The 120,639-nt window shown below is 36.8% G+C and overlaps 11 protein-coding genes, 1 long non-coding RNA gene and 3 pseudogenes across 12 annotated transcripts; 13 read left to right on the forward strand and 2 right to left on the reverse strand.

The window, feature by feature from the left end:
• Positions 1 to 7,964: 7,964 nt before the first annotated feature.
• On the forward strand, positions 7,965 to 10,537 carry rbp1.1 (retinol binding protein 1, cellular, tandem duplicate 1). The gene is made up of 4 exons (XM_065267316.2): positions 7,965 to 8,087; positions 8,368 to 8,546; positions 9,106 to 9,207; positions 10,040 to 10,537. The coding sequence occupies exons 1-4, from the start codon at positions 8,015 to 8,017 to the stop codon at positions 10,088 to 10,090; spliced, it is 405 nt and encodes a 134-aa protein (XP_065123388.1). The 5' UTR covers positions 7,965 to 8,014; the 3' UTR covers positions 10,091 to 10,537.
• Positions 10,538 to 12,835: 2,298 nt separating this feature from the next.
• Positions 12,836 to 14,513, reverse strand: rbp1.2 (retinol binding protein 1, cellular, tandem duplicate 2). Its single transcript, XM_065267279.2, has 4 exons — positions 14,081 to 14,513; positions 13,723 to 13,901; positions 13,242 to 13,343; positions 12,836 to 13,146 (listed from the first exon to the last, which is right to left on the reverse strand). The coding sequence occupies exons 1-4, from the start codon at positions 14,181 to 14,183 to the stop codon at positions 13,087 to 13,089; spliced, it is 444 nt and encodes a 147-aa protein (XP_065123351.1). The 5' UTR covers positions 14,184 to 14,513; the 3' UTR covers positions 12,836 to 13,086.
• A 4,628-nt stretch (positions 14,514 to 19,141) lies between these two features.
• On the forward strand, positions 19,142 to 20,574 carry LOC135747808 (retinol-binding protein 2-like). Its single transcript, XM_065265990.1, has 4 exons — positions 19,142 to 19,235; positions 19,334 to 19,512; positions 20,229 to 20,330; positions 20,521 to 20,574. The coding sequence occupies exons 1-4, from the start codon at positions 19,163 to 19,165 to the stop codon at positions 20,572 to 20,574; spliced, it is 408 nt and encodes a 135-aa protein (XP_065122062.1). The 5' UTR covers positions 19,142 to 19,162.
• Positions 20,575 to 22,404: 1,830 nt separating this feature from the next.
• Positions 22,405 to 25,011, forward strand: LOC135748960 (retinol-binding protein 2-like). The gene is made up of 4 exons (XM_065267290.2): positions 22,405 to 22,562; positions 22,725 to 22,903; positions 24,346 to 24,447; positions 24,777 to 25,011. Exons 1-4 carry the CDS (start codon positions 22,490 to 22,492, stop codon positions 24,828 to 24,830), a joined length of 408 nt encoding a protein of 135 aa, XP_065123362.1. The 5' UTR covers positions 22,405 to 22,489; the 3' UTR covers positions 24,831 to 25,011.
• A 2,682-nt stretch (positions 25,012 to 27,693) lies between these two features.
• On the forward strand, positions 27,694 to 39,509 carry copb2 (COPI coat complex subunit beta 2). Its single transcript, XM_065267328.1, has 22 exons — positions 27,694 to 27,852; positions 29,147 to 29,284; positions 29,413 to 29,499; positions 29,599 to 29,725; positions 29,882 to 30,030; positions 30,110 to 30,256; positions 30,345 to 30,444; positions 31,749 to 31,891; positions 31,997 to 32,196; positions 32,287 to 32,397; positions 32,494 to 32,582; positions 33,048 to 33,154; positions 33,274 to 33,417; positions 33,525 to 33,655; positions 35,273 to 35,480; positions 35,766 to 35,876; positions 36,109 to 36,323; positions 36,567 to 36,659; positions 38,418 to 38,601; positions 38,706 to 38,780; positions 38,885 to 39,022; positions 39,106 to 39,509. Exons 1-22 carry the CDS (start codon positions 27,850 to 27,852, stop codon positions 39,199 to 39,201), a joined length of 2,796 nt encoding a protein of 931 aa, XP_065123400.1. The 5' UTR covers positions 27,694 to 27,849; the 3' UTR covers positions 39,202 to 39,509.
• A 1,419-nt stretch (positions 39,510 to 40,928) lies between these two features.
• LOC141282329 (uncharacterized) lies at positions 40,929 to 42,685 on the forward strand (annotated as a pseudogene).
• A 3,272-nt stretch (positions 42,686 to 45,957) lies between these two features.
• LOC135747207 (uncharacterized) lies at positions 45,958 to 49,475 on the forward strand. Its single transcript, XM_065265860.2, has 3 exons — positions 45,958 to 46,228; positions 46,767 to 46,789; positions 46,967 to 49,475. The coding sequence occupies exons 1-3, from the start codon at positions 45,968 to 45,970 to the stop codon at positions 48,390 to 48,392; spliced, it is 1,710 nt and encodes a 569-aa protein (XP_065121932.1). The 5' UTR covers positions 45,958 to 45,967; the 3' UTR covers positions 48,393 to 49,475.
• A 1,369-nt stretch (positions 49,476 to 50,844) lies between these two features.
• Positions 50,845 to 57,106, forward strand: LOC135747222 (uncharacterized). The gene is made up of 3 exons (XM_065265863.1): positions 50,845 to 51,184; positions 55,495 to 55,517; positions 55,663 to 57,106. The coding sequence occupies exons 1-3, from the start codon at positions 50,924 to 50,926 to the stop codon at positions 56,918 to 56,920; spliced, it is 1,542 nt and encodes a 513-aa protein (XP_065121935.1). The 5' UTR covers positions 50,845 to 50,923; the 3' UTR covers positions 56,921 to 57,106.
• Positions 57,107 to 59,828: 2,722 nt separating this feature from the next.
• LOC135747231 (uncharacterized) lies at positions 59,829 to 63,903 on the forward strand. The gene is made up of 3 exons (XM_065265872.1): positions 59,829 to 60,137; positions 61,709 to 61,731; positions 61,878 to 63,903. Exons 1-3 carry the CDS (start codon positions 59,856 to 59,858, stop codon positions 63,334 to 63,336), a joined length of 1,764 nt encoding a protein of 587 aa, XP_065121944.1. The 5' UTR covers positions 59,829 to 59,855; the 3' UTR covers positions 63,337 to 63,903.
• Positions 63,904 to 64,593: 690 nt separating this feature from the next.
• LOC135748993 (uncharacterized) lies at positions 64,594 to 76,450 on the forward strand (annotated as a pseudogene).
• A 2,616-nt stretch (positions 76,451 to 79,066) lies between these two features.
• Positions 79,067 to 92,515, forward strand: LOC135747240 (uncharacterized). Its single transcript, XM_065265881.2, has 2 exons — positions 79,067 to 79,350; positions 89,898 to 92,515. The coding sequence occupies exons 1-2, from the start codon at positions 79,348 to 79,350 to the stop codon at positions 91,350 to 91,352; spliced, it is 1,458 nt and encodes a 485-aa protein (XP_065121953.2). The 5' UTR covers positions 79,067 to 79,347; the 3' UTR covers positions 91,353 to 92,515.
• Positions 87,048 to 89,444, reverse strand: LOC135749000 (uncharacterized). The gene is made up of 4 exons (XR_010532273.1): positions 89,215 to 89,444; positions 89,015 to 89,083; positions 88,807 to 88,918; positions 87,048 to 87,952 (listed from the first exon to the last, which is right to left on the reverse strand). It is a non-coding gene; the product is annotated as an uncharacterized lncRNA (long non-coding RNA).
• A 386-nt stretch (positions 92,516 to 92,901) lies between the features above and the next one.
• LOC135747824 (uncharacterized) lies at positions 92,902 to 99,439 on the forward strand (annotated as a pseudogene).
• Positions 99,440 to 102,340: 2,901 nt separating this feature from the next.
• Positions 102,341 to 113,420, forward strand: LOC135747247 (uncharacterized). The gene is made up of 3 exons (XM_065265889.2): positions 102,341 to 102,634; positions 104,072 to 104,094; positions 111,872 to 113,420. The coding sequence occupies exons 1-3, from the start codon at positions 102,356 to 102,358 to the stop codon at positions 113,328 to 113,330; spliced, it is 1,761 nt and encodes a 586-aa protein (XP_065121961.1). The 5' UTR covers positions 102,341 to 102,355; the 3' UTR covers positions 113,331 to 113,420.
• Positions 113,421 to 115,991: 2,571 nt separating this feature from the next.
• LOC135747259 (uncharacterized) lies at positions 115,992 to 120,184 on the forward strand. Its single transcript, XM_065265892.2, has 3 exons — positions 115,992 to 116,236; positions 116,956 to 116,978; positions 118,100 to 120,184. Exons 1-3 carry the CDS (start codon positions 116,234 to 116,236, stop codon positions 119,220 to 119,222), a joined length of 1,149 nt encoding a protein of 382 aa, XP_065121964.2. The 5' UTR covers positions 115,992 to 116,233; the 3' UTR covers positions 119,223 to 120,184.
• Positions 120,185 to 120,639: the final 455 nt, after the last annotated feature.

A 120,639-nucleotide genomic window follows, 5' to 3' on the forward strand; every position in this document is an offset into this window, starting at 1 on the left:
TGTTGATTTTGGTATAAACTCAATGTTATAGGGGCGGTTTCCCAGACAGGGTTTAGATTAATCCAGGTCTAGGCCTTAGTTTATTTTAGAACATTTAAGTAGTTTTTTACAAACAATCCTTACAAAAACTATACTTGTGTGCATCTTGAGACAAAAAAATGGTAATGATGTATGTTAAAACAAGCAAGGTGTTTTTAAATTAAAGCAGCTGAAACATGCATTTTAGTCTGGGACTAGGATAAGCCCTGTCTGGGAAACCGCCTCCAAGCGATAATTTATCATATTTCTCAGTCTCTTTATTAGAATATAACAGGAAATTGTTATGTAGTAATAGTTGCATGTATTTAGGGTAAACTCCCCTTCCACTTGAGCAATAGCAGGGCAACTGTAGGATCTCTTAAATCTACATTAAATTAAATTAAATCCTAATTTCTAATTCTAATCGAATGATTTCAGGACTTCAGTCTCCTCAAAAAAAGCTCAAGATGTGTTTTGTGCCAAGAAAGGTCACACTAAATACTGACTGATGCCTGAAGAAGACATTTAGTTCTGAAAATGTTAAATTTTTTGTACAAAGTTCCTGTACTTTTTGTTTTTAATCTTAAAAAAAAGAGCGAAAAATAAAATATGGATGGACATAATTTAAAACTTTGCTAAAACAACAAAGCTGGTGGCGGTCGCCTAACTGTGGGTTTACACCAGATGCATTTGAGGGGTCAAATTCATACCGCACATTGTTGGACGCTTGAACATTTTGAGTGTACTCGCTTCATGCGCGTGTGAAATTGTAGTCAGAGAGACATTCACGCGGAAATTCAAGTCATGGGAGGAGCTTCTGCGAATGAGGCGGAATCGCCGCACTAAACGCCTCATTCGCGCCGTGAGACCTCCAGAGGCACGTCAACGCGTCTTTACATTGATTTAACATTAAAATCACTCGCGCTTGACGCGTCTACCGTGGCTGGTGTGAACGCAGCGTAAGACTTTTGCACAGTACTGTATATAGCCTAAGTGGGCTTTAGTGCCCATTATCATATTCTTATATTTAAGCTAACTAGATTATTATCATTACATCATTAAATTTGGTCCATGTAATTATGAGATTTCTGTAAATATAAAAATATCCCGTTGAAGGGAAACAAGCAGCATTGGTTTTACAATGGACTTTATACTGTTATAGAGAGAGTTATAGAGAAACCACACACTTAATTACAAATGGATATTGGATCTGAAACAGAAACTCTAATGAACACCTGAAAGCTCTCGGAGTCAATTATGGATTTAAAAAGCAGAAACTCTTCAATAGGCTTAATTAATATTATCTCAGTACAGCAGAACGCCTTTAAAAATTTTATTACTGAGTAGAGTCGTATAATGCCACCAGTGATTCACTACAAAGCTAATTCAATTAATAAGTAACAGATACATGTATTATATTTACTGTGTCTGTTTATTTAGTTATTTATTATTCCTTTACCAGCATCTATGGCTATATTCATCATGTCGAAAACTGGTTACACATGTTGGGGAAAGGACAATTTAACATTTTTAGTTTACCTAACCTGGACTGTGAGAGGAAACCGGAGTAAACCTAAAGACGTCACAAGTACAGTATGCATGTTAATGTGTCTATAAAATATAAATACAAAAATACATGTTGATAAACTCAGCATATTCGTGTGTAAATAAAACGATTTGTTTCAAACAGTAACACAACCTTGAAGAGATGAACACATGCTCCAAGTAATCTCATTTTAATTTTGGCAAATGATACAGGCAGGAATTAGGGATGCACCAAAAGGAAAATTCTTGGCCAAAACCAAATAAAATGAAAACTAAGCCGAAGGCCGAATACTTTTTTCATTTTCCTAGTTATTTTGCCAATGTTCTCACAATTACACAAGTTACATTATCAGAATGTCCTTTTTACTACTTTTATTTCACATTATTTAACAATGAATTTTTGGAAACATTCCAGCAGTCAGGGCTTTTCTCACCTGGGGTCTCATTTATTAAGTGTGTGTACGCACAAAGGTTGTGATCTATAAAAAAACAAATTTAATGGGAGAATGAGCTTGCAGGGTGGGATCTGAGGATGATTCATTTATGCACACTTGCAGGTGATCTGTGATTTATAAAGGAAACATTGCTTTGTTTTATAAATCTTAATTTTTTCGGCGTATGCCATTTTTGGCTTTTCTGTGTACGCAGACTTTTAGTAAGGATCCTATGCACAGTTTTATAAATGAGACCCCTGGTCACTTGTCTGATCAGATAGCTATAGATAGACTTGTTAAAACTGTTCCATTTACATTCAACCACATAAATGAGTCTTGAAAAACGGATATTAATCCAATCTTCTGTTCTCGCGCAAAATGCAAATAGCGTATTCATTACTCTGCCTTAAGAAACTTGCAACAACTCTTAAATAGTACTGTATGTTGAACAGCGAATGCACGCCTGCACGCACAAGAAATGACAGAGGAAAAAGGACTCAAAACGGTCTAACAAAAAGCTTATTGTTAATAAACGTTTATTTCTCGTTTAATATACAAGCATGTTTGTCGTTGTAGGACTTTACTGGTTCTAGGAAGTTTTTATTACATACTTGTGATGCTGTAGTAGAGAGCTAAAGTCTCTCTCGTATGCTGCATGGTGTTCACGATGTCTTGATTTTAAAGGTGCAGTGTGTAAATTTTAGCGGCATCTAGTGGTGAGGTTGCGAATTGCAACCAACAACTCAGTCCACTGTCCAATCCTCGTTTTTGAAATGCATAAAGAAGCTACGATAGCCACCATAGGACAAACATTTCATCGTCGGAGACAACTTAGTTAAAAAGTTTGTCCGTTAAGGGCTTCTGTAGAAACATGGTGGCACAAAATGGAATCTTCCATTTAAGGGGACCATCGGTGTATGTAGATAAAAACGTCTCATTCTAAGGTTATAAAAACATAACGGTAAATTTTAAAAGGTCTTTATACACCACTGATAATATAGTTTTGTATATTATTTTGCATTTCTTTCAAGAGATCCTTTTAAAAATTACACACTGCACCTTTAAATGATAAATTAAACTTGTAGTACTGTATGTTTTCGCATCTTTCTTGGACACTTTAGCTTTCACGAACGTTTGCTCTCACTCTGTGGTTGCAATTTGATGCCGCTATTTAAAAGACCTCATTTTCGTAAAAATAATGATTGGGCCTTTTGACTTGTGCGGCCGAACACCGAAAAATTTGTTTTTTGCCATTTTCTGCCAAATAATTTGGTTGCTGAACATTCTTTGCATCCCTAGCAAAAATCAGTGTTGATATGTTGAGTCTTGTTGAAGCCAGCAACATCATTACACAGAATCAGGATCACTTCATCAACAAAACAATAAATTATCACATTCAAAACTATGACTTTGAGTTTGTGATTGGCTCAGAGAATCTGTCAGAAGTTGATAACAGGATGTGTATTTAATTACAGATTCACATGCTCCTTATACCTCCACATGAAGCATCCCATACATCCTCGCATATTAGCATGTGTCGCCAAGTACTTTGCTTTGGTGACCTTATATAATATGATTTGAATTTGGTTTGCGTGTTGTTTTCAATTTTGCCTTTACTAAAATTTGCATAATATTTGCTATTTACAAAATATATACGCATCCATTACATAGCTGAATGTAGCTGGCACCGTGACACAGCTGGTAGCGAGTTCATCAAAAAAAAAAAAAAAAACTGGCTTTCAACCCAATCTGGGTTATGTTCCTATTCCTTTCCCTATGTACTGTATATTCTCCACTATTCTATCTGATATAGTTTATACCTGAAACCCTATAAGAGAGATGAAATCATAAACTATTAAGAATTAGCACTTAGTTGAGTTATACAAGCAACTTTTTTGATACTGACTAGGCCTGGGCGAAAAATCGATTTAATGAATTAATTCGATTTTTTTGTTGTGGGCGATTTCAAAAATAAGTAATTCGATTTTTTTGTAATGGCGCATTTTTGGCTGCCCGGGGCTTCCGTAGCGTTATTATAGCAACATCAACAACATCATAGCACACGTGAAACAGCATCAGCAAGCGACAACATCATCATCATAGCACAAACACACGAAACGGCAACAGCAAGCGACAACATGGCTACCGGCGAGAGTGGGAAGTTTGTTCCAAAGAAAGGAATAAAATCATCTGTTGTTTGGAACTGGTATGGGTTTGCTGCGACAGACGTGGAGCAAGAGACCCCGCGCTGCAACATTTGCCTAAAGCCCATCGCAGTCAAAGGCAGCAGCACCACAAACCTATTCCAACACCTGAAACAGAGACATCCAGCCGAATATGAAAAATGCCAGTCTCTCCGTGACGAACAAAACCCCAACGTCTTTAGACTACAAAGTGTGACTTAAAACACAGCTGGGACTTTGATTCCAAGAGGGTGTTTATTTATGTATTATTCATCTCAAAAATGGGGGTTACATTTGTCTTGCTTTTGATTAAATAAAAGCAAAATTTGCTTTAAGTTGTCTGCCGTTTGTACTTATTGCTTTTCTTAAAAAGTGGGGGGGAAATCGGAAAAAATCGGAAGTCGAATTAAAAAAAAATTAAAGCAACACTATGTAGTTTTTTTACCTTTAAATAATGTCTCTAAAATTATTTCAGTGATAGAACAACTTTTGACTGGACAAATTTTACTGTTGCTGCAACCTGAACAGCCTCCTAGCTGCTACAAGCACACTCTGAAAGTGGCGGTGGAGGGTAGAGCACACAGCCCCGCCCCTCCCCCTGCCTGCAGAAGAGTGTCTGATACCAGGCACTGTTGCACTTTTCAACCACATGGGGGAGCCGTAAGTCATTTTTACATGGAAACTACATAGTGTTGCTTTAAATCGGAGATTTTATTTTTAGGCCAAATCGCCCAGCACTAATACTGACATAAAAAAAGCATGTGTCATACACATTTTCCCCTTAATTTTAGGCCACAGGAACCTTCATTGTCATTGTTTGAGAAGATTAACAAGATGTGTTAAAAAGATAACAGCAGATGGAGGCTGTTGTCTGCAGCCGTCTTATCTCTTATCTAAGAGACTTTCTGGCATGGTGATGATGCATGTCCTTAAGAAACCTGTTCTGTGAACTGCCACCCACTACTGAAAGCTTTTTTTAATGTATTTACCATCGTAACCGAACAACATAAGTGTCTGTACATCTCTTTTCTGGTAAAAAATTGCATTAGCATTGCAAAAGGTTATGGGTTCAACCCCAGGGAACACGCATGCTGAATATGTGTATACCTTGTAAAGCACTGTAAGTCGCTTGAGATAAATGCATAAATGTAAATAAAAAATGTATACATATCTTTACATGTTGTCCTATCAAAGAGTAATAGGATTGTTTTGCATTAGTGCTTACTTATGAAATGTAACTAATAAATTCATTTTACCTGCCAATTTACTTTCACAAAAGGGCTTTAAGAAATGTTGATGAATATCACAGGCAGCTACAATCGACCGTTTCAAAATATAGAGTAATGTGACATATTCAGCGATTTGATGGAGCAAAAAAGTGATGTAGCTTACCCCGCTAAACCCTTTGCCTCATCTGGAGTCCTACCAACTGCTAGAAGGTAATTTACAAAGCAGACAGAGCAAGGTGTATCTGACTCTTCATATGAGAGGCAAGGACATGATTGACAGGAAGAAAGATGATGTCATGAATGAAGTCTGGCTCCAGCAGTGCTCATAAATAAACTTGATGGACTCTCAGGATGCTGGACCTTGTTTTCTCCCTCGTGTACAAATAGTGTGCCTACAAAACAAGAGTCAAATAAAGTAATGAAATAATGGTGAATAATGGTGGTGGTGATCTTTTTATGCATGATAGTCAGTAACAGACATTTTGCCAAGAATATTTGGACTTTTTAAAGGAATTGTTCACCCAAAAATAAAAAAGCCCCCAAGCCATTCTATGTGTCCATGACACTGTCAGATTTTGTAAGGAAACATTTATATTTCAAGCATATTTAACAGCGAGGACCACAATGGAAATAAGCCTTAGGCTTTTTTGTGTCTATATCCTCAGCAGTTATTTTTAAGTGTATGGGATAATTGTTATTTTATACATTTTTATCAAATTCTGTCAAATAAATTTCAATTCAATTCAAAGCTTTACAAAATATGGCCGCACAAGTTCATGAGAAAGTTGAGGTCAGGCTGGAAGCTGCAATATAAAAAAATCCCAAGTATCCCAATTAGGCTGGATTTACACTGTAAATCTTAATGCCCAATACCGATTTGTTAACTATATACAATTTTTTGACAACCCACTTACATCATCTTTTAAAAGCGTTTACCCTAAACCGGCCATTCCCAAACTGTGGTCCGCGGACCACTAGTGGTCCGTGAGGGTACTGCAGGTGGTCCGTGTAAAGGCAAAATAAAATATAAAAGAATATATTTTATTAAGAAAAAATATTTTTTCAAGAATATGTTTTAAGAATCTGTTGTACTGATGTGATGACTAGTTATAGTTTTAGTGCTAGTAAGCCTATTTAGAAGTGCAGATAAATTCAGGACTTTGTGTAGACATATTTTATTATGAGTATTATGAGGTGGTCCGCGAAAATTCTTGAATACAAATAGTGGTCCACACACACAAAAAGTTTGAAAACCCCTGCCCTAAACATGTCAAGGTACTGTAGACATACTAACCCGGAACAGCTTAAAACACTGACAAAGTAAAACGTTGTGATTAGGGGTGTCACAATTTTCCAAATCCTCGATAAGATTACATTTTCGATTCTACGTCACAATTTGATTCAATTCTCGATTTAAAATTTTTTTTAAGCACAAAAAAATGCTATGCCATTTTTAGACTAGACTTTTATGAAATATAATATCTGACCTTGAACCTGGAGATGCCCTGCCATGTGCTGCCAGTGGAAAATATGGTACACGCACATACTTGATAAAACAAAACTTCCCGTCAGATGAACATTCCTGTCATTACTTTACTTTGCACCTTAAAAACGCGTTTTTATTACCGTCTGGCAAGATTGTGAGACTATGCCCCAGTAAGTCATGTTTAAATGCTGTTTTCATAACTCAGGCAGGGTCCATAATCCCTGAAAGGCAATGTTGACATTTGAAATCACCTAAACAAACACGCCCCTACTCCAATAGAATCCGGACCTTCTGTTGATAGCCCTCCCCACACATATGCAACTCAAACAACGATGTCGGTTAGCAGACACGCCCCTTTGTTAAATTTATAGCTATTTTAATTAATTCCCAATTAATGGTTTTGTACAAATCTAATTTCCACAATTCAATTTATTTTATTTGGTATTTACATAACAACCTCAACTTTTTATGGCACTGCCACTTCAATTTTCTCTCTTTTATTTTTAGTTTTAATGCTTTTTATCTTTCACCACTTATTATTATTAAGGGAATGGGTCAATGGCAAGACTACATGCCCCAAATCAGTTTTACGCAAGTGTTAGACTTAAAATGAATGAAGAAAGCCTAGAAACAAGTTAATTGAAATTAATTGGATTGCAATAGACCGGATGTGTGCCAAAGTAAAGGTCATGTAAGCAAAAAAGCAATTTTTTACTTCAAAAACATTATAATGTGGATGAAGAAAGCTTTCTGTTATCCCTAAATCACAAATTAATGTCACACTTTACGCATTAAGATTTTTAATGAGACGTCCCATTCAAGAAATTACTTCTCAGTGAATTTAATCCAATGTGCATAATATTGTAAAGTGTCTCCTACCATTCATTAATCCATAGAGTTCTTGTACTTTGTGTCCTGAGTAAAACGCACGAACTGTGCCAATACTGAGATTAAGTATTGATTTGTATTAAACGTATAGTTTAACTAAACACGTGTTGTAATCAATCAGATATGGCGCAGAATAAAACGCGGATCTGATATGTGACATTCACAGCACGAGCACGTGCTCGCGACCTTCAGCGCTTGGTTTTTGGTAATGAAGTGCCAATAATACTCACAATGCCTGCAGATTATAACGGCTACTGGAAAATGATCTCCAATGAGAACTTTGAAGAGTATTTGAAAGCTCTTGGTAAATTTCTTATTATTGACGCACAATCGCATTGGTGATTAGTTTGTTCGACGTCATACGGCGCTGCGCAGACAGATCGTTGAAGTAACGCGAGAACAATTCGAAAGCTTTTGGAGCACTCCGCTCTGGAATGACTCTCGCGGTAGTTTGATTTCAGACGTCGATGGCCTGCGCAGAATCGCATAAAGTTTCTAACTCTTAACAGAAATATCGAAATTAAACCTTATAATGTTTTGTTAATGTTTTTTTTATTTCATTCTCCCTTCCACAATTCTTGAAGATGTCAACGTTGCTATCAGGAAAATTGCCATCTTGTTAAAACCTGATAAAGACGTCACTCAGAATGACGATTACTTTAAAATCAAGACTATCAGCATCTTCAGAAACTATGATATGGAATTTGTGGTTGGTCAGGAGTTTGAAGAAGACCTGGGCCCAGTTGATGGCAGGAAATGTATGGTAAGTGAGACAGGGTTTAAATTGTACTTTTATGCAATAATGTATGAATCCAGCAATATGAGTCACAGACAAGAAAACTGACATTAATTATATTGTTTGTGTAATGCTTTACTTCAATTTTTTGGCTAAGACAATGGGTTCTTTGATCTATTTTTGCATGAATTACTTCTTGTTATCCTTATAAAGGAAAGAACAGTAAGACATTTAAAACTCCAAGTATTTAAATATAAAGTCAAATCTACCGCAAGAAAATCTTCATTAGTATAACGTTTCTTTAACTTTTTAGGCCATTGATGGCTTATCATTTATCAAAAGGCATTTATTTGTTTCACATGAAGTTATATATATTTTTTAAAGAGTAAATCGAGCTGGATAAAATTTCACACAATATTAATATTTTATATATTTTAAGGGATTCACTAAAGATCTTTTAATTCACTTGCAAAGCAGCACTGGGGCAAACAATACATTGTTATCTCTGTATCTCCTGTTTGTTATATAGTGGTTCTCGTGAATACATATCCAATGCGTTTATAACTTGGTTCACTTACTTCCACAGACAACCATCAGCTGGGATGGAGATAAGTTGGTGTGTGTACAGAAAGGAGAGGTTGAAGGCAGGGGCTGGACCCATTGGATTAATGGAGATGAACTTCACTTGGTACCTGCTAAATCTACACCTAAAACATTTTTTCTTTATACATATACATTAGCCCCCTGTTTACCAAGTGCTTTTATTCTTGGAAAACTGCTTGTAGAGTGAATTCTTATAAAATTAGTGGTAAATTAAGGATAGGCTATCTAATTGAATCACTTACCAGTTAATTAGCGGCTCATTGTTTAGTGGATTTAAAGCTATTGTGCAATTGAACTCATTTGAAATGATAACGGCAGATGTTAGACCACATCTGTGTGTTTTTGTGGATTAGTAATATCCCTTAACTTGAAAGGGCTGGAAAGTGTGTAAGTGCAGTGCTGCCACCTGTTGGTAGTAAAACAAAATTTGCCTGAAGGATTTTGACTGCTAGTGCACGGGTGTATTGTGGCCAAAATCCTGTTCACTGTTATGACTATTGACTATCCCTGTGTCTTTCCATATAAATTAATTGCAAGCTGTTTCAAAAATGTGGTTCCTTAAACAGGTATTTAGGCACAAATGTTTTATGCATATTTACATATTTCATAAGAATTCTTATATGCAATACGATATAACATAAGGTAATGTTTTATTTTCAATTTAAAAGCACTTTTTAATCACTCATTCGCTGTTCTGATTTTATATATGTGTGTGTGGATGGATTGATGGATAGATAGATGTACACAGGTTTTTTCTTATTGTCTACAGTACAAATATCACCATGTTATATTTTCTGCAGGTAGTAAACCTTTGATATTATAATTATGTTGTTATCAGAGATTGTTTGATGATGAATACATTAAATGGGGTCAACAATATCCATGATGTTCGTTTTTAAAATCTATTACTTTTGCAGGAGCTCAGAGCGGCTGGAGTTGTCGGCAAGCAGGTCTTCAAGAAGTCTTAAAGCTACTCTTTGTAGTAGTGCCTCCTGCTGGAGAAGACCGAAACAACCACCCTATACAGATCCGTCACCATTGATCCATCCTCTTGTTCATCAAAAAATTCCATAAAGGATTTTACGTGTGCCTTTCTGGACATCATAAGTCGTGGTTTGCTTGAAGCAATTATTATTACTGTTGTCATGCAGGCCTGTAAATGCATATGTGTGTGGGTTTGATATGTTGTAGTAGTGCTATAGATTTAGCTCCTAACTGTAAGCTTTACTGCACACTTAAAACAACCCATGAGGAGAGAAGTCTGGTCTTGATCCCACAATAAATCACAGTCTTTCTTCTACTAAAAAGCCTGAGGATGATGAATGAGAGGATAATGTACAGTAAGAGTAAAGCTACTGCTGAATCTCTTCTAGAGGATTCTGACAGACTCGCACACAGACCAAACTCTATGCATGTGTGCTAGGAGTGTGTTGTGAAACAAATAAAAAAATAACAAATTAACTGTTGGTGCATTTTTTTTTATTTTAAGAAAATTCAAGTAAACCTTTAACACATGTGGGTGTTGTTGACACATGATTTTATATTTGACACAGATAAATTAATCAGGTCACCTATTATGCAAAATACACTTATACAAGGTGTTTAAGTGTGTGTGTTGGCAGTGCGAGAACACAACCACCCTACAATGAAAAAAATCCACCCGCTCCTTGTTTTTAAATCCCCATTAAACCATTAGAAATCCTGTTTTGATTCTCTTGTCAATGTGAGGTCACATCAATAAAACCCCGCACACTAACTGTCCTGCATTACCATAGTTTCTACTCTCAGCGAGTTGTACTCTGTCTACATACTATTGTCTCAGACTGTATTAATAAGATATATTTAACGATTAATCTAAAGCAGAATAAAAGTTTTTGCTTACATTATATATGTGTGTGTGAACTGTGTATAATAATTATGTATAGGAAAATGCACACACATGCATCATGTAAACATTTAAGAAATGTACACATTTGTATATTTATGTAAAATTTATATTATAAATTAATTATATTATAAAAACTTAATTCTGCTATAGATTAATCGCGATTAATCGTTATGCAGTCCTTCTAGAAAAACAGGGAGTTTTTTGTGATTGTTGTGGGTAAAAATCCTTGATCTTGTGGCACGTTTTCTTAAAAAATGCGATGGAATATGTGGGATATTTATCCCATATGCTATGAAATTCTGTGAACTTGCCGAAATTGCGTGAACTTGCAAAGAGTGCGTGAACTTGCAAAAACTGTTTGCAGCTTTTGCAGCTTTTGATGTTTCACTTCCTAACAAATCAGGGGACATGGCAGCGCATGTGTGAAGTAAATTCAACATTTTTCTACTTTCTGCTAAGATATATATGACTTTTTGCTACAAAAATGCAGGGATTATGAAATCATGCAAGCCCCGCATATTTTGCGAGCAGAAATTTGCAATTTATGCGGCGAAAGTGCGGCATATTTTTAAAAATGTGCCCCCCGCATAAATATGCGGACTTTGGCTTATTATGCACTGAATCATGCGATCGCATAATCGCGCTTTTCTGGAGGGACTGGTTATGCATTTCTAATTTTAACTGAAAGCGCTTACTGTCTGTTTGTAAGGAAGTGAGGAGCTGCAGCTCATTTGCATTTAAAGGTACAGGCATTAAAGGAATAGTCTACTCATTTTCAATATTAAAATATGTTATTACCTTAACTAAGAAGAGTTGATACATCCCTCTATCATCTAACGCCGCATTCACACGGTCCGTCAGCGTTAACGCTTAACGGAAGGCTGTCTGAAGCGTGGCCAACAGCCAATCACTGTGGCTGCAACACAAGCTCCGGTCTTCCATAAACGTAATTGGCTGGCTCTGCCTAGGTTATTTGCATAAGGCGATATGATTGGCTGACGCACGCGTTGCCGCTTGAAAAGTTGAGAAATGTTCAACTTCTGCCGCGAGCAACGGCACTGACGCGGCGCCGACGGATCCACAATTCAGTTCGCCAACGCTTGACGTCACCCATTAAAAGTGAATGGGAAGCGTCAACGCTTACGCCCCGTGTGAATGCGGCGTTAGTGCGTGCACGTAAGCGCTGGGGCGCGTTGCTACACTTCGATAGCATTTAGCTTAGCCCCATTCATTCAATGGTACCACTCAGAGATAAAGTTAGAAGTGACCAAACACATCAACGTTTTTCCTATTTAAGACGAGTAGTTATACGAGCAAGGTTGGTGGTACAAAATAAAACGTAGCGCATTTCTAAGCGGATTTAAAAGAGGAACTATATTGTATGGCGGAACAGCACTTTTAAGAATACTTCAACTCGCCTGAAAAATCTGCTCCCCTTCTCCCTCTCATAATGGGAGAGGGAGGGTGTTACTGCGCCGAGTCGAAGTACTCCCAAAAGTGCTGTTCCGCCATACAATATAGTTCCTCTTTTAAATCCGCTTAGAAAAGCGCCACGTTTTATTTTGTACCACCAAACTTGCTCGTATAACTACTCGTCTTAAATAGGAAAAACGTTTATGTGTTTGGTCACTTCTAACTTTATCTCTGAGTGGTACCATTGAATGAATGGGGCTAAGCTAAATGCTATCGAAGTGTTGCAGCGTGCCCCAGCGCCTACGTGCACGCACTAAGATGATAGAGGGATGATTCAACTCTTCTTAGTTAAGGTAATAACATATTTTAATATTGAAAATGAGTAGACTATTCCTTTAAAACAGAGCGTTTTTGCTCACATCCAAATAGGGGCATTTTGGACATGCTATAATAAATGATCTGTGGGCTATTTTAAGCTGAAACTTCACAGACACATTCTGGGCACACCTGAGATTTGTATTACATCTTGTAAAAATGGGCATAATAGGTGTCCTTTAAATAATGAAACATTTGCACTTTAAATGAAAACAATAAAAACAATAATGACTAATATAAATAAATACAACAAAGTACTTCACTAAAGATTCAAATTCAAAGGCACATTCAGTCGACCACTTGTTTCTTGTAAACCTGTTTACACACCACTCCACAGGCTTGCATCTCCTGAATTGGAAAATGATCAAAAAGGCTTTTTAATACATGAAGACATCAATTTTAAATAATATCCTCATTTGAACACTGCCATCTTACAAACTTACCACATGCAACTCGTCCCCTTTTACCCACTGGGTCCAGCCCCTTCCTTCCTTCTCTCCCTTCTGCACGCATACCAGTTTATCTCCCTCCCAGGTTACCATTGTCTATAAGAAATTTAAAAAAACAAACAAAGGAAAGTTATGACCTGGAGTTGACAGGCAATTTGTAGACAGATCAGAAAGTTAGTTTTACACTCTGAACATATTAAACTTCTCTATGCAAAACACTGCAGTAACATTCCTAATTCTAGTTGACTTAATGTCCCCAGAGCACCAGGTGTTTGAGGTATTAGTCAAAAACCCACATGGATTATAGTTTCATTAGGTCATTGTATGTAAATCTTAATCTGATCCTGTTTACTGACATAGTTACAGTCATTTATCACAGAAACCTGAGACACGCAATTCTAGTCATATAAGAATAAATGACGTATTTAATCCAATACATTTATGGTGAGTAACATGATATAAGAAGGTAACTTACCATACATTTCCTGTCATCAATGCCAGTCAAATCCTCCTCAAACTCTTTTCCAACATCAAACTCCATGTTGTAATTCCTAAATGTGGTGAGAGTCTTGATATTAAAATGGTCACCGTTCTGAACAATCTCCTTATCAAAGATAAGATAGCTGGCAATTTTCCTGATGACAATATTCACATCTGAAAGTTAAATATGAATCTGGTCAACCGTAAAGCTTAACTTATCTTTTGAGTACAAAATATAAGCATGTATTTCATTTACAACTAAAAGAAACTAAAAGACCATCTTAAAAACGAATTAAACTTAATTAACAAGAGTGTAATAAATAAATTAATGGATAATTAAATCCGTTCCCTACCTAATGCTTCCATGTATTCATCAAAGTTTCCATTGCTTGTCATTTTCCAGTATCCATTCATGTCTGCGCCAGACGTATTTGTTGCCTTCTGTGTTTCTCCCATGTCAGAGCTTGAAGAGAGTCTCAAAGCACGGGGCAAGTTGTAATCCTAAAGCCAATTAGGGCCTTTGGATTACCTCGGAGAACATTCAGTCATGTGGTGGGACTTCTGTTGTATGCATTTTGCTTTAATCACTGGACTGAATTCTAATTCTCGATGCATCTCGTGAATCTCAGTCAACCGTTGCATGGGAACAGATGTGTCGGCTTACAGTTGTTTGGGATTTTTGGTACGACAGCAGCATAATCACAATGCTGTCAAACAGGGTGTCTTTATTCTGAGATAGAGAGAGAGAGCAAGAATTGTTTACTGCACAAAAATGAGGTATACATCTGTCAGTAATGATGCAAGTCTTGTTTCAGGTTCAGTATGACATGTAGTGAAATGCTCGGTACAACTCTCTGCAGTCTGCACAGTATACAATAAAATGGTAACACTGTACAATAAGGCTGTTTTTGTTAACATTAGTCAATGCATTGGATAACAATATGCGGTGGCACATTGGCTGGAGTCTTTCTGCGTGGAGTTTGCATGTTCTCCTGTGGGTTTACTCCGGGTACTCTGGTTTCTTCTCACAAGCCAAAAATGTGCAGGTTTGAAGAATTGGAGATGCCAAATTTCCCCCTTCCTAACATGTGTATGGATTACCTTGTGTATGGATTAACCATTTCTCGCTATAGATGCTGGAATGGTGTGAAAAATAAACAAACAAGCAAATGATGAGCAATATAGCAATTTTTTTTCGCTATTTATTCATCTTTGTTAGTTAATGCCAGTACAGTTGTTCATGTTAATTAATTGTGCATTAAATACTGCTAGCAGTTACAACTCTATAGTGCTATAATGGGGTCCTCAGTGCTTCTATCAACCTAGAAAATGTGAAAAAGAACAACCCAGTAACTCATTCTCTGCAAGCATGTGAAAAATAGGTCATTCACATTTGGCTCCCCTTGTGATGTCAGAAGGGGATAATACTGCCCCTTAATCTGCACTATCCAACCACTGCACTGTCATTAAGTACAGATATCAGCTCATTAGCATTTAAAAGGACACATCCAAAAGTGGCACATTTTTGCTCACACCTACAAAGTGGTCATTTTAAAGGGACAATAAGTAGGATTTTCCCCCAACTAGTGGTGAAATTGTATTTTGCATTCAAACGAATAGTGCTCTCTAGCGCCTCGCTTTTCCAAATGCGTGTTGCAACTACAGTAGCCGTTATGTACTCACTGATCTCCTTGTCCGATTTAGCTGGTTCACGTGTTCTGAACGAAAACGCGTTGTGGAAATGCGTTGCGGTAGGCTTTGCTTTTTGTCCCTCTCTGCTATTATAGTTTTTCAATATGGCAAAACGACATGGGCCCTGTCCCAAATGGCACACTTTGGACTTATGGGGCCCTATTTTAACGATCTAAGCGCATTGTTTAAAGCGCACAGCGCAATGTCTAAATGGGCGTGTCTGAATCCACTTTTGCTAATTTAATGACGGGAAAAATGGTTTGTGCCTCGAGCGCATGGTCGAAAAGGGTTGGTCCCTTTTTTTTAATGAGTAATGGGAGTATTTTGGGCTTAACGTGCAATAAACCAATTAGAGTCCCAGCTCTCATCCCCTTTAAAAGCCAGTTGCGCTGGCGCTATGTCTAATCCCTATTTAGATGACACAGACTTTGTAAACTGAAAAATTAAGCGGAGGAAGAAGATCCCCAGTTTAAGAATAATGTTAAATAATTGTGTTGTTTTTATATTAAAACCTTTAAAACCGTTTTCTTTTAGTCATTGAAGTAAATAAAGCAGGCTTTTAATTGCTGTAAATGTATGGTTATCCAATATCATCAAAAAATTATTTACATGTATGTAAGAAAAGGTTTGTACTCTAAAAATACTTTATTTGTAACAAACATGAGATAAAGAATTTACAAACGGCTCTCCGCACATTTCAGCACTTGGACAGCGTCAGTTTTTTTAAGCATTACTTAAAAATGTTTCTCATCTCACCATATCCTCAGGTACAGAGTCATCATATACAATAAATCTGTGAGGTAGCATTTAAAAAAACATTTAAAAACAGATGCATTTGTTTAAAGCAAAGCATTTATTTACTTACCAGGCTGCAGGTGAAGCACTCTTTGTGCCTTAACATCTCATAATTAGTCCTCATTTATGTCCAAGAGACTCAATAATAATCTTTTACATTCAATCCTTTAATCTTTTATATTTAAAAGCGTTTTTGTGCTGCTGCGCATTCAGGTAGCTATGTGATAAGCGAACCCGCGTCGTCGTCCCGTTTAGGCGCTTATTACTAATGCGCTCTTTAAATAACAAAAAACATATTGTGCTATTTTAGTTGCATTAAAATGTTGCATTTAGTTGCATTTAGTTGCAGGAATTCTAACACACCTCGTTTTCAGACCAGAACGCCCATGGGCGCAAAAGGGGGCGCAAATGCATTTGCTATTTAAACAACGCGGCGCTAGACGTGAAAATGATAATTGCGCAGGGTGAAAACTAGCAAAAGACACTTGCGTCGCACATTGCCCTGCATTGCGCCGGGTGTAAGATAGAGCCCATGGACTTCCTCAGAGTCCACACTTTGATGACATCATGTAGTGCAGACCCTAGGGACCCTTGATGCGAGTTCAAGAGGGTGCAAGTTGTATTTTGGGACAGACTCAAGCGTCGCACCGGAAATAGGAATAGAAGTTGCCCATCAGTGTGAACTCCTCCCTTCCGTCGTCTGATTGGTCTGATTTCTCTTTCGCAAGGACTTCTGGGTTGGTAAAGTGCACGAAGCCTGATGCAGTGCGGGCTTCGCCGCACAATTTAAGGCCACGAGACCGAAAATCCACATGAAGTGCGCCATTTGGGACATAGAAGCCTTCTAGGACTTACTCGTTCAATGTAAATATAAAGAAGAAATTCGCTTACAAAGCAAAGTCAGATAATTGGTAAAGGTAATTTGACACCAATGAAGACATTTTTATGAATAAAGTAGGGCTGTCAAAAGATTAATCGCGATTAATCGCATCCAAAATAAAAGTTTGTGTTTACATAACATATGTGTGTGTACTGTGTGTAAATATTATGAATATATAAATAGACACACAATCATGTGTATATTTAAGAAAAAAAAATTATATTTCTATATAAAATATTTATATTTCTATATAATATAAATTATATAAATGTATATACAGTATATAAATGCAAATATTTGTTAAATATATACATGAATTTGTGTATATTTATATATACAAAATATTTACACACAGTACACACACATATTTTATGTAAACATAAACTTTTATTTTGGATGCGATTAATCGCGATTAATCTTTTGACAGCCCTAGAATAAAGACATTGATTTTGACTAATAAAATAAAAATAAAACTACATATTGTCCCTTCAACATGCTATAATAAATTATCTGTGGGGTATTTTGAGCTAGAACTTTACAAACGTACCTCTGGGAAACCAAAGATTTATTTGACATCTTAAAAAAGTCTTGTAAAATGTCCCCTTTAAATTACGTACAGTAAGATTAATAAACGCTATAAAAGTGTTGCTCATTATAAGTTCATGTTAGTAAATGCATTAACTAATGTTAACAAATACAACTATACTGTAGTGCTATCCAAAATTAAATAGATTATATAAACATTTAAGAAATTCAGGATTCAATTTGCACAATAACAGAATTACATAATCAAAGACAAAAGAAGAAATAAATACATATCAATATAAATAAATGCACATAATGATGGATGTAGAGCCAGACAAAGCCAGCGAACTGAAGTCTCATTCTGTCACTGGGGCTACCCCTCAAAACGGTCCTAAAATGTTCAGATACAGATTTGATGCCAGATTTTGATAATTTTTTCTGGCAGTGAATAATATAGAGTAAACTGTAATACTTCTATGTGTGGTGTTGAACACTAAAGTCTGGTATTTGTATTGATATTGTCCTGGTACTGGACATTCGCTCTGTTTTAGACATCAGCGAGTGGAAACTTTTCCCTGACCACAAAACAAACTGCCAACAAAGTGTCTTATGTTGCCTTCCTGACTGTAAATTATTATTGAAGTGTTTATGGTGAAATTTATACTAGATGACTGCACGACAGGAAACACAGCAGTCTATTTTTGTGGTGTTATTTTCTGATCAAACCAAAACTGACTTTGCAGGTGTTGAGTGCTTTTTGTGGTATTAAAATCTGCCCAGGTTTTAAATTCATTACTAGTTTATTACTCACATAATGTAAACAAATAACAAATAAATATCTGAGTCACAGCAAGGCTGACATTGATGACCATACCTTTGACACATACAAAAGGATAATACCGAAATATTATTCCTTGCCTGTACTAAAAACTGCATGGGAATTTTAAGATAAAGCTGACTCGTACACTTTGTGGTGAGAGAATAAAGTGTAGCCGCTGGGCATGCTCCTCCGAACATCAAAACACAGCCCTTGTTCTTCTTGACTTATCTTTTGGTACTTATCATGTCTTCAATGACTAACAAAATAGACTTTTTCTGATCATGTGAACTTAAAATGAAATACAAATATGCTTTTCGTTTCCGTAATCAAGATGTCAAAACAGACAGAAAGCCATTACACAGTATGGTAATATCAGGGTATTTTTTGAAACACCCAATACTCCGGATCTTTCCTAAACAAGAGATTACAAATTGTGGTGCTTATGCAGTAAAATGTGGTGCTTTGTTTCCTGGGAATATGTGCATGTACAGTATGACTGCATATGTAAATGTGTTTTTGCATGCCTCTCATAGTTTATCTATTCTACCTTAGTATTTTGCATATTGTATGGGCAAAACTCTGCAGATTCATATATCTTGTCTACTAAATGTTATCATTTTTCTGTCCTCTCCCTTTTTTGCAAATGCTCGGTGTGTATAAAAGATTCAGTGGACTTTCCTTCCTTGATCTGGAAACACAAATTCCGGACCTAAATGTACAATCATGCCTACAGATTTAAGTGGCAATTGGGAGCTGGAGTCAAATGAATATATTGAGAATTATCTCAAAGCTCTGGGTAAGCTTGGATTTAATATTTAGATTTTAATTCAAATAAATGACAAAGATTTCCTTCCTATTTTAGATCTCTCAAATTAAAAATGTTTTCTGCCACAGATATTGACTTTCCCATTCGTAAGGTTGCTTCACACCTTAGTCCACACAAGATCATTATACAGGATGGGGACAACTTTGTGATAAAGACACAGAGCACCTTTATGGCCTATGAGTTCAGCTTTACTGTTGGAGTTGAAACGGATGAATTTACGAAGGGACTTGACAACCGGATGCTAAAGGTAAATTAGTTTTATTAAATAGTTTTAATTTTTATGTCATTCAACCCCCAGCTATGGCTTGTTGGACAGCTTTATCACACACTCAAAGATTTCTTTAAGTAATCTCAACAAACAATAATTTAGATCATTTTACAAAAGAAGTTTAAGTAAACTCAACAAACCTTAGTAGAGTCAACAAATAAAAATTGAGTTAATTGTACATTAATAAGTCCATAACTTTATTGACTTATACTTGGCAACTTATGAGGCTACTCACGTACCTATCTAATGGTGCTACACTTCTGCAAGAGGGTGACACAACAACATTTACCCATAATACACTGCAAAATCATCAGCCAATGAGATGCAAGTCTGTATTGGTTTTATTAATCTGTTACTTTTATGCAACAACGTTATGTTGGCTGAACAAATAAGTGTTAAGTAAAGCTGACAAGACACACTTTTTTATTGAATGAACTAGTTAAAATTAAGTTCACTTTGTTAAATTGATTTTTTTCAGTTATCACAACATGAAAGAATTAAGTAAAATTGGCAAAAGTGAAAGTTCATTTTTTTCACCCAAAGGGGCAAGTTACATTAAAGGCATTTTTTATCAAGTTTTCATCTGACAACTTAAACAGTTGTTTTTAGGAATAACATGCATTTGCAGAGCTTCAAACAAAAAACAATGCCTTTTCCAGGTGTTTACACTTTTTTTTTTTTTTACATGTTTACAGACTGTGGTTACCTGGGAAGGGGAAAAACTGGTGGCCAGACAGAAAGGGGAGAAGGCAAATCGTGGATGGAAACACTGGATATTAGGAGACAAGCTTTATCTGGTGAGCATTTATGTCATTCCACCAACAATAAAATTGCCGCAATACACGAAATAGTTTTGTTTTATTTTTTCAGCTAAAATCTAACAATGTAATGATAAACGTATGCCACCTGACAGGTGTTGTTGTGCCTAATAAGTATGCGTTGCATTTACAAGTGATAAGCTTGACATCATGATCATTTCACTTGTAGGAGCTAACATGTGAAGATGCGCTGTGCTATCAAGTGTACAGAAGAAAAAGCTAGCGGGCACCCTAAACTGTTCTGTGTTTCATTGTCACTTTTATTTTTATGCGAGCAGACAAGCTATGTGATAATTTTTTTGAAAATATTCACTGACAATGCGCAACTTACACTTCTATATGTTTGTGTCATGCTGTCTCAATAAAGCCACAACAATATGGGTCTCACTTTTTTGTTTGTGTAGCTGAAACTGCAAATGTGATAGCTTCTCTAATTCTCCCAACAAAGATGCTCACAAAACAATAGATGCGATACAGTGTGCAACATGACCTTTGTACCTCTGGTTTACATGTGACTGTGACCCCACCGCATTATAGAGGTTTCAGTATTATATTATAATTAAAGTTTGAAACTAAAGATTTATTTGGGCCCATGCAAAGAGCATTTACACATGTTATATGGCTTTTGGTTGTGCATTTGTTGTTTTTACAGGAGCAAATTGTAATGCACAATGCATCTCATAAACCTCAGTCAACCATTACATGTGAATAGACAGATGTGTCAGCTTGTAATTGTTGGGATCTTCAGTCTGCCAGCAGCACACTCACAATAGAGGTGTTGACTTTACTAAAATAAGGTATACAGCTGTTTATATTAGAGTCAGTCAGTCATGTGTTGCCGTGCAGACTAAATTGTTATTGAAGTGTTTATGGAGAAATTTAGATGACATACCGCAAACGCAGAAGTCTATTTCTTTATACATGTCTTTATACCGATTCGTCAATGTCCTTAAGAAACACCAAACTGAATTGATTTTAGTAATAGTTTTCTATATTTGCTTTATTACTTTGTTTATTATTTTCCAAAATTCATTTAATGTATAATGTAGAATTAAATTGTTAAATGACATACACAGTTCACAAGAAATAGAAGGCAAGAATAAGACCAAAATATTATTTATCTGTGTTCATTCTGATTTCATATTCCTTCATCTATAGCTTGTTTTGAAGACAGCATGGTTTATTTAAAATAAAGCTGAGTCACTATGTGGTGACAGAATAAAGTGTAGCCTTTGGGCATGCAGATCCTCTGAACATCAAACGCTGGAAACAACCCTTGTTCTTCCTGACATATTTTTTGGTACTTATCGTGTCTTCCGAGCATAACAATAGGACCTAAATATAATTTCTCTGATCACACGAATGAAGAGAAAATACAATGACACATGTGCTCCCCATCCCAACTACCCACTTTTCCTTTTCTCTGGCACCAGCATTGCAGTGCGTGGTTTATGAAGAAGTCAAAAATAAGCACATGTGGTAGTTTTTTAGTAGGGCTGTCAAAAGATTAATCATGATTAACTGCATACAAAATAAAAGTTTGTTTTTGCATAATATTTGTGTGTGAACTATAATTATTTTGTATAAATACACACACATACATGTATGTATTTAAGATTTATATATATTTATTTATTTGTTTGTTAATTTATTTATTTATTTATAAATATGTATTTATTTAGATTTTTGATGTATTTTATAAAATATATACATACATAAAATTTCTTTTAGATTTATGTTACATAATAATTGCACACAACACACACAAATGTTACTTTTATGTTTGTATGCAATTAATCGTGATTCATCTTTTTGACAGCCCTATTTTAGACATGATAGCATGGTAATAAAATGGTTTTCTTTAAATCATCTGACCATTCGTCTCAAGCAAGAAAAATTAAAATTATGGTGCTTTGTTGAGAGGGCCAACATGTGTTTTTCTATGCCTCTTAGTAGGCTAGCTTCCTTTGTTTACATATTATATATTGTTTGCTGATTCTCATCCCATTCGGTCAGAGAGCTCTCTTATCTTTGTTTGCCCTCTCCCCTCATTGTGAATGGCCGGTGGAGTATAAAAGCTTCCTCTCTGGACCTAGCAACAATACTCAAAACAAAAGTCCAGAGCTTACTGCACAGTCATGCCTGCAGACTTCAATGGAAGGTGGGAGATGGAGTCAAACGATAATCTTGAAAATTACCTTAAAGCACTGGGTAAGCCAGTTTATATCAACTGGGTAGAAATAAAAATATTTGATGTTTTATTAATATATTAATTTAATAAATCTTCTATTAAAAAACAATTCACATGGTAACATTACATGTGATACAGTAATCTTGGTTACAACTGGATCATCAAAATATTCTTTGCCACAGATGTTGAATTTCCCATCCGCAAAATTGCTATTCATCTCAGGCCAGCAAAAATCATTAGCCAGGATGGAGACAACTTTGTGATAAAGACACAGAGCACCTTTAAAACCTTTGAGTTGACCTTTACTATCGGAGTTGAAAAGGAAGAATTTACTAAGGGATTTGACAACCGGTCGATAAAGGTTGGTTGATAAGAGTATTTAATATGAATATCTTCAAATGTTATTTTACCAGTTCCTTCAGTTTTAAACTGTTGGACATGTGCTCAGTCAGTTCTGTTCAATGATAAACTACAGTAAAACAAACAGTATCGACTTTCACCCAAAAGGACAAAATACACTGACAGACTTTTTTCTGTGTCATCTGAAAACCTTAAAGGGGACATTTCACAAGACTTTTTTAAGATGTAAGATAAACATTTGGTCTTGAGTCTCCAGAGTGCATATATGAAGTTTTAGCTCAACCATAGATAATTTCTTATAGCATGTTAAAATTGCCACTTTGTAGGTGAGAGCAAAAATGTGCTGTTTTGGGTCCTTTTAAATGCAAATGAGCTGATCTCTGCACTAAATGGCAGTGTCAAGATTGGATAGTACAGGTATTATCCCCTTGTGACCTCACAGGGGGAGCCAAATTTCAATGATCTATTTTTTTACATGCTTGCAGAGAATGGTTTACCAAAACTAAGTCTTTGGCCCATGACAGAATCTGCCAAAATTGTTTGGTTTTCACGTTTTCTATTCTGGTTTAAAGGGTTAACTTGCATAATAGGTGTAAACATAAGCATGTGTCTTACAGAGTTGAGTACAATGTTATATATTAGGCTAATCAAATTTGCCAAACTAAATAAAATTCACAAATTCAGAGTATAGCACAGTTAATGTCATTTTCTTTTATTGGGTTTTTTTAATGGATTTGGATTAAATTGATGCCACTACTACAGTACCTTTAAATTACTTTTAATTACCTTTAATTTGTACATGCACAACATGCACAAGGTATGATGTACAATATTTTAAATATTTTAAAGTATATTAAATATTGTAGTATATTCATGTTTAATATAAATGGATACAAAACCAATATTTCTTTGTTACACATTTTAAACAATTATCATTAACCAGATTTAGGAATGGTGTAAGAGTGTGCTTTTAATGTTATTTTTGTAGCAACTACTTAAATTTTTTTTGTAAAGTTTTATTATATTTTATTAAGAAATAGTATAATTTCCTTCATGTTCATGTTCTTATAAATACTTAAACACAGTGTAGCCTAGTGTATGGGCTTTAAAATGCCAAATAGTTTATTTATACTTCAAAATAACAACCTATTAAACCATAGATCAAATACGAATAAGACGTTTTAATAAAAATAAAATAGTAACACTTTACAATAATGTTGTATTTGTTAATGCATTATTTAACATGAACTATTAATGAACAATACAGAATTTTTTCATCTTAGTTAATTTATTTACTAATACATTTATAAACGTTAACCATAAACCATAAACTAACACTAACAATTGTATTGTACATAAACGGGGCGGGATTTGTAAAATATGCGAATGTGAATAAACAGAACAGAACTATTCCTGGTATTTACCAGTTTAAAATGTTCACAGACTGTGGTCAACTGGGAAGGGGACAAACTGGTGGCTACACAAAACGGTGAAAAGGCAAATCGCGGATGGAAACACTGGATAGAAGGAGACAAACTTCACCTGGTGAGCATTCATGTCATTCTACAAATAATAATAAACATGTTCAAATCAAACAGAATCACAGAATTATGTAATACACAAAACACCACAGTTTTTATTTCTCAGTTATGCAATCTATAGCTGGATTGTGCATTAAGGTCATTGGTTCAAACTCCAGGGAACACATAACATGATGACAAATTAATATATTATATTCAGTTGAATGCACATTGAAAAAAGCGTCTACCAAATGTATAATGATAAACGTACGCCACCAAGTGGATGCTATTGCTCCCTTAATAAGCATGCATTGCACTAAGCTTGTTTTGACATCATTATCATTCTGTTCATAGGAGATGACATGTGAAGACGTGGTGTGCCATCAAGTGTTTAAAAGAAAAGAGTAGCAGATTTAAGTAATCATCATTATTGTAATTTAGATTTTGCTGTATACTTGACAAGTGTGTCAGTCCAAGGCAAGAAAGATATGTACAGTAATAGCTTCAGCAAGATATGAACTGACAGTGTGCAACTTTTAACCCTTCTGTGTAATGTTTTCTCTTCTGTCTAAATAAAGATATGACAATATACGTCTCACATTATATACAATACATTATGTGTAAATGAAGAAAAAAATAGTCTGTCTCTTTGTTTCTCTCATATACACGGAGAGGCTTACAAACCAATACACAATACAGCATGCTACAATCTATTTGTTGCTCTGATACCGGTTGCATAAACTTCTAGTTTTTAAAGTTAGTCATGCATTTTCTTTTTCAAAACTGATCATAACGGGTTTAAAGGGATAGTTCACTTTAAAATTAAAATTCTGTCCTCATTTTCTCATCCTCATGTTGTTCTAAACCTGTATGAATTTCTTTTTTCTGATGAACACAAAAGAAGATATTTTGAGAAATTATGGTAAACACACAGCAGATGGCCGTTGACCTCCATAGTAGAAATAAAAAAATATGAAGGAATTTAATGAGTACCGTGAAGTGGGTACCGTGAACCCAAAAATGAAAATTCTTTCATCATTTTCTCATCCTCATGTTGTTTTAAACATGTATGAATTTCTTTTTTTTTTATGAACACATAATAAGATATTTTGATAAATGATGGTAAGCAGCTGATGGTAACCATTGACTGCCATAGGAAAAACAAATAAGATGGAATTTAATGGGTACCGTCAACTGTGCTTACCATCATTGATCAAAACGTTTTCTTCATCATTTATCACAATACTTCCAAAATATTTTTTCATAATATGGAAGTGGTTACTTTCTGCTGTGTGTTTACCATCATTTCTCAAAATACCTTCTTTTGTGTTCATCAGAAAAAATAAATTCATACAGGTTTAGAACAACATGAGGATGAGTAAATTATGACAGAATTTTAATTTTAAAGTGAACTATCCATATGTTACATTAAAAATGGTCTAATTTAAATTCATATAGTAAGACTGATTAGCCCTAACTAGTTGGTCTTAACTTCACAGCTATGTTCATGCAACCTGTCATTGGTTTACAGCATCACTACAATAAAAAGGTTTAAATATTTAAATGTAACATTGCACACACACACACACACACACACACACACACACACACACACACACACACACACACACACACACACAGGTTTCCATTTTTTGTGGGGACATTCCATAGACGTAATGCATTTTATACCATACAACTGTATATTCTATTCCCCTTACCTGCCCCATTCCCTAACCCCAACCATCACAAAAACCTTTCTTGTACCTTAGATTTTCAATAAACATCATCTTGTTTGATTTATAAGCTTGTTTCCTCATGGGGACATCAAAATGTCCCCACAAGGTCACAAAAAAACTGGTATTCCTATCTTTGTGGGGACAATTGGTCCCCACAACGTGATAATTACCAGGTACACACACACACACACACACACACACACACACACACACACACAGGTTTCCATTTTTTGTGGGGACATTCCATTGACCTAATGCATTTTATACTGTACAAACTATTTATTATATTCCCTTCCCCAAACCCTAACCCCATCCATCACAGAAAACTTTCTGATACTTCACATTTTCAATAAACATCATTTTGTTTGATTTATAAGCTTGTTTCCTCATGGGGACCTCAAAATGTCCCCACAAGGTCACAAAAATACTGGTATTCCTATTTTGTGGTGATAATTACTAGGTACACACACACACACACACACACACACACACACACACACACACACACACACACACACACACACACACACACACACACACAACACACACAAATTATTTTTTTTCTAAATTATAGGATAAAAGGAGAGTAAATCATAAAATTAACCAGAAATTTTATTCTTTTATTACACGATAATAGTTATAAGTTATTTACTTTAAAGAAGATTGTTCAATGTGGATTTAATATTCACTGAGGTGCAGGACTGTTATAATTTATTTTTTACTTACTACATTTACATGAGTATGATACTACGCTTTAGAATGTATAGTAAAGTAAAAGTGATACTCTGAAAAATCTACTTAAATGGGGTAAAAATACTTAAAGGGATAGTTCACCCAAAAATTGAAGTTTTGTCATAATTTTCTCATCCTCATATTGTTCTAAACCTGTATGATTTTTTTTATAAAAACAAAAAAAGATATTTTGATAAATGATGATGCACACAGCTGATGGTAACCATTTACTTCTATAGTAGAAAAACTAATATTATGGAAGTATTGTGATTAATGGTGAAGAAGATATTTTGATAAATGATGGTAAGCACACAGTTGAATTAAACACTTTAAATTACCATTAAATTCCATCTTATTTGTTTTTCCTATGGCAGTCAATGGTTACCATCAGCTGTGTGCTTACCATCATTGATCATAATATCTTATTATGTGTTCATAAAAAAAAAAAGAAATTCATACAGGTTTAAAACAACATGAGGATGATAAAATGATGACAGAATATTCATTTTTGGGTGAACTATCACTTTATTACGTAAACTGCATAAGAGAAGTGTTTTTAATGATGTTGTTAATTGTTAGGTTAATGGGTGTAACGTTTTACTCATTAGTCATCACGAGTAACAGTGTATACACAAACACTGCTTATAATAAAATGTTTGTCTTGTGAAGGAAAGTGGGGTAAAAGTTGAGACCGAGAATCAAACCGAAATCACCCGAAATCTTCCGAAATCGTGCGAATGTTACGTCGTATGCCGAATCCAACCGAAATTACCCGAACTCCTCCGAACTCGTGCGAGTGTCACGTCAACGTTGTCGACGTCAAGCACACTGGCTTTCAGGAAGTTCCACGTCACATTTGTCTACCGTGCACAAAACTCCAGCCGAAAAAACACCTCAGACTCACGGTGGATGATATAACATATTGCAGCTGAAGGAGCCGGTAACCAGTAATCGTAAACATGGTAAGTATCGTATATATGTCTATTCTATAGATAATAGTATCGGCTTCTTTGAACATATAGATGGAAATGTGCCTTTAGTAACGTTAGCTAGCGCTGTTAGCCTTCAAAGGCCCTTATAGTTGCCACATAGACAACTCTCTAATTCAATAATTTTGTGAATTATTTATTTATTTTACTTCTTTACAAGACCTTGTGATACTACTTGCAATTTAACATCGCTTCTAAATAGATCGTTTATTAAATGTTTTTGCATTGAAGTGATAGCCTGTGCGCTGGCTAACAGCTGATATATGGATGGATGCGACTCAACATTAGGAGCAATACGTTATCTCAATGAAGCTTTTTAAATTGTGCTATAAACATTAGTTATTATTATATATAATTACTAGACAGATATAGCAGGGTACTAAACACAAGTATTGAAAGGTAAATAAAAGAATGGAAAAGACTGCCAGGTAAGGTTAAAAGATAATGGCTTGCAACATTGTACGTACTTTGGTGATTCTCACGAAATCCAGATTAAGGTGTCCATCATCATAATAAAAAAAACTTGAAGCAATTTTTTGCACATATAAAAGTAAGGTCTGAACTTACTATAACCATTATTTTTAGAGGATTTAAAAAATATGTCCTATAGAATTATTTATATTTTTTAGATTATCATTACCGCAACATGATATTACATTAAATATTTGCTTTTTCAAACTCATGTTTCGGTAATGAGAACTAAAAAGTTGTCTAGGTACTATGACAAACAAAATTTCAACTTTTATCTGGAGAGAAAAAATAAGAACTGCTTACCTGGTAGACATCTTGAGTGTCACGGTCAATTATGTCCCTTCCAACATTTTTTTTTTTTTTGAAATGTTAGTTCCTTGAGAGCTTAAACAATTATTAAATATTTGTTTTGCGGAGGATGAGAAAATTGGTCTTGGACTGAAGCTTTTTATTTTTTAGATTTTTTAATTATAAATATATCCATGTCAAAGAACCCAAATCCAGTCATGGACACGTTGCGGTAATGAAAATGTTCCCCTTAAATGTGGAAAAAACTAAATTGGTTTGTATGATGTCATTTGAAATCATGTGCAAATAGTACATGAAGAGATGTTTATAACTGTATGCTTCTTATTTTGATAGCATTTCCTTTTTAATCAAAATGTTTCATGAAACCTCATAAGTCTAATTTTGCGAGAATCACCCACTTACATACCCTTGATGGTACTCTTGGGTTTATTGGTCCTGGGTAAAATTGTATACATAAATAATCATAATTATTTATTTACCTTTGTAGCCTCTTAGGCTGGACATCAAGCGCAAACTCACAGCTCGGTCTGACCGTGTGAAAAGCGTAGACCTTCACCCAACTGAGCCATGGATGCTGGCCAGTTTATACAACGGCAGCGTCTGTGTCTGGAACCATGAAACACAAGTTAGTATCAAGACTTTCAAAAGTTTTCATTGTTAATTTGACTAATAAAATGAATGAAACTACATAGTGTAAATGATCACTGCAAGTGTTGTATGTTTGTCCTTTAACGTCGATTCACCCTTTGACAGACTCTGGTTAAGACGTTTGAAGTCTGCGACCTACCAGTGAGGGCCGCCAAGTTTGTTGCCAGAAAAAATTGGGTCATAACTGGTGCAGTAAGTATATAAACAGTTTTTACACCCATATTCATGTGCATTTACGACATATGATAAAAACACAAATACATATTTCATATATTTTTTCCTGTTTTCTAGGATGACATGCAGATTCGCGTTTTTAACTACAACACACTAGAGCGAGTGCACATGTTTGAAGCCCACTCGGACTACATTCGCTGCATCGCTGTGCACCCTACACAGCCCTACATCCTCACAAGCAGTGGTACGGACAGTTTTAAATAAACATCTTGTATTCTTGTTACATATAAATATATTCATCAATACTTCTCTGTTACATATTTTTCCCAACTGTATAATTTGTGTCTGAGGGCCACTGCTTTTAGTGTGTGTTACACTCCTTTGATATGCGCTTATTCAGATGACATGTTGATAAAGCTTTGGGACTGGGAGAAGAAGTGGACGTGCAGTCAGGTGTTCGAAGGCCACACACACTATGTCATGCAGATTGTCATCAACCCCAAAGACAACAATCAGTTTGCGAGTGCATCGCTGGACAGAACCATCAAGGTATGTTAAGGGTTAATACAGTTAGAAAACACTTATTGTAAGTCATCTTACATAATATATTCTCCATGCTCTGTTTCAGGTTTGGCAACTCGGCTCTTCCTCTCCTAACTTCACTTTGGAGGGTCATGATAAGGGAGTAAACTGCATTGACTATTACAGTGGAGGAGATAAACCGTACCTCATATCTGGAGCCGATGACAGACTGGTCAAGATTTGGGACTATCAGGTATGTGCTTTGTGAGAGGCAGTATGTTTATTGAAGTGGTGTACACCGTCTGTTTATTTTATCATGCCTTCTGTACCTTCTCTTTTAGAATAAGACATGTGTGCAGACTCTTGAGGGTCACGCTCAAAACGTTTCCTGTGTAAACTTCCACCCAGAGCTGCCAATCATAATTACTGGATCAGAGGACGGTGAGTGTATAGATACACATGAACTTAATTATAACATAAAAAGATCTTTGTTCTCTCTTTGATCTTTCCTAAACTATTTAAAAGTACAGTAATGTAGTTGCGGACTCAGGGTTCCCACGGGTCACAGAATTTCGGAAAATCATGTAATTTTAAAAAGTCTATTGCAGAAAAGTCAGTGAATTTAATATATCAGGAATTTTTTGTTGCTTTAAATTTTTGTTTCCATTTATCAATATGGGTGATTCTCACAAATTCCAGATTTAGAAGTAGTTTATTTTTTTTTTAAAGCCCTTGAAGCCATTTTTTTTTTCACATATAAGATTAAGGTCTTGAGGATTTAAAAATTAGATAGATTATCATCATCAAAAATTATCATTACCACAACATGATTTTACATTAAATATATGCATTTACAAACTCATGTTTCGGTAATGAGAACTAAAAAAATTAATTTTAACTTTTATCTGGAGAGAAAAAATAAGAACTGCTCACCAGGTAGCCATCTTGAGTGTCACAGTCAATTATGTCCCTTCCAGTAACTCTTTTATTTAAATGTGAGTTCCTTGAGGGCTTAAACAATGATTGAAAATTGTTGCGGAGGATGAGAAAATTGGTCTTAAACACATTTATATTCCTTATTATTGTCTCTACATTTACCAATGATCACCAAATACCACATGTTTCTTTACTGTAAATGTTTATAGTATAACATGCACTGAAGCTTTTTATTTTTTAGATTTTTTAATTATAAATATTTCCATGTCAAAAAACCCAAATCCAGTCATGGACGCGTTGTGTTAATGAAAATTTTCCCCTTAAATGTGGAAAAACCAAAAAAATTGGTTTGTGTGATGTCATTTGAAATCATGTGCAAAATAGTACATGAAGAGATGTTTGTAACTGTATGCTTCTTATTTTGATACTCTTAATTTTTTATCAAAATGTTTCATGACACCTCATAAGTCTAATTTCACGAGAATCACCCATATGTAATCCGCTTGTTAAGTAGTTGTGATGTAAGGAATGTTGTTTCCAGGTCTAGGGTTCCAATGATTTCAAGTGAGACTATAATCTAAACAGCCGTTTATTGGCACTGTTAACTCATTTAAGCTATTTTTTTATAAATTCACGGTGTACACTACATTATCCATGCTTACAGCATCCCGGACATAGGTCATGAAATTTCAGCTTTCCAGTCAGTGAAAGTCAGGGAATTTGACATTCGGCTTAGACTGGGAACCCTTGAGACTGATGCAGACCTAATTTTAAGCTTCCTGCTCATTTTTTTTTTTTTTGTGATTCAGGTACCGTTCGTATCTGGCACTCCAGCACTTACCGATTAGAGAGCACTCTTAACTATGGTATGGAACGGGTGTGGTGTGTATCTGGCCTGCGTGGCTCCAACAGTGTGGCTTTGGGTTATGACGAAGGCAGCATCATCATCAAGGTACCTAAACCATTGAAAAGGCACCACACTATTGGCAATTGATGTTGTGGCAAACTGGTAAATCTCTGCAGATGATGTTCAGCTGTGATGGTCACTGTGTTGTAGCTTGGTCGTGAGGAACCCGCCATGTCAATGGACACCAGTGGAAAGATCATTTGGGCCAAGCATTCAGAGATTCAGCAGGCTAATCTCAAAGCCATGGGTGATGCTGAGATCAAGGATGGAGAGAGATTGCCACTGGCTGTGAAGGACATGGGCAGCTGTGAGATCTACCCTCAGACTATCCAGCACAATCCGAATGGCAGGTAGGACCATCACTAACACCAATCATTTTTAAATGGTGTGTGATAAACCTTTTGACTAAATGTCTAAATACTCCTAAATGTTGTGTTTAGGTTTGTGGTGGTGTGTGGAGATGGAGAGTACATTATCTACACAGCCATGGCTCTGAGGAACAAGAGCTTTGGATCTGCACAGGAATTCGTTTGGGCACATGATTCATCCGAGTAAGTGTTGCGTATACACAAGCATCTGTTAAGAGTTTCCGATTACTGTCATGTCTACTTGAAAGCTTATGTTGCTGTGATTTATTTATATAATAGGTATGCGATTCGGGAAAGCAGCAGTGTGGTGAAAATCTTCAAAAACTTCAAAGAGAAGAAATCGTTTAAACCAGACTTTGGAGCAGAAGGTAAAGGGCAGGGTTGCCAAATCTGCATTTTTTTTTTCTTTTCACAGAATTGGGCTACTTTAATAATGTTGGCGAGGGCTGTATTTTATGTCTGTAGGTTAAAGTGAATCTAATATTGTGATATTTTTCCCTTGGAATGTCAATTTTAGCAGATTTTTTCCTGGAAAGTGATTTCTCCTCGAAACGCAATTGTGTTTGTTTTGAGTAGCAATTAGGCAGATTTTGTACTCATACACAGTTTTGCTTTGCATAATGTGCTCATATCTCATGTTTCAGGCTGCAATTCTTTGTGCAAATATAATAGATGAATCAGATTTCATAGGCATTTTGAAAGTTTGCATGCCTACATAATGGATGCTCAAATAATTAATATTTATATAATGTCATTAGTATGGTTGTGTGCAACTTTAAACAGTTTCATGACATGTTTGTGTATTGATGGTAAGAATGCTTCTGCATTTTCAGGTATCTATGGTGGTTTCTTGCTGGGTGTTCGGTCAGTAAATGGTTTGGCTTTCTATGACTGGGATAACACGGAGCTGATTCGACGCATTGAGATCCAGCCCAAACACGTAAGTTGTACAGCTCGCTGCTTTGCTATTGTACTGTACTTCATATCTTTGCATTACCTAAGCGCTGCAATGCTTGTGTCCTTGGAGTGTTTGTTTGACTAAGTGTGCCTCTTATTCAGATTTTCTGGTCAGACTCTGGAGAGCTGGTGTGCATTGCCACTGAGGAATCCTTCTTCATTCTGCGCTACCTGTCGGAGAAAGTGGCCGCATCTCAGGAGTCAAACGAGGGGGTCACTGAAGATGGTATCGAAGACGCTTTTGAGGTCAGCGTACAGTGGTGTTAAAACAAACAGTATGCTAGAATCAGAGTTTTAAAACATATCATTGAGAAAAGGCTTTAGCTTCTACCATACTGTGTTTGAATGTGCAGGTCCAAGGAGAGATTCAGGAGGTGGTGAAGACTGGCCTGTGGGTGGGAGACTGCTTCATTTACACCAGCTCAGTCAACCGACTTAACTACTTTGTTGGAGGGGAGATTGTCACCATTGCTCATCTGGACAGGTGCGTTACAAATATTCACATAAGTACATAAAAATTTTTGTTAGATGTTATGTATACAGATGATATCACGCATGTATGTGTAAATGCACCTAATTTTGTTAACAGACGTAGCTTGTTAAGTATGACGTCATGCACCACTTCTGGGTCAAACCGATGTCAAATGCCATAAGGAAATAACAAAAAATCAGGCTAATACGCACTCATATTATAATGCAAACCTACCAAACTCATGAATTATTAATATATTGCTGTTGGTAATTCCATGAGCCTGGAGACTGCAGTGTTCAGTGTAAGTTTATAAAATATTCCCTTAAATATGTAAAATGAATAAATAGTGCTCATAGACGGATGTTAAATTTGATCTTCTATTGAAATAAGTGTAGGCTTGGACCCGGAAACCATATTCCTTACGTCATGACTTAACAAGCGGATGGTACATGATGCCCTAAAGTTTTGTTGGCATTTAATTCTGACTTTTTATTTTTTAAACTAGGAAATTTCAACTAAGTTGAACTGTTTTTCAGAAATTGATTTAATATAAGTTTGAAATACTAATTTTAGAAGAACATGTACTTGTTAATCAGCTTAACAAATAATAAAATAATCACTAGATTTATTGGGGAGAAAAATGATCTATAAATAATTGATTGACTAATTAGAAAATAATTGCTAAATTAATGGGGGTATACAAATAATTCGTTGACTAAGTCGATAAATAATTAGTTTACTTATCAGAAAATAATCGATAAATTAATATTTTAAAAGTCGATAAATACTTAGTTGGCTAAACAGAAAATAATCGCAAAATAAAAATCGATAATAAGTTGACTAATCGGAAAATAACAGCTTAATATTAAAATCAATAAATAATTTGTTGTAAAAAACACTAAATTAATATTAAAAAGTGATAAATAATTAGTTGACTATTTAGAAAATAATCGCTTAATATTAAAATAAATAAATAATTTGATGACTAACAACAACAAAAAAACTGCTTAATTAATATTAAAAAGTTGATAAATAATTGGTTGACTAATCAGAAAATAATCGCTTAATTAATATTAAAATCAATAAATAATTTGTTGAAAAAAAAGCTAAATTAATATTAAAAAGCGATAAATAATTTGTTGACTAATCAGAAAATAATTGCTTAATTAATATTGAAGTCGATAAATAATTAGTTGACTAATCAGAAAATAATCGCTTAATTAATATTAAAGTCACTAAATAATTTGTTGACAACCAAAAATAAATCGCTAACTTAATATTAATAAGCTTATAAATAATTAGTTGGCCAAATTAAAAAATAAAGTTTTTACTGTTAGCAAATTTATGTTTGTATTATAGCAATGTTAGGTGATAAAACCGTGTATTATATATGTAATATTTGACTGTTTTCTATGAAAATCGAGAGATTAAGTCATTTGACGTCCTCAAGGAGGCAGGACTGGGTGTCATCTCTTCATAGATGTTATGTTAGCCCTAAATCGTTAGCTGCAGCCCTAGTTGGTATTTGTGGGAAAATCATGATCTTTATTTTAAACAAAAAGCTTGAGATTCTTTTAGTATCCAGAATCTTTTTATCCAGCAGCTCTAAGTCTAACCTGTTTCCATTAGAACCATGTACCTGCTGGGATACATTCCTAAAGATGACCGTCTGTACCTGGGTGATAAGGAGCTGAACATTGTCAGTTACTCTCTGCTGGTGTCTGTGCTGGAGTACCAGACAGCTGTCATGCGCAGAGACTTTGGCATGGCAGACAAGGTCCTTCCAACCATCCCTAAAGAACAGAGGACGAGGGTTGCTCACTTCCTGGAAAAACAGGTTAGACACAAATAGAAACAAAATAAATATAAGAACAAACACATCTTAGCTAGTGCTGCCAATATCCTGCCAATATCCTCAACTAAAGAAATTCTTGATCTGCATTGAAGAATCATAATTTAGTGGAGACCAGCCATGATTTATTGTCATATATTTTAAGTATTAAAGTACTACACAAGTAGTGATTAAATTATATATCTAATCGATGAATTAACCTTAGGTATCTAATATTTATCTGTCTCGGGTATCTTTGAGCCAGAATGTGTATGTTCTTTTTTTTTGCAGGGTTTCAAGCAGCAGGCTCTGGCTGTGTCCACTGATCCAGAACACAGATTCGAGCTGGCGCTACAGTTGGGAGAATTGAAGATTGCCTATCAGCTAGCAGTCGAAGCTGAGGTTTGTTATTCTTAACACTGATGGTCATATTAGCTCCATCTAGTGGTGGTGAGATATAACTACATCATTCTCAATGTAAATACCTAAAGGGACAAAATGAAATGCATTAAAAAAATCTGTCATTTTAGCAACTCTAGCAGTAAAGTACACTTGTTTTATTATATAAAAGGTATAAGATTATACAAGTAGGCTATAAGTTGTAAGTACAGTTTTTAATGTAACTTTTCTGTAGTCGGAACAGAAGTGGAAACAGTTGGCAGAGCTGGCCATCAGTAAGTGCCAGTTCGGTTTGGCACAGGAGTGCCTTCATCATGCCCAGGACTATGGAGGACTGCTGCTGCTGGCCACTGCATCTGGCAACGCTTCTATGGTTGCCAAGCTTGCAGAGGGCGCCGAGCGTGACGGCAAAAACAACGTCGCCTTCATGACCTACTTCTTGCAGGGAAAGTAAGTATCAGAAATCAAAAGAGCTTTGTCAATGTTTTATACTTAGAGGCCTGCTATATGTTTCTGCATGATTGAAGTAGTAGTTCACGCAGATATCAATGATTTGAACAAATTTCTGAGTCACTCTTCAGATTTAATTATTATTTATGAGTGAAATATTCCTATAGTCATGTTATCGGTTAGAGAATGTTATTTTGGGTGTTGTTTTTGCATGTTTTTCTTATTTTGTGTTTCTCTTTTTAGACTGGACAACTGTTTGGAGCTTCTGATCAAGACCAATCGTTTACCAGAAGCAGCTTTTCTGGCCCGCACATATCTGCCGAGCCAAGTGTCCAGGTATGCATTCATATTCATTGTCAAGTTTTTTTCCTCAAGAAATTTGTCTATATGGTTGATAATCTCCACATATCATTGATCAAGGCCGCATATTAAGATTTGGGAATATTAGATGGTAAACAAGTAATCAGTTCTCAGCCTGTTTCCAGGCTTTTCCATTGCATAGTACCCCACGGTTTCGGGTCAGGTTACTTTTGGGGGCTTTCCACTGGGTGCAGTACGTAGTACCCGATTCTTTTTTTTTTTAGTACCACCTCGGTTGGTGTTCCAAGCGACCCGAGCTGATACCAAAGCGTGACGCGAAATCACTGTTGATCACTTATTGGTCTGAGAGAATCGTTACTGCCAGCGTTATCGCTACAATGTAAAAGATTAGCTTTACCTTCATGCTAGCTTGCTATGGAAGGTTTTTTTTACTTTTTTAAATTAATTAATTGATAAAATAAAATCGCAAAATATGTCCCAAATTTGAAAATTAAATGCTAAAATAAAAATAATAAATAGATAAAATTAAATAAATAAAAGAGAACATAAAATTAAAACTGAACTTTACATTTTAGTTTTGTCACTATTATTGCTTTTTTACTTTTTTAAATTAATTAATTAAATTATAAAATAAAAAATAAAATTGCAAAATATGTTCCAAATTTGAAAATAAAATGCTAAAATAAAAATAATAAATAAATAAGAGAACATAAAATTAAAACTGAACTTTACATTTTAATTTTGTCCCTATTATTGCTTTTTTACTTTTTTAATTAATTCATTAAATTATAAAATAAAAAATAAAATCGCAAAATATGTCCCAAATTTGAAAATTAAATGCTAAAATAAAAATAATAAATAAATAAAAGAGAACATAAAATGAAAACTGAACTTTACATTTTAATTTTGTCCTTATTATTGCTTTTTTAAATTAATTAATTAAATGATAAAATAAAAATAAAATAAAATCGCAAAATATGTCCCAAATTTGTAAATTAAATGCTAAAATAAACATAATAAATAAATAAAAATAAATAAATAAGAGAACATAAATTTAAAACTGAACTTTACATTTTAATTTTGTCCCTATTATTGCTTTTTTACTTTTTTTAATTAATTAATAAAATAATAAAATAAAATCGCAAAATATGTCCCAAACTTGAAAATTAAATTCTAAAATAAAAATAATAAATAAATAAAAATAAATAAATAAATAAAAGAGAACATTAAAATTAAAACTGAACTTTACATTTTAGTTTTGTCCCTATTATTGCTTGGGCATGAATAAAAAGCCTTTAAAAAATGTATTTACAGATTCCTTTTAAAGCTTGCCTTTTTATTTTAATATTGTCAGTCTTGCCTTTAAGATTATATGGAAAATGAAATGTCAAATCATCAATTTAATTTTAATTTTCAATTTGGCTGGAATGATGCTTGTTTTAATTTTTATTTTATCATTTAATTATTTAATTTAGAAAAGTCCAAAAATACCTTCCATAGCTTGCGCTGTCTCGAGCAAACATGCTGTCATCTGTGCTCTGCTATAACTCCCTTTTAGTGATGAAAAACATCCACAGGTTGAGAATCAGGAACACCATACCAGTTTTTTCCAGACTTGCAGTTTGTGGCGGCACATTTGCGACGCACACGTCTGCATATTTGCTTAAATGCAACTTAAATGAGGCTCAGCTGAGTGCATCGACTGACGCCACGGGTGTTTGAATGAATGAAATTCTGTGCGTTTACAGTTCTGCCCTATTTGTTTTATAATAGGGTGGTGAAGCTGTGGAGAGAGAGCTTGTCTAAGGTCAATCAGAAAGCAGCAGAGTCTCTGGCAGACCCCACTGAGTATGAGAACCTGTTCCCAGGCCTGAAAGAGGCCTTTGTTGCAGAGCATTACCTGAGAGAGACCTGCCTGGGGAAAACCAGACCGGCCTCTGACTACCCACTGATCACGGTAAGTTTTATTTGATATCTATTACATGAATCTTATTTAAAATGTGCATTGGTGAAGTAAACATCAATTTTGAAAACGGACCTTCTATTGTTCTCCTCGTGTAGCCTAATGAAGAGAGGAACGTGCTGGAGGAAGCCAGCGGTTATGAACCCAAAGGTGTTTTCCCCGCTCCCACACAGGTTGGCCTGTCTTACACACACAAACATACTCTCGCAGTGTTACCATTCATGTTTATAACTCTTGACTTTGTAAACTTATGAAAGTGCCTGTGGTTATATATCAGGTGGAGGAGGCAGATGAAGCCTCAGAAGATGTGATTGCAGCCGTTTCAGCTCCTGTAGCTGTGATTCCTGCAGAACCCAAGCCTGTACAGAACGTTGAGAAGAAAGAAGAGGAAAAACCTTCAGCGGCAGATCAGAAGGTATTTAGACTGCAGTCTACTACAGTTAAGATACTCTTAGCTCTATTTTTTATACTTGATACTATGTTTTGCTTTTTATCTAGGTCATTGATGAACTGGAGGATGATTTAGATAACATGGAGCTTGACGACATCGATACCACAGACGTAAATCTGGATGATGATTTCTCAGATGACTAAAACACACAGCACGGAAGCATTGAGTTTATTTAAGCGACCAAACCGTTTATTTTTTTGTATGTATGTTAGTCGTATTGAGTTGAAGGCTGGGTCTAAAACAGCATGGACTGGGGAAAACATGAATACGTCTTTTACGACGTAACACAAACGGCAAGAGACAAATGTGTTGTTAATGTTGAACTTTTCTACTACATTCTGGACCTACAATTTACATTTTACCTGTACATCAAGGTATGCGTTGATTCTCGTGTGTTGTACCATGGTAAATCATGGTGTCATTATTCATAATAAAGATTACTATACTTTAAGTGGGTGGTCTTGTTATAAAACTTGTTAGCTGTTTCTCACTACTACTGTGTAAAAAAAACGATGCACATCACATTGCAAAATGGGACAAGCCGGGTGCACAGTAAAAAAAAATTTGGTTCAACTTAGAAAGTTTTATTATTTCAACTAATATTTCTGTGTTGATGATATTTTTCACAACTTCTTGAAGTCAATTAATATTTTTAAAGGGCACCAATTGTCCGATTCATGATGTTACATTTTCTTTGGTGTGTAAGTGTGTATTAGTACGTTAACGATATGCAAAAGGTACATACCCCATACCCTGATGCGAGTTATCGTCTCCAACGTAAATCTGTTTTCTTGGACTACAACAAACACACCGATTGTAGGCAACAGTTTACTTCCTGGGCCTGTTGACGTGGAAAAGACCGACATTATCATAATTCCTCCCGCTTTTGGACTCGTGGACATTGTAACTGAATCTTTCAAACATGGTAAGGAGCGTCACATTTCCAGCTGACGTCTGAGGTATTCAGACCAATCACAATGTACAGATTAGCTGGCCAATAAGGGACACAGAGCTTTTCAAATCGGTAGAAATTTGAGCAAGTTATGGTCATTTAAAAGTACACGCAACATTAAAACACAATGCTACGAGTGAGCGAGCTGTCTGAGGTAAGAAAGCCGCCAGGTGCAGACGTTGACCTCCAATGGCCAGCAGCGCAGGCAAGACATAGCCTTTATTATACACATCTATGTCAATGGGTACCATCAACTGTGCCTATTTATCAAAATATCTTATTTGTGTTCACTAGATGGTGTGGTTACGGTATGACATCTACATGAGTTTGACCCCCCTATATAATAAACTAATATTCATGTTACAGACACGTCAGTACTTTTGTGTCATCATCTGCTTTACAAAAACAATACTTTCATTTTTGTAAATTATTAACATACCTTAAGAAATGTATTTTTTAATAGCAGTGCATTAATCATGGCTAAATTATAATTTTAATGTGTAATTCAGCTATGTAGTAATCATGTTTCGTATAAGTAATTTATTTACACAGTACAAAATATATATATATATATATAAAACATGTGTATGCTTCTATTTTGTACAACGTAATTAGCTTGCTAGACCGCTAACGCAGAGGAGAAATCGCAATGACAAATTTTTGACATGGCATAGTGCTACGTACCAATCGGTGTCCTAGGGGAGACCGAATTGCCAGGGGGGGGGGCGAATTGCTCATGACACTGGCACAAAATGTTTATTTCTGTGCATTACTACAATGGAACTTGCAATGGTCGGGTAGCAGTTTTGTTTAAATAAAGCCAGACCATACTAACATAAATAGATGCAGAAGTCAGTGGGAGAAGAACCTATGAGATCATCAAGATGTAAAAAAACTTTAGTACTGTACTCCCTTCATAGAAAGCACCTTTTCTAAACATGTTTTTTTTTTTAGAGGGAGCAGTCAGGTGAAAACAGGTAAATGCTTTTTCTCCTTGCATAAATACTGAAATCACACATCCAGCCTTTACAGTTTTTTTTAGACTGAGTCATGCATCTTTTTAAAACCTTTGATTTGTGCCTTTAGAGACAAGGGGGTAGATACAGATGTGATGCTACATGAAGTAGTTTCTTCAACTAGTGCTGTGCTGCTAATGGGGCCCAATGTATCTGAACCTTCTCCACCACCTACATCTACTGCCAAGTCATTGAGGTCACCTGTGCCCAAAATGTGGCAAGTGCTTCAAAAGAAAATCTGATCTCAGAGCCCATGAGAAGGTGCACGTCTTAAAAAAGCCGCACCAGTGCTCCACCTGTGGAAAACGTTATACTGGTAAATATGAGCTCACATTACACATACGGCTCCACACAGGTGAGAAGCTACTCGACTGCCCGCACTGTGAGAAAAAATTCACCATAAAGAGAAATCTTGACTTCCACTTAAGGACCCACACAAAGGAAAAGCCATTTTCTTGTTCTGAGTGTGGGAAATGGTTTTCTTGCAGATCTGGTCTACAGAGTCACCAGAAGTTGCATTCAGGAAGTCTGCCCTATCAGTGTGATCATTGCGGCAAGCTTTTCCGCACTGCACCAGCTTTAAGGAAACACAAGGTGACCCACACCGGAGAGAGGCCCTTTCATTGCCCACAATGCGACAAAACGTTTATTGTGAAGGATAAGCTGGAGACTCACCTTAAAAGCCATGCTGGGATCAGACCGTTCAGCTGTTCTGTGTGTGGGAAGAGTTTCATGGAGAATCAGGTACTTGGTACCCATCTGCTCATTCACAAGGACGACCGCCCCTTTCATTGCACACAGTGCAAGAGCAATTTCAAAAGGATGAGCCATCTGACATCACACATGAGGACCCACAGCTCTGACACCCCTTACAAGTGCACCTACTGCAGCAAATCCTTCAAGATTCCCGCCTACCTGAAACGGCACCAGCGTGTTGTTCACACTAAAGAGAAGCCTTACAGCTGTGAGCAGTGTGGCAAAAGTTTTTATTTGGCAGGAGATCGCACCAGACACCAAGTGGTACACTCTGAGGAAAGACCATACAAGTGCTCGATCTGCGATATGACCTTTCGCTTCGAGAGGAGCCTGCTGGGCCACCAAGTCATTTACTCCGACGACAAACCCTTCCAATGCGAGAAGTGTGGCAGGAGCTTTAAAAGGCTAGCTACCTTAAAAGACCACAAGACGATCCACACCAATGAAAAACGTTATACGTGTTCTCAATGCGATATGACCTTTCCATACTTCAGTAATTTTAAGAGACACCAAAAAACTCACTTCAAGTCCCTGTTTCACTGTAGCACCTGTGGCAAAATTTTCACTCGTGAAGACACCTTCAAAAATCATCAGGACGTTCATGCAGGGATCAAAGTCTACAAATGCTCAGACTGTGGCAAATGCCTGAGCACGTCAAGTGGCTTAAAGCTGCATATGCAGCTTCACCTCGGAACGAAAGTGTACCACTGCGCCGAGTGCAAGAAGAGTTTCAGCTCCTTGGTCTACCTGCATACGAACCAGAAAAAAGTGCACACTGATTATTAGAAGCCGTACGTGTGCTGCAAGTGTGGTGACAGCTTTAATACTAAAACAACAGCAAGGTTCAGGAAAGACAGAACACAAATTTTTAAACTGCTCTATAATGATTTGTATTTAGCATTTTGTTTATGATGACAAAAACTTTCTCTGTATAGTCTTTAAGGTTCATACTTGTTTCAATAAAGTCAAAGTCACTTATTCTAACCTAAATGGGCAGTAAAAACTTTTTGTTCACTTGTTTCAGGTGGGTAAACTTGAACTTAAAGGGATACTCCAGCCAAATACCAAAATTAAGTAATCGGTGCAATTTTGTAAGAAAAATATCCAGATTTTAAACTTTATAAACTGTAATAACTACCTTCCAGTAACGGCACCATCTTGGACTCGCGAGAATTTTAGCGTAGTAAGCGTTTATTGCCATGAGTACGTTGCAGAGTGACTCTCTTGTATACGCTATTCATGAATATCAGTCATGTGACCTTTTACGTTATTCCAGTTGCCTGCTGCCATCTTGAGTACCTACCGAGAACCGGTAGGCTACTGACAAGCATTGGCTACCTTGCTACGATTTACGGACTTCTTATCTTTTACTGTCTATGATTCGTACGGATACGGGAAATGGCTACGAAAGACAACATTTCGCACCTCGACTGTCATAAAAAAGAAACGCTACTTTAAAAAAAATATCTTGGTTAGGGTGTGATGCCTACTCGATCACTGAACATTGAGAACATTGTTTGTGTACACAGAGTTTACTAAAAAGAAAGGTTTTGAACCACTGACTTTGGCTGTTATGTTGTCCGCTAGCCATCTTTGCCAGACATAAAGAATCGATCTCTGAATGCGAATGAATGAATCTCATATCTAATCTCAATATTGTTTTTCACTTGCGACAAATCAACAAATTATCCATGCATTTATATGGAACTTTGCTTTAGGAGCTATCCATCTTTACTCTCCTCGCTCCTTAAGGTGCATTCGGAGAATGATACATCTTGACTGGCAAGGTGGCGGCGAGCGGACACCAAAACAATCAAAGTCAGTTGTTCAAAACCTTCTTTTTAGTAAACTCTGTGTACATAAACAATGTTTTCAATGCTTGAGTTTGAGACACAGGTGATACTACGAGCAAAGTATTATGTTGTGTCGAGCCTTCTTAGTGTTGTAAAAATAGCGAATTTAATGCTCACAACATATTGAAGGCTTCTAGTTCTTTTGCGACCACTTCAGAAACTCAAAATGGCGGAAGACAAGTTTGAGATGTGAGTGACGTCAGCTGATATTCATGATTATGTCGAACGTCACGTGACCAAACCGCAAAACTGGGTCGACCGCTTCTGGTTGCCGGTATGTGCTATCATAGCTTGTTATTGTTATTCTTTAGTATTATTATTTGTTTTATGTTTATTTTTATTCTAATATCTGCTCTGATCGGTTGAAAGGTAGTTACTATTGAAGCTGTTTATTCATTCACACAGCTTTGCTTTAGTAAACATTTTAGCATTTTTCCTCTACTGTTAAGTTTCCCAACGGAGAGTGAACAGTGGGATGTAAATAGGTATGGTTCTGAATTTGTTAAGAAATGCATTAAAAACTCAGCCTTGTTTATATATATAAAGTAAATAAATTGTACTGTCAGTTATTATTTTAAAATAAAAGTTTTATGACTAATCAAATATACTGAAATAAATATATTTGCATATTTTTAGCATTTTGTTTAAAATCAAAACTTTATACAGAAGATTTTACTGTATAGTCTTGAAGGTTCATACTTTCTACTTTAGTGGCGGGTAAACTGAAATGGTTGAAAAAAATTTATAGAAATATAGGACTCAGAAAATTTGCATGTCTGCTTAAGATGGTCTGTTCATGAATCTTTTTCCTCATTTGTATTAAAGATTAATCTGATTAATGGATTATGGTGAAACATTTGATGATTGAGTTTTGTAAAGCACTTAGTTTGTTTGACATTTAAAAGTATTTGCAGGTATTTAGGTTGTGTTTAAACAAAAAAGTACCCTAATCCTCACACAATTTTTGGTTTTCTGTCATTGAAAGAAAATTTGACTTATTTGTTGATGAACTACAGCATGTTAAATAGGTCGGACTCTGAAGCAACATTTGCCAAGCTTCTGAAGCAGTGAGGCTCTTACAACCATAGATATGTATATAAAGGCTAGATGGCTCAAGGCGGAGTCAGCTGTGTCGTCACTTGGCGGCCATCTTAGGTCAGTGCTGCCATAGTGCTGCTCCCTGCTGCTGTGGACGGAAGGTGAGTGACATACGCCAACTAAAATGCTCGTAACTTGCTGAATTCTTGACGGATTTACAAACGGTTTGGTTTTTTACAAACGTTATCAACGTGGCTATAATTCAGGATGCTTTAACATGTTTTATGAATTTTTTATTTATTTTTAGTATACGTATTCAGTGTCATAGGTACATCTTTGACGTTTATAACAAACCAATCCGTTTGAAAATCGGTAAAAAAATAAGCAAGTTATGGTCATTTAAAAGTACCTGCATCATTAAAACTCAATGCTACGAGTGAGCGAGCGCCCTGTCCTAAGATGGCCGCCAAAATGCGGACGTTCCACTCAATTGGCCATCAGCGCGGACGAGCCATCTAGCCTTTATATACATATCTATGCTTACAACTGCGATGGTGCTTCGAAGCTTTTGACACAGCGCTCTACTTCGCCATCTGGTGGTCAATAAAAATTCCTACACCAACTAAAATGATATTTTTGGGATGTTATTGTAAGGTTTATTTGTCTGTTTAATACACGCCATCAGGAAAATGGCGGCTCATGAGTGAGTTTTTAAATTTTATTGTATTTTGCAAAACAGTACAGTTAAGACTTACTGATTTTCATTTTAATGGCATCAAACATTTGTTTGTTCACCTTCTAAATCGTATGTTTCACCAAAAATATAACTGTATATTTTTATTGAACAATTTGTGTGTGTTCCTTACAAACATGCACATTTTAAAAAACACAAATACAAATGCAATTACATGAAGAATATTTTTGTTTTGCTGTGGTGCCTGGTACTTAAATCAGCTCCGTTTATATCCCATGTAGCTACTATTAAAAAAAATCGAAGTGAGGGGGTTTACATGTCACGTGACAGCTTAATTTGAAACAATGCTTCGGAACACTGTTTTAAACTGCACGTGTGTGTGGGGGGGGGGGTGCAAATGTGGTTTACGGGTCATGGATAGTGTATAATGACGTTAACTATGCTATTACCATGGTTTATGGGGACACAGGAAGTGTCAGCAACAGGTTTTTGTGACATTGGGGTAGGTTGGACCGTGTGTGTGCGCGCGCGTGTGTGCGTGCGCGCTGTTATCTTTATCTTCAAGGATTTTTTTATTTTTCCCCCTGCCTGTGTCGTGACATGGCTATCTCCTCACTATCACCTTTGAAAGACTGTTATCTTTGCTCTTCTTCTTTAAAAGACTCGGTTGTTTTAAGATGCTCTCACAGTTTGTGTAAAAGCTGCTTACAGAGCTACTGGGAGTTCAACAAGACTCTGGATTGTCCTGTTTGTTTGATGGAGACTCGCTGTTCTGTGCTTCTGCCGGATTTGAGTCTTTCTCACTTTTCAGATGGCAGCAACATCAAACCACATCATGAGAGGAATGCAGAAAGTAAGATGGTAAGTGTGCTGCATATTATGTCACTCAAGAAAAAAAATCATATTTTCTAAATGAATGATCTTTTAAAGAAGAAGGACTCTGTCTTATCAAAAGGCACACACATTTATTTAACAGACTTTTATTATTACTTTAAAAGCCGAAGTGCATTGGAACGTGCAGCATTATTTTATGTCGTAAGTCGTGACATCATTTTAACTGAAACAGGAAACCAGTACTGAACTATCGACCCTTTCCGTTTTTCTAAATAAAAGCGTTTCATTTATAGCCAGCAAAGCAGCATTTGACAGATTGTGAGCAACACTTGTATTAAAAAAGTCTAGTGGGATGTAGATATATGCCAAGTGCTATTACAGAATAAAAACAACGTTGATGTGCAATGGATGTTTGTATGCAGCGGTGTTTGTCTTTTTTTTAACTCGTTAGTGTTGTTTATAATGTTTGATTTCTGCGCCGAGGAAATTTACAGATAGCAGCTTTAGCATCAAACTCACTTCCTTGCAGAGAGCACCTATACTAAACATGTTTATTTGTTTTCAGAGGGAGCAGTCAAGTGAAACCAGGTGAGCATTTATCTTTTTATGAAAATATCTGACTTCAAATATTTCTCCTTTGTATATAAACACTTTGAAATAAAAAATGTTAAATCCAACAGTCTTAACTGTCTTATGTTGGCGTAGTTTAGCTTTCACAGATTCAGCTTTTACATTCTCTTCAAAACCTTTGATTTATGCTTTTAGGGATGAGGAGGTCGATACAGTTGTGATGATGGGGGAAAATAAATGTGAAGAGGAACCTCCTGCTACTTCACTGAGGTCCAACCTGTGCCCAAAATGTGGCAAGAGCTTCAAAAGAAAATCTGACCTGAGAGCCCACGAGAAGGTGCACATCTTAGCAAAGCCGCACCAGTGCTCCACCTGTGGAAAGAGTTATGCTGGCAAATATAGGCTCGCTTTACACATACGGCTCCACACAGGTGAGAATCTGTTTAACTGCTCTTTCTGCAACAAAAAGTTCACTCAAGAGATGTCTTTGAGGTCCCACTTAAGGAGCCACGGAGGGGAAAAGCCGTTCACTTGTTCTCAATGTGGTAAAAGTTTTTCTCTAAAAAGTACCCTAAAAACTCACCTGCGGTTGCATGCTGGTAATCTCCCTCATCAGTGTGATCATTGCGGGAAGCTTTTCAACACTTCAGCAGCATTGAGACTGCACAAGCCGACCCACACCGGCGAAAAGCCTTTTCCATGTCCACAATGTGACAAAGGGTTTATAACAAAGGATGAGCTGAAGATTCACCTGAATAGCCATTCGGGGATCAAACCATTCAGCTGTTCAGTGTGTGGGAAGAGTTTCCTAACGAAGCAGGTACTTAACACTCATCAGGTCGTTCACAAGGACGACCGCCCCTTTCACTGCACACAGTGCGAGAAAAGCTTCAAAAGGATGAGCCACCTGACATCACACATAAAGACCCACAGCTCTGACACCCCTTACAAGTGCACCTACTGCAACAAATCCTTCAAACTTCCCTTCTACCTAAAACTGCATGAGAGTATTCACAGTAAAGAGAAGCCTTACAGATGTGAGAAGTGTGGAAAAAGCTTTCGTTTATCAGGTGATTGCACCAAACACCAGGCTGTACATTCAGAGGAAAAACGGTACAAGTGCTCAATCTGTGATATGAGGTTTCGCTTCAACAGTTCGCTGAGGAGCCATAAAGTCGTTCACTCTGAGGACAAACCTTACCACTGTGAGAAGTGTGGAAAGAGCTTTAACAGACTTGATACCCTGAAAAAACATAAAGCGATCCACACTGATGAAAGACCTTATAAGTGTTCTCAATGTGGTTTGGCCTTCAAGACTTCAAATTCGCTTAGGTTTCACAAAATGATTCACTCCAAGACCCTGCTGCACTGCAGCATCTGTGACAAAACCTTCACTCGCCAAAATTCCTTCAAATATCATCAAGACGTTCATGCAGGAATTCAAATCTACAAATGCTCTGAGTGTGGAAAATGTCTGAGCGCGGCAAGTTGCTTGAAGAAGCACATGGAGGAACACTTTGAAAAGAAAATGTACCACTGTGCTGAGTGTGAGAAGAGTTTCAGATCAGTGTCATACCTGAGGAAGCACCAAAAGAAGGTGCACATTGATGAGAAGCTCTAAATAATACCCAAGTGACACTGGTTACTTACCAGCTGCAACATTCAGGAGAGAAGGAGCACACTTGATCCCATTGCGGGAAGATGTAGACGAATAGAGACGATCAGTCATATGAGACAATTCACTCTTTGATTCACTTACGATTCAAAGAGAGACCTCAATGATACCAAGAATTTGGTAAAGAATTTATCAGGAGCCACAATCTAAAACATAATCAAAAACTAAATAGTAAGAGACAAAAATCAGGATTGTGTTTGTTTTATTGTTTTTCTACAAAAAATATCAGATTTCTCCTTCTTTGTTAGCCGTGCAGGCTTTGGTTACACTTTAGTAAAATGTAGTTACTATATAATACTGTATAAAACACAGAAAAATCACCATTGCTAAATGTACACTGCTGGTGTTTATATGAGTACCACCAAAGCAGTGTACATTTAACACTGGTGATTTTGCTATGTAGGTAGTTTTATATGAAAGTGTAAATTGAAAGTGACAAGCTTGTCAAGTATATGCAACACGTACCCGAAATGTGACCTCTGCATTTAACTCATCCCAGTGAGTAGTGAACACACGCACTGCAAGTTGTGAACACATACACCTGGAGCATGCAGCCATCCCAGCGCCCGAGGAGCAATCAAGTTAGGCAACTCTCAGGTTACAAACCTGACTCTCTAACATAGGCTACAACTGCCCCTATATATGCATTATTATTATTATCATATATGAATGTAATTAGATTTGTATTAAATTCTTTTAAAATATATTTTTCATTCAAAAAATACCTCTACAAAGCTTATGGAGTCAAGACCCAGGAGAATGGCTAAAATATTACTGCAAGAGAATCAGCCTTAATAACAGATGAAACTTTAGTCAATGTATGCTTGATTTCTTTTTAAGCTTTTCATTTTTTCTATGCATTTTTGTATATTCAAATAAAACCCACATTCCATAATGTTCTAGTTTGTGTATTTGCCAAGTAATTTTTTCCAACAAATACCTTAAGAGTTTAGTGTTTCATCCATTACAATCAAATATATTAAGCGGAAGTTAAAAGCAAATATTGTACAAATATACCTCCCCATACATCACTTTTGGCCAGTACTTTATCTTTGAACAGCACTTTGGCACAGTATGCTTTAAGTTTTTATGTATTCCTACATAGTGTTTAGAGTTTATCCTGTTGAATTACAGTTAAAACAGTGATATATTTGTATTTATACCACAGGTCTTGGTTTAGAAAATTCAATGGGTATGCATTGTTTTTCGATAACCTCACACCTAACTTGTCAAATGTCTAAAAAATAGGCACCAGAGCAATGTTTGTGGTAACCGTGGTATAAGAGGAATAATTGACTCTGGTCCTTTGAAATATTTGACAATAATGCACACCCGTGGTGCCTATTTTACCACCTTGTGTGTGCATTATTTTCTTATAATTCAATGGCCCGTCGTCAATTATTCCTTACTTAAAGAGTAACTAAACCCCTCATTTGATCCTGACTCCACCACTGGCAATATTTGAAAAATGCAAGAAAATTATTGCATATATTGTAGCATTGAAACACTTTATACATAAATGTCAAAAAAGTTTCTCAAATCAACCAACAGCACTACTAAAGCCCCATTCTTATAGATTATTAAAGGTGGACAATTTTAAAAGCCAGTGTTGATATTTGAAATCACCTAAACAATCACGCCCCTACCCCAGGTAACAATGTCCGTTAGAAGACACGCCCCTTACTGCTGATTGGCTACAAGTGTGTTTTGGTAGTGGCCTGACTCCCTTTTCCAAACTGTTTTTCAGAAATTGTGCACTCCGCCTTTAACTAAAAAAAGTTGGTTTAGGGTTTACTTACTCTTTAACTTTGCGGGGTTGAACTGTAAAACGGTTAATTTTTGCATCGCAATTTAGCTTGTTAAATAAAATGAAAATAAATAAAATGGAAATATTATACTGTCAGGTATTACCTTTAATATATAAGTGTTATGAGTCTGACTATACAAATAAGAATAAAGAATTAATATATATTTGCATATTTCATAAATTTTTTGTGTGCAGCTCAAGAGTTTTCAAATTTGATTGTATTTTGCAAAACAGTACAATTAAGACTTTCTGTTTTTCATTTTACTTGCAGCAAACATTTGTCACCTTCTCAACCGTAGGCTATATGTTTCACCAATAAATGATAACTGTATTTTGCTGCACCATTTTTGTGTGTTCCTTACAAACATGCACATTTAAAAAAAAAAACATAAATACAAACGAAATTACATATGAAGAATATTTTTGTTCTGCTGTGCAGCCTGGGACTTAAATCAGCTCCATTTATATCCCATGTATTTAAAAAAAAATCGAAGTGAGCGGCTTTCTACAGGTCACGTGACAGCCTCATTTGAAACAATGCTCCGGAACACGGTTTTAAACTGCACTAGTGTGTCGAAGACGCGTGTCGATCTGCCCATCCGTACATAACTAATCTGTTATCTTTATCTTCAAGGATTTTTTTTCTTTTTTTGTCCTTCCTGTGCGTGACATGGCTATCTCCTCACTATCACCTGTGAAAGACTGTTATCTTTGCTCTTCTTCTTTAAAAGACTCGGTTGTATTAAGATGCTCTCACAGTTTGTGTAAAAGCTGCGTACATAGCTACTGGGAGTTCAACAAGACTCTGGGTTGTCCTGTTTGTTTGATGGAGACTCACTGTTCTGTGATTCTGCAGGATTTGAGTCTTTATCACTTTTCAGATGGCAACAACATCAAACCAAATCATGTGAAGAATGCAGAAAGTAAGATGGTAAGTGTGCTGCATATTGCACGTCACTCAAGAAAAAAATTCATATACTCTGCATGAATGATCTTGAAAAGAAGTACGACTCTGTCTTATCAAAAGGCACACACATTTATTTATTTTCATTATTACTTTAAAAGCCGAAGTGCATTGGAACGTGAAGCATTATTTTATGTCGTGAGTCGTGACATCATTTTAACTGAAACAGGAAGCCAGTACTGAACTATCAAGAAGACCCTTTCCGTTTTTCTAAATAAACAAAAGCGTTTCATTTACAGCCAGCAAAGCAGCATTTGACAGATTGTGAGCAACACAGTTGTTTAAAAATAAAGTCTAAGAGAGTGGGATTTAGATATGGAAGTGCTATTACAGAGCAACGTTGATGTGCAATTTATGTTTGTGTGTATGCGGTGTTTGTCTTTTCTTCTAACTCGTTAGTGTTGATTATAATGTTGAGGGTGTCACCAAACAACCGTTTGTGATGTTTGATTTCCTCGGCGCAGGTTTGCGCGCGCATATGATCCGCTCTGTGCAGTCGCGCTGGACAGTTCTGGCAAGAGGTTATAAAGCTACGGACAAATCTCGCGAGATGTTGGGTTTACGGTTAGGTTTGGGGTAGGAATAGGATGATAAACAGCTGTTTCAGCTAAATATGATACATCTACGGATAAATTCCGTGAAATTTTGGGGTTAGGGTTAGGTTTGGGGAAGGATTAGGATGAAAACCGCGCTCATCCGGCGAGATTTCACGATATTTTGTCTGTAGCTGTATCCCTTCTAGCCCAACAAACGCGCTAGTAGACACCGTGTGTGCGTTGCAGCGGTTTGCGTACACTGACGCGATATCGGACTTCATTCACTTTGGAAAGCATTAGACAATCTGAATCTTATACCCTACTCATAATGCACCATTTCCCTTAAGAAATTGTAAATGTATTAAGTCTCATCTGGCTTGTGATTTCAGGTGGAGATTATGTGCAACATTATAACGGTAAAGTTGTATAGCTTTTATGAGTATGGAAATGTTCACACAGCATATTTCAGTGTGATCTCTGATATTTTCATTTTACAGTGATAATTTATGCTTTGTCAAAAATGTTAAATCCTAGATCCAAAGTTTAGATTTAGCTCTTTAGATCTCTCATGTCAGGAGAAATTACTCTGTCAGTTACTCAATTTACTTATGACTCAATAGTCAACTCTGTTATGAGATAACACCACAATACAGTTATGAATATAATTAATAAACTAAAACGAAAAGAAAAGCTTACACTACAGAGTTTTTTTTACGTAAAATAACGGTTCCAAAAAAGTTTCAGTCGTTCATTCACTCGAAACAGGGTGAACTTTCATATTCGCTTTGCAGCCCTCTATCGGCCAAAACCGCCAGCGCCTCACTGCAGAACGCGACATCCAGGGGGCGGGGTTGGATTTAGATCCAGGGGCGGAGCTGGATCCCGATCCAGATATCCCATTGGTCGGCAGTTTTACCACAAGACACGTCATACACGTGTTGCTGCGTACCAGTTCCGCATTAAGTCGTAACTAAATTAAGTTATTATTTTGACATAAAAACTAACTTTACTTATGACTACAATAAAAGTAGTGCCTTTAGTAGGTATGTGACAAAAAAATATAAATACTAGAAAATTCATATATAATTATAACCATATGATAGATAATAAAAATAACTTTAACATGGTTTTTAAATTATTAAAATCGGATAATTATTAAATAAGTTATGGAATTTTTTAACTCGAAAATTTGGGGGCATTTTTGTACCCAATTAAAACGATAAAACTATGAAAAACTGTGACCTCTTGTCCTCTTCCGCTTGACCAAACACTTTAAAATATAATAACTTCCTCATTTCTTGGTCTATTTGCATAATTCAAACACCACATTGTAGGTAATTAAAAGCCCAACAAGATTACGATGACATCTTTTTAAAAGATATTATATAAAAATGTTATTATTTTTGATTAACCACTAATTAATGAAACCGAGAGCATCAATCCACGCATATCTTTCCATATGAAATCAAAGCCCTCTCAAATAAAATTGCTGTATTTTTATATATTAAAGAAACATTTCATTGTTTCTTTAATATTTCTTAATTGACTAATAATGCTGGCGAGCAATTTAAATGGTCAGATATTATTAATACATTAATTGATGATTGTTATTTATCATTAATAAATCAATAAATGCATGCATGTTGCATGCATGTATTTATTTATTTATATGTTTGACAAAATCATGCCAATAATGTAATCTAGAGATTCTAATCCTTCGTTCTGTATGATTACTTTGAAAAATACTGCACGGATTGATGAAAACGGAGAAGTTTTGGAAGCCAATATGATTGAATGGGCAATTCTGCTTTTGAACAACGTCACTTGCGGATCTTAAAAAAGCAAATGCGAATGTTACAATCAATCCCAAACTTCACCTAATTCAAGTTAAATGTATATTCTATCAAAAGTTTTTGATTTGAAACAAAAAAATACTCGCCTTCATAGAGGATTTCAATGCCAAACACGAGAAAATTTTGCTTCGCTTATAACTTTCTTCTTACGACAGCGATATTGGAAATTCGAACGAGAGAATCAACGTGAGGAAGTAATTTATGTCACTAGTATATGGGCTTTAGAGGTATTCACAAAGCAAAGATATGACAGATTTCCTAAGTCACCAACGCGTCTGGCGCTGAATACCTGCTGGGAACACAGCCGTGGGAACACAGCGCTCGTGCGTATTTCGTCATTTTGTCACATACATTTAGGGTGAAATGTAAGTTTTTTGCTATAATGTTTTGGAGTAAAACATTTCGGGTAAGCCTACTATGAGTAATCTTCCCACATGCAGTTTAAGACCTATTAATGGATACAGTATAAATATGCATAGGCTAATTATTAAAATATATAGGCTATGGCATGTTATTTAGAAATTAATAAATTGAATGTTTATCTTGTATGGACTTTGAACTTGTTTTAACGCGTCTTTGCTTACAGCCATTAGGAAACAGGTTTCCCTCGTAGATGGTTTACTTTTTTTTATTTGCTAATAAAAGATATCAAATAAATTTGTTTTTATATTTACTCGTATAGGAATAGCTGTGTAATAAGTGGGATAATGTGCAAATAAATCCCTTCAGTGATATCAAACTGTCGGGAACGTGTCCATACCTCTCCTTACACCTAACTGTGATACTTTCTAAATTATGAATCTTTCTCAACTATATTATTAATCAAACGTACACTTAAATTGATAAGAGCAAACGTTGGCGACCACAGGTTGCAACTAATTGCGAGCTGCAACAACGCAAATATACTGGTTCATTTGGCGGAACAAAGGATATAAAGTGGGAGAAGTTGGATCTAGATCCAACCCCGCCCCCTGGATGTTGTGTTCCGCAGTGAGGACCATCTCAAAACCGCACTAAAGAAGTTTCCAACCGTTGGGTCGCAGTCATAGATATGTATATAAAGGCTAGATGGCTCGTCCGCGCTGATGGCCAATTGAGTGGAACGTCCGCATTTTGGCGGCCATCTTAGGACAGGGCGCTCGCTCACTCGTAGCATTGAGTTTTAATGATGCAGGTACTTTTAAATGACCATAACTTGCTTAATTTTTTACCGATTTTCAAACGGATTGGTTGTTATAAACGTCAAAGATGTACCTATGACACTGAATACGTATACTAAAAATAAATAAAAAATTCATGAAACATGTTAAAGCATCCAGAATTGTAGCCACGTTAATAACGTTTGTAAAAAACCAAACCGTTTGTAAATCCGTCAAGAATTCAGCAAGTTACGAGCATTTTAGTTGGCGTATGTCACTCACCTTCCGTCCACAGCAGCAGGGAGCAGCACTATGGCAGCACTGACCTAAGATGGCCGCCAAGTGACGACACAGCTGACTCCGCCTTGAGCCATCTAGCCTTTATATACATATCTATGGTCGCAGTCCTGTAGTTCGAGTGAAAACTACAAAAACTTGCTTTACGGCAGACCTACAATCCAATCAGAGCCAGCTTTGCTACAGTAGGCTAAATTATTTACGACAGTGGTAATGGACAATTCCGCTTCCAACCTGTAGGGGGAGCCAAGAGCAAAAACTCTTTAGAGTTGCTTTAATAATCATATATTGAGCATTCTAATGCAAATTAGGGTGATATGACAGTTTTTAACACTAATTTTATGCACTTAATTACTATGTTTTTAAAGGAAAAAATTACAGATAGCAGCTTAAGCATCAAACTCACTTCCTAGCAGAGAGCACCTATACTAAACATGTTTATTTGTTTTCAGAGGGAGCAGTCAAGTGAAACCAGGTGAGCTTCAAATATTTATCCTTTGTATACAAACACTTTGAAATAAAAAATGTTAAATCCATTAACTGTCTTATGTTGGCGTAGTTTAGCTTTCACAGATTCAGCTTTTACATTCTCTTCAAAACCTTTTGATTTATGCCTTTAGGGATGAGGAGGTCGATACAGATGTGATGCTGCGGCAGAATAAATGTGAAGAGGAACCTCCTGTTACTTCACTGAGGTCCAACCTGTGCCCAAAATGTGGCAAGAGCTTCAAAAGAAAATCTGACCTGAGAGCCCACGAGAAGGTGCACATCTTAAAAAGGCCGCACAAGTGCTCCACCTGTGGAAAGAGTTATGCTGGCAAATATAGGCTCGCTTTACACATGCGTCTGCACACAGGTGAGAATCTGTTTAACTGCTCTTACTGCAACAAAAAGTTCACTCAAGAGATGTCTTTGAGGTCCCACTTAAGGAGCCACGGAGGGGAAAAGCCGTTCACTTGTTCTCAATGTGGGAAAAGTTTTTCTGTAAAAAGTACCCTAAAAAATCACCTGCGGGTGCATGCTGGTAATCTGCCTCATCAGTGTGATCATTGCGGAAAGCTTTTCAACACTTCAGCAGCAATGAGACTGCACAAGCCGACCCACACCGGCGAAAAGCCTTTTCCATGTCCACAATGTGACAAAGGGTTTATAACAAAGGATGAGCTGAAGATTCACCTGAATTGCCATTTGGGGATCAGACCATTCAGCTGTTCAGTGTGTGGGAAGAGTTTCGTAACGAAGCAGGTACTTAACACTCATCAGGTCGTTCACAAGGACGACCGCCCCTTTCACTGCACACAGTGCGAGAAAAGCTTCAAAAGGATGAGCCATCTGACATCACACATAAAGACCCACAGCTCTGACACCCCTTACAAGTGCACCTACTGCAGCAAATCCTTTAAACTTCCCTTCTACCTAAAACTGCATGAGAGTATTCACAGCGAAGAGAAGCCTTACACCTGTGAGCAGTGTGGAAAAAGCTTTCGTTTATCAGGTGATTGCACCAAACATCAGGCTGTACATTCAGAGGAAAAACGGTACAAGTGCTCAATCTGTGATAAGAGGTTTCGCTATAGCAGTTACTTGAGGGACCACCAAGTCATTCACTCTGAGGACAACCCTTACCGCTGTGAGAAGTGTGGAAAGAGCTTTAACCAAAAATACTTCAAAATTCATCAAGACGTTCATGCAGGGATTAAAGTCTACAAATGCTCTGAGTGTGGAAAATGTCTGAGCTCGGCAAGTAGCTTGAAGTTGCACATGGAGCAACACTTTGAAAAGAAAATGTACCACTGTGGTGAGTGCGAGAAGAGTTTTAGATCAGTGGCATACCTGAGGAAGCACCAGAAGATGGCGCACATTGATGAGAAGCTCTAAATAATACCAAAGGGATACTGGTTACTCACCAGCTGCAACATTCAGGAGAGATGGAGCACACTTGCTCCCATTGCGTGATATGAGACGATTCACTCTTTGATTCACTCACGATTCAGAAGAGAGACCTTATGATACTCAGTTTGGTAAAGAATTTGTTAGGAGCCACCATCTAAAACATCATCATCAGATATGTGTATCAGATCATATACAAGATGAAATGCAATATACTAGTCGCCCACAGCAGACTGAAATTAATGTCACTGATCTGATCAATCAAGGTCTGCAAAAAGAAAAAGACAGACGGATTAAAAAGAAGCAGAGAAAAGACAAGAAGGGAAGAAAACGCTTTAATAAACAAAGAAGAGTTCATCAAGACTACAAGCCTGATGATTCAAGTAATTAAGAAACAAGAACAACAAAACAGGGTTTTGATAAGAATGATACGAGATGATAAGATGATGTCTATAGTTTTCAGTAAATACGCTTTGCATACAAAAATGTAAAAGTGTTAATGTAGTTGTGTTTGTGGGTTTTAACAGATACGCATTGCGCGTAGAAGTAGAATGGAAAAGAAGCTTCTAGAAGCGAGAGTGTGAAAATCGTTTCTGCTTATTTTTCTTTGCTAAGATATGTAAACACAAGACATATGAGTCTCTTTAAACTGTGGGGTAGTTAAATTGACATGTTGGGTGAGAGAGTTGACAAACCCACATAAGTGTGAAATGAAGTTCAGTTATAATTTTTGCTGATATTATACGTAAGTGTGAAGTATGGTTTCGGCCACATAGGGAGCTGCAAGGTGAAAAGAGCAAACGTCTGAGTGTGGGGAGGCGTAGGAAACCTCTCTGCGGCTATGCATGGACCAAAGTGAAGAAATACAGATGTTGCAGAATGATCAGGGCCGAACTTCGTGGTGAAGACTTATCGTTTTATTGTTTTGATTCATTATTGTTTGTTATGGAAAATTTGTTCATTAAACCGAAGCCAGCTATTAATGGCGATTCGAAAAATATTCTTTAAATGAGTCTCTGAGTGAAGTTATTCATTTTAAGATTATAATTCATAATTGAACAAGATTTTAAACCTGAGCTCCGAGGCTGAAACTTCTTCATCTAGATTTTCTATGTCCTCTTCATTTTTTTCTTACAATATTGTTTACTCAAATGTACACATTGATTACAATGTCACTGGCTAAAATGAACGTCCCAAGTCACATGCTGCACTGTGCAGACATCAAAATAGATTTGAAAACTGTGCACACCATGCAAGGCTGCCTGGAGTGTACTTTATATGAATTCTCTGCCAAAATAGTGGTCTTGAGAGGGTCTGTTAAAATAAAATTAAAACGTTGTACCTTAGGTTCAAAAAAGGGAATTACATATTTTTTACAGTGTTCATGTTAAAGGTTTTGGAGACCTTGGGAAGTTTTTATTTGTCATTTTAAGTATCTGTAATTTAGGCCTACTTGAGTATTATTTAATATATATGATTTCTTGAAACTTTGCTTAAAACAAACCATATTGTAGAATTAAATGTGGTCCAACCTGCAAAATTATATTGAGTTATGTAAACTTTAAATTTATGGGGAAAGTTTTTTGGGGGGTGGGTTGCAGGGATGCAAACGTGTCACTCATCGGCAAAATTCACCCTTTTGGTTCCAAAATAGATCATTTTTGTTTCATACTGTTATTAGCATTATTTTCTGCAGGATTTATTGTTAGCTAGCGTAATTTCCATTCCAAATATAACTTGTAAAACATTACCATTTTTTCTGCTGTCATGACCACAATTATTTTGTAAGTTGCTTTAGAGACATGTTATTTAGGTATCACACACAGCAATGCAACAGTAATAAATCAATTCATGCACTAATACATTTTTAAAATCAAAAGTTGTATATAGTTAAAGCACATTAAACAAACATGAACAATTGTATTGGCATTTACTAACATTAACAAACAGAGATAAATGAAGATAAATTATGAAAACTATACTATTGTTAATTATAGTTAGCTAATGCTTCAATTAATGTTTATAAATACAACCTAATTGTAAAGTGTTACAAAGAAAATTTACCTTTGATACTTAAACACTCTACTTAAACAACTTCTACCTTAATATTTGATCTGTAGTGTACTTTTACTCAAAGTAATGCTGTTGTGTAGCCTACTTTGTCCTCTGATAGTAAGTGAATGTAATGTGTACCTAATACACTGTAAAATAAAGTGTTTATTACAGTTACAAAAATTGGTTGTTGGTGTCAAAAGCTTTACAATGTGAAAGTCACACAGGAATGCCCTGGGAGCCACATTTACATACCTGTTACTTTTTCCAGTTTTACACAGCAATGGGGTAAGAAGCAGACACCCCCCCAGAGGGGAAGTAAAACCTCAATCATTTACACTCTATTCGGCGTGCAGGGGCCATTGGTCATTTTCACACTTTCAGTAGAACACTGAAAAAAAATTGTAGAAAAAAAGCAAAGCATTTGTTATCTGTCCCTGCTCCGTATACTAATGAATAAAATCCCTCAGATAAGGTAATTTTTAGATGTAGATGCAAACAGCACCCATTCTGTGTAATGGCTCATCGACATATTCATGAATAACAGGCACAATACATGGAATTCTTATTCCTTATAATATTTTTTTTTATTTTCCAAGGTTAACTATCAACATTTAAAGTAGGCTACACTGTTTTGTAGATTGTAAATCAATAAAAATTTTTATAAGAGATGTTGTTGTTGTTATTGTGCTTCAATGCTGAAAAACGCGGCTCCGCTGTAGGCTACTTGCATTTTGCAGCGACGGAGCGCGCGACGCACGTCCAAATGGCACTTTCCTCGTCCATTTTACGAAGTTAAATGGTGTGTGCGCGCGCTTAGAGAAGTCTGCTAGTTGAGGTCTGAATACGTGGGCTTAAACGCAGTGACAACATGGCTAACATCTCACCTTCGTCTGTGAAGGATTGTTACCTTTGCTCTTCGTCTTTAGAAAACTCCGTTGTTTTAAAATGTTGCCACAGTTTGTGTAAAAGCTGCTTACAGAGCTACTGGGAGTTCAACAAGACTCTGGATTGTCCTGTTTGTTTTAGGGGGACACGCTGTTCTGTGCTTCTGCAGCAGCATCCGAGTGTTTTATGTTTTGCCACCGTTTGTATAATCTCAGATGACGGCAAAGCAAAAACAAACCCTGTGAGGGACGCAGAAAGTGAGATGGTAAGTGTGGCATTGCATTTTTACTAATAAGAAAACTGTAAATTTTTTGCATAAAAATCTTAAAAGAGTAGGACTGGGCAAAAATAAAAAGTAATATCTTTTATTTCTTTTTGTCGGTCATTCCCGTATTTCCTAGCTTTGTCCACTAGATGTCACCTTTTTGTTAGTACTTACACGAGCCTGTCTGTCATTCCTTATTCACCCAACTAACAATTGCGTTTTGTTGCCTAAACGTTACTCTTATGTTAGTTTTTGGTTAACAGAACGTTATTTTTCAAGGTTAGTTTTTTTGTTATCCAGATTAGCAAAACGTTCTCCTAAAGAAAAACGTCTATTTAGTACATTCCGTGTTGTGTTTTTTATATCTTAAATAAGTAAAACACATTTTCAAGGGAAAATTTATCAATATATTTAATTCTCTATAATACTTAAAATTTTCCATTACTGGATTTACTCTGATGACACGTTTGCATAGCTATCACCAATATTGTTAACATTTTAATATTTTCACATTTTATAAAACTGAATACACAAATTAAAGATAAATAAGTCTAGTTTTTAGACAAAAAAAAGCAAAAAAAAAAAAAAATCTGCCAAAGGGGTAAGAAAAAATCTTGAAATTTTTTTTTTTCTCAAACACTTAAAGGGGACATTTCACAAGACTTTTTTAAGATGTCAAATAAATTGTTGGTGTCCCCAACGTACATATGAGAAGTTCTAGCTCAAAAAAAATATATAAACATTACATTTATTATAGTATGTTACAAATGCCACTTTGCAGGTGTGAGCAAAAATGTGAATTTTTTTTTAAGGTGGATCGTGCAGATTAAGGGATGGTATTATCTACTTCTGACATCAAAAAGGATTTCACTGACCTATTTTTTCACATGCCTGCAGAGAACAGTTTACCAAAACTAAGTTACTGGGATGATCTTTTTCACATTTTCTAAATTGATAGAAGTACTGGGTCAATTATAGCACTTAAGCACATTGGGTTTTTGAATGGCGCTATATAAATTAAAGTAATTATTATTATTATTATTAAACATGGAAAAGGTCAGATTTTAATGAAATGTCATCTTTAATTCAAGAAAAATTCACTTAAATTTTATTTAATTTTTTGTCTAAAAACTAGAGTTATTTTCTTAGGTAATTTTGCTTATTAAGAAAATGCATCTTGATTAAAGAATTTTAAGATATTTGTACTTAAAACAAGACAAAGGGGGGTCAGGGAAAGAAACATCTCCAATATTTTTTATTTAGACTGTGGTTCCAAGTTCAACCACAAGTCAATGTTATATACAGCTCCTGTAACAATAAAAAACTGCATATTTGCTCTGATAGAATACAGTCACTCCATATTAACATAAATAGATGACTGAAGTCAGTGGTGAAGAAACATCAGAGAAAATGAACACTGTGGTCAGCATTAAGACATTACTGTGGTCCAGATGGTGATATAGGAGATCAAATATGAATCAATGAAAAACAACTAAAGAATATACATAACATCCAGCTTACTTCCTATAAAGCATCTGCATTCTTAACATGTTTGTTTTATATGTTTTCAGAGAGAGCAGTCAAGTGAAACCAGGTAAGACCTATTTTCTTTTAACAAAACCCTCTGAAATATAAAAATGGGAACAACCAACTTTTACTTCTTATGTTGGCTTAGTTTAAGCTGTCATATAATTAGCTTTTCCATTGCATCATATAAAAAACTTTGATGTGTGCTTCTAGGGACGAGCAGTTGGATACAGATGTGATGCTACATGACGTAATTCCTTCAACAAGTGAATCTGAAGAGGAACCTCATCCACTACCCACAGCTACATCGAAATCATTGAGGTCCAACCTGTGTCCAAAATACGGCAAGAGATTCGAAAAAAAATCTGACCTGAGAGCTCACGAAAAAGTGCACGCCTTAAGAAAGCCGTATCAGTGTTCCACCTGTGGAAAGAGTTATGCTCGTAAAACTGAACTCACAGTACACATGTGTCTGCACACAGGTGAGAAGCTGTTTAACTGCCCTCACTGTGAGAAAAAGTTCACCAGAGAGAAATGTTTGAAGTCCCACTTAAGGAGCCACACAGGGGAAAAGCCGTTCTCTTGTTCTCAATGTGGGAAAAGTTTTTCTCTAAAAAGTACCCTAAAAACTCACCTGCGGCTGCATGCAGGAAATCTGCCTCATCGGTGTGATGATTGCGGGAAGCTTTTCAACACTGCAGCTGCTATGAGGAGCCACAAGTTGACCCACACCGGCGAGAAGCCTTTTCCATGTCCACAATGCGACAAAAAGTTTGTCCTAAAGGTTCAGCTGGAGACTCACCTCTATAGCCATTCAAGGATCAAACCATTCAGCTGTTCAGTGTGTGGGAAGAGTTTCCTATCAAAGCAGCTACTTAACATTCATCAGGTCGTTCACAAGGACGACCGTCCCTTTCACTGCACACAGTGCGAGAAAAGCTTCAAAAGGATGAGCCACCTGACATCACACATAAAGACCCACAGCTCTGACACCCCTTACAAGTGCACCTACTGCAGCAAATCCTTCAAACTTCCCTTCTACCTAAAACTGCATGAGAGTATTCACAGTGAAGAGAAGCCTTACAGCTGTGAACAGTGTGGCAAAAGCTTTCGTTTATCAGGTGATTGCACCAAACATCAGGCTGTACATTCAGAGGAAAAACGGTACAAGTGCTCAATCTGTGATATGAGGTTTCGCTTCAACAGTTCGCTGAGGAGCCACAAAGTCGTTCACTCTGAGGACAAACCTTACCACTGTGAGAAGTGTGGAAAGAGCTTTAACAGACTCGATACCCTGAAAAGCCACAAGTTGATCCACACTGATAAAAGACCTTATAAGTGTTCTCAATGCGGTTTAGCCTTCAAGTCGTCATCAATTCTCTGTAAACATCAAAACATTCACTCCAGGAAATCCCTCTTCTCCTGCAGCACCTGTGGCAAAACCTTCACTCGCCAAGACGTCCTCAAAAGTCATCAAGATGTTCATGCAGAAAAATGGAAATGCTCAGAGTGTGGAAAATGCCTGAGCTCTGCAAGTTGCTTGAAGAAGCACATGGAGCAACACTTGGGTAAGAAAATGTACCACTGCGCCGAGTGCGAGAAGAGTTTCAGCTCAGTGGCATACCTGAGGAAGCACCAGAAGATGGTGCACATTGATGATGAAAAGCCATAAATAATACAAGGGATAACTGGTTACTGACCAGCTGCACTATCCAGGGGAAATGAAGCATGAGAAGATTAAATCTAAGAAAAGCGACCTTATTAGCGATCATCTAAAACAAATAATACATCATTAGAAAAAAAGTATTGTTTGTTTTTTCTAAAAATTCACTGCAGTGAAAGGCTGTGGTTACGTCTATATGCATGCTATTTGGTTTTGTATACTTGACGTGCATATCAGTTTATACCTCACTTTGGTATGCTTTGACAATTTTTTTTCCATTTTTTGGTTTTACAAGTGTTTAACAAGTTTTTAAAGTGCTTAATTAAAAGGTAGGCATACAGTAGTTACTACTAAATTGATATAAGCCATTTATTAATTCAGTGTTTACATTGCTGTTAAGTTATTTCCCAATGGAATGTGAACAGTATAAAGTTGTCAATTGGTGTGGTTCCATCCTGAATTTCTTTAAAATGAGATGAATTAAAGGAAATTTTACTGCCATTTAATAGTAATACTTTTTATTTTAAAGTGTTGTGACTAATCAACTATACTAACACAATGAATATATTAATCTTTCTTAGCATTTTGTTTTAAATGACGTACAGACAATTTTACTGTTGTCTTTCTTGAATGTTCATACTTTTTACTTGTTTCAATAAAGTCTTTCACTTATCCTAACCTTCGTGTGAAATGGGCAGTAAAACACTTTGCATTTTTACATGATGTTTAGAGGCAGGTACAAAAAATAGGACTACCTGTGAATGCCATCCTTTTAAATGTCTTAAGAAATTTGTGTATCTACTTGAGAAGATCTATTTTGATTTTATGGACTAAAAGAACCATTAAACATTTCCATCGGTTATTATCTATATGTTGAAGAATAATGTGATTATGGTGAATTATGGAGATTGTTTTCCCTAAAGCACTTCAAGCTTTACTACAGGTGAAAATACATTGCAGGTAATGCTGTATTTAAACAACAGTGATCTGATTTCTCACACTGCAACTTTTGGTTGTTTAAGCTATCTGTACTATAGTTACACTATGACATTTACCAATTTGATCTAATTTCCTATCAATCAGAGCTTAATTTGAACCTATTAACCACTTAGTTAAATAACTTAATTATCCAACAATAATGGATATCGAAAATAAATTCAGTCTGTGCAGAAAAAGGTCTTCTCTGAGGTGTCATCCCCACCATTAGATGGCGCCGGAGCTTCTCCTGATCGATCGCAGCCACTATTGAATAATAAGGAGAGGAACACAGTAGTGTCAGTGGCTCCTGTCAGGTTACAGAAACGTTTAATAAAATTACTTTTTGTTTAAAGTTTCACCAATTTACATCATGTTAAATAGGTCGGAAGCAACAACATAACGATCTGTTCTCCTTAAGGATTTTTTTCGTGTTGTGACAACATGGCTATCTCCTCACCATCACCTGTGAAAGACTGTTATCTTTGCTCTTCTTTTTTTAAAAGACTCGGTTGTTTTAAGATGCTGTCACAGTTTTTGTAAAAGCTGCTTACAGAGCTACTGGGAGTTTAACAAGACTCTGGGTTGTCCTGTTTGTTTGAGGGAGACTCACTGTTTTGTGCTTCTGCAGGATTTGAGTATTTCTCACTTTTCAGATGACAGCAAAATCAAACCACATCATGTGAGGAATGCAGACAGTAAGATGGTAAGTGAATTGCATTTCACTAAAGAGGAAAATGCATAGTTTTGTGCATGGATTAATGCAAGAATACGATAGGACTGTCCTCTTACAGTTTTTCACAATTGCTAAAAACATTTCTTAAAACTGTTGCCCACGTTGTCAAAACCTTAAAATCAAATCTTTAAACAGCATTCACAGAGCCCCTGATTCTACTGGCAAAAACAAACAATTACCTTAATTATTTAATCTGTGCTCAAAATCAAACAATGCTTCGAGATAGGGCTGGGCGATTTGGCAAAAATGAAATATAGATGTTTTTCAGAACATTTGCCGATTCACAATTCGGTTTTCGTTTTTTTTTTACTTTTCAATAGGGATGCACCGATATGTAAATTTTGGCCGATACCGATATATATATATATATATATATGCTAATAAATATATTAATTTCACAATGAAAAACTCCCAGACCGCAGACATATTGTCTTTGCGCTAGACTAGCATACTCTTCTTAAGCCCGCAACACGTGTCATCTTAATGCTATGTCACAGAAAGCACCAATCACTCCACATGGCCAGCAATGAGCAAGTGAAGTGGTTCAACAAACCGAAATAATCCATCATTTATCGGCTTTCATTTATCGGCCATATTTTGCTATCAGACCAATAACCGATAATATTAAAAATAAGCTGTTATCGGTCGATAACGATATGTCGGCCGATATATCGTGCATCCCCACTTTTCAACTTAAAACTACAACAATGCTAATCCAAGCGCACTGAAGAATAGTTATCAACATGTCATGATATATATAAAATAAATTCACTTTTTTAAAATATCTATGCAGAAATTAGGCATTGTTTCATAATATATTGGTAGCCTTAATGTGAATATTCAGGCATTTTTATAATGTTGTGTTGTATCAGTCAAAATCTCACAGCACATGTTAAATGAAACAATTCAGCTATTATTTATCTTTTATTCACAACATTCTTCTATAATTTGTTTAACATTTGATTCGATTTTTCATTAATTATTTTTTCGTCTCCACCCGGTCTTTAGGAAACCAAAACATTTGGTGACGGTTTCCTGGACAGGGATTAGACTAGTCCTGAAACTGAAAACAACTTGCACTGACATATTTAAAAATACTTAAGTGCCCTTTGTTTTGCCTCAAAATGCACACAAGTAATGTTTTAGTAAGGCATGTTTGTTAAAACTAGTTATATTTCCTAATTAAACTAAGGCCTAGTCCTGGCTTAATCTAATCTTTGTCCGGGAAACCACCCCTTGTTATTTTTGACGCGGTATTTGTTGCAGAGTTCATTTTGATTTTAGCGACTAGTCAGACCATTAAACAAACAGAAACCGGAAGTAAAGTTCCGACCAGATTTTTGCCTGGGTGGGTGCAGTTTTATTTTCTATGTAGGAAAACCCTGCTATGTTATCAGATAATATCTGTACTGTTTTAATTTGACTGTAACAAACTTCCTTTTAAAATCTTGATAAAATAAAAATCGCGTCAAAAAAACGTAAATTCGAATTAATCGAAATAATCACCCAGCCCTATTTTAAGATGATACACTACAGAGCTTTCATCAGACTCTATATACGGTATAACATCACATTACAACAAACGTTTTACAAAAAAAATCTGTAGTTAGTACTCTAATAAGTACTGCAATTACAGTAATAGCCCAGTAAGCTTTGAAGTCGGTAAAAAAATTCAATCTGCCTCAGCATCCCATCTTGACAACACACCACGCATTTAGTCTTTTAACAAAAAACGATTCATTATTACCATAGTTTTGGATTATCTTAAAACATTAAGCTCTGTGTTGAACAAAAGACACTTGCACGTTTTGTCAAAACAAGGTAATCTTCCCAGATGAACACAACTTTTATGAATTTTGAAGTCTAAATGCGATTACTAGAAATGAAAAGCTTACCTTAGGCCACAAGCAAACTACACCAGCTGTCTCTTCAGATCAACGTCATCACCACCAAGCTTCTGACAACTCTTTCAACATTTATTATTACATTTAAAAACATGTTACCTGATTAGAAAATACTAATTCTTTGTTGAGAATTGTGCCCATGTTGCATTGTTTTTGAGATCTTCATGTGTGATATGATAAAGTCTGTATTCCCATGTAGCAACTTGTTAGCAACCACGTTTTTAAAGACACGTAAAAGCTTTAAAGGTCAAAAGCTGTAAAGTGTGGGACTTATTGGTGTGTTTTATGTCATAGAACAAAACGTGAAAATATCTTGGGCTTATGTTAACCCAAGATCTTATTTGAGGCATTTAACAAAAATCCCATTTAAAATACCCATTGACTTTGGGACGATGGAATGCTAACTCACTTTTGGGTTTTGCTACAAAAATATGTCATCACTGGAGCATTGTAGGCCAATTGCATTTCCTTTATAGACGGTTTCATTGGACGCACATGCATTGTTGCGGTTAATAGTCCTGGACCTGGCCTGTAGACCCGTTCGCAATTTGGTGTTGGGGGAATTTCTAACTTGAACTGAGCTAGTGGGTCCCTAGACATGAAAAATCACTGAGGTGCTCATCCGCCATAGTGCCACGAATTACATAATAGTCAAGTCAAATATGTCCGCCATCAGATGATGATGAAAATCTAACTTCTTTGTTTCTGATTGTTAATACACATGTAATACCACTAATTTGACTAATTATGGTATGTAGAATTCATTTCAGCCAATGATATGATCATATTGGGTGATTCTGACCTTGAAAGGGCATGGTCAAGGTCGTTTTCCTATTCTGAAGAATCTCAAAAGACATGTACATGTGAACTACAACCCCAAATCAGAAAAAGTTGGGACACTGTAGAAATTGTGAGTAAAAAAGGAATGGAATAATTTACAAATCTCATAAACTTATATTTTATTCACAGTAGAATATAAATAACATATCAAATGTTGAAAGTAAGATATTTTGAAATGTCATGCCAAATATTGGCTCATTTTGGATTTCATGAGAGCTACACATTCCAAAAAAGTTGGGACAGGTAGCAATAAGAGGCCAGAAAATTTAAATATACATATTACGAACAGTTGAAGGACCAATTTGCAACTTATTAGGTCAATTGGCAACATGATTGGGTATAAAAAAGCTTGTCAGAGTGGCAGTGTCTGTCAGAAGTCAAGATGGGCAGAGAATCACCAATTGGTTACACTTATTTTGATAGTCCACTTTAGACATTCTACTTACTATAAATAACTTTGCAACTACATGTCAACTAACTTTCAATAATTTGCAACTATACGTCAACTAACTGTCATTAGTGTATAAGTAGACTGTAAGGGTTGGGGTTAGGGAAGAGGTTTGGGTTAGTGGAATAAGTTGACATGCACCTGCAAAGATACTTGTCTGTTCAATGTCTGTTGAGATATCATCACAATAAAGTGTTAGTAGATATTAAGCAGACAGTCTACTAATTCTCTAAAGATTGGCTGTTGATAAGTAGTTGCAAAGTTACTTATAGTTAGTAAAATGTCTAAAGTGGAAAAAAAGTTTTCTGAGTTTCTCAGAGAAAAATTGCAAAAAGAGTTTAAAGTTATCATCATCTACGGTGCAAAATATCATCCAAAGATTCAGAGAATCTGGAACAATCTCTGGGTGTAAGGGTCAAGGCCGGAAAACCATACTTGATGCCCGTGATCTTCGGGCCCTTAGACTGCACTGCATCACATACAGTAATGCTACTGTAATGGAAATCATAACATGGACTCTGGAATACTTCCAGAAAACATTGTGGGTGAACACAAACCACCGTGCCATTCACAGTTGCCAGCTAAAACTCTATAGGTCAAACAAGAAGCCATATCAATACATGATCCAGAAGCACAGGCATTTTCTCTGGGCCAAGGCTCATTTAAAATGGACTTTGGCAAAGTGGAAAACTGTTCTGTGGTCAGACGAATCAAAATTTGGAGATCTTTTTGGAAAACTGGGATACCATTTCATCCGAACTAAAGAGGACAAGGATCATATGCTCCCATTCAGACATCGTCTCTTTCAGGGAAGACCTTGCATATTCCAACATGACAATGCCAGAACACATACTTCATCAATTACAACATCATGGCTGCGTAGAAGAAGGATCTGGGTACTGAAATGGCCAGCCTGCAGTCCAGATCTGTCACCCACAGAAAACATTTGGTGCATAATAAAGAGGAAGATGCGACAAAGAAGACCTAAGACAGTTGAGCAACTAGAAGCCTGTTTTAGACAAGAATGGGACAACATTCCTATTCCTAAACATTGGTCCTCCTCCAGCTGTTCCTTATATGTACATTTAACTTTTCTGGCCTCTTATTGCTACCTGTCCCAACTTTTTTTGGAATGTGTAGCTCTCATGAAATCCAAAATGAGCCAATATTTGGCATGACATTTCAAAATGTATCACTTTCAACATTTGATATGTTATTTATATTCTACTGTGAATAAAATATAAGTTTATGAGATTTGTAAATTATTCCATTACTTTTTTACTCACAATTTCTACAGTGTCCCAACTTTTTCTGATTTGGGGTTGTACATGTCTGCCCTTATACTGTGTATTTGTACAACACTAGACAGAGTTCACAGAAAATAAGACGACATGGTATCTTGAAAAAAGCAATGTGCTAAAGTTCAGACATCCTGCGCTTCTCTAAAGGCCATTGGGTTGTGCAGGATTGCCCTGGATGGTTCTGTGCTGTGAGAGGGACATGTCATGAAGGTCAAGCAGACCATTCAGCGAGTGTCAAAGGGTCCTGTACGTCACTATATAGTAGGAGCCACACACAATACAAATGCTGTAGCAGAGTTTGAGCTCTTGTTCCATGAGATTGGGATGATCACTGATATCCTCAACTATCTCACCAACAACCACACTTTGAAACGGACAAAATGCCACTGGTGAGAGGCGCCATCAAGCAGTCTCGTGTCTTGGAGCGTCACTGTCAAAGACAGTGATTAAACCAGATATCCTGACTGAAGATGACTGTATGAGCAAGGTGGGGACTAAACATGCTGCTATGATATCTGACCCAGTCCAATACTTAGCCAACATTGGAGAAGCAGACACCTTAACAGAGCAAGATGCAGCGTTGGCTGAGAAGTACTTTGTGTGTGTCTGGGCCGGGGCCATGTCAACAACAACAGCTAAGAGATTTGATGACTTCAGAGTAGAAATCTGCACCAGTGGAAGTACTGGAATTGATGCTCTCCCTCCCACAAGTAGTGGGATCAGATGCCACATCCGAATGGCTTTTCTGGTTCATACAAAATGCCACTTGCTTGCAACAGCCAAGGAACCCAAAGCAAGACTAGAGCCAACGGAACATAGATGGAAGGAGCACTTTGGCAAACTCCTGCCATCAAAATGTCTGAAGCCCTCATCACGAATTCTGCTCACAGTATGTAAGTCTGCAGGCAAGTGTGACTATCACCGATGTGGCTTTCATGCTGCTGGAGATTCATGCAGCGTATCCTGCCATGGAAAGTCATCCTGTAAAAACCCATCCCACTAACATGCATGCACACACACCGTACACTTTGAGAGAAATCAGACTATATGTGCAATTTTAGTTAATTTGGTATCATGTAATTTGTATCACTTTTATAGCTACATGATTTTATTTGCACCCAATTTTTTTATTTTATATCAGGGATGTTATCACGTCAATTAAGAGAAAAAGCTTCCCTGCAAAATGACAAGTTTTTCTGGCTTTCCGCAATACAGCTATTATCCACAACTTATAAAACCCGGAAGTATCGCCCTAGGCCAAGCAGCTGCATGTCCGTGTATGTTTTAAGGATTGCTCTGAATCTAATCTCTATCAAAAGTCGTTCACACACATTATCTCAGCTTTTTGCTCAATTTTTTTTTTTTTTTTTGAAGAAATCTACCCATGTTTGAGAGGTGATAAAAAGAGAACAAAAGAAGGTAGGATGGAACAGTTTCAGGAAGGCATTCAATTTTTGTAAAAATCATAAAAAATGCTGGCGCTGGCTGGCAACTTTTTAAAAAAATGCTGGCGGCGAGAGAGTTAATGTTAAAAACAGTATTAGCAATGATAGTTAAATGTCAGATTAAGTAGAATTAGACTTATTGCATCTGGTTTTTATTCCTAATAATGGCCAAGTGATGGTCAAGGTCTTCAGAATAAAAAAAAGACCTTGACCATGACCTTTTAAGGTAAAAAATCACCCAATATGGCCACAACAATATCAGAAATGTATTCCAGATACCATAATAAGTCTAAATGGAGATATTATATGTGTATATACATTTATAAACAAAGAAGTTGGATTTTCATCACCATTCATCGGCAGCCATATTTGACTTGACTATTACGTAATTCGTGGCACTATGGCGGATGAGCACCTTGGTGATTTTTCATGTCTAGGCACCCACTAACTCAGTTTAAATGAGAAATTCCCCCAACACCAAATTGCGAACTGGTCTACAGGCCAGGTACTGGATTATAAGTGCCTAAACCAAACTTTTGGGCTGTAGTTATTTATCGGTCTGGGGTGCTTTTCCCAAAAGCATTGTTTGCTAACTATGGTCGTTGTTGCCATTGAACTCTCTACTGGTAAAAACAGAACTTTCGACCATAGTTGTTTTCGGGAAACGCACCTCTGGCTAGTTGTAGGGGTGGGCGATATGGGGAAATATCATATCACGTTGTTTTAGGGAAAAATCACTGTTTCACGGTTTTTATCAAGATTCTTTTTCATGTTTTTTAAAGACTATTATACAGCCATCCTTTTCTGTAGTTACATCCTGTACCAAGAACGACGGTATTGTGCACTGCCTGAAAATAGTCCCCTGCCATTGAAAGTTACTAAGGGGACTATTTCGACGGCTGCGTAATATCATTGCGCCTCCTGCAGCCATGTTACAACAGCAAAGTCCTTGATTATTACGCCAAAATGAGAGTATAGTTCCTAGCCATATCTGCCTAGAAAATCACAACTTTTAATTTTCCGTCAGTTCTTAGTACACGATGTAACTACAGAATAGTCAAGTTTTAAATAGGAAAAATATCGAAACTCTTTATTTAATTTTTTTAGGCGCAATGTTAATGGACTAATCAGATTCTATGGATTGTGCTAAGCTATGCTAAAATTGCTATAGAGCCAGACCCGGAGATCAGCTGAATGGATTCCAAAAAGGGAAGAATCAAATGTTTAACTCTAGGGGAGCTGGAAAATAAGCATATTTTCAAAAAAAAATGGAGTGTTCCTTTAAAGCGTAACTAAACCCCTGGTCAGAGCCTGATTCCACCCACTGGCTATATTTGAAAAATGCAAGAAAAGTGGGCAGATCCCAAGGAGATAGAGGGGACGAACTAAGTGTGTGGTGAGATCGTAACAAGGGCGTGGTGATCTTGAACATGCTTACGTCAAGAGTCATTTTTTGGACCCACGATCCAATAGGAAAATTCAACTGCAGTAGCCACCGTTTAACCTGAAGAGAGCAGCACTCAGACGTTTTTACACCATATATTGTAGTATTGAAACACTTTATATCCAAATGTCAAAAAACTTACTAAAATCAATGAACAGCACTAATAAAGCCCCATTCTTACAGATCATTAACTAAAAAAAGTTGGTTTAGGGTTTAGTTACGCTTTAATATCTGTCAGTAAGTTGCGTTAGCACTAGGTCAGGGTTTAGGGAGACTGAGTCGTTGAACGGCTTTGCACGAATCGTTTGGGGGATCTCCGAGTTTGATCTTGCATGCATTTTAAGTCTGTTGTTGGGGACTCCTTAACAATATTAGGAAGCTTAGAAATTGGACCTGACTGGCACTTTAAAACTTTATAAAATCGAATAATTCCCTTCAGTAACATTCAATGTGCATTAACCAAAGAGTTTTCATGTAGGACACAGCATACAAGGCATAGTGACTAGGGGTGGGAATCGCTTGGACCCTCATGAATCGATTCAGAATCGATTCTTATGGTCCCGATTCGATTCAGAATCGATTATTGACGTACTAATTTGCATATATATGACGTCATTACGTCACATTTGCTCTCAAAGCCAGGTTAATGTTTGCGCTTTTGCTAGTAGTCTCTGAACTGTCATATACTGTACTTTAATGCAACTAAGGGATAAATAATGCCATTCTTATATACATATATGTCCTGTTTCTGTAAGACATTAAAACCAGTAAAAAAGTAATTAAATGTGACATATTAATTCTATACGTTAACCGGCATTAACTTCCACGAACTGACTAACGTTAAGCGTCTAATCATCATCATTATACACAGTGATTGGCAGTATTACTGTATTTATATAATGCAGTGCAACCAGCGACTGAATAGCAAATGTGCATATATTACAGAAGTATTCATTTTGGGCAAGGGTGTCCAATACGTAGATCGCAAAGGCAATCCCGGTAGATCACACATAATTAACTGCTGCTCCACGAGCGAAATTGTCATTATGGTCTTTTAGAGTAATTGTGAAACACGCAGGTCTTTTTTAAATGCTGCGCCTTCCTTCTAAACTGTGTTTTGCCAGGCCACTGCAGCTCAGTCGTCTTTAACTTCCAAAAATTCACAAGGATGCGCATTCTTGCCTCACGCAGGAGCAGATGCACGCGCACTGTGTGTGTGAGCGAGCAAACGAGAGAGAGAGAGGCAGCGTAGCGCTGATTTGTATGCTTCTGATACAGTTGTAATTTTCTAGTTTGTTTCACTAAACCGCATCTCCGCTATTTTAAGGAGTACTCGACATGTACTCAAAAAGAATAAAGTAATGGTGACAGCCCTAAATTCAGTGTAGAGATATATGCAGTATAATCCTAGAAGCATTTAAAGTGTTCTTTCTCTTCTGCTCTTGTAAGCTCCGCTATGCGCTTGTGCAGTGCGCGCTCTCTTAAGTTGTCCGTGTGAAGCACCGCTCCCCCAGTTGAGTTCCGCCTTTTGGTTCTGATAACGTCACGTTATTATATTTTGTAAACTAACATTTAAGAATCGATTCTTGAAATTTGTGAATCGATTCAGAATCGGCCCACGTCCGAATCGCGATTCATCTAAGAATCGATTTTTTTCCCACCCCTAATAGTGACGTAGTGTGTAATAACGAAGTAATGAACGCGTAGACACAGAGGAGAGACCAAAGCAACATCAGTCACGAATAAGAAGTTTAAACCAAGGACTTTAAATAAAAAGGAGGAGACAAGAGGATATTGAGTTATACCTTTCTGTAGCTAAAACAACTTACAATACACTGTTCTCACAAGAGTCTTTTCTTACTGGATCTTACGCGTCGTACGCTACTCTTCTCTCTGGAGAATGCGAATTGGATGTTACCGGAAGCTAGTTATAGTAGTTTATAAACATTATACTCAACATGTTTATTTGTTTTCAGAGGGAGCTCTCAAGTAAAACCAGGTAAGCCTTTTTTCTTTTTATAAAAATATCTGAGATCAAAGATCTCTCATACGCACATAAACACTTTGAAATAAAAAATGTGAAATCCAACAGCCAGCCTTGACCATCTTATGTTGGCTTAGTTTAGCTCTCATATAATCAACTTTTAGATTCTCATCAGAACCTTTCATTTCTTTCTAGGGACAAAGAGGTCAATACAGATGTGATGGTGGGGCAAAATAAATGTAAAGAGGAAACTCCTGCTACACCCACAACTACTTTTAAGTCATTGAGGTCCAACCTGTGCCCAAAATGTGGCAAGAGCTTCAAAAGAAAATCTGACCTCAAAACCCACAAGAAGGTGCACATCTTAGCAAAGCCGTACCAGTGCTCCACTTGTGAAAAGAGTTACGTTGACAAACATGAGCTTACATTACACATGCGTCTGCACACAGGTGAGAAGCTGTTTAACTGCTCTTACTGCAACAAAAAGTTCACCAGAAATAGGGGTTTGAAGTCCCACTTAAGGAACCACACAGGGGAAAAGCCGTTCTCTTGTTCTCAGTGTGGGAAATGCTTTTCTCGAAAAAGTAGCCTAAAAACTCACCTGCAGTTGCATGCTGGTAATCTCCCTCATCAGTGTGATCATTGCGGGAAGCTTTTTAACACTGCAGCTGCAATGAGAAACCACAAGGTGGCCCACACCGGCGAGAAGCCTTTTCCATGTCCACAATGTGACAAAAAGTTTATCCTAAAGGTTCAGCTGGAGACTCACATGAATAGCCATTCTGGGATCAAACCATTCAGCTGTTCTCTGTGTGGGAAGAGTTTCCTGAGGAAGCATGGACTTAACACTCATCTGCTCATTCACAAGGATGACCGCCCCTTTCACTGCACACAGTGCGAGAAAAGCTTTAAAAGGATGAGCCATCTAACAACACACATAAAGACCCACAGCTCTGACACCCCTTACAAGTGCACCTACTGCAGCAAATCCTTCAAACTTCCCTTCTACCTAAAACTGCATGAGAGTATTCACAGTAAAGAGAAGCCTTACAGCTGTGAGCAGTGTGGCAAAAGCTTTCGTTTATCAGGTGATTGCACCAGACATCAGGCTGTACATTCAGAGAAAAAACGGTACAAGTGCTCAAAGTGTGATAAGAGGTTTCGCTTCAACAGTGGGCTGAGGAACCACAAAGTCGTTCACTCTGAGGACAAACCTTACCAATGTGAGAAGTGTGGAAAGAGCTTTAACAGACTCGATTACCTGAAAAACCACAAGGTGATTCACACCGATGAAAGACGTTACAAGTGTTCTCAATGCGGTTTAGCCTTCAAGTCGTCATCAATTCTCCGGAATCATCAAAACATTCACTCCAGGAAGTCCCTGTTCTCCTGCAGCACCTGTGGCAAAACCTTCACTCGCCAAGATGTCCTCAAAAGGCATCAAGATGTTCATGCAGGAAAATGCAAATGCTCAGAGTGTGGAAAATGCCTGAGCTCGGTTGGTAGCTTGAAGAAGCACATGCAGCAACACTTCGGTAAGAAAATGTACCACTGCGCCGAGTGCGAGAAGAGTTTCAGCTCCTTGTCCTATATGCTGAAGCACCAGAAGATGGTGCACATTGATGAAAAACCATATGTCTGCTTCGAGTGCGGTGACAGCTTTAATACTGAAGTAAAACTGGTTACACACCAACTACAACATTCAGGAGAAATGAAGCATGAAATCGACTGATGCCCTGAATGTGGAAAATATTTCATTAGAAGCGATCCTTCAAAACAAACAATACATCATTATTGGATACAAAAAAGCAAGTATTGTGTTTGTTTTGATAATACGCTTCACTGAAAATTCACTTTATAGTGAAAAGTTGTTACTACTGAATCAGACTTACCTGTATTTACAGGTGTTTATATGGACTCAACAGCTTGCACATTGCCATGATGTTTAGTGACAGGTAAAACTGAACATTTTGGAAAATTAATAAAAAAAAAATTACTCTGACTAAATAATCTGATTAAAGGTGAATGATTTGCTTGAGTTTTCTAAAGCACCTTAACTGCATATTAAAGTTTTTGTTGTTGTTGTTGTCTATCACTGAATAAATGTCCCTTTTGGTTGAAGAGGATGTACTCTAGTTTCAGTATGACATTTACCTACACAGTAGTCAGGGCTTGACCCCTTGGATAAAACAAAGCTGACCTTTGACCTCAAGCCTAAAAATTAAACCAATGTACCACTTAACTAAATAACTTTGTTTTCCGATATTAATAGATATCTAAAAGAAATAACGTTTCTGTACAGAAACAAAAGTCTTCTCTGATTTGGCATCCTGACCATTAGATGGAGCCGGAGTTGGGAAATTGTTTGTTAAATAAAACTCTGAAGTTTATAGACAAACATCAAACAGGATTGTGTGAAGAACGTCAAGTGGAGAAATCAGAGCATGTATTAATAGAGTGTCAGAAATATCTAGAACAAAGAGACAAAATGACTCTTGACTTGAGGGAGATAGGAGAACAGGTCGCTCACTTTAAAAAGTTTACTGGTTGGTAATGGTAGGGCATACTGATGACTTTTCTGAAGGAGACAGGGCTATGTAGTAGGATTTGAGATAGTTATAGAGGGAGGATTTATGATTGGATAAAGTAGGGTAAAGAAGAATTTGTAGGAATTGTTTAAAGTAATGAAGTTATATCGTAATGTAGGAATGAAAATGTGTGTTTTTTATGTAAATTGTGAAGGAGTGTAGGAGATTAGACCTATGATCAGGTCCACATTCTGGAACAGAGGGGGCGGTAATGCTCCATTAAGCTGGATGCCAACCACCGGTCAAAAAAGAAAGAAGAATAAGAAGTGCCGGCGCTCCTCCTGAATCTGATTCATTGCAACCACATCTGAACAATAAGGTGAGGAAGATAGTTGTTTCATGGGCACCTATGTGATTACAAAAGTTAAGTAAAGGGTTATTTCTGTCAAGTTTTAACAAATTTCCAAAACGTTTTGTTGATAAACTTCAGCGTGTTTAATACCGTGGTTTGAAAAAACACGGTCAAGCCAGCCGAGATTCTGATGCGCGCCTACTGTGTTGTTTACGGTAATTTCTACACACGTAGCGTTTGAAGATTTGTTGTACCTACTAAACATATAAGCGCTGTCATTTATGTTGTTTATTATCTCTTGCGCCTGTAATATCCAAGAATGTGTCCGTCCTTGTGAATTAATGATGAGCGTTGCTGTGTACTTTCTGCCAACTGCTCGCTCTCTCTCGCTCGCTCGCTCTCTCTTTTGCTCTCGCTCTCTCTCTCTCTCTTTTTGTGTGCGTGTGTTCACTACTTCAATTTTCAATTTTTCAATTTAAAGAACTTTATTGGCATGATTGTGTCACTTACAATATTGCCAAAGCATTATACATAAAACAAGAAACATACAATAACACAATATTAACAAACATTAAGGTGCAATTAAATAATAAAATAAAATAGAATCAGAGGATATTTACAATATAAAGTAGACTTTGAAATATAAACATTTGAAGTATACAAATGTACATTTATGGAGACACATGAGAGGTAGAATAAAAGTACTGTACAAGATCAGGGCTGTGGATTATTTCTGATGGTGTGTAACTGATAAATGAATTTAGCAGCAGCTGATGGGTGTCTGTCCTCCCCCAGTAACATCTTCATTTGATCTGAATCTGAAGAGCTATGAAACTCTGGTATGAGCTTTGAGATTTTGTCAAAGGTCGAAAGCAACATCATAACTCATCTGTTATCTTCAAAGATTATTTTCTCGTTTTTGTTCACTTTTACTGTGCTGTGCCAACATGGCCTTCTCACAATCTCACGTGAAAGACTATTATCTTTGCTCTTCTTTTTTAAAAGACTCGGTTGTTTTAAGAAAATAACCATGGGTTTGACAACTATAAAATCATAGTTAAACCATGATAAGTTTGATAAGTTTAGTAAAACCATAGTTTTGTTGATAGCAATCAATACACCAAAAAACATGGTTACTACACTTTACCACAATAACACCATGGTAAATTTTCGTAAGAGAGGGGGAGGTGTACGATCTGTGATGCGATCAGCAGGAGAAAAGTACGCATGTAAACGCTTGAATCGTAGTATTTTATCAATCGGATGCAAAAATATATTGTGCACATGCGCAGAACATTTGTGCTCAAGTTCACGTCTTATATTAAACTCTTATATCACATGATTCTCGTCACAGAAACGCGCATCACGTATTAAGGTTACTGGGATCACGCGATGTACATTCTGCCGCGTTTATGTGTACTTTTAAAACATTAGGCTACTTAAAGCAATAAAATAGCGTTGTGGCTTTTGAAAAGTGTTTTCATCACCTATATGTGAAAACTTCTTAAGAACAAATTTCTCCAACTCCGCTTTAACTTTAATCCAGATAAAGCATGAACTCGACGAGAAATGTTGTCCGCAGCGAGGCGTTGCCAAGTCCTCTGCTTTTTTCCGAGTTTAGATTTGAGCTACTGTTTAAACTGTTTCCACCAGTTGTTTTTTCTGCGGGTTAAAAATGAAAGTAGTATGTTCATTAGTTATTGGTATTTGGGCTGTGAATAGTCATTGGGATGCTTTGGGCTAGGTCTGAATGTTCTTTTGGGATGGTTCTGATACGCGAATCTGGCAACCCTGGCTGTGCGCTTGCGTAGACGTTCGGATTCTATGTACATGTAAACGAACATTTTAATCAGTTGGAATGTTTAGGGTGCATGTAAACTGTATCGTCGTTACCTTCAATCGTATTAAATTCAGTCTGATTGACACAATTTTGTGCATGTAAACATAGCCAATGTTCTGTTGTTCTTCTGCTGGATTTGAGTCTCTCTCACTTTGCTACAGTGTGTCAATTCTCAGATGACAGCAACATCAAATCACATCTTGTGAGGAATGCAGAAAGTGAGATGGTAATACTCCTACATTGCACTTTCACTTTAAAAAACTGCATGGTTTTTGCATGTGCGATCTTTAAAAGAAAACTGGGCATCAGTTATAGTTTCAGCAGTAACAACAACATAAACAAATGGCTTTCATTTAACAAACGTAACTTCTGGAAAACTCCGCAAACAATCAATAACAACAAATCATAGCTTATCAAAAACTATACTGAGCTAATGTTACTGTGTAAAATGAGACTATAGAATGTATACAATCTTAATTACAGATCGGGTGCCAAATCTCTTTTCACATAGCAGTGCTCCATGATCGCCATCTCCCCTCATCTTTTTTTAGGAAACCAAAACATTTGTTATTTTTGACGCGGTATTTGTTTCAGAGTTAGGTCAGGGTTTCTGCAGGTTTCACCAAGTCTAATTTAAGACTTTTTAAGACCTTTTTAAGACCATTATGAATGAAAGCCCTATTGAGACCTATAACATGACAATGAAGTCCAATTTTGTAGTACAGTGTGCATGCATCCATGTGTTTTTAAGGACCTTTACCTTTCATGACAAAAAAAACAAGATGTATTTTCTAGAGGTGTGACAAGACACTTACCCTGCAAGATGAAACGAGACACGAGATTGGGTTCATGACAATAAAATCATACAAGATTTTTACCCTTTGCTGATATTACGAGAAATATAAGAAGAAAAAATTGCCTTTTTAATTAACTAAAATCACAACATTTTAAAATAATTTAACAAATCTAGGGGTTTTACTAACAATTATTTTGGTAAATGATGATGAAAATAGACCTAAGTGATCAAAAGCATTTAGAAAGACCAGGTGTTTATTATTGTCTCATCATTGTTTTATTATTAAACAATATTTAGAATGACAATAGAGTTAACAACTTATTACAAGCTTTGTTTAAAGGGGCCAAGACTTTTTTAACTCTTTCACCGCCAGCGTTTAAAAAAAAAGTTGCCAGCCAGCCCCAGCGTTTTTCATGATTTTCACCAAAGTTTAATGCCTTCCAAAAAATGTTCTTCTTTAAATATATAAACATACAATATACCAAATGAAAGAACAGACCCTCTGCTTTCAAACAAAAAAACCCGTTTCATCCTACCTTCAGTGGTTCTTTTGTAATTAGCTTTTGAATATGGGTAGGTTTCTGCAAAAACACCACATTTTGAGCAAAAAGCAGAGATAATTCCATTTTTGTGACGGACTTTTCATAGAGATCCCATTCAGGGCGATCTTTAAAGCTCTACTGTGTACTTTATTGAGTTAATTCTTAACAAAAACCCATGTTTTCTTTCAAAAGTATGTGCTCATTCATGTGTAATTACTTCCCACCCACTAAGTGTAGAATCTGCTATTTAAAATGCATACCGTCGAAGCGCTCTCTGGCTGAATCCATGTTGTGCCTCCATCTTTGAAATACATTCGCCGACGAGGGACATTCCTGAAATTCAAGCTCCGCCTTTCGCGCTTTCACTCTACACTCACGCGGTCTGATAGCTGAAGCCTCCGGAGGTTGCATGTGTAGGCGGTATACGTCATCAAGACAGTCTTATTTCAGAATATTAACAATTATAAAGCTGACAATTATTCTTAGTTAATTGTAAATTGATGTAATATGCGTATGACTTGCGAATGTAATGCTCAGTTAATTTAAATAAACCAGGCTTGATGACGTATCCAGCCTGTGACCTGCGTAGCTAAATCCTTCGGATTTTACAACAACCGCACACCGTGATGAACCTGCGATCTAATGCTTTGATTTGAAAGCCTGTTGAAGACATATTCTCGAGGACATTAAAACAAATCGCCAAGGATGCGAAACGGGGATTTTAAACGACAACGTGACAGGAAAAACATCAAGACCAAAGTCACTATTGGAGTTAGTTTTCCAAGATGGGGCTCAAGGGACACTGAAGTTGCACTTTCTATATTCTCCACAGGTAATTCAGCATATTCGTTTACATCTATACAGTCCATGTTGTAAACTTAAGGTTTTATAGTTCCTTGGCTAACTTTAGCATGATTATGCATAACACTTGTTAGTGTAAACATGCATGTGGTTTAATGTGTTCGAACAGACACACGCAGTCTCTCCGCCCATTTATGTAATCTGAGGTACTGAGATAAATGTTTTCATCTTTTCTGACCTCTAGCACAAACACACGGTGACAGCGCTATTTTTAGCCTTTCATTGATAAAAGCGTCTGATCTGCGCGTCTTTCGTTTCATTTTACAAGCGTGTGAATGTTGCGCGATCTTTTTTCACCAATATGAGAGAAAGCTCTTACATATACACGGACATGTAACATGTTTACTTAAAACATAAGCATTGTACTCTGACATAATGTCTGACATAATACTCTGATAAAGTGAAAGTTGCGCGATCTTTTTTCACCAATATGAGAGAAGCTCTTACATATACACGGACGTGTAACGTTTACTTAAAACATAAGCATTGTACTCTGACATAATGTCTGACATAATACTCTGATAAAAGCGTCTGATCTGCGCGTCTTTCGTTTCATTTTACAAGCGTGTGAAAGTTGCGCGATCTTTTTTCACCAATATGAGAGAAAGCTCTTACATATACACGGACATGTAACGTTTACTTAAAACATAAGCATTGTACTCTGACATAATGTCTGACATAATACTCTGATAAAAGCGTCTGATCTGCGCGTCTTTCGTTTCATTTTACAAGCGTGTGAAAGTTGCGCGATCTTTTTTCACCAATCTGAGAGAAAGCTCTTACATATACACGGACATGTAACGTTTACTTAAAACATAAGCATTGTACTTTGACATAATATTAGTTCGCGTCCATTTAAACCCGTCATGGTTGCTTTTTGTATGTGATTTTAAGCGGACATATCATGACAATCAGACTTTTTTCATGTTAAACATAAATCTGTGTGCTTTGATGGATCACAGGCAAAGGACATTGCAAATTGTTCATTTTTTCTCATTGCTTTTGCTTTGTAGCTACTGGAAGCCATGTTAACCTTGGCATGACACGGCCGGGCCACCGTACGAGTTAAAACGCGTTCCGAATGGGGAGGGCTAGAAAGTAACATTCAGTTGCTTGTCATATAGACTTTCACCGCTAGATGGGAGTAGATCTTACACAGTGGAGCTTTAAAACAGACACGGACATGCAGCCGCTTGCCATAGGGCAATATTTCCGGGTTTAAAAAGTTGCAGAAGGTCGGCACCTGGTGGATAATAGCGGTATTGCGGAAAGACGGAAAATCTCGTCATTGGCGGGGAAGCGTTTTCTCTTAATTGACGAGATATCTCGTCAATGGCGGTGAAAGAGTTAAGATGTCAAATAAATCTTTGGTGTCCCCAGAGCACATATGTGAAGTTTTAGCTTAAAATCCCCCACAGATGATTTATTATAACATGTTAAAATTGCCACTTTGTAGGTCTGAGCAAAAATGTGCCGTTTTGGGTGTGAAAATTCAAACACTGATCACAATGATGGTGGTTTGTTGCAATTAAAACTCAATTGTGCTTTTCTCTGCACTAAATGGCAGTGTTGTGGTTGGATAGTGCAGATTAAGGGGCGGTATTATAATAATAACAGCTCCTTATGACATCATAAGGAGAGCCAAATTTCATTAACCTATTTTTTCATGTGCTTGTAGAGAATGGTTTACAAAAACTAAGTTACTGGGTTGATCTTTTTCACATTTTCTAGGTTGATAGAAGCACTGGGGACCCAATCATAAACATGGAAAAAGTCAGCTTTTCATGCCATGGCCCCTTTAATTCCGTTTTAATTTGAAACCGTTAGAAATATTCAGCAAATTATTACCTTTGTGCGAACGGGATATGCTTCTCTTTATTAAAAAACATTTTATTTATTTTATGTATTTGGGTTAATGTGGTTTTATTTATTTATTTTTTTGTATAATCGAGAAGAAAACTAGAAGTAAGGGAAATAAGAATAAGACAGGCTTCGCTAGCAATGAAGCCAACCAAATGCTGATCAGGGGGCGTATTACAGAAACTTTCTATCTTAGGTCTTAACTTAAGATATGGGGCCCTATTTTAACGATCTAAGCGCATTGTCTAAAGCGCACAGCGCAACATCTAAATGGGCGTGTCCGAATCCACTTTTGCTAATTTAACGACGGGAAAAATGGATTTTGCGCCGAGCGCATGGTCGAAAAGGGTAGGTCCTATTGTAATGGGAGTATTTTGGGCGTAACGTGCAATAAACCAATGAGAGTCTCTGCTCTCATCCCCTTTAAAAGCTAGTTGCGCTGGCGTTATGTCTAATCCCTATTTAGATGACGGACTTTGTAAACTGAAAAAATAAGCGGAGGAAGAAGATCCCCAGTTTAAGATTAATGTTAAATAATTGTGTTGTTTTTCACTTGTATTGAAATTGTTATTTTTTTATCAAAACCTTTAAAACCCGTTTTCTTTTAGTCATGGAAGTAAAAAGCAGGCTTGTAATTGCTTTTAATGTATGGCTATCCAATATCATCAAAAAATTATTTACAAGCATGTAAGATAAGGTTTGTACTCTAAAAATACTTTATTTGTAATAAACAGGAGATAAAGAATTTACAAACGGCTCTCCTCACGTTTCAGCACTTTGGACAGCGGTTTTTTTTAGCAAAGAGTTTTTTTAAGCATTACTTAAAAATGTTTCTCATCTCACCATATCCACAGGTACAGAGTCATCATAGACAATAAATCCGTGAGGTAGCATTAAAAAAAAAACATTTAAAAACAGACGCATTTGTTTAAAGCAAAGCATTTATTTACTTAGCAGGCTGCAGGTGAAGCAGCTCTTTGCGCCTTCTAACGTCTCATAATCTGTCCTCATTTATGTCCAAGAGATTCAATAATAATCTTTTACATTCAATCCTTTAATCTTTCATATTTAAAAGCATTTTTGTGCTGCTGCGCATTATGTACCTTGTGATAAGCAAACCCGCGTTGTCCTCCCGTGTTTAGGCGCATTTTACTAATGCGCTCTTTAAATAACATAAAACACATTGCGCCATTGACTTTAGACTTTAGACCAGGTTTTTGTTGGTCAATGGCGTAGTCTATTTTAGTTGCCTCAAAATAGCAACGCGCCAACAATGCGCCTGAACACACCTCGTTTTCAGACCAGAACGCCCATGGGCGCAAAAGGGGGCGCAAATGCAATTGCTATTTAAACAACGCGGCGCTAAACGTGAAAATTAGGGTGGAAACTAGCGAAAGACACTTGCGTCGCGCATTGCGCTGCATTGCGCCGGGTGTAAGATAGAGCCCATGATGTGTTAAGTTAAGATTTTTCACAAATTCATATTACAGAAGCAAATCTTAAATTGATTTAGGATTCTCATCTTATCTCACCAAATCTTATCTCATCTGTAGTTAGGAAATCCCAAATCGCTTAATCATGTTCGGCTATCAACTGTCAGGTCTGTTACCAAGCAACCAGCAATGCGTGAGCTGCTGCTACAGTAAACAAAAGAATTGTCCTTTTAATTTTAATGGGGCAGAAAAATACATTTTATTAAATTCATAGTAATCATAGTCTGTGTTTTTTGTATTAGTGTTTTAGCACATCATCTATCAGTTACCATTCAATTTAAACATTTAGCAAATGTGACTTACAAAAATTAAAAAAATTATTCTTCCTAAGTGCTAGGATACTATTGTACATTTCAACATTTGATAGAGACATGACAAGAAATAGATGCTGAGTCAAGTGTGTACTGTATTCACTATAATCCCATCAAGTGTTCACGGATAAGATAACTGTTTTTTAATAATGAGGGATGACAGAAATTGAAAGATCGCTCCACTAGTGAGAAACATTGTGATTATGTGAATGTGTGAAGGTAAAAAACATTCAAAGAGTAATCCAAAAACAAACATTGATGTTTTTCATCCTCCACTTTGTTAAAATGTAATGTCATTCTCCCGCAGCTCTATCATAATGTGATTGTTTCAGCTGGCTCTCATTAAAGTTTTAAGTTAGGACACCTGTGAGGTTACCCTAAAGTTAAGACCGTTTTTAGGATGTTTTGTCAAGTTAGGATGCTTCTGTAATACCACTTTCCTTTCTGCAGTTAAGATAAGATAATGCATTTAGGAACGTCATTCTGTAATAGCTTTTGTCTTAAATGAGGTCCTAACTGAAATTACCATGGTTACCAAACAGTTAAGATAAGATTTTAAAGTTAGGACTTTTCTGTAATACGCCCCCAGATGTCTGATGGAGCAGAAACTTAAAGCTGCTGATGTTTCACATGGCGTGGCGCTCTTTGTTAGGGCTCACACTTTTCTCCATTTGCGGACATGTAAAACAATTACAATCTTCTTGGCGGTGTTGGTTGGGCAACATTTTAAGACCTTTGATACGCAGATTTAAGACATTTTAATGCTAATTAAGGCCTTATTTTCATACTACAGAATCTAAGACGTTTAAGATTTTTTAAGGATCCGCGGACACCCTGTTATGCTTAGTTCACACTACATGATTTTAAGCCAGATTTAAGCCCGATTTGCAAATCGTTCGCTCGCCGACAGGTCGGGGTGTGATCGGGTGCAAATCGCGGGGGATTAGCGGGCGATCGACGTTCGCCAATCTGTTGGTATGAAAGAGCCAACAACGCATCAAAGACGCTCGCAGACGGCTCGCAGACGCGTCGCCAACACCAGAAAAATATCTAGCTTGTTAGATATCTGGACCTGTCGCGCGACTCGACCTCCTATGATGTCACGAGCTACAGCCAATCCGACGAGGGGTTGACGTCACACGGAAAGATGAGCAGCATGTCACCAAGAAAACATTGAACTCAGGCATAAATGTCTGTATGACGTTTCACATATATTTACCACAACTGCGCTGAGAAAAAGAAACGGTGGAGAGAAATAGCAAACGCTGTAAAACAGCCAGGTGAGCAAATGTTATTATTACATTATCTAAATGTTATAGGGTAAAATGTAAATTAATTGGTCATATTTCCATATACATGCATATTATAGAAGCTAGCGTAATCCTATTTTGGGATATGTCTGTAAAACATTATAAAGTGTATAATTCTTTTTACTGTAATTCTGTTTATTGTTATATATTGTGTAGTAGAGGATATTCAGTTACATTACAATCTGCCTTTTGTACCAGTCGAAAGAGCTTGTAAACAAAGGAATAAATTCTCATATTTAGTTTGAATAGACAAATAAAATAAAGTGTGGAGGTAAATATTAACTGGAAACATTGCATTTATTTATTGATTTTAGACTTTACTGTTGCACAAGTGGACTCACAAACAACTAGGGATACATTAACTTCATTTGGGAACCATGGCTTTGGAATTGAGGAATATTAAAGACCCAGTTCTCTTATCACATCTCAAAAGAAGCATAATGGTGATGCTATACAACGCCCAGGAGACTGACAGAAGCGGATCAATGTTGTCACCTGAACAACCTACCCTATGCATATATCATGCATGACATGTGCGGTCCGGTCCCGATGTGTTTTTGTTTACAAACTATTAACTTTACTATGTATTACATTTATCAATAAGGTGATTAAACTTGTTGAAGGGTTTAGATTGAATTTCCCAGTGCTGTTTCATGAAATAAATGGTCTATCAAAAGTAATACATTTAATGCAACAAAGTATAAAAGTATAAAACACATTGTCATATTTTACAAAAAACGCCAATATGAATAGTGCTTTATAGCCTTGCATTGTTGTTTGTGCAACTTGAAAACAATGTAGTACATTTGAATGTATATTATGTGGACAGACAAAATATACATTGTTAGAACACGTGCAGTGCACCACATTAACACAATTAAACATTACAAAAATCCCTATGTAGAGCCCTTTTAAGGGCTGGGTGATATATAAATATCGTAATATAATTGTGTGTGATTGGCTGTTAGATTAATCCACATCGAGTAAAAATGCCCAGAGCTTATCATCACAATCCCCATAAATTTTTAGCATGATCAGATATGTTGATGTTTAGCGCCGTAGTATAGAAACATTGTTAATGTTCTGTGAATAATGAGTGTGGATCAAGAAATAAAGTTAGTATAAGGCACTTAATTGCAACATGCAGATTGCCTTTATTTGTTACATTCCTGCACCTTTTGATTTGTATGCAATTAAAATTAATTGAATAATAACACAACAATAAACAGAATACTTAAAACAATGAAAAAGTGAACCACATTGTGTTCTTTACAAATACAGGACTTTAGAACACACAAGAAAACGAATGTCCTAAACTGACAATAACTGGCTTTAATCTGCTGTTTGCAGGGATAACTCTACATCAGTTCCTTTTAAACTGTGTTGAACTTGCCAATAAACACTACACGCTGGTGAGACAAAGTAGTCCCGCATCAGATTGCGTTGCACTTTTGCTGTTGCCATACAATTGCGATGTGAGGTGGTGTTCATCGGTTGAAAAGCACCCGTCCCACGATTCTTTCATTGCCCATCAACCATGTTTTGGTCAGCAGTCTGCTACAGCTGGAGTGGTAGCAAGTACCCCAAAGCAAAGTGGAAACTGCCACTTCCTTTCGAAGTCCACGGCTATGCCACTCTCCTTCCGTTGATGGTGTCTAAAACAATAGGACACACCAAATGTCACTGATTAAATTATTATATATTCAAGACTACAGTTTCCAATGGATTTATTTGCATAGTTATATGTAGAACAAACACCTTGGGTCTCATTTATAAAACTGTGTGTAGGATTCTTACTAAAAGTCAATGTATGCACAAAAGCCAAAAATGGCATACGCCAAAAAATATAGACAAAGCAATGTTACCTTTCTGCAAGTGTGCGTACATTAATTATCTTCTGATCCCACCATGCAAGCCTATTCTCCCATTAAGTTTTTTTTTTTTAAAGATCACAACATTTGTGTGGTAACTGGCGTACGCATGTTTCCAGAACTGTTTTGTGCATACGCATGCTTTATAAATGAGACCCCTTCTTACTTAATCCATATAAATAAGTATAAAGATAAACTAGGGACTAAACAACATGTAGAATAACAAATATTACAATATAAGGTTTGGAAGTAATTTTATATTTATTGCTGTGTTAACATAATTCATGTTTATACACAAAATACTTTAATATACACATAGTGTAAGCTCAGATAAAATTATGAAATTAATGTATACAGGTATGTATAGACATAAAAATAAATATTACTTGTGCTTTTCGGAACTATATCCCTGTTTCTAATAATAGTTTTTACTAAAATACTTTTATCAAAGACAGTCAACTGCTGATGTCCACAATGTTATGGGTTTTTTTTTTAAATGAAGTAGTAGATGTATATAGATAGATAGATAGATAGATAGATAGATAGATAGATAGATAGATAGATAGATAGATAGATAGATAGATAGATAGATAGATAGATAGATAGATAGATAGATAGATATTTTGTAATAACCCTACCTTCAAGAAATCGTCCTTTATAACCTGGTACAGAACAGCTATCCAAAACTATTTGTGGGATGGTGCTGGTCCCCCATCCTGGACTTGAACCTGAGGGACTTGAACGTGTCACCTGCATGACACCAAAAAGTTCAAAAACATACCCAGACAGAAAAAAACGTAATGACAACATTCAGTTCATATTCGTTTGAAATGAAATCACACAAACCTGTTGCATAGAATCGCAGGGTCAAAGACAAACGCTCTCCAAGTCATGCTTTGCGAAGCCTGTCCTATTCTATCTGAACGATAATTAAATCAAGAAACACAGCTTTTAAACACAGTAGACAACACGTTGATATTTTAAATGTGATCATAGCCAAACATAAGCATGCAGCTATATTTCCTATATAAACAAGCTGTACTCACCTCCAACTCTTAAATCCCTGCTGTCCTCGTGTGGTGTTGATCCACCTCTCCACATACACATCTCTTCATTTTTTTCTTTTGCGGCTTTGCATCGCGCAAACGGTTTGCAGCACGAATTTCTGTCTGAAGTCTATATATACAAACAAAAGTTTTGCGCGTCGTCTTCATTCTTCTTCTGTGGGTTTACTGGTGCGCGTGTTGTTTCGCGTCATTTCCGTTTTGTTTTATCGCGTGATTTTTCGTGACAAAACGTGGTTTGTGGACAAGATAGAATCGCCGGGTGATAGAGTTGTTCTCAACTCGTGTAGTGCGTTACCTCCTGTTGTGGTGCAGTCACGTTATGTCGTGTGGTGTGAACTGATCAACAACGTGAACACTCCTGATTTCACAGAGAGCAAGTCATGTAGTGTGAACCGCACAGTTCGGACCAACGTTTTAAAGTCATGTAGTCTGTACGAGCCTTAAGTTTAGCCACTGGTTAGACCACAAATCAAACAGAGACCGGAAGTTAAGTTCCGTCCAGACGCGACAATGCACGTGCGTTCAATGAAACCGTCTATAGATGTCTATTGGGACTGCCATTTAAAAAAAATCATGGACTTCAGTACACTTTTTAAGACCAATGACATTGGACCCACTCACTTTTTCTCTAATTTAACGCATATGTTTGTTTCTTTTGTCAGAGCGCTGTCACTCAAATCCATTCCACTAGAGGAATGATGCTGGGGGAAAATGAATCTGAAGAGGAACATCCTGCTACACCCACAACTACTTTTAAGTTATTGAGGTCCAATCTGTGCCCAAAATGTGGCAAGAGCTTCAAAAGAAAATCTGACCTCAGAGCCCACGAGAAGGTGCACATCTTAGCACAGACGCACCAGTGCCTCACTTGTGAAAAGAGTTATGCTCGTAAAGCTGAGCTCACATATCACATGCGTCTGCACAGAGGTGAGAAGCTCTTTAACTGCTCTTACTGTGAGAAAAAGTTCACCAAAGAGAGTTGTTTGAAGTCCCACTTAAGGAGCCACACAGGGGAAAAGCCATTCTCTTGCTCTCAATGTGGGAAATGTTTTTCTCAAAAAAGTGCCCTAAAAAATCACCTGCGGCTGCATGCAGGAAATCTGCCTTATCAGTGTGATCATTGCGGGAAGCTTTTTAACAGTGGAGGTGCTATGAGGATCCACAAGTTGACCCACACCGGCGAGAAGCCTTTTCCATGTCCACAATGTGACAAAGCGTTTACAACAAAGGATGAGCTGAAGACTCACCTGAATAGCCATTCTGGGATCAAACCTTTCAGCTGCTCAGTGTGTGGGAAGAGTTTCCTATCAAAGCAGATACTTAACACTCATCAGGTCGTTCACAAGGACGACCGTCCCTTTCACTGCACACAGTGCAAGAAAAGCTTCAAAAGGATAAGCCATTTAACATCACACATAAAGACCCACAGCTCTGACACCCCTTACAAGTGCACCTACTGCAGCAAATCCTTCAAACTTCCCTTCTACCTAAAACTGCATGAGAGTATTCACACTGGAGAGAAGCCTTACAGCTGTGAGCAGTGTGGCAAAAGCTTTCGTTTATCAGGTGATTGCACCAAACACCAGGCTGTACATTCAGAGGAAAAACCATACAAGTGCTCAATCTGTGATATGAGGTTTCACTTCAACAGTGGGCTGTGGAACCACAAAGCCATTCACTCTGAGGACAAACCTTACCACTGTGAGAAGTGTGGAAAGAGCTTTAACAGACTCAATTACCTGAAAAACCACAAGTTGATCCACACTGATGAAAGACCTTATAAGTGTTCTCAATGTGATTTGGCTTTCAAGACTTCATCTTTGCTCAGGTTACACAAAATGATTCACTCCAAGACCCTGCTACACTGCAGCATCTGTGACAAAACCTTCACTCGCCAAAAATCCTTCAAAATTCATCAAGACGTTCATGCAGGGATTAAAGTCTACAAATGCTCTGAGTGTGGAAAAGGCCTGAGCTCGGAAAGTTACTTGAAGAAGCACATGGAGCAACACTTTGAAAAGAAAATGTACCACTGTGGTGAGTGTGAGAAGAGTTTTAGATCAGTGGCATACCTGAGGAAGCACCAGAAGATGGTGCACATTGATGAGAAGCTGTAAATAATACAAAAGGGATACTGGTTACTCACCAGCTGCAACATTCAGGAGAGAAGGAGCACACTTGATCCCATTGTGGGAAGGTAGATTTAGAAAGAGGATCAGTCGGCATGAGACGATTCACTCTTTGATTCACTCACGATTCAGAAGAGAGACCTAAATGATACTCAGTTTGGTAAAGAATTTATTAAGAGCCACCATCTAAAACATCAAAAAATAAATGGCGAGTGGAGATAATATTTAGCATTATGTTTGTTTTTTGTTTTTCTATTGAAAATGTCAGATTTTTCCTTCTTTGTAAGCTGTTCAGGCATTGGTTACACTTAAGTGAATGTAGTTTTTATACAGTATTATATAGTTAGTAGTTTTAAAAATTCATGCAATTTGATTTCTATAAAAAAATTTAATGTGAAAAATATATTTTTCATTTACACAAGACCTAGTTGTTGACCTTGGAGAGTTGCTAAAATATCACTGCAAGAGAGAATTAACAATAACAGACACAATTGTAGTCAATGTATGCTTTATTTCTTTTTGCATTTTTCGTATATTCAAATAAAACTCACATTACATAAAATGTTTGTTAGAATTAAGAGACTTTCCCCCCCACAGCCCACATTTATACATTTTATATTTTTCATATAACCCTGCATATTCCTCATTATGTTATCCTCATATTACTTATGACTTTTATGTTTTAGCTTGCAAATATTAAGATTGAGCCAATTTCTTTAGATGTGCCGAAACTCGCAATGAACTGGTCAGCTCAGGTTATGTTGACACGAGCATCTTCCTTGTTCTTAGTTTTAACTTCTCTGTCACTGTACCATTACAAATGTACCATTAACCAATATGATCAAGAGTTAGTCCAGACATTGTCCATCTCTGTCTGCAGGTGATCCACACTTCCTCTTTTTGTCTTTATAAATTGTGTACCTATTACAATAAACTTCTGACTGTGATTTGAACAGCACTCGGCGTCTGTGTCTTTCATAGCCCTTGATCAGAATCTCTGCTGCTCGGCTCAGACCTCCAGACTATGAAACATATCCTAGACCTGATTAAAATTTATTGTGACATTTTCTTTGCGTATATTCTTTTATGAATCAGACGTGTGCGCTTTTCAGAAATAATCGTAAGATCAAAATGAGGATGTTTTCTATTTATGTGAAGGTGGCATCTATACCCTTGTAAGGTTTACTTCATTAATTGGTGCCCTTGAGAAAATCACAACACCACTTTGGACATTAAATCTCATATTTAGAAGGGGAGTTACAGTAAAAAGCAAATCCTGTACAAATATACCTCTCCATATGTCCTCTTTTCTCCTTATAAAATGTAATCTTGCTCGATAAATGTTTACTGTGATATGAACGGCATATTGTTATCTGTCTCTCTTCATGGTCCCTGATATCAGATCTCTGCTGCTCAGTCTTAGGTCTTGAGATTATACCTGTCTAAGTGGGCTGTATAGGGGGTGTGGTTAATGTTGGGGTTGGAAAATTTCCCTTATTTTCAAAAGTTGACAAGTACAGTAGGTGGGAGGGTTTAAGGAAGTCTGCTAATCTAGTGGATGCTTAAACACAGTCTGAATGGGATGTGACAACATGGCTAACATCTCACCCTCGCCTGTGAAGGACTGTTACCTTTGCTCTTCTTCTTTAAAAGACTCGGTTGTTTTAAGATGCTGTCACAGTTTGTGTAAAAGCTGCTTACAGAGCTATTGGGAGTTCAACAAGACTCTGGATTGTCCTGTTTGTTTAAAGGAGACTCACTGTTCTGTGCTTCTTCAGTATCTGAGTGTTTCCTGCTTTGCCACCGTGCGTAAATTCTCTCATGACAGCAACGCAAAACCAAACCATGCTAGGAAAGCAGAAACTGTGATGGTAAGTGTCACTATACATCACTCTACAGATGCAAAGTCAGGGTTTTATGGGGTCAAATATATTTTCTTTTCAAATTTTTTGTATATTTCTATTGCATTTGAAATGCACGTACATTAGAGTCTTTGCTAAACGGTATTCGAGAGAGGAAGTAGGTTTTTTCCTTCTGTTTAAGTTCTGTGGTGTAAACCGAAAAATTTATGATCTTCAAAAAATTAGGCGCCGGCAAACAATAGGATGTTGTTTTTCCCGTCTATAAATACTTGAGACCAGAATGAGAGCTCTTATACAGTAATCAATAATTAAAAACAAACTATGATCATTGCTCCCAAGTTCTTATAAAATTCTGCCAATGATACATACTCTTTCAGTATAAAAGACATTATTATGAAAAAATAGACCCCTGGAATATGTTTTTCTTTTTTTAAAGAAAATTCTAATGTGTAGAAAAAATAAAATGATGGCTGGAGCACAAATTTAGTGTAAATAAAGTTATTTTTCAATTTTTAATTTATACATTCTTAACATGTTTGTTTTATTTGATTTCAGAGGGAGCAGTCAAGTGAAACCAGGTAAGCGCTATTTTTCTTTGAACAAATATTGTCTGGGATCAAACATCTCTACTTAGTACATAAGCACTCTGAAATATAAAATATTTTTTAAAATTTAAAGGATGGTTCCTCACACCCCATATATATATATATATATATATATATATATATATATATATATATATATATATATATATATATATATATATATATATATATATATATATATATATATATATAATCCGTTATTCTGTATCCTGTTCTGTGCATTGTGCATTGCTATACTCGTATGACTAATGAAGCAATGGTAACTTTTGATTGATGAGCTTGCATTTACTAAGTTAAGAGGGAGTTGTGACATTTCCTTTGTTAATTTAGAAGCCTGGTGCAGGCAGGTCAACCAGGTCACGGTTAGTTCTTTTGAACTTCCCTGTTCCAATCACCACTTCTTTGTTTGGATCATAACTATGAATTATTATTTATGTATCAGTATCCAGACTTGCTTACTCCGGTGTCGATCATGCGATTGTTCCAGACACTTCCTAGTGTCTAGCAGGCGTTTTCTTTCTGTACCCTATATAATGTGAACTTTCTCCTATAAACTTTGGTCTATAATTTGAACAGTATTCAGTATGGAGTGAAAACAGTATCAAAACCTCCCAAAAACGCACACAAAAGTACACACGTGCAGGTTGTTCAAAAATGCACAAATCCACACGAAAAATTCACACATTGAAATCCACAAATGCACGCAGGAGATTTATGTGCAATATATCGTCTTCCTAAAGAGGGTGCATACAGTCCTTATATAGTTTTTCTTTTAAACAGATGCGTTACAATAAAGTATAAGTGACTTATAATACTGAAAAAGCATGTTTACATACAATGTTTACATGTTAGACATACATATAAAGCCTATAACAATATATACTGTATACTTTGTTTATTTTCTATATTTTTGCATGCTGTATTGTACACTGGGTTTCCAAAGGCGATTTGTAATCTACAGTAAATCAACATTTAAAATTAAAATGCATCCTTCTTGATTCTTCAAAAATAGCACCTATCTTTAGCAAAGCATCACAGAGATATGATGAGAAAGAGCCGGATGTGCTACAGCTCAGAAAAAATATATGAATAAAAATAATTTTAATTAATTGAAGTTAGTTTATTTTCTTTCTTCTATTGTTGTTGTGTTTTTATTAAAAATAATAATAAACCACAAACTAAGCATTTGTTTAATATAAGAGAAAAATCCAAAGATCTTTTATTTTATTTGTGTTATAACATGGGTAGTCATCCTCCTATACATTTGGTTAAAAAAGTATGTTTACTATACATTCAATGCACCTGTGTGCTCTGATGAGCGCAAATATCTATTCTTGTAATTAAATAATAGCGGTGTTTGCTAGGGCTGTGCAAAAAATCGACTGCGATTATCATGCGCCAGTAAATCAGGTTCATAATCGAGGAAAATCGATTCCGATTATCTATGCGATTTTGCCTAGCTTCTCGGTGATCTACGGGTCTGTGTAATAAATGCCGCTCCATCTGAAAGTAGCTGATGGCGATTTACTTCTAATCACGGAACTGGCTTTACTGATGACACGCGCATGATAATCGCAGTCGATTTTTTGCACAGCCCTAGTGTTTGCACACCTCTATTCTTTATGTTGGCTACAGGTTTAGGTTATAGGTTTACTGTTGGTTTTGTGTGCGATGACACTCGGTTGAAGACTAAAGAAGGATTCATTTTAAATGTTAATTTATAGATATATAGAGACAAACGTTCAGTATATAATATGTATGTCTAACAAGTAAACATTGTATGTAAATATGCTTTTTACAGTATTATACTCACATTCCAAATATGGGTTATCACTTGACAATAATGTCACTTGTACTTTATTGTAATGCATCTGTTTAAAAGAAAAAAAAACTATATTAGGTCTGTACGCATTGTGCATTTGTGGTCTGTGTGTGCATTTATGGAAGGTTTTGATACTGTTTTCACTCCATAATTCAATGTTTGTGTATTTCATAGCCCCTGATAAATATCAAAACTCTCTGCTGCTTAGCTCAGACCTCTCCAAGATACCTCAGACTACGAAACATATTCCTAGACCTGATTAGAACTACATTCTAACAAATGGGAACAAGCAAATTTTACTTTCTTATGTTTGCTTAGCTTAAGCTGTAAATGTGATGTGTGCTTCTAGGGACGAGGACGTAGATACAGATGTGATGCTACATGACGCTTCAAAAAGTGAATCTGAAGAGGAACCTCATCCATCACCCACAGCTACATCTAAATCATTGAGGTCCAACCTGTGTCCAAAATGCGGCAAGAGATTCGAAAAAAAATCTGACCTGAGAGCCCACAAAAAAGTGCACTCCTTAAGAAAGCCGCACCAGTGCTCCACCTGTGGAAAGAGTTACGTTTGTAAACATGAGCTCACTTTACACATGCGTCTGCACACAGGTGAGAAGCTGTTTAACTGCCCTCACTGTGAGAAAAAGTTCACCAGAGAGAAATGTTTGAAGTCCCACTTAAGGAGCCACACAGGGGAAAAGCCATTCTCTTGTTCTCAATGTGGGAATAGTTTTTCTCTAAAAATGTTCCCTAAAAAATCACCTGCGGCTGCATGCTGGTAATCTGCTTCATCAGTGTGATCATTGCGGGAAGCTTTTCAACACTGCAGCTGCTATGAGGAGCCACACGTTGACCCACACCAAAGTGAGATCTTTCCCATGTCCACATTGTGACAAAAAGTTTATCCGAAAGGATGAGCTGAACACTCACCTCTATAGCCATTCAGAGATCAAACCATTCAGCTGTTCAGTGTGTGGGAAGAGTTTCCTATCAAAGAAAGTACTTAACATGCATCAGGTCGTTCACAAGGACGACCGCCCCTTTCACTGCATGCAGTGCGAGAAAAGCTTCAAAAGGATGAGCCACCTGACATCACACATAAAGACCCACAGCTCTGACACTCCTTGCATGAGAGTATTCACAGTGAAGAGAAGCCTTACAGATGTGAGAAGTGTGAAAAAAGCTTTCGTTCATACAGGGATCGCACTAGACATCAGGTGATTCACTCAGAGGAAAAACGGTAGAAGTGCTCAATCTGTGATATGAGGTTTCGCTTCAGCAGTTCGCTGAGGAGCCACAAAGCCATTCACTCTGAGGACAAACCTTACCACTGTGAGAAGTGTGGAAAAAGCTTCAACAGACTCGATACACTGAAAAGCCATAAAGCGATCCACACTGATGAAAGACCATATAAGTGTTCTCAATGTGATTTGGCTTTCAAGACTTCATCTTCGCTCAGGTTCCACAAAATTATTCACTCCAAGACCCTGCTACACTGCAGCATCTGTGACAAAACCTTCACTCGCCAAAAATCCTTCAAAATTCATCAAGACGTTCATGCAGGGATTCAAGGATTCTACAAATGCTCTGAGTGTGGAAAATGCCTGAGCTCGGCAAGTTGCTTGAAGAACCACATGGAGCAACACTTTGAAAGGAAAATGTACCACTGTGCTGAGTGCGAGAAGAGTTTCACCACAGTGGCATACCTGAGGAAGCACCAGAAGATGGTGCACATTGATGAGAAGCTGTAAATAATACCAACGGGATACTGGTTACTCACCAGCTGCAACATTCTGGAGAGAAGGAGCACACTTGCTCCCATTGCGGGAAGGTAGATGTAGAAAGAGGATCCTCATTATGTTATCCTCATATTTCTTCCCTACTGATAAATCCATCAAAGACCAGCTTAAGCTGGTAGTTGGTTTTAGCTGGTTTAAGTTGGCAGTAGCTGGTCTAAGCTGGTCCTCCCAGCCTGGCAAAGCTGGTCAAGCTAAGCTAATTCCAGCTAGACCAACTTAAAAAGTGACCAAAACATGGCTAGACCAGCTTGCTACATCAGCAATACAAGCTAAAATCGAGCTGGGACACCAGTTAAAACCAGATCACCAGCTTATGCTGGTCTTAGCTGGATTTTTCAGTAGGGTTATGAAGCAATGGTAACTTTCATTTGTCTTAGCTTGCAAATATTAAGATTGAGTCAATTTCTTTAGACGTGCTGAAACTCGCAATGAACTGGTCAGCTCAGGTCATGTTGACACGAGCATCTTCCTTGTTCTTAGTTTTAACTTCTCTGTCACTGTACCATTACAAATGTACCATTAACCAGACTTGTATTGTTGTGGAATTTTTACCTTGTTGAAAACATGAATAATTATAGTCATAACCCAATACAGTTTAAAAGGATTTTAATATCTTTCAAGAGGTATTTTCGTCTGCACAATTCAGACTGTGCAGGGAAAAGGTGAACTTTAGCTCTGCACTTACACGTTTAATATATTTAGCTACTTCCATTTATATCACATAGCCAACTAAACTTGAATCGGAATTGAACCCTAGACATTTAAGCCTGTTATCACAGGTAATTTATGTCCATTTTGCATTTTACATGAGAAAAAAAACACTATTTCGATTATTAGATTGATTGTGTGCTGAAGCGGAATTTTCGTAATGGTCTTTGATGGACTCAATTAACCAGAATGCAGTCAGAATGAGTCATTAGCTCCACCCACTAACCACTGACCGATGCAGCCTTCAGGTATTTTCGACTTCATGCGGCGCCGCAAGAACCGAAAGCCAGATGACGTCAAGGTTTCGTGAGAGCGATTTAAAAGCAAACTCCTCCTTATGATTTCACGAATCGCTCTCGCGGTACTTTGACATCATCTGGCTGTCGATTCTTGTGGCGCCACATGAAGTTGAACAAGCCTAATATCTTCTTTTACCACTCAACCTGCTCTCGAATCATCTTAAGTCAACTTGATGTTAGCCGGCAGACAAACCGAACCAAAGAGTAACTCCGCTTTTACAGTCTCTGAAGGGGAAATCACCAAAACCCTCAATAAAAGTTGGCTAAAACCTGTGCAGTATGTGGATGTAAGGACAACAAATTCAGGCCACCGGGAGTTTTTATTGTTTACATCAACGCGACCCTCAGCTGACACATCACTAGCAGATACTTTAATAATTTATGGACAGTCTGAAGATTTTATTAGATTTTATATATTTTTTATGTTGCATATATTTATTATTATATATTTTTTTAATATTATGATGAGTGAACACGGTTTTCTTTTAGTCCTTTTATGTTGTTGTTTGTCTGAAAATGTATGTTATTTCTTGTTGTGGGTGAGGGAGCACCCTAAATTTCGTTGCACTTTTAGTGCAATGACAATAAAGGCTATTCTATTCTATTCTATAACTCGAAAATTTGAATATGCAGCCAGCACTTTCGTCAGGAAGATTTCAATTTAAAGGGATAGTTCACCCAAAAATGAAAATTCTGTCATCATTTACCCACCATCATGTTGTTACAAACCTGTATAAGTTTCTTTGTTCATATGACCGTAAAGGAAGATATTTTGATAAATGTTTGCAACCAAACCGTCCGTGAACCCCATTCACTTCCATAGTAGGACATAAGAATACTATGGAAGTAACCAAGGTTTGGTTAAAAACATTTCTCAAATATCTTCCTTTGTGTTTATCAGAATAAAGAAATTTATTCAGGTTTGTACCAACATGAGAGTTGGTCAAAACAGAAAAATTACGCTTAGTTAATAGATGTTCCAGATCGATTTGATTTCGATTCACAAGCTATCAAATCGATTTAATTTTCAATTTCAGTTCTCGGGATAGGTTTTTATACTCGATTCAACTCAATGAGTATAGATTTAATACAAATACTATATTAATAAAAAAGAACAGTGAACAGCAGTTTACAAGTGGGTAATTAATAAAAAGAAATTAAAAAGACACAACACTACCGTCGTCATCTTGCTTGTCAAAACTAAAATACTTCCATTCTTCTGACTTTTTATGTGAAGGTGGCATCAACGTCGATGAAGCACATGAAACTGCCATTTTAAGCACTGAATGAATGAATGACAGGGCTCGCCTCTCGCTCCTTGGTAACATCGGGCAAGGCAAAAAAGAGGGTGACATCTAGTGAAGAAGACTAGTAATTAGATTAACATTAATCTTACGTTCAAGTTTTGCGTAAATAAATATGAAAGAAAAAATCGATTCTGCTCTTTGAGAATCGATTTTGAATCGACCACATTTAAAAAAACGATTAATCTAAAAATTCTTTCTGTGTTTTTGAAGCTTTGATTGTGTTTACAGTGCGCAATATAACGTGTTCATGTTTCAAGTGTAAAAAAGCGGTACTTTTCACACAATTTACTTATCTGTATAGTGCTGTTTTCACTGTCCTAAAAACGGGCTGATGTCTTCCTTGTTCTATGAAGTCACTCCTTCAGAAATACGTAATGAGTTCTGATTGTGTAGTTTGTTTAGTGTGTTGTGATTCGATAGCAGCTTAGCTTAGCAGAGCCGTTTGAGCCAAAGCTGGCGACTGACATTCCTGTGGCCGGAGTTTAGTCAACAAACCGTTTTACTGACGTCATTAAAGAAGGAAGTAGAGAACTGTAGTCCAAACCGGCCGTTCGCTGTAGGCTTTGAAAAAGGGATTCTATTAAAGACAATATATCACCTGGCAGTGAACTTTGAGCTTTATCATTTTACAGGTATTATTTATGCTATTATAGCAACATTACACACTAACTAGGGTTTAAAAAAATGGGATCAGGAAGAACGTGACCTTTAAGCCAGGACTAGGCCTTGGTTTAATTAGGAAATATAACTAGTTTTAACAAACATGTCTAACTAGAAACATTACTTGGGTGCATTTTAAGTCAAAACAAAGGGCACTGATGTATTTTGAGATGTGTCAGTTCAAGTTGTTTTTTAGTTTGGACAGCCCTTACATTTATTTTAGTCTAGGACTAGTCTAATCCCTGTCCGGGAAACCACCCCTTAATAAACAGCAATAAATGCTCAAATCATAAAACAGTAGAAATTAGTAAAGATAAAATAAGTAAAATTTTCCATGACAGTATATCCGAGAGATGATCAGGAGTTACTCCAGACATTGTCCATCCTCCATCTGCAGGTGATTAACACTTCCTCTTTTTATCTTTATGTATTGTGTACCTTTTCCAATAAATCACGCTTTTGAGATTGTAAGATTAAATTAATAAAATTTTCATGCATGTGAAGGTGACCTATAGTGTCTTGTGCCCCATGTCAAGATCACTTCAATCATTGGTGCCTTTGAGAAATCACGACTTTGGACATTACATCTCATATTTAGAAGGGGAGTTAAAGTAAAAGCAAATATTGTACACCTCTCCATCTATTGAAAAAGTACTATATCTTTGTACAGCACTTTGGTACAGTATGCCCATGTGCCTTATGTTTTAATTAGGGCTGTCAAAAGATTAATCACGATTAATCGCATACAAAATAAAAGTTTGTGTTTGAATAATATATTAATGTGTGTTGTGTGTAATCATATGTATACATGAATACACACACACACACACACACACACACATGTATACATTAAAGAAAAATAATCATGTATATGTATATGTATATATATATATATATATATATATATATATATATATATATATATATATATATATATATATATATACACATGTAAATGTTTCTAAAATACGTGCAACCATTTGTGTGTGTTTATATATACAAAATAATAACACACAGTGCACACACATATATTATGCAAACACAAACTTTTATTTTGTATGCGATTAATCGTGATTAATCATTTGACCGCCCTACTTTTTATATTACTCTTTCAATTATATTTTGTATTATGTTAAAGCAACACTATGTAGTTTTTTTACCTTTAAATAATGTCTCTAAAATTATTTCAGTGATAGAACAACTTTTAACTGGACAAATTGTACTGTTGCTGCAACCTGGGCAGCCTCCTAGCTGCTACAAGCACACTCTGAAAGTGGCGGTGAAGGGTAGGAAACACAGCCCCGCCCCTTCCCCTGCCTGCAGAAGAGTGTCTGATGACAGGCACTGTTGCGCTTTTCAACCACATGGGGAGCTGTAAGTCATTTTTACATGGAAACTACATAGTGTTGCTTTAAACTTATATTATTAATATAATCACAGACGTGAACTGGTTAACTAAGGTCATGTGACCTGGGGTAACTTCCCTCTTCCTTTGCCCTCTGTTTCAACCCCCCATGCAGTTTTAAATCTGTCAATGAATCATTAAGTATCATTTATCATACTTGTTTATCACATGAGTGTTGGTTACGGGACCGTCCGTCCAGACATTTTCATGCTATTGTTTGGAGGTGATCAATATGTCCTCTTTCCTCCTTCTAAAATGTAATCCTTCTCAATAAACCTTTTACTGTGATATGAACGGGATATTGTTGTGTGTCTCGCTTCATGGTCCCTAATATCAGATCTCTGCTCAGTCCTGGGTTTTGAGATTATACCTGCCTAAGTAGGCTGCAGAATAGGGTGTGTGGTTAAATTTGGGAAATTTCCCTTATTTTAAAATGTTGACAAGTACAGTATGGGGGAGGGCTTAAGGAAGTCTGCTAGACTAGTAGATGCTAAAACGCAGCCTTAATGTGATGTGACAACATGGCTACTGCCTCACCATCTCGTGTGAAAGACTGTTATCTTTGCTCTTCTTCTTTAAAAGACTCAGTTGTTTTAAGATGCTGTCACAGTTTGTGTAAAAGCTGCTTACAGAGCTATTGGGAGTTCAACAAGACTCTGGATTGTCCTGTTTGTTTAAAGGAGACTCACTGTTCTGTGCTTCTGCAGTATCTGAGTGTTTCCCGCTTTGCCACCGTGCGTAAATTCTCTCATGACAGCAACGCAAAACCAAACCATGCTAGGAAAGCAGAAACTGTGATGGTAAGTGTCACTATACATCACTCTACAGATGCAAGTCAGGGTTTTATGGGGTTAAATATATTTTCTTTTCAAATTTGTTTGGGTATTTCTCTTGCATTTGAAATGCATGTACACTAGAATCTTTGCTAAACGGTACTCATTGTATAAGAGAGAGGAAGTATAAGAGGCGCCAGGAAACAATAGGATGTTTAACCCATCTATGTATATATAAGAATTGAACCTCTTCACGTCTTGATGTTATTTGCGAGGTGGTACATTGGCAAATGATTCATAAAGTCATACCTCTGCAAATCTTTAATCGATTGTGTTTAAGAAGTACTGTATGCTCAAACTCTAATGACAGCAATGTGATCGTCGATGTGCTGGTAGAGAGAGAGAGAGAGAGAGAGAGAGAGAGAGAGAGAGACAGAGAAAAAGAGAGATTGCGGCTCTGTAGAAATGATCGATGTTATTTGAAGTCGGCTCTTAAAGGACAAAACACCAGAGTAAGATATTACCTGGCTATTATATACATTTTTCAGGGCGTTTTTGCAACCCAGTGGCAACTTGTCCACGACCCGGGACTGGGTCGTGACCCGGTGGTTGAGGACCTCTGCTCTAGCTGCCATCAAAATGTATACAACCACCATGAATGCTCTTTCAAGATGAACACGACACCGTGTTCGGTCCGAAACCACTAGCAATGATCCGACAAGCACACTCTTTTAACCTTTCTCACCACAATGACCATATTTAATGTTTACCTAGCAAAAGTTTACCACGTTCGTAACATTTTAAAGTTCGTAAACTTTCGGACAGAAACCACAAACTTACCCACATTTGTCAAAATCCGTGAAATCCTGTCAACTCTTTATCCCACCCAGAGCATGTGTGACCTAGACAATTTTATATCTTACTTGAGAACCGCTGAGACATTAGAAGATGGAAATTTAGCGTCAGAATAAAATGTTCGAACGTTATGATTTTTTGACAGAAACTTGTACATATTTAGGAAACATGTTAAGTTGTTCACATATCTCTAAAAAACTAAAAATGTTGTGGACGCCAACCCCTGATATGAACTGCAGATTGAGTTATAAAAAACATTGCAAACATAAAAATGAGCAGATAAACGTATGCTGTCCAACATTTTATACTGCAGTATAACCACTAAAAGTCAATGTTACTTACCGCTCCTCTAACAATAAAAACAACAAATGTTTGGTAGCATATTTGCTCTAATAGAGTCACTCCATATTAACATAAATAGATGACTGAAGTCAGTGGTGAAGAAACTGTCAGAGATAATGAACACTATGGGCAGCATCAAGACAGAAGACGACATTAACTGGAGGTCAAATATGAATCAGTGGAAATCAATTTAATAATATAAATAACATCCAGCTTACTTCCTATAAAGCATCTACATTCTTAACACGTTGTTTTATTTGTTTTCAGAGAGAGCAGTCAAGTGAAACCAGGTAAGAGCTATTTTTCTTAAAACAAATATGTCAATATTACAATCTTGTGCATTGTTATACTCGTATGACTTATGAAGCAATGGTAACTTTTGATTGATGAGCTTGCATTTACTAAGTTGAGAGGGAGTTGGGACATTTCCTTTGTTAATGTAGAAGCCTGGTGCAGGCAGGTCAACCAGATCACCACATCCTTGCTTGCATCGTATAACTCATGATTATTTATGTATCAATATCCAGACTTGTTTACTCAGGTGTCGATCATGCGATTGTTCCATAAATTTCCTAGTGTCTAGCAGGCGTTTTCTTTCTGTACCCTATGTGAACTTTCTCCAATAAACTTTGGTCTATGATTTGAATGGCATTCAGTAGGGATGCACCGAATATTCGGCCACCGAAAATTTTCGGCCGAAAATGGCTCAAAAGTGCATTTTCGGTTTTCGGCCGAAAGACTTTAATGACCGAAACAATACGGCCGAAATGTTGTGATGACGCAAACAGAACCGCAACCTGCACGTGCTTGTTTGAAGCAACATGTCTGCGGTGTGGACTTATTTCAGTGTTTCTGAGAAAGACCCACGGACAGCGATTTGCAAAACCTGTAATGCTGAGATTTCAAGAGGGGGTGCATCTGCAAAGACCTCCACGTCGGGTTTAATTTATCACCTTAAATCCAAACATTCCGATCGCTACGCTGAATATGAGAGGAACGCGGCACAGAAAAGGAAAACGCCTCCGAGCACACCCACTATGTCTGTGGCGGACGTTTTTGAAAAGGCAAGGAAGTTTCCCAGTGATGGTGTCAAGGCAAAAGGCATTACACAAAAGATCATGGAATTTATTGCCTTAGATGATCAGCCATTCTCTGTCGTAGAAGATGTGGGATTTTGTAGGCTGATCGAGCACATTGAGCCACGTTATGTCATGCCAAGCAGACGACATTTATCAGAGGTGTGTTTACCAGAGCTGTTTAATGTTGTTGCAACTCACGTCCATGAGCATATAGCTGCAGGTATGTCAGCAATCAGTTTCACTACAGATATATGGAGCTCAGACGTCAGCATTACCAGTATGCTCAGTCTAACCGCACAATGGATCGATGCGGATTTCCAGCTGCAAAAGATTCTGCTCCATTCACAAGAGTTTCGAGGGTCACATACAGCAGCAGCCATTTCTGATGCATTCGCCAATATGTTCGACACATGGCATATCGACAAATCTAAAGTGCATGTCATTGTCAGTGACAATGCAAGAAATATGACAAAAGCGATAGAAGACAGCCAGCTGAAGGGAATACGGTGCATGGCCCACACACTACATTTAGCTGTGAATGAAGGAGTGTTGTCTCAACGCAGCGTAAAAGACGTACTGGGTATAGGCAGAAGAATTGTTGGCCACTTCAAACATTCTCAGCTGGCCTATTCCCGCTTGCAGTCTATGCAAGATCAGCTTGGAACACCATTAAAACGGTTCCAGCAAGACGTGAGTACACGATGGAACAGCACTTTTTACATGTTGCAAAGCCTCTTTGCGCAAAAGCGAGTCTTGGCTGCATATAGCGCAGACCACGAGCTCCCCGCGACATTCACTTCACACCAGTGGGTCTTAATAGAGAACATTCTCTCTCTTCTTGCACCCTTTGAACAGCTAACTAAAGAGATAAGCTCCTCTGATGCATCTGTAGCGGACGTTATTCCTTTAATCGCAGCACTAAAGCGTCTCCTAAGCAAAGAGGTTGTGACGGACCACGGAGTGAAAACAATGAAAAGTACACTCTTAGAGTCTGTCACCACACGTTTCACGGAGATCTATTCGGATCCTCTGCACTTCATCGCGACTGTACTTGATCCGCGTTATAAAGACCATTACTTGGATGCGGAAATAAAGCAACGCGCACGAGAAATGATCCAGGACACGATGGATGCGGAATACCCGCGTGAAGACGGAGCAGCGCCCAGCGCAGAAGAAGGAGATCAGAGCGCAGAAAAAAAGACGCGTCTCTCTGCACCAGATGAGGGGCATGCACCCTCATTGTCTGATATGTTCAGTGAAATCCTGCAAGAAAGTGCCTCACATAATAGTAATAGGTAGGCTATATTCTGTACTTATACTATATATGTGACTTATACTATATATCAGATTGTAGCCATATTTCTGCTAGATATTTGTTTTAATTAGATAAAAATGTATGGAAGAAAAATAATGACAAAAGTTTTTGAATTAAAATAGCCTGTTGAATTGTACTACCTGAAAAAAAATGCATTGTATTAACCGTACTTGAATTTAAATGCATTGTATTTTTATGTTTTTGAATTAAAACAGCCTGTTGAATTGTACTACCTGAAAAAAATGCATTGTATTAACCGTGCTTGAATTTTAATGCATTGTATTTTTAGGTTTTGCATTTTTAAGGGCTGAAATTCAACATGCGTGTATATTTTCTGTATTAAAAATTCAATAGTCCACATTCACCTTTTAGATTTCACTTTAAAATATTCGGTCTGTTTAAAAATACAACGTAAAATATTCAGCAGGCAAGTTTCAGTCCATTTAAATTCGCGTCCAAAAATTCAAGTCCAAAAATTCAGTCGTACAGATTTCAACATTTAACATCCGGGAACTGCAGGAAAAGCAGTAGAGTACCGAGTATAATCTCATCTGCTGTTAATCGATCTGGCCAGCAGGTGGTGCACGTGTTCGCCAAAACTTTGTACATGTAAGATGATTTATCCACTGCAGTGATGAATGTTGGCTTTTATGTTCAGTTTTAGTAGAACAACTGTAATACACTCATACAGAGAGTGTATTGTTTGGTTATGTTATTGACAGGATACTAAACGGTTTTTAAATGCCATATAAATTAAATAGGGCCTTTCTGCCTGCTATTGGCTTCGTTTCTCAAAAGCTAAGTTGATTGTAGATTTTATTGGTGGCAATCTACCATCTTCTTATGCCTACGAGAAACGGACACGTTTTTGTAATTCGTCACCTCAGTTTATAAACCATACTCGGATTATTGAACTGTTCAAGTTACAAATTGTGCGCGCGGATTAATAAACCATACGCACAATTAAACAATCAGTGCTCTCAGATTTTCAATCCATATCCACAAATTCATAAACAGTGCACACGCTTTCGCAATGGTTTTGCAAACTGAGTCCACTACCGCAGAGGTCCCCAACCACCGGGTCGTGGACAAGTTGCCACCGGTCGCAAGAACATCCTGAAAAAATTTGTATAATAGCTACGTTATAGTTTAATCAGGTGTTTTGTCCTTTACGAGCCGACTTCAAATAACATATCAATCCACTTCTATACAGGGCCGTGCTCACTCTTTTTCTTTGTCTCTCTCTCTCTCTCTCTCTCTCTCTCTCTCTCTCTCTCTCTCTCTCTCTCTACCAGCGCATCGGCGATCACATTGCTGTCATTAAGGCCGTAGCCAGGATTTTTCAAATACCGAGGACAACCCCTACAATTTTTTTTTATTATTTATATTTTTTCCATATTACAGAATAATAATAAACACGTCCAAACTACAATAGCACAAATGTAACTGTGTCTGTGAGAATTTTTGTTGGTGACTAAAAGCATCCAAAAAAATCAATGGTTACATTTCATCATCTGAAGTCACCCTTTCAGTGGCGGATGCAGAACGTGACATATGGGTGGGCATGGATTAAGTCCGGGTGGACCTGAATCTATGGGTGTCACTTTTGAATAAGAAACTATAACAAGTCTATAAAATTCGTCAAAACTTCAGGAATCACAAGCGTATTGGTGAGAACACCCGAACTGCACGTCACATTTTTGACATTATTGATATACTTTAAATTGTAATGCAACATGACATTAATTAAGCCTTTTTGGTTAAAAAAATTATTGGGCTGTCATATAGCCTACAAAAAAGAACCTGCACACAGTGACAAGAAATATAAATGAACACAAAAAACCTAATACTTTTTAAAATAGCCTATTAAAACTGTTTAAATAAATTAAGCTACTAAATGCTTAAAATGAAGCTTCACTCTGAGCGAACACATACCTTGACGAAGGCTATTTGCCGATACGTTGGTTATAATAAATAATTTTTGCAAGTGAGTGTGCAGTCACTATTTTGTGTTATAAAATAAAGCTTCTAACATCATATTCTCTTCATACAAATCACTAAAAATATATTTTCGTTCTCACATATTTAAGTTAACTTACTAAATAAAGAAAGAAAAAGGGAATTGCTAGAATAATGTTTGACTCTGAGGTTAAACGAAATGACAAATAAATAAACATTTAATATACTTTTTGATGACCATAAGAAGCGGGTACTCGTAAAGAGCGGAGCCGAGGAGCGCGCATTTCAGACGTGAACACGAAAGGAATAATGGGTTTAGTTATGCTTTCACTTCATTTCCTGACAGTTTCACTTGTTAGTGGGGATAGTAATAACTAACAAGATGACACCGAATTACATACAATATAATTACCTAACTAAATCTGAGAGAATGCAAACCCATTACAATATTTTTTCCTCCGACGGGCAGGGCGCAGATACATCTTTGTAGCCCGACAGGAATTCGCCATAGCCCCGGGACAGTTAGACATGGATACAACTTCATATGGTGTATTTTACCTATTGCATGTTATGTTAAAAACAGTAAAATTATAAGTAAGCCTGATAACTATTTAAAAACTATTATAAAGAAGTTGAATGTTGCGTTATATGGTTCTAATGAAAAAAATATTCCCGAGCAGCTTTCAGCCATGATCACTTTGAGAACTTTTTTTGCAAGCAAGTGGAAAACGTATTTTGAATAACAATACGTTATAAATATGTGCTGCGCGCTTTCCTCTCAATAACATAAACACACAACAAATATGACAGCGGGGTAAAAAATAGAAAGGAAACATCTGATCACAGTGATGTTGTTTGATAGCCTACCAGCTCTCTAACTCAGCACTAAGTCACGACATGTTTATTGCTACACTTTATACAATATAGTCTATTGCTTTTAGCAACAAATAGCCTATCATAACAACCTATAAGCCTACTGTGTAATTGAGACATTCATTTAAGAAATGCATTAAAAGCAGAAAGAATAGGCTGCGGAAATATAGTGGGTTCACTATAATCCACACCACAGACGTTCTTGGTTTGCTTCTTATTTATTAAATCGAGGCAATTGTTTGATTAATCATTGATTAATATTGAGATACAATTTATACAAAACGAAATTCACTTTAAAGAAAGTCTTTCTACAAAACAAACCTATGCAGGGCTCGCAAAATCGCTACCCCGACGTCCCGAGTATTATTTTTTTTTTTCATTTCTGATTGGGCGGGCCAGCTGATTGGGCGGGGCATAGCTCCGCGCCTGCCTGCAATTAGTTTCATTTGCGATATCAAATGAATGTCTTCATTTTATTCATAAAGTCATACCTTTGCAATTCTTTGATCGATTGTGTTTTAGAAGTACTGTATGCTTGAACTCTAATGACAGCAATGTGATCGCCGATGCGCTGGCAGAGAGAGAGAGAGAGAGAGAGAGAGAGAGAGAGAGAGAGAGAGAGAGAGAGAGAGAGAAAGAAAAAGAGAGAGCGCGGCCCTGTATAGAAGTGGATTGATATGTTATTTGAAGTCGGCTCGTAAAGGACAAAACACCTGATTAAACTATAACGTAGCTATTATAGACATTTTTTCAGGATGTTCTTGCGACCGGTGGCAACTTGTCCACGACCCGGTGGTTGGGGACCTCTGCGGTAGTGGACTCAGTTTGCAAAACCATTGCGAAAGCGTGTGCAGCTGTTTATGAATTTGTGGATATGGATTGAAAATCTGAGAGCACTGATTGTTTAATTGTGCGTATGGTTTATTAATCCGCGCGCACAATTTGTAACTTGAACAGTTCAATAATCCGAGTATGGTTTATAAACTGAGGTGACGAATTACAAAAACGTGTCCGTTTCTCGTAGGCATAAGAAGATGGTAGATTGCCACCAATAAAATCTACAATCAACTTAGCTTTTGAGAAACGAAGCCAATAGCAGGCAGAAAGGCCCTATTTAATTTATATGGCATTTAAAAACCGTTTAGTATCCTGTCAATAACATAACCAAACAATACACTCTCTGTATGAGTGTATTACAGTTGTTCTACTAAAACTGAACATAAAAGCCAACATTCATCACTGCAGTGGATAAATCATCTTACATGTACAAAGTTTTGGCGAACACGTGCACCACCTGCTGGCCAGATCGATTAACAGCAGATGAGATTATACTCGGTACTCTACTGCTTTTCCTGGAGTTCCCGGATGTTAAATGTTGAAATCTGTACGACTGAATTTTTGGACTTGAATTTTTGGACGCGAATTTAAATGGACTGAAACTTGCCTGCTGAATATTTTACGTTGTATTTTTAAACAGACCTAATATTTTAAAGTGAAATCTAAAAGGTGAATGTGGACTATTGAATTTTTAATACAGAAAATATACACGCATGTTGAATTTCAGCCCTTAAAAATGCAAAACCTAAAAATACAATGCATTAAAATTCAAGCATGGTTAATACAATGCATTTTTTTTCAGGTAGTACAATTCAACAGGCTGTTTTAATTCAAAAACATAAAAATACAATGCATTAAAATTCAAGTACGGTTAATACAATGCATTTTTTTTCAGGTAGTACAATTCAACAGGCTATTTTAATTCAAAAACTTTTGTCATTATTTTTCTTCCATAAAAATGTTTATTTATGCACTTGCCCTATTTAAATACTCTCTCTCAAATCTTTCTAAAATGTCAGGCAGATGACAAGTTCAACCGCTCAACAGCTAGATGGTTATCTGTCTGAAGTCCCCATCCCTAGAAGTGATAACCCTCTTGCCTACTGGAGAAGTAATCACAGCCGCTTTCCTGACCTGGCAAAGATGGCACGCAAGTACTTGTCTGCTCCATGCACAAGCACTGACAGTGAGAGACTGTTCAGTGCAGCAGCTCATGTTCTCGATGAGAAGAGGAACAGACTTCACTGTGATAAAGCAGAGAAGCTACTTTTCATCAAGAAAAACCTGCCACTTTACCTCAAGAAGTAGAATCGGCTTGCTTGTCTATGTTTAAATATTTATTATCCACTTTGCACATCTGCAATTCTTGGTGCAGTTGTTGTTGTTAAAGTTCTACAGTTTTGATACACTGTTATGTTGAAGGCCTACAGAGAAAAAATATTGTTGTTTCTTTAAGCAGTTGCACTTGTTCTGAATGCACTTTCTTGTAGCAGTCCTACAGAGAAAAAATTAAAATGCACTTGACCTAAATGCACTATGTTTTTATAAGAGAACGTTTAATTTTAAAACCTACTGGCCTGTACATTATTATTTATATTATTTTCATTATGAGTGGGGTCAAGTTAAACATTTTAGTTTGAAATTTTCAATTTTATTTTGTACTGTGCATTGTTGTGCTAAATAAATATTTGCATAATTTGTAATTGATTTATTCTTTGAAACTTTAATATAATTTTATGCAATTGCAATGCCTTGATTTGAATAAAGTTAGTACACAGCCATAGCCATAAATGCAATGGTACTAATAATTAGCATAATTTCTTTCGTGTTTCGGTTTTCGGCCTTGGTTTCCTCGTTTTCGGTTTCGGCCAAGATTTTTCATTTCGGTGCATCCCTAGCATTCAGTGTCTGTGTCTTTCACTGTTTTATGTTGGCTTAGTTTAAGCTGTTATAGAATCAAATTTTTTATTGCATTATATAAAAAACTTTGATGTGTGCTTCTAGGGACGAGGATGTATATGCAGATGTGATGCTACATGACGTAATTCCTTCAACAAGTGAATCTGAAGAGGAACCTCATCCACCACCCACAGCTACATCGAAATCGTTGAGGTCCATCCTGTGTGTAAAATGCGGCAAGAGATTCGAAAAAAAATCTGACCTGAGAGCTCACGAAAAAGTGCACGCCTTAAGAAAGCCGTATCAGTGTTCCACCTGTGGAAAGAGTTACGCTGGGAAAGATGAGCTTACTTTACACATGCGTCTGCACACAGGTGAGAAGCTGTTTAACTGCCCTCACTGTGAGAAAAAGTTCACCAGAGAGAAATGTTTGAAGTCCCACTTAAGGAGCCACACAGGGGAAAAGCCGTTCTCTTGTTCTCAATGTGGGAAAAGTTTTTCTCAAAAAAGTGCCGTAAAAAATCACCTGCGGCTGCATGCAGGAAATCTGCCTTATCAGTGTGATCATTGCGGAAAGCTTTTTAACAGTGCAGGTGCTATGAGGAGCCACAAGGTGACCCACACCGGTGAGAGGCCTTTTCCATGTCCACAATGTGACAAAAAGTTTATCCTAAAGATTGAGCTGAAGACTCACCTCTATAGCCATTCAGGAATCAAACCATTCAGCTGTTCAGTGTGTGGGAAGAGTTTCGTAACGAAGCAGGTACTTAACACTCATCAGGTCGTTCACAAGGACGACCGTCCCTTTCACTGCACACAGTGCGAGAAAAGCTTCAAAAGGATGAGCCATTTAACATCACACATTAAGACCCACAGCTCTGACACCCCTTACAAGTGCACCTACTGCAGCAAATCCTTCAAACTTCCCTTCTACCTTAAACTGCATGAGAGTATTCACAGTGAAGAGAAGCCTTACAGCTGTGAGAAGTGTGGAAAAAGCTTTCGTTTATCAGGTGATTGCACCAAACATCAGGCTGTACATTCAGAGGAAAAACGGTACAAGTGCTCAGTCTGTGATATGAGGTTTCGCTTCAACAGTTCGCTGAGGAGCCACAAAGCCGTTCACTCTGAGGACAAACCTTACCACTGTGAGAAGTGTGGAAAGAGCTTCAACAGACTCGATACCCTGAAAAACCATAGAGCGATCCACACTGATGAAAGACCTTATAAGTGTTCTCAATGTGATTTGGCTTTCAAGACTTCATCTTCGCTCAGGTTACACAAAATGATTCACTCCAAGACCCTGCTGCACTGCAGCATCTGTGACAAAACCTTCACTCGCCAAAAATCCTTCAAAATTCATCAAGACGTTCATGCAGGGATTCAAGTCTACAAATGCTCTGAGTGTGGAAAATGCCTGAGCTCGGCAAGTCACTTGAAGAACCACATGGAGCAACACTTTGAAAGGAAAATGTACCACTGTGCTGAGTGTGAGAAGAGTTTCACCACAGTGGGATGCCTGAGGAAGCACCAGAAGATGGTGCACATTGATGAGAAGCTGTAAATAATACCAAAGGGATACTGGTTACTAACCAGCTGCAACATTCAGGACAGAAGGAGCACACTTGCTCCCATTGCGGGAAGGTATAGATGTATAGAGAGGATCGGTTGGCATGAGACGATTCACTTTTTGATTCACTCACGAATCACGATTCAGAAGAGAGACCTCAATGATACTCAGTTTGGTAAAGAATTTAATAAGAGCCACCATCTAAAACATTAAAAAATAATTGGTGAGTGGAGATAATATTTAGCATTATGTTTGTTTATTGTTTTTCTATTAAAAATCTAAGATTTTTTCCTTCTTTGTAAGCCGTGCAGGCATTGGTTACACTTAAGTGAAATGTAGCTACTATATACTACTGTATAATAGGTAGTTTTATGTATGCATGCAATTAGATTTGTATAAAAAAAGTTAATGTGAGAAATATATTTTTCATTTACACAACACCTGTACAATGCTTATGAGTCAAGACCCAGAAGAATTGCTAAAATATTACTGCAAGAGAGAATTAAAAATAATAACAGATACAATTGTAGTCAATGTATGCTTTATTTCTTTTCAGCTTTTTTATTTTTCTATCCAAATTTTGTATTTTCAAAAAAGACCTGCATTACATAATATGTTTGTTAGAATTAAGAAGTTTTTCCCCACACTCCACATTTATACGTTTAATGTTTTTCATATAACCCTGCATAATCCTCATTATGTTATCCTCATATTTCTTCCCTACTGAAAAATCCAGCAAAGACCAACATAAACTGGTGGCTGGTTTTAGGTGGCAGTAGCTGTTCTAAGCTAGTCCTCCCAGCCTGGCAAAGCTGGTCAAGCTAAGCTAAGTCCAGCTAGACCAGCTTAAAAAGTGACCAAAACACAGCTAGACCAGCTTGCTAAAACCAAGCTGGGAGACCAGCTAAAACCAGATCACCAGCTTATGCTGGTCTTAGCTGGATTTTTCAGTAGGGTTATGAAGCTGTCATGGAATTTTAGTCGCATTCAATAATACTATTAAAGAGTGAAGGTCAAGGATCAAACACAGACACACTGTTAACAGAATTTTCTTTGTCTGATTTATTATATTCTATAGAATAGTCTCTCACCCTCTGTATGCAGAAGTAACGAGAGCCCCGTTTACAAAGTTGAGAGCCCCGTTAACAAAGTTGTACACATATTTATAGCAAGATACTGAAAAATACATAGTCATGTCAAAACCTTCCATTTATCAATGATTAAGAAACATATCAGTTGAAGCACATCTAGTCAAATAGAAGAAATTATTTCGACCGTTTACTGGGTTTTCTAACTTGTTCATGATTTGTTACTTATCTCATTCACTAAGCCCCCTTTATCTTATCTGATAGGACTTTGTATAATGTTCTAGTCCTTGGACATTTTACTGCTGAAAAGACAAAAAGAACAAAAAATCTTCCGCAAGAACAAGATTTTGCATTTAACCATTATAAGTTCATAAACTATAATAAAAATAAAAAATCTCCCACTACAAAGCAATGGTAACTTTCATTTGTCTTAGCTTGCAAATATTAAGATTGAGCCAATTTCTTTAGACGTGCCGAAACTCGCAATGAACTGGTCAGCTCAGGTCATGTTGACACGAGCATCTTCCTTGTTCTTAATTTTAACTTCTCTGTCACTGTACCATTACAAATGTACCATTAACCAGACTTGTATTGTTGTGGAATTTTTACCTTGTTGAACACATGAATAATTAAAGTCATAACCCAAAACAGTTTAAAATTATTTTAATATCTTGCAAGAGGCATTTTCGTCTGCACAATTCAGACTGTGCAGAGAAAAGGTGAACTTTAGCTCTGCACTCACACGTTTAATATATTCAGCTACTTCCATTTATATCCCATGTATATATATAATATCAATTATATCAAAATAAGTAAATATATATATATACACACAAGGTAATGTTTCTAAAATACATGCATCCATGTGTGTGTGTATTTATATATACAAAATAATTACACACAGTGCACACACATATTTTATGCAAACACAAACTTTTATTTTGTATGCGATTAATCGTGATTAATCTTTTGACAGCCCTAGTTTTTATATTACTCTTTTGATTATATTTTGTATTATGTTAAACTTATATTATTAATATAATCACAGACATGAACTGGTTAACTAAGGTCATGTGACCTGGGGTAACTTCCCTCTTCCTGTGCTCTCTGTTTCAACCCCCTATCCAGTTATAATCTGTCAATGAATCATTAAGTATCATTTATCATACTTGTTTATCACATGAGTGTTGGTTAGGAGACCGTCCGTCCAGACATTTTCATGCTATTGTTTGGAGGTGATCAATTGTCCTCTTTCCTCCTTATAAAATGTAAATCCTTCTCAATAAACCTTTTACTGTGATATGAAAGGGATATTGTTGTCTGTCTCTCTTCGTGGTCCCTGATATCAGATCTCTGCTGCTCAGTCCTGGGTTTTGAGATTATACCTGTCTAAGTGGGCTGTAGAATAGGGGATAATGTTGGGGTTAAGAAATGTCCCTTATTTTCAAATGTTGACAAGTACAGTATGGGGGAGGGCTTAAGGAAGTCTGCTAGACTAGATGCTTAAACACAGTCTGAATGTGATGTGACAACATGGCTAACATCTCACCCTCGCCTGTGAAGGACTGTTACCTTTGCTCTTTTTCTTTAAAAGACTCGGTTGTTTTAAGATGCTGTCACAGTTTGTGTAAAAGCTGTTTATACAGCTATTGGGAGTTCAACAAGACTTTGGGTTGTCCTGTTTGTTTAAAGGAGACTCACTGTTCTGTGCTTCTGCAGTATCTGAGTGTTTCCTGCTTTGCCACAGTGCGTAAATTCTCTCATGACAGCAATGCAAAACCAAACCATGCTAGGAAAGCAGAAACTGTGATGGTAAGTGTCACTATACATCACTCTACAGATGCAAAGTCAGGGTTTTATGGGGTCAAAAATATTTTCTTTTCAAATTTGTTTGTATATTTCTATTGTATTTGAAATGCACGTACACTGCGAGTCTTTGCTAAATGGTACTCATTGTATAAGAGAGAGGAAGATGTTTTTTTGTTTTTACTTCTGCGGTTCTGTGGTGTTAACTAAAAAATGCATGATCTTAAATAAATTAGGCGCCGGGCAACAATAGGATGTTGTTTTTTCCAGAATGAGAGCTCTTGATACAGTAATAATCAATAATAAAAAATAAACTATCATTGCTCCTAAGATCTTGTAAAAATTCTGCCAATGTTACATACTCTTTCAGTCTAAAAGACATTATTATGAAAAAATATTTTAAGAAAATTTTAATGTGTAGAAGCTTTATTGTCCTGTCCCACAACTCTATGTGTGGGCGTGTACCAGGAATATGATTGGTCAAGTTCTAAAAAATAAATTGGTGGCCAAAAAGCAGCTGGAGCACAAATTTTGTGTAAATTAAGTTATTTTTCAAATGTTTTCACCTTTTAATTGCATTTCTATTGGGAAATTAGTTTTGTAATTTTTAAAATGTGGGATTAGTTATCATTAAGCGCTCTCTAGGGCTTTTCACACTGGACTTAACCCTGGGTTATCTTTGTTGTAAACCCTGCTTTTAACCCCTTTGTTTTATTTGTTTACAGAGGGAGCAGTCAGGTGAAACCAGGTAAGAGCTATTTTTCTTAAAACAAATATGTCCGGGATCAAACATCTTTACTTACATAAACACTCTGAAATATAAAAATGGTGTTAGAATTTAAACCCCACCCCATATTTATATATATTTATATATATATATATATATATTGTCGTGGAATTTTAGTCGCATTCAATAATACTATTAAAGAGTGAAGATCAAGGATCAAACACAGACACACTGTTAACAGAAAACAAGATACTGAAAAATACATAGTCATCCCATCTCCACCCATGAACCAAACATCCTCATCTTAGTTCCAGCGTCACTTACAAAATAACCTTCAATTTATCAATGATTAAGAAACATATTAGTTGAAGCACATCTAGTCAAATAGAAGAAATTATTTTGTTCTCAGTGAACTCAACCGTTTACTGGGTTTTCTAACTTGTTCATGATTTGTTACTTATCTCATTCACTAAGCCCCTTTTATCTTATCTGATAGGACTTTGTATAATGTTCTAGTCCTTGGACCATTTATTGTTGAAAAGACAAAAATAACAAAAAATCTTCCACAAGAACAGAAGAACAGGATTTTGCATATAACAATTATAAGTCCATAAACTATAATTAAAATAAAAAATCTCCCACTACAATATCTAATCCGTTATTCTGTATTCTGTTCTTTACATTGTTTATTGTTATACTTGTATGACTTATGAAGCAATGGTAACTTTTGATTGATGACCTTGCATTTACTAAGTTGATAGGGAGTTGTGACATTTCCTTTGTTAATGTAGAAACCTGGTGCAGGCAGGTCAACCAGGTCACAGTTAGTTCTATTGAACTTCCCTGTTCTAATCACCACGTCCTTGTTTGCATCGTATAACTTCGAATGATTATTTATGTATCAGTAATATCAAGACTTGCTTGTGTCAATCATGCTATTGTTCCAGACATTGCCTAGCGTCTAGCAGACGTTTCTTTTCTGTACCCTATATAATGTGAACTGTCTCCAATAAACTTTGGTCTATGATTTGAATGGCATTCAGTGTCTGTGTCTTTCACTGTTTTATGTTGGCTTAGTTTAAGCTGTCATAGAATCAGCTTTTCTATTGCATCATATAAAAAACTTTGATGTGTGCTTCTAGGGACGAGGACGTAGATGCAGATGTGATGCTACATGACGTTATTCCTACAACAAGTGAATCTGAAGAGGAACCTCATCCACCACCCACAGCTACATCAAAATCATTGAGGTCCAACCTGTGTCCAAAATGCGGCAAGAGATTCGAAAAAAAATCTGACCTGAGAGCTCACGAAAAAGTGCACGTCTTAAGAAAGCCATATCAGTGCTTTACCTGTGAAAAGAGTTATGCTCGTAAAGCTGAGCTCACATTACACATGCGTCTGCACACAGGTGAGAAGCTGTTTAACTGCCCTCACTGTGAGAAAAAGTTCACCAGAGAGAAATGTTTGAAGTTACACTTAAGGAGCCACACAGGGGAAAAGCCGTTCTTTTGTTCTCAATGTGGGATACGTTTTTCTCAAAAAAGTGCCCTAAAAAATCACCTGCGGTTGCATGCAGGAAATCTGCCTTATCAGTGTGATCATTGCGGGAAGCTTTTTAACAGTGCAGATGCTAGGAGGATCCACAAGTTGACCCACACAGGAGAGAAGCCTCTTCCATGTCCACAATGTGACAAAAAGTTTATCCGAAAGGATGAGCTGAAGACTCACCTGTATAGCCATTCAGGGATCAAACCATTCAGCTGTTCAGTGTGTGGGAAGAGTTTCGTAACGAAGCAGGTACTTAACACTCATCAGGTTGTTCACAAGGACGACCGCCCCTTTCACTGCACGCAGTGCGAGAAAAGCTTCAAAAGGATGAGCCATCTGACATCACACATAAAGACCCACAGCTCTGACACCCCTTACAAGTGCACCTACTGCAGCAAATCCTTCAAACTTCCCTTCTACCTAAAACTGCACACGCGTATTCACAGTGAAGAGAAGCCTTACAGCTGTGAACAGTGTGGCAAAAGCTTTTATTCATACAGGGATCGCACTAGACATCAGGTGATTCACTCAGAGGAAAAACGGTACAAGTGCTCAATTTGTGATATGAGGTTTCGCTTCAACAGTTCGCTGAAGAAACACAAAGTCGTTCACTCTGAGGACAAACCTTACCACTGTGAGAAGTGTGGAAAGAGCTTTAACAGACTCGATTACCTGAAAAACCACAAGGTGATTCACACTGATGCAAGACGTTAGTGTTCTCAATGTGATTTGGCCTTCAAGACTTCAAATTCGCTCAGGTTACACAAAATGATTCACTCCAAGACCCTGCTACACTGCAGCATCTGTGACAAAACCTTCACTCGACAAAGATCCTTCAAAATTCATCAAGATGTTCATGCAGGGATTCAAGTCTACAAATGCTCTGAGTGTGGAAAATGCCTGAGCTCGGCAAGTTGCTTGAAGCTGCACATGCAGCAACACTTCGGTAAGAAAATGTACCACTGTGCTGAATGCGAGAAGAGTTTCAGCTCAGTGGCATACCTGAGGAAGCACCAGAAGATGGTGCACATTGACGAAAAGCCATACGTCTTTTTCGACGGCTTTAATAATACTGAAGGAAAACTGGTTACTCACCAACTACAACATTTGGGAGAAATTAAGCATGAGATCAACTCTGAGAAAAGAGACCTCAGTAATTCTCTAAATGTGGAACATATTTGATCGTCCAAAACAAATAATACATCATTAGTGGAAACAAATAGCAAGTATAATACGTAACATTTTTTTTTACAGATATTGATTTGCTTAGTTTTTATATGCAAGTAATTTAATTATGTGTACTAAATGTTCATATAATTTCATACACATTTGTGTTTTACAAGTACTTTTACGTGTTTTTTAAGTGCCCTAATGATTAATTGAAAGGTAGTTACTTTTTAGAAGTCAACTTTTAAAAATAACTTTGTCTGTGTTGCTTCACTGCTTATTCTTGCCATACTTCTGTTGCCAAACTGCGCTTGCATACATTGCCTCGTCTTCATTGTGTACAAACAGTAAAAGGGTCTATTGATCTAAGCTGTTTATAAATTCATACAGCTTTGCTTTAGTAAAAAAAATTTCCTTCGCTGTTAACTTCAACCCACTGTTCACTCTCCATTAGGAAATAGGTATGGTTTCTAAATTTGTTTAAAATGAAATGTATTAAAAGCTCAGCTAAAAGGAAATAAATCATACTGTCAATTATTACTTTTATTTTAAAGTCTTATGATTAATATACTGAAATAAATATATTTGCATATTTTTAGCATCTTGTATAAAATGACAAAAAAACTTTATTAAACGTCTTAAGAAATTTGCATGTCTACTTAAGATGAATCTTTTTCCTCATCTGTATTCATGATTAATCTGATTAAAGGTTTACGGTAAAATTTTTTATGATTAAGTTTTCTAGCACTTCTAGCTTGACTAGATAAAAGTATTTGCAGGTATTTAAGGCTGTGTTTAAACAACAAAGTAGTACTCTAATCCTCACACAGCAAATTTTGGTTGCTATCAATTAAGAAAATGTCCCTTTAGGTTCTAGAGGATGTACTGTAGTTACACTAAGACATTTACACTCATTTCTTATCAATCAGATCTTGACCCTGTTGACCTCTATCTTATGTAATAT

Source organism: Paramisgurnus dabryanus, chromosome 6 (genome assembly GCF_030506205.2).
Source record: "Paramisgurnus dabryanus chromosome 6, PD_genome_1.1, whole genome shotgun sequence".
Lineage (NCBI taxonomy): Eukaryota > Metazoa > Chordata > Actinopteri > Cypriniformes > Cobitidae > Paramisgurnus > Paramisgurnus dabryanus.

Bases quoted from the DNA above. Each gene is read 5' to 3' on its own strand.
- rbp1.2 (XM_065267279.2), bottom strand. From the start codon at position 14,183: ATGGGAGAAACACAGAAGGCAACAAATACGTCTGGCGCAGACATGAAT. The intron at 13,902-14,080 runs GTAGGGAACGGA...TTTAACTTTCAG, and splicing joins TGAATACATGGAAGCATTAG to ATGTGAATATTGTCATCAGG. The intron at 13,147-13,241 runs GTAAGTTTGTAA...TTTCCAATTCAG, and splicing joins AAGGGGACGAGTTGCATGTG to GAGATGCAAGCCTGTGGAGT.
- LOC135747808 (XM_065265990.1), top strand. From the start codon at position 19,163: ATGCCTACAGATTTAAGTGGCAATTGGGAGCTGGAGTCAAATGAATAT. The intron at 19,236-19,333 runs GTAAGCTTGGAT...TTTCTGCCACAG, and splicing joins GAATTATCTCAAAGCTCTGG to ATATTGACTTTCCCATTCGT. The intron at 19,513-20,228 runs GTAAATTAGTTT...ACATGTTTACAG, and splicing joins TTGACAACCGGATGCTAAAG to ACTGTGGTTACCTGGGAAGG.
- LOC135747247 (XM_065265889.2), top strand. From the start codon at position 102,356: ATGGCTACTGCCTCACCATCTCGTGTGAAAGACTGTTATCTTTGCTCT. The intron at 102,635-104,071 runs GTAAGTGTCACT...ATTTGTTTTCAG, and splicing joins GGAAAGCAGAAACTGTGATG to AGAGAGCAGTCAAGTGAAAC. The intron at 104,095-111,871 runs GTAAGAGCTATT...GTGTGCTTCTAG, and splicing joins GAGCAGTCAAGTGAAACCAG to GGACGAGGATGTATATGCAG.
- LOC135747207 (XM_065265860.2), top strand. From the start codon at position 45,968: ATGGCTATCTCCTCACTATCACCTTTGAAAGACTGTTATCTTTGCTCT. The intron at 46,229-46,766 runs GTAAGTGTGCTG...ATTTGTTTTCAG, and splicing joins GGAATGCAGAAAGTAAGATG to AGGGAGCAGTCAAGTGAAAC. The intron at 46,790-46,966 runs GTGAGCATTTAT...TTATGCTTTTAG, and splicing joins GAGCAGTCAAGTGAAACCAG to GGATGAGGAGGTCGATACAG.
- LOC135747222 (XM_065265863.1), top strand. From the start codon at position 50,924: ATGGCTATCTCCTCACTATCACCTGTGAAAGACTGTTATCTTTGCTCT. The intron at 51,185-55,494 runs GTAAGTGTGCTG...ATTTGTTTTCAG, and splicing joins AGAATGCAGAAAGTAAGATG to AGGGAGCAGTCAAGTGAAAC. The intron at 55,518-55,662 runs GTGAGCTTCAAA...TTATGCCTTTAG, and splicing joins GAGCAGTCAAGTGAAACCAG to GGATGAGGAGGTCGATACAG.
- LOC135747231 (XM_065265872.1), top strand. From the start codon at position 59,856: ATGGCTAACATCTCACCTTCGTCTGTGAAGGATTGTTACCTTTGCTCT. The intron at 60,138-61,708 runs GTAAGTGTGGCA...ATATGTTTTCAG, and splicing joins GGGACGCAGAAAGTGAGATG to AGAGAGCAGTCAAGTGAAAC. The intron at 61,732-61,877 runs GTAAGACCTATT...GTGTGCTTCTAG, and splicing joins GAGCAGTCAAGTGAAACCAG to GGACGAGCAGTTGGATACAG.
- copb2 (XM_065267328.1), top strand. The intron at 32,197-32,286 runs GTAGGACCATCA...TGTTGTGTTTAG, and splicing joins CAGCACAATCCGAATGGCAG to GTTTGTGGTGGTGTGTGGAG. The intron at 36,324-36,566 runs GTAAGTATCAGA...TTCTCTTTTTAG, and splicing joins ACCTACTTCTTGCAGGGAAA to ACTGGACAACTGTTTGGAGC.
- LOC135748960 (XM_065267290.2), top strand. From the start codon at position 22,490: ATGCCTGCAGACTTCAATGGAAGGTGGGAGATGGAGTCAAACGATAAT. The intron at 22,563-22,724 runs GTAAGCCAGTTT...TCTTTGCCACAG, and splicing joins AAATTACCTTAAAGCACTGG to ATGTTGAATTTCCCATCCGC. The intron at 24,448-24,776 runs GTGAGCATTCAT...TTCTGTTCATAG, and splicing joins AAGGAGACAAACTTCACCTG to GAGATGACATGTGAAGACGT.
- LOC135747259 (XM_065265892.2), top strand. The intron at 116,979-118,099 runs GTAAGAGCTATT...GTGTGCTTCTAG, and splicing joins GAGCAGTCAGGTGAAACCAG to GGACGAGGACGTAGATGCAG.
- rbp1.1 (XM_065267316.2), top strand. From the start codon at position 8,015: ATGCCTGCAGATTATAACGGCTACTGGAAAATGATCTCCAATGAGAAC. The intron at 8,547-9,105 runs GTAAGTGAGACA...TTACTTCCACAG, and splicing joins TTGATGGCAGGAAATGTATG to ACAACCATCAGCTGGGATGG. The intron at 9,208-10,039 runs GTACCTGCTAAA...TTACTTTTGCAG, and splicing joins ATGGAGATGAACTTCACTTG to GAGCTCAGAGCGGCTGGAGT.